This window comes from Armigeres subalbatus, chromosome 3 (genome assembly GCF_024139115.2).
Source record: "Armigeres subalbatus isolate Guangzhou_Male chromosome 3, GZ_Asu_2, whole genome shotgun sequence".
Taxonomy (NCBI): Eukaryota; Metazoa; Arthropoda; class Insecta; order Diptera; family Culicidae; genus Armigeres; species Armigeres subalbatus.
The window spans coordinates 353,872,644-354,016,822 of record NC_085141.1 but is presented as its reverse complement, the minus strand read 5'-3'; the positions used below and the strand labels follow the sequence as shown (position 1 = coordinate 354,016,822).

General features: G+C 41.5%; 2 protein-coding genes across 2 annotated transcripts; one reads left to right on the top strand and one right to left on the bottom strand.

The window, feature by feature from the left end:
• The first annotated feature begins 17,290 nt into the window (after positions 1-17,290).
• Positions 17,291-19,373, top strand: LOC134222818 (uncharacterized). Its single transcript, XM_062701968.1, is given in 2 exon segments — positions 17,291-18,567; positions 18,569-19,373. Coding segments are annotated over 2 exon segments (1,758 nt in total). The 5' UTR covers positions 17,291-17,614.
• Positions 19,374-45,581: 26,208 nt separating this feature from the next.
• On the bottom strand, positions 45,582-96,468 carry LOC134223236 (zinc finger protein 883-like). Its single transcript, XM_062702382.1, has 5 exons — positions 95,903-96,468; positions 84,381-84,671; positions 57,706-57,805; positions 56,832-57,625; positions 45,582-46,014 (listed from the first exon to the last, which is right to left on the bottom strand). Exons 1-5 carry the CDS (start codon positions 95,947-95,949, stop codon positions 45,711-45,713), a joined length of 1,536 nt encoding a protein of 511 aa, XP_062558366.1. The 5' UTR covers positions 95,950-96,468; the 3' UTR covers positions 45,582-45,710.
• Positions 96,469-144,179: the final 47,711 nt, after the last annotated feature.

Genomic DNA, 144,179 nt, shown 5'->3' with positions numbered 1-144,179 from the left:
ATTACCGACATTCTTAAATTTCTTAACGAATTTCATTGGACATTCCTCCAAGAATTCCGTAAGAATTTTCTCCAGAGATTTCTTCAGAAAATCCTCCAGAAATTACAACGGAGATAAATCCAGAAATTCATCACGGCTCTAAGAATTTTCTTCAGATATTCCTTCATAACTTCCTCCAGGACTTCCTGCAAATTATTTCAAGAAAACCAAGAAATTTATTTGGGAATTGTTTATCAAAATAAATCAAAACAATTTTTTTTCAGAACAATTCTAGCAATTACAAGAGTGAAGGAAATGTTTAATTTGGGCTCTAAGAATTTTCTTCAGATATTCATAACTTCCTCCAGGACTTCCTGCAAATTATTTCAAGAAAACCAAGAAATTTATTTGGGAATTGTTTATCAAAATAAATCAAAACAATTTTTTTTTTCAGAACAATTCTAGCAATTACAAGAGTGAAGGAAATGTTTAATTTGGTCGTGACCCACCGTGCCCCATCGTGCTCCAGCCCCAGAAACCAAAAGATCAGTTTTGCATTCGCATATCATGAGGCAAACACAATGATACTCAATGCCCAGGGAAGCTAAAAAAAATCCTACGAGACGGGGAATCCAAATCCAATATTCATTATGATGTTGATTTGTAGCCGCGTTTGTAACCACTGAACCAAATAGGATATGTAACATTCAAACATTTAAAAATATGATGAACCACCCAATGCAACCAGACTGAGGTTATTCCACATGAAGTTACATATGAGATTAGAAGTTCATCGCCACGCTCATTGATTTGTAGATCTGTAGCCAAGAAGTTTTTGGATGACCTAACATTTAACACGCTAAAGCGGGTTAAAGGGACAGGAATAAAAGTAAACAAATCTACTAAATACTAGCTATTTAGTTAATGCCTGATAGGTTGCCTTGGCTCGGCAGATGCAAACGCACTGCATAATGTGATTTTTGTGTTGGTCAAACATCGGCGTGAAATACGAAATTCGGCGGCGTGGAGCCAACCGGCTTATGGCGCGCCGCCGACACCTTGACCGGCGTCGGCGTACGTCAATGAGTGTTGGCGGCGGCGGCGTGGCGCGGCGGCGCACAGGTCTAGATGGAAGAAAATGTCACAATAGCGCAAGGTGGACCTTATCACAATGTCATAGCCGCAAGGTGGACCTCGTTAGGCAAACAAATAACATTAAAGAACATTGAAGATCTACACTGGAGTCGGTTTTTACGCGGGGGATACGTTCCGCGTAAATCAAAAGCGCGTAAAAAAACCGCGTAAATCCCAAAAACCGCGTAAAAAACGACTTCACTAAAAATCGTTTTTTTGTGGTTTTTAGGTGTTTCCGAACCTTTTTTTAAAAACCGCGTGAAAAAAAACTTTTGAAAAAATCCGCGTAAATCCCGAAAACCGCGTAAAAAACGACTTTTAATAAAAAAAGGTTTTACGCTATTTTCATGCGTAACCAAAGGTCTGTCAACCTGTTGCAAATATGGTGCACTTCTCCCTTCTCACTTCTCACATCTCCCATCTTTATCTCATTTTTTCACATTTTACATCTCACTTCTCACTTTTCATTTCTCGCTTCTCACTTCTCACTTCTCGATTCTCACTTCTCAACTTTTTGCTTCTCACCTCTCACATCACACATCACACACCTCACTTCTCCCTTCTAACTTCTCCCTTCTCACTTCTCACATCTTACAAACTGCTTTTTATTTCTCACTCTTCACTTCTCATAACTCACTTCTCACAACTCACTCCTCTCCATTCATTTATCGGCTTCCACTTATCACTTCTCGTTTCTCACTTCTCACATCTTACATCTCACTTCTCGTATCAAATGTCTCACTTCTCACTTATAAATCTCACTTCTCACTTGTAGCTTCTCATTTCTCGGCTCTCACTTATAACTTCTCACTTTTCACATATCACATCTTTATTTTATTTCTCACTTCTCACTATTCACTTCTCACCTCTCACTTTGCACTTCTCGCTCCTCAATTCTCACTTCTCACTTCTTACTTCCCACTCCCCACTTCTATTTTCTAACTTCACCTTTCTTGCCTTCCCTTCTCACATCTTACTACTTTTCATTTCTCGCTCCTCACTTCTCCCATCTCACTTCTCACAACTCAGTTTTCTCCATTCAATTCTGGCTTCCTACTTCTCTCTTCTCGCTTCTCACATCTTACATCTCGTATTGAATTTCTCACTTCTCATTTGTTGCCTCCAATCTATTTCTCGTCTCTCACTTCTCGTTTCTCACTTCTCACATCTTACATCTCACTTCTCGTATTGAATTTCTCACTTTTCAATTTCACTTCTCATTTGTCGCTTCCAACCCATTTCTCGGCTCTCACTTATCACTTCTCGTTTCTCACTTCTCGCTTCTCACATCTTACACCTCACTTCTCGTATCGAATTTCTCACTTCTAAATCTCATTTCTCACTTATAGCTTCTCATTTCTCGGCTCTCACTTATCACTTCTCGTTTCTCACTTCTCATTTTTTAAATCTCACGAATTCATCTCATTTCTCATCTCATTCTTCACTTCTCGCCTCTAACTTCTGACTTCCCGCGTCTCACTTTTCACTTCACACTATTCACTTCTCGCTCCCCACTTCTCACTTTTCACTTCTCGCTTCTTACTTCTCACTTTTAGTTTCTCATTTCTGCCTCCAAATCCAAATCCAATCCAAATCCAATCCAAATCCAATCCAAATCCAATCCAAATCCAATCCAAATCCAATCCAAATCCAATCCAAATCCAATCCAAATCCAATCCAAATCCAATCCAAACCAATCCAAACCAATCCAAACCAACCAAACCAATCCAAACCAATCCAAACCAATCCAAACCAATCCAAACCAATCCAAACCAATCCAAACCAATCCAAACCAAACCAATCCAAACCAATCCAAACCAATCCAAACCAATCCAAACCAATCCAAACCAATCCAAACCAATCCAAACCAATCCAAACCAACCAAACCAATCCAAACCAACCAAACCAATCCAAACCAATCCAAACCAACCAAACCAATCCAAACCAACCAAACCAATCCAAACCAATCCAAACCAATCCAAACCAATCCAAACCAACCAAACCAATCCAAACCAATCCAAACCAACCAAACCAATCCAAACCAACCAAACCAATCCAAACCAAACCAAACCAATCCAAACCAATCCAAACCAACCAAACCAACCAAACCAATCCAAACCAATCCAAACCAATCCAAACCAATCCAAACCAATCCAAACCAATCCAAACCAATCCAAACCAATCCAAACCAATCCAAACCAACCAAACCAATCCAAACCAACCAAACCAATCCAAACCAATCCAAACCAACCAAACCAACCAAACCAATCCCAAACCAATCCAAACCAATCCAAACCAATCCAAACCAATCCAAACCAACCAAAACCAATCCAAATTTAATCCAAACCAATCCAAACCAATCCAAACCAATCCAAACCAATCCAACCAACCAAACCAATCCAAACCAATCCAAACCAATCCAAACCAATCCAAACCAATCCAAACCAATCCAAACCAATCCAAACCAATCCAAACCAACCAAACCAATCCAAACCAACCAAACCAATCCAAACCAATCCAATCCAATCCAAACCAACCAAACCAATCCAAACCAATCCAAACCAATCCAAACCAATCCAAACCAATCCAAACCAAACCAAACCAATCCCAAACCAACCAAACCAATCCAAACCAATCCAAACCAATCCAAACCAACCAAACCAATCCAAACCAACCAAACCAACCAAACCAACCAAACCAATCCAAACCAATCCAAACCAACCAAACCAATCCAAACCAATCCAAACCAATCCAAACCAATCCAAACCAACCAAACCAATCCAAACCAATCCAAACCAACCAAACCAATCCAAACCAATCCAAACCAACCAAACCAATCCAAACCAATCCAAACCAATCCAACCAATCCAACCAAACCAATCCAAACCAATCCAAACCAATCCAAACCAATCCAAACCAATCCAAACCAACCAAACCAATCCAAACCAATCCAAACCAATCCAAACCAATCCAAACCAATCCAAACCAATCCAAACCAATCCAAACCAATCCAAACCAACCAAACCAATCCAAACCAACCAAACCAATCCAAACCAATCCAAACCAATCCCAAACCAATCCAAACCAACCAAACCAATCCAAACCAATCCAAACCAATCCAAACCAATCCAAACCAATCCAAACCAATCCAAACCAATCCAAACCAACCAAACCAACCAAACCAATCCAAACCAATCCAAACCAACCAAACCAATCCAAACCAATCCAAACCAATCCAAACCAATCCAAACCAATCCAAACCAACCAAACCAATCCAAACCAATCCAAACCAATCCAAACCAACCAAACCAACCAAACCAATCCAAACCAATCCAAACCAATCCAAACCAATCCAAACCAACCAAACCAATCCAAACCAATCCAAACCAATCCAAACCAACCAAACCAAACCAAACCAAACCAACCAAACCAATCCAAACCAAACCAAACCAATCCAAACCAATCCAAACCAATCCAAACCAATCCAAACCAATCCAAACCAATCCAAACCAATCCAAACCAATCCAAACCAATCCAAACCAATCCAAACCAATCCAACCAATCCAAACCAATCCAAACCAACCAAACCAACCAAACCAATCCAAACCAACCAAACCAATCCAAACCAATCCAAACCAACCAAACCAATCCAAACCAATCCAAACCAATCCAAACCAACCAAACCAATCCAAACCAATCCAAACCAATCCAAACCAATCCAAACCAATCCAAACCAACCAAACCAATCCAAACCAATCCAAACCAACCAAACCAATCCAAACCAATCCAAACCAACCAAACCAATCCAAACCAATCCAAACCAATCCAAACCAACCAAACCAATCCAAACCAATCCAAACCAACCAAACCAACCAAACCAATCCAAACCAATCCAAACCAATCCAAACCAATCCAAACCAACCAAACCAATCCAAACCAATCCAAACCAATCCAAACCAATCCAAACCAACCAAACCAATCCAAACCAATCCCAAACCAATCCAAACCAATCCAAACCAATCCAAACCAATCCAAACCAATCCAAACCAATCCAAACCAATCCAAACCAATCCAAACCAATCCAAACCAACCAAACCAATCCAAACCAATCCAAACCAACCAAACCAATCCAAACCAATCCAAACCAATCCAAACCAATCCAAACCAACCAAACCAATCCAAACCAATCCAAACCAATCCAAACCAATCCAAACCAACCAAACCAATCCAAACCAATCCAAACCAACCAAACCAATCCAAACCAACCAAACCAATCCAAACCAATCCAAACCAACCAAACCAATCCAAACCAACCAAACCAATCCAAACCAATCCAAACCAATCCAACCAATCCAAACCAATCCAAACCAATCCAAACCAATCCAAACCAACCAAACCAATCCAAACCAATCCAAACCAATCCAAACCAAACCAAACCAATCCAAACCAATCCAAACCAATCCAAACCAATCCAAACCAACCAAACCAATCCAAACCAATCCAAACCAATCCAAACCAACCAAACCAATCCAAACCAATCCAAACCAATCCAAACCAACCAAACCAATCCAAACCAACCAAACCAATCCAAACCAACCAAACCAACCAAACCAATCCAAACCAATCCAAACCAATCCAAACCAATCCAAACCAATCCAAACCAACCAAACCAATCCAAACCAACCAAACCAATCCAAACCAACCAAACCAATCCAAACCAATCCAAACCAACCAAACCAATCCAAACCAATCCAAACCAATCCAAACCAATCCAAACCAATCCAAACCAATCCAAACCAACCAAACCAATCCAACCAACCAATCCAAACCAATCCAAACCAATCCAAACCAATCCAAACCAACCAAACCAACCAAACCAACCAAACCAATCCAAACCAAATCCAAACCAATCCAAACCAATCCAAACCAATCCAAACCAATCCAAACCAATCCAAACCAATCCAAACCAATCCAAACCAATCCAAACCAATCCAAACCAATCCAAACCAATCCAAACCAATCCAAACCAATCCAAACCAATCCAAACCAATCCAAACCAACCAAACCAATCCAAACCAATCCAAACCAATCCAAACCAACCAAACCAATCCAAACCAATCCAAACCAACCAAACCAATCCAAACCAATCCAAACCAATCCAAACCAATCCAAACCAATCCAAACCAATCCAAACCAATCCAAACCAACCAAACCAATCCAAACCAACCAAACCAATCCAAACCAATCCAAACCAATCCAAACCAACCAAACCAATCCAAACCAATCCAAACCAATCCAAACCAACCAAACCAATCCAAACCAACCAAACCAATCCAAACCAATCCAAACCAATCCAAACCAATCCAAACCAACCAAACCAACCAAACCAATCCAAACCAATCCAAACCAACCAAACCAATCCAAACCAATCCAAACCAATCCAAACCAATCCAACCAATCCAAACCAATCCAAACCAATCCAAACCAATCCAAACCAATCCAAACCAACCAAACCAATCCAAACCAATCCAAACCAATCCAAACCAATCCAAACCAATCCAAACCAACCAAACCAATCCAAACCAATCCAAACCAATCCAAACCAATCCCAAACCAATCCAAACCAATCCAAACCAATCCAAACCAATCCAAACCAATCCAAACCAATCCAAACCAATCCAAACCAATCCAAACCAACCAAACCAATCCAAACCAATCCAAACCAATCCAAACCAATCCAAACCAATCCAAACCAATCCAAACCAACCAAACCAATCCAAACCAATCCAAACCAATCCAAACCAATCCAAACCAATCCAAACCAATCCAAACCAATCCAAACCAACCAAACCAATCCAAACCAATCCAAACCAATCCAAACCAATCCAAACCAATCCAAACCAACCAAACCAATCCAAACCAATCCAAACCAATCCAAACCAACCAAACCAACCAAACCAACCAAACCAATCCAAACCAATCCAAACCAATCCAAACCAATCCAAACCAACCAAACCAATCCAAACCAATCCAAACCAATCCAAACCAATCCAAACCAATCCAAACCAACCAAACCAATCCAAACCAATCCAAACCAAATCCCAAACCAATCCAAACCAATCCAAACCAACCAAACCAATCCAAACCAACCAAACCAATCCAAACCAATCCAAACCAATCCAAACCAACCAAACCAATCCAAACCAATCCAAACCAACCAAACCAATCCAAACCAATCCAAACCAAACCAAACCAATCCAAACCAACCAAACCAACCAAACCAATCCAAACCAACCAAACCAATCCAAACCAATCCAAACCAATCCAAACCAATCCAAACCAACCAAACCAATCCAAACCAATCCAAACCAATCCAAACCAATCCAAACCAACCAAACCAATCCAAACCAATCCAAACCAACCAAACCAACCAAACCAACCAAACCAATCCAAACCAATCCAAACCAATCCAAACCAACCAAACCAATCCAAACCAATCCAAACCAATCCAAACCAATCCAAACCAATCCAAACCAATCCAAACCAATCCAAACCAACCAAACCAATCCAAACCAACCAAACCAATCCAAACCAATCCAAACCAATCCAAACCAATCCAAACCAAACCAAACCAACCCAAACCAATCCAAACCAATCCAAACCAATCCAAACCAATCCAAACCAACCAAACCAATCCAAACCAATCCAAACCAATCCAAACCAATCCAAACCAATCCAAACCAATCCAAACCAATCCAAACCAATCCAAACCAATCCAAACCAATCCAAACCAATCCAAACCAATCCAAACCAATCCAAACCAACCAAACCAATCCAAACCAATCCAAACCAATCCAAACCAATCCAAACCAATCCAAACCAATCCAAACCAATCCAAACCAACCAAACCAATCCAAACCAATCCAAACCAATCCAAACCAATCCAAACCAATCCAAACCAATCCAAACCAATCCAAACCAATCCAAACCAATCCAAACCAATCCAAACCAATCCAAACCAACCAAACCAATCCAAACCAATCCAAACCAATCCAAACCAATCCAAACCAATCCAAACCAATCCAAACCAATCCAAACCAATCCAAACCAACCAAACCAATCCAAACCAATCCAAACCAACCAAACCAACCAAACCAATCCAAACCAATCCAAACCAATCCAAACCAATCCAAACCAACCAAACCAATCCAAACCAATCCAAACCAACCAAACCAATCCAAACCAATCCAAACCAATCCAAACCAATCCAAACCAATCCAAACCAATCCAAACCAACCAAACCAATCCAAACCAACCAAACCAACCAAACCAATCCAAACCAATCCAAACCAATCCAAACCAATCCAAACCAATCCAAACCAATCCAAACCAACCAAACCAATCCAAACCAATCCAAACCAATCCAAACCAATCCAAACCAATCCAAACCAACCAAACCAATCCAAACCAATCCAAACCAATCCAACCAATCCAAACCAATCCAAACCAATCCAAACCAACCAAACCAACCAAACCAATCCAAACCAATCCAAACCAATCCAAACCAATCCAAACCAACCAAACCAATCCAAACCAACCAAACCAATCCAAACCAATCCAAACCAACCAAACCAATCCAAACCAATCCAAACCAACCAAACCAATCCAAACCAATCCAAACCAACCAATCCAAACCAATCCAAACCAACCAAACCAATCCAAACCAACCAAACCAATCCAAACCAATCCAAACCAACCAAACCAATCCAAACCAATCCAAACCAATCCAAACCAATCCAAACCAACCAATCCAAACCAATCCAAACCAACCAAACCAATCCAAACCAACCAAACCAATCCAAACCAACCAAACCAACCAAACCAATCCAAACCAACCAAACCAATCCAAACCAATCCAAACCAACCAAACCAATCCAAACCAATCCAAACCAACCAAACCAACCAAACCAATCCAAACCAATCCAAACCAATCCAAACCAACCAAACCAATCCAAACCAATCCAAACCAATCCAAACCAATCCAAACCAATCCAAACCAACCAAACCAATCCAAACCAATCCAAACCAACCAAACCAACCAAACCAATCCAAACCAATCCAAACCAATCCAAACCAACCAAACCAATCCAAACCAATCCAAACCAACCAAACCAATCCAAACCAATCCAAACCAATCCAAACCAATCCAAACCAATCCAAACCAATCCAAACCAACCCAACCAAACCAATCCAAACCAATCCAAACCAACCAAACCAATCCAAACCAACCAAACCAATCCAAACCAATCCAAACCAACCAAACCAATCCAAACCAATCCAAACCAATCCAAACCAATCCAAACCAACCAAACCAATCCAAACCAATCCAAACCAACCAAACCAACCAAACCAATCCAAACCAATCCAAACCAATCCAAACCAACCAAACCAATCCAAACCAATCCAAACCAATCCAAACCAACCAAACCAATCCAAACCAACCAAACCAATCCAAACCAACCAAACCAACCAAACCAATCCAAACCAATCCAACCAATCCAAACCAATCCAAACCAACCAAACCAACCAAACCAACCAAACCAATCCAAACCAATCCAAACCAATCCAAACCAATCCAACCAACCAAACCAACCAAACCAATCCAAACCAATCCAAACCAATCCAAACCAATCCAACCAATCCAAACCAATCCAAACCAATCCAAACCAATCCAAACCAATCCAACCAATCCAAACCAACCAAACCAATCCAAACCAATCCAAACCAATCCAAACCAATCCAAATCAAACCAAACCAATCCAAACCAACCAATCCAATCCAAATCCAATCCAAATCCAATCCAAATCCAATTCAAATCCAATCCAAATCCAATCCAAATCCAATCCAAATCCAATCCAAATCTCAAATATCAGTTTGAACCTTCACCTTCTGGAATCAAACTCATGGGTCACAATAAGTGGAGCTGGATATTGAATTGAAAAAAAAATCGGAAAATTACACGCAAAATAATATTGCGATCGAAATTACCATTCCGAAGGATATTTTACAAATATGCACCGACGATTTTCAGCAGATAACAAAAACCCGTTTTATTTTACCATGCGAGCAGTAAGAATTAACTGTTGCCTAGGGACACAGCAGGTAGGGGAAATGTTCCGATCTCCATCTCACTGTACATATATCCATCTCATCGTTAAACAAAGAAAAATTTGTCGCTTCCTTTTGTCAACATGCGTGCTCACTGCTGAAAAAAATCACAAAAATAATAAACAAACCAAATTCCTTTCCATTGCTTTGTTTTTGATGGGATTGAAATAGGAGCTATGAGATGAAGTGATGAGCCGTTCCCCTATTTTCGCCCATCGTCGTATTAGCTAAAACCAACACACTTAAAAAAATGTACCGAACTCGGTTGAATTTCAACCGAGTTTTTATCTGCTGAACGCTCGGTTGTTCGCTCGGTTCAAAAAAGAACAACCGAGTGTTCGGTAAACTTATTTTAGCTTCACTTGTCAAATTTACTGAAAAAACTCGGTTTGCCGGAAATATTTATAACCGACAATCGGTTGGGAAATTTTACCGGAAGCTGTCAAATAAAACCGATTGACCTGTAAAAAAAAAGTACGGATTTCGGTTGTTTAAAATTGTGTAAAGTCCGCAGATAGCTTTTAAGTTTTGACCATAAATAAAACAGTTTAAATACTTTATGTATTCAATTTCATGTACAATTATCAAATGGTAGCGTTTTCTTCTTGGTAATCGATGAGTCGTCCAACAAATATACCATACTCGGTTTACATATAATTTGCCTATAAGATGAGAGAAAAAGAAATACTATATAAAGAATATTATAGAATCGAATCGATGAACCCCTTACCTTACAACAGTCTACCAGTTTAACAAATTCTGTCGATGAAGAGTGAAAATTCATGCTATACAGCACGAGCACAGTAATGGATGATGAAATGCAGTTTATTATGCGCACGATGTTCTATACAGATCGTAAACATTAAAATGTTGCCGTAATGAAACGAATGTTCGGTTCCGTGAATTAATTCACCGAGTTTTCTCGGTTTTTTACTACGACAGTTAACAAGAATGGTTTACCGAATTTTTCGGTTCATTTTCAGGTCTCATCTGTCAAAATTCTGCAACGACTACCGATCATTCGGTTTTATGCAAAAAAAAATATGACATAAAACCATGATTTTAACGAATTGTTCGGTTCTTTGTTGTAAACCGATCCTGTTCGGTTCTAACGATGAACCGACTTCGGTCCACAAAATTTAAGTGTGTGAACTAGATCATTGTTGTATCTTTCTGAAACCTTAACCATGGTTTAACTGAAATTTTATTGTACATAGTTTTGAAAACAAGTTGTAGTCTACGAAATAGCACTTTCGAAATACAATATGTTGATTTTCAACAGATATCCTTAAATTACAGACCAATCTCGTTACTAAATGAGTCAAGCTGTAATTAGCGTTCATCCATTAAAATCTTATTTTTCCAATTAACGACTAAGGGCGAAGCCAGAGTAAACGCGACGTGCGATGCGACGCGACGCGACAGTGCAATTTGACAGCCTGTTGATAATGATTGTTATTCTTTTACGTGAGTCGCGTCGCGTCGCATCGCTCGTCGCGTTTACTCTGGCGGGCACCTAAGGCAGTGGCAAACAGATCCGTTTATCGATTTCAGAAACATCTCAGCGAAGATCACGGACCGTTCTCCAATTAGAATAGCTAAATTGTAAAGCACCGGAATGCACGTGCTTCACCGCAGTATTTCCAGTCGGATTGCAGCCCTGACAGTGGTGCACATTGCGCGCTGTGAGTCGCCGAGTCGAGTGTTATTTATGGGGCGAACAAGATTTCTAAGGTGGAAATTGGCATAAAACATTCTCGCGCGGCCTTCGGTTGCACGTGTTGATTGTTGGTTGCCGGTATCGGCACGATCTGTAGGCTCCATCTAAGCATTCTAAACCTTTCAACAACGGACGTACCTAATGGGAGATGCATTGCACTACTGGTTTCAACTGGACTTGGTGAGGTGAATGATTTCATTCATTTTCCCATAGAAGAGTGCGAACCTTGACATTGCACTCGGCGAAAATTCTTATTGGACAAGCGGAAACCTTGACAAGGAACCTTCTGATCGTTCACGAGCATGACGAATCTTGAACTTGAAGAATGTTTGTTGGAAAGCTAATGCCAGCGCGGAGTGTGGCTTTTGTTATGACTATATTTGATATTCAAAAGCTGAGATTTCAGATAGGCTTAGTCGGATTGTTTCATAAAGATATCATGTTCACTTACAGTTAGTTTGTGATTCGTTAGCAAGTTTATGGATATTAGAGTGAAATTGGTAAACAAACCGACATTAATGAAAAATGATAAATGTAATCAACTGCTTTCACACTTTTAATAAGTTTTATTATTATCATACTATTGCGAGACTGACGAGAAAAAATGCATATTCGGCCTAAGCTATACTTCTAAGAAAAAAAATCTACAAAGTTTTTTTTGCATACTTGGGCCCTTGTTATGGAGTTATCAAAAAATAAAGTAGCTCATGTTATAAAAACGTGAACAAAAATTGTTCTACAAAATAGAATCGCAGCTTTTTCCAATCAACTATGCTGAATCAAATTTTTCTGTAGCTCTTAAGCTCTAGCTTCAGCTTAAGCTTTAGATCAATTCTACTTACTAGGATTAGGGTGTTCTTCAAAAAACAATATTTATGATCTGCTCATTTTTATTTTTTTAATTTTTTACGAATGACACCTTCTGAATACATTTGGCATTTGGGGCGTTTTAAAACGCGTGTTTTGTTATAAGAACATCTTCTGTATCTTTTTCTGTTGTCTAGTTATTTATTTGAAAAAATATGACACAAGTACAGTTGGTAAAACTTGAGATAAAAAAATAACATATCTCCAATTTGTTTACATACCGTCGTCGGGGGTGACAATGGGTCAAATGGGGGTGAGAATGGGTCACTGTTTCAACTACTTAGAATGCTTGTAGAATGGATTGAATGTATCTGAGGGCAAGAAGACTAAAATATAAGAGACCTTTTTGAACGATTTTGCTCTACGACCTCCAGGCTGCCGGTGAGAGCGATGACCCATTCTCACCAGACCCATTGTCACCCCCGATGGCGGTAATAAAGAATTTGAGTTGCTTTTTCAAATGCCTGTAAACATATTTTTTTGGTCTGTCTCAATCGGCGATATCAACTTTAACGGGAAAATCATTTGTATTTCGACGGAAAATATAACGAGCTTCCCCATGGAATTCTTCTAAATTTTCTAAAATTCTCATTTGGATTTTTTCCCGGATCAGATCAACAATTGTTTCAAATTTCTCGGAAAAATCTTTGGAACTTCCAATGAAAACTTTTAGAAATTCCCAGGGAAAATGGTTTGGAATTCAAAAACGAAAATTTCGGGACTTCTAAAAAAAATATTAGGAATCTTCGTGACAGGTTCTTCAGAAGTTCCACGGAAAATTGTTCCAAAATTTAACGAAAAAAATTATTTAGAATCCACATAAAATTCTTTGAAATATCTGCGGGCAACTCTTATACGTTTTCATGGAAAATTATCTGGAATTATTAGGAATTTCCGAGTCCGATTCTATGGGACGATACGTTGTTGTTTAGAATTTTTAAGGGATATTTTTCGGAAGTTCCACAGGAAAATCTTTGGAACTCGCACGGGTTTTATTTTTTATTTTCAAGGAAAACTTTTAGGAATTACGGGAAATTATTTGCATTGTCCATTTATTTATTTTTTTGAAATTCCACGGGAAGTTGTTCCAAAAGAGGAAACATCATATGGCAGAAAGCTGAGACTCAAATTGAGATAAAATAAGAGTTGCTTAATGATATGTATTAGCTTTCCGTTTACAATCAATTTGGTTGAACAGCCGTGGATCTTTCAACTTTCCTCACGTTGAATTAATGATGATGCGGTAACTCAATCCAAAATTCAAATGTACAACCGCTAACTTTGAACGATTGTTTGCTTATCCTCGCGAATGATGAATAATTAAACAAGATTAGAAAATGCAAATACTGTTGTATAGAAGTTGCATAGGTCACATCACTTTCCATGGTTAATCCCGATCTATGTTACTGATTACCCCACCCAACTAACACAGCTTCCTTCCCGTGGCAATTGTCAGAGGTATTTTCGGTCTTTAGTAGCAAAAGTTGCCACACACTAACGTTCCTTCCCTTTCCCAACTGACTGTAAGGACTTGGCAGGCGCTGTTATTGGTCAACATTTGGGAGCTGCTGAAACGTGCACTTCGAGAATAGATGGTAAATCCCAACCACCATTCACTTGGATCGAAGTGCAATTTACACCAGTTCTGATCAATCACGGAGTAGCAACCATTGCTATGTACAGTCAGTCTAAGCTAAGCTAAGCAAAGGACCAGTTCGGCCAAACGACATTTCCGCTAGTAAATATGTTAATTTCAACCAAAACGCCTTTTCTGCCAAACGGCATTTTAAGCCAGCTGACCTATACGGCCAAACGACTTTTTTGACCAAATGACCAGTTGTTCATTTCGGCCAAATGTCATTTATAGCCAGATGAGTTTCGGTCTAATGACATATTCGAACAACTTTCGGCCATTGATCATTCGGTGAAGGCCATTGGTTCGAATGCCACTTGGTCGATTGTCATTTATCAGAATACGTTTAGCTGAATTGGACGTTTGACTGAAACGGTTCTTGGGTCCAAAATAGTTTGGCCGAAAATGTCATTTGGTTGAAAGCGATATACGGCCGCATATTCGGCCGTATGTCGCTTTCAAGCAAATGACATTTTCGGCCAAACTACCAAACGGGTCATATGGCCAAAAAAGTCGACCCGTCTGACCTTTTTGGACGAATGACTTTTTCGGCTAAATAATCAGTTCAGGCAAACAACACTTTCGGCCGTATGTATGTCCATTTCCAAACGACTTTCGACCAAACGGCCCTTCTCCATTCAAAACTTTCATCGATAAATTCTTTAGGTTTCAATGGAAAATATACTTGGTAATGTATGCGGAAAATTCTTCGCAAATTTTATATGAAATTCTTTGGAGTTTTCACAAGAAGCGATTTGATTGTTTTTTATTTCCATGGGAACTTCTTCGAAATTAACTAAAAGAGTTTCCACCGAGAGTTTTTCCAAATATTTACGGACATTTATTCCGGATTTCAACAGGAATATTTTCAGCATTTCGAAAAAAGTGAATTTCAGCAGAAAATTCTTCGATTTAAGTACGGAAAGTTTTTGAAATATTAACGGGAATTTGGAAGAATTTACATTCACGAAACCGGAGACAAGTCAGAGGTTTTGGTTTTGGGGATATCGATCGGGAAATTCGACGGACTTCGGCAAAATTTGAATCGGCGTGGAAAATCATAAATCAGCGGAATGAAACGGTGGCTCGCCGATGCAAAAATGTCGATGGCGTGATGCTAAAAACTTCCGGCGGCGGCGGTGGTGTTGCGCGCCGGTGCATACCTCTAATATTAAGCATATTTATTCATCAAAAGTTGCATTTTTTGAGCTCTTAAAGTCATCCGAAGACGACTTCTCAAAAAAAAAGCAAAAAAAAAATAAATCAAAAGCACTGTTTTTTTTAGGAACACCCTAATCCAAATAGGTAAAAATGCTCTAAATAAGCCAACTTAAGAACTACAGAAACAGTTTTTTTTTAGAAAAAAATATTGGAAAAAGCTGTGTTACAATTTTGTAGAACATTACATGTTAGCATTCTGTGGAATAGAAAAAATATTTTTTTAAATTTTTCATATAATGACCCACCCTATTTTTTATGATGGGACTACCCTTAATGATGGGCCTACTATTCCACCCTTAATGATGGGCCTACTTCTTCTTCTTCTTATTGGCATCACATCCCCATACTGGGACTGAGCCACCTCGCAGCTTAGTGTTCATTAGGCACTTCCACATTTATTAACTTTGAGGTTTCTTAGCCAGGTTACCATTTTTGAATTCGTATATCATGAGGCTAACACGATGATACTTTTATGCCCAGGGAAGTAATTTCCAATCCGAAAATTGCCTAGACCGTAGCCGCGCGACTTACCGCACGGCTAAGGAGGGTCCCCATTCAGGCCTACTATTCCGAACAATTTTGTAGAACAACATTTTTTTTTGTTTTAAATAGTTTTGGCGTAAAATGCGTGAATCTGTATCCTGCGCCATAGTGCATTTGGAGGAGAATATAAGGCTTATATGACAAAAATTAGTCCTCTATAGCTTTTGTAACTGAAGTTGATCGTTGATAAGGCCGAAAGTTGTTTGGCCTATTACACTAAAACTATTTTGCCGAAAATATAACTTGGTCGAAGAGTTCCTTTGGTTGAAAAAAAAAAAAAACAGATGGCTGAATAGCTCAATTTGCCGAAAGGGCCATTTGACCGAAATGGGCAGCCAATGAACCTTTCGGCTGTTTTTCGATTTCCGCCAAATGTCATTTTCGGTCAAACCATTTTCGACCTAATACCGTTTCGGACAAACGTTTAATTCGGCCTAATGGAATTTAGCTGACTTTTGGGCTAACCTGTTTTTCGAATAAATGGCTTTTCGTCGAATGACTTTCGGCCAAACGACAGCGAGGGCCATTACCGAATCCTGACAGCCAATTTGATTTAGATCCGATGAGATCACCCATCGTCCGTCTGACTCAGCAATCCACCGAAGGAGACGGCCGTTTACTTAAAGCCAGACTACGTGACCCGAGGATTATGAAAGATGTCAACAATAAAGCAAACTATGACAACATAAGACATAAGCTAAGTAGATTTAACTGGAAGCAAATTTTAGATAATGAAGGTAATATTGAATCTTCCGTTGATGTCTTTTATAACATTATTTTTGATATTATTATTGACGAGGTTCCAAAAAGAAGAAAACGACGGCGCGGAAATTCAAAATATCCAATTTGGTACAATAGGTGTTGAGAACTGGGTGCACTGCTAGGGTAGTTGATGCTAACGTGCGAGTACGTCACCAAGAAATGTCAATGTCAACTATATTTCCTCGAGACCAGCAGATCAGTTGATAATATAGAAGTGTGGAACAGTACATATAATTAAAACCTAATATCATCTGAAGCTAAAATACATCCTAATCTAAACAATCACAGCTTGTATCACAGAGAGAGTAAGTCGTTAGTTTATACTTAAGATTATACTATTTCTAACCTATAAATTAAAACAGAGTGGATACATCGATTCAATTAGACAAAAGGGACACTAGCAGAACAATAGAAAAAACGCTCTATACCGAATTATGTGAGTACATGTATTGATATTTGTGAATTACTAATGAAATAATAAAAACATTATAGCTAATAGCTGTATCAGCGAAAGCGAATTTGCGATCTGCTTCAAGACTCGGAAAGAGCCCGTTGTTCTCCGGAACAAATCTATTAGATAATTCGACATGGCTTCGTCGAAAGGAAATACAACGGCAAAGGAAAATGAAAAACAGGGAAGTTGCGCCAACTGCAATAGACCCGACTCGTACGATAACTATGTACAGTGCGATCGCTGCCAAGCGTGGTGGCATTTCTTATGTGCCGGAGTCAGCGAGTCTATAGCCGACGAATCATTCACATGTGATGCTTGTTTACCTGATAGCCGCTCATCTCGTACGTCTTCTTCCAGCAGCAGGGTTGCTGCGATGCAGGTCCGTTTGCAAGAAATGGAAAAGCAGTGTCAGTTGGCCCGTCAGGAACTAGAGAAAGAACGTCAGAAATTTGAGGAGGAAAGAAAGCAACTACACCAACGAAATGACCAGCCGGAGCAACCGGAAAAACAGCGAACAGCAGATTGGGTCGAACAGCATGCAGGAAACGAAAATAGCGCCGATGGTCAACAAAAGAACCGGGAAGCTGCTGACACACTCCACGCACGCCCGTTGGGAACACCGCAATCGAACTCGCAATCAATCTCACCTTCGCTACAGGCGGCAATCAATGCAGCGGTACAAGCAGCAGTGCATACTGCCCTACAAACAACGATTCCGGCACGGATTCACCAACAGAATGCTGAGCCTGTCGCCCGGGTCACAGGGGCGATTCCTAAGATAGTGCCGAAAACACTCAGCTCTACAAAAGTAGGAACGAATGAAGTAGGTAACGGTACGCAAGTAGGTGCACGAAATCTCTCCCTCCCTACCGAAATGCCATCAGGTAAGCCACAGAAACAATCTAACTACAATCAATGGATCCAAGATCTAACGAGAAAATTTGGTAACGTAAATTTAGGTAGAACTACTATTGCTTCCGTTGTTGGGTTCTCCAAAATTAACCCGGGATTGCCCAATAGAACCGTTCCAACTTGCGATTGGAACAAAGCGAGAAATACTACGTCGCAATACGACACACCTTTGAAATGACCAAGCTGCTCATGATTCAGCTCATTACGGTCAAGCAAATATGTACCCAACATCTGTCAATGTCTTGGGATCCTCGGGTCTCCCCTCTTACGTCCCTTCTCCCTCGCAGTTAGCTGCTCGGCAGGTGATGCCCCGAGATTTACCACCATTCGACGGCGACGCCGCGGATTGGCCCATGTTCATAAGCAGTTTTGTCAACACAACGCTCGCGTGTGGATTTACCAGTGCAGAAAATCTCGCGCGTTTACAACGGTGTTTAAAGGGTGATGCATACGAGGCGGTTAGAAGCCGCTTGCTGCTTCCGGATACTGTTCCACAGGTACTGAACACGCTACAACTATTGTATGGGCGGCCCGAGCTATTAATTAATGCATTATTGCGTAAGGTACGATCTGTTCCCGCTCCAAAGGCAGAGAAGCTGGAAACGTTAATCGAGTTTGGAATGTCGGTGCAAAGTTTATGCGATCATTTAGAGGCGGCAGGTCAACATGCACATCTCTCTAACCCTTCGCTGCTGATGGAGTTGGTAGAGAAGTTGCCTGCCCATACAAAGATGGAGTGGGCGTCTTACTTACAAAAGTGTCCGGAAGTGAATCTACAAAGCTTTGGTACGTTCATGTCATCGATTGTGGTGTCGGCTAGTAAGGTGACCGCCTATAGTGGAGGAAGCAAATCAACATTGTCAGACCGAGTCAAGGGTAAGCAGAGGGGGTTCATCAACGCGCATGATGTTGACACTGAAGAGAAGTTGCGAGAAGAGCCAGTGTACCGGCGTGTGAATTGTTTAGATCTTTTTCGGTAGAGGGACGGTGGAAGTGCGTTCAGTCACATGGATTATGCCGCATTTGCTTAAATAGTCATGGAAGAAGAAGCTGTCGCTATACTAGACGCTGCGGTGTGGGAGGCTGTGAGTTTCGTCATCATACTCTACTTCACTCCAATCGTAGTAATAGGCTTTCTTATGAAGGCACATCAAAGGAGACTGGTAGTAGTAATACCCATAGGCAGACACTGCATTCGTCACTATTTCGCATCGTTCCAGTTACTTTATACGGACCAAGAACTACTGTAATGACGTATGCGTTCCTGGATGATGGTTCATCGTTCACGTTGATCGAGGATAGTTTGATTGCTGAGCTAGGAATTAGCGGAACATCGATGCCTTTGTGTTTGACTTGGACTGCCAATATGACGAGAATGGAATCCAATTCGATGGAGGTACAGATGACGATATCCGGTGGAGGTGACAAGAGACGAAATAAAATGGTAGCCCATACAGTGCGTAACCTGGGACTTGGAAGCCAGAGCTTGCGCTATGACGATCTCGCGAAGAAGTTCCCCCATTTGAGGAAACTACCAGTAGCCAGCTACAAGAATGCTGTTCCACGTTTGCTGGTTGGAATCGACAACTTGAATCTGTCAGTACCGCTGAACATGAAGGAAGGCGGAAAACATGAACCGGTAGCAGTGAAAACCCGTTTGGGTTGGTGTATTTACGGCGGACAGAAAAGCAACTCGTCATCAAATTCAATTAATCTACATACGTGTGCTTGCGTGAGTGATCGTGAATTACATAATACTGTCAAGGAATACTTCGCCTTAGAAGATGTTGGTACAAAAGCGGAGGTAGTGTTGGAATCGAATGAAATCCAGAGGGCGCGGATGATTCTTCAGCAGACTACTCAACGAGTGGAAATATGATTCCATTGAATTTCCTGATAGTTATTGAGGAGACTTGAATGTCTCGAGCGAAAAATGGACCGTAATCCAACCTTGAAGGCAAACATTCATCGGCAACTAGATGAATACCAAACCAAAGGGTACGCAAAACCAGCGACACAGCATGAACTGGAGCAGGCTGATCCCAAACGCGTATGGTACTTACCTTTGGGAGCAGTGGTAAATCCAAAAAAAACTACCAAAGTAAGGCTTATCTGGGACGCAGCTGCTACCGTTGACGGGATTGCCTTAAATACTCTACTCCTGAAAAAAACAGATCAATTAGCATCACTCCCAGCAGTATTGTCGCGCTTCCGTCAGTTCTCGATAGGAGTCTCAGCAGACTTGAAAGAAATGTTTCATCAGATTGAGATACGTAGAGAAGACAGACATTCTCAGCGGTTTCTATGGCGCACCGATTCTTCCAAGCAACCCACAGTATTCCTCATGAACGTAGCCACATTTGGATCATCTTGCTCGCCAGCTTCCGCACAGTTCGTGAAGAACAAAAACGCAAGCGAGTTTGCCGATCGATATCCTCAAGCGTCCCAAGCAATCATACAAAACCACTATGTAGACGACTATCTGGATAGTTTCGAAAACATCGATGAAGCAATACGGGTGTCCCAGGAAGTTAAAATGATCCACGGCCAAGGAGGATTTCTCTTGAGAAACTGGTTGTCTAATGGAAACCAAGTTCTAGAAGCCATCGGCGAGAGCAATGCCGTCGATACCAAAAATCTATTCTTGGATAAGGCTTCTATTGGAGAGCGTGTGTTGGGTATGCTATGGAATACGAAAGATGACATTCTTTGCTATTCCACGGAACTAAGGGATGATGTGCAGTCTCTGATAGATAGCGGCAATCGGCCCACCAAGCGACAGATGTTGCGGTTTCTTATGAGCTTCTTTGACCCGTTAGGTCTACTCAGTGTGGTTTTAGTGCATGGAAGGATACTCCTACAAGACGTCTGGCGTGCCGGAACTCAATGGGATGAGACGGTCGGAGATGACATTTGGGAACGGTGGAGAAGATGGATCGACGCGATGAAAACGATTAATCAAGTGCAAATTTCTAGATGCTACTTCAAGCAAGCAGCACGGGCCAGCTATAAGGAATTGGAACTCCACGTATTTGTAGATGCGAGTGAACTGGCTTACTCGGCCGTGGCATACTTTCGCATCGTAAACAAGGATGGATCATCTGCCTGTTCCCTAGTAGCAGCCAAGGCCAAGGTTGCTCCGTTGAAACCTCTTTCGATTCCAAGACTAGAGCTGCAAGCGGCAGTCTTAGGGGCACGACTAATGCAATTCATCATTGAGAGTCACACGGTAGCTGTAGCCAAACGATATCTCTGGAGTGATTCGTCAACCGTGTTGGCGTGGATACGAACAGATCACCGGCGCTACAAACAATATGTGGCTTGTAGGATCGGAGAGCTGCTCACTCTAACCAATCCCGAAGAATGGAAATGGATTCCTACGAAAATAAATCCAGCCGATGCAGCAACCAAATGGGGTAAAGGACCTTGCCTCGCCAAGGACAGCGATTGGTTTGAAGGACCAGAGTTTCTGCGAAAATCGGAGGAAGAATGGCCACGTTCTAAAAGTACACCGCTATCCACAGCAGCAGAAGAAGAATTGCGTCCCTGTTATATGCATCAGAAATTAGTCTTGCAAGGATTAGAAATAGATTTTCAACGATTTTCCAAGCTCGAACGCTTACTGAGAACCGTTGCATATGTGCTACGGTTCGTCGAAAATCTTAAGCTAAAACGTGTTCGCGCCATAACTACAAATGGGATACTTACTAGTGACGAGCTGGTGCTAGCGCAAACAACTTTAATCAAGTCAGTACAGTGGCAAGCGTATCCTGATGAAATGGCCCTACTGATGGCCAATCGTCAGACACCGTTGAAATCCACAAGCGTTCTACATTCGCTGAGTCCGTTCATGGACCAACAAGGCATCTTGCGTATTGATAGCCGGATTAAAGCTGCTGATAAAGCGACTTCTGCAATGAAATTTCCCGTTATTCTTCCTTTACTGATAATTTACTTTACTGATGATCGACAAATTTCATCGAAGATTTCGCCACGCCAATTTCGAGACGGTTGTGAACGAAATACGACAGATCTATCATGTATCACGTTTGAGACCAACCGTAAAAAAAGTAACGAACGACTGTCAGCGATGCAAAATCAACAAAGCTAAGCCATATATACCCCGCATGGCCCCGCTACCACCAGCACGACTTGCTGCAGGTGTTCGTCCATTCTCCTTCGTTGGACTAGACTTCTTTGGACCGTTTTTAGTGAGAGTTGGTCGAAGTTATGTGAAAAGGTGGATCGCTCTGTTCACATGCCTAACAATCCGTGCAGTCCACGTAGAGCTTGTATTTAGTTTAAATACGAATTCCTGCATACAATGCGTGCGACGTTTCATCTGTAGGCGAGGAATACCAACTGAAATCTATAGTGATAATGGCACCAACTTTAGATGTGCCGCCCGACAACTAAAAGAACAACAAGAAGAGATTCAAGCCATAAACAAAGATCTAGCCGGCACGTTCACCAGCGTTGACACAAAATGGAAGTTCATACCCCCTGCCGCTCCGCACATGGGCGGTGCGTGGGAGCGGATGGTGCGTTCCGTAAAGACCGCGATGTTCGCCGCCTATGACAGCAACCGTAAATTGACCGATGAAAGCCTTTATACTTTGATAACAGAGGCCGAAGCTATAGTGAACAGCAGACCTCTCACTTACCTACCACTGGAGACAGCGGAAAGCGAAGCACTCACACCGAAGCACTTCTTATTACCCTTGAGTAGTGTATGCGAGACCCCAGAACCCGTGGTTGGTGAGGATGCGTTGACAGGGACACAAAAGCAAGCGGCAGCAGCTATTGAAGCGACATGGAATGCAACACAGCAGCATTTGAACACCTTTTGGAAGCGCTGGATAACTGAATATTTGCCGACATTGACGAAACGTACGAAGTGGTTTGCAGAGCAGAGAGCGATTGCAGTTGGAGACCTGGTGTTGGTAATTGACGCCAATGCACGTAATGAATGGATTCGTGGTCGAGTGCGAGAAATAATGGCAGGACAAGACCAAAGAGTTCGTCAAGTGGTGATACAAACTGCGAGGGGGTTGATGAGGAGACCTGTTTCGAAACTGGCAATACTGGAAGTTAAGGGAAGTGGCTAGATGGTAAAACTGAGCCGGTGGTCAGTATTACGGGGGGGAGGATGTTGAGAACTGGGTGCACTGCTAGGGTAGTTGATGCTAACGTGCGAGTACGTCACCAAGAAATGTCAATGTCAACTATATTTCCTCGAGACCAGCAGATCAGTTGATAATATAGAAGTGTTGAACAGTACATATAATTTAAACCTAATATCATCTGAAGCTAAAATACATCCTAATCTAAACAATCACAGCTTGTATCACAGAGAGAGTAAGTCGTTAGTTTATACTTAAGATTATACTATTTCTAACCTATAAATTAAAACAGAGTGGATACATCGATTCAATTAGACAAAAGGGACACTAGCAGAACAATAGAAAAAACGCTCTATACCGAATTATGTGAGTACATGTATTGATATTTGTGAATTACTAATGAAATAATAAAAACATTATAGCTAATAGCTGTATCAGCGAAAGCGAATTTGCGATCTGCTTCAAGACTCGGAAAGAGCCCGTTGTTCTCCGGAACAATAGGCAAATAAAAAATTTAAAGAATCGCAAACAAAATTTACATAAAACTTACAAGCTAGACAAGACGAATGAAAATTTGGAAAAATATTTAGACATCTGCGATCAATTAAAATTAGCAATTGATGTAGCATTTGAAGAACACAACACGAAAACAGAAAACGAAATAAAGTCATGTCCAAAGAACTTCTTCAATTACGTAAAATCAAAATTAAAATCAGACAATTTTCCGTCAACCATGTATTTAGACAAACGCTTAGGTAATTGCTTGGAAGATATCTGTAATCATTTTGGAGATTTCTTCCAAGAAATATACACCACCTTTTCGGAACAAGATCGATTTTCAGAACAATTTTCCCAGGGTATGGAAAAGCTCCTATCTTATGCCTATCTTCAAATCAGGCAAAAAATCTGACATTCGTAATTACCGTGGAATAGCCATTATTTCTTGCATTCCCAAACTTTTTGAATCCATTATCAATGAAAAATTATTTTCACAACTTAAAAACAGAATTACGAGTTAGCAGCATGGATTTTTCAAAGGTCGCTCTACCGCTAGAAATTTAATAGAATTCATTGATTATTCGCTTAATGCAATGGATAATGGTAACTACGTGGAAGCTCTATACACTGACTTTAGCAAGGTGTTTGATCGCATTCCAATGTTACTCTTCAAATTGCAAAAAACTGGAATTGCTTCAACTTTCAGGATCCCTACACAACTAAAACATTATATATTTCATATGTACGATCTATACTGGAATATTGTAGCATTGTATGGTCGCCTTATACAACCACACATGAAGAAAAAATAGAGTCAGTACAAAAACAATTTCTATTATACGCTCTTCGTAAATTAGGTTAGACGTCATTTCCTCTTCCATCTTATGAAGCACGTTGCATGCGTATAAATATACAAACATTGAAAGAGCGTCGAGAATGTGCAACGGTTTCATTTGTTAACCATATAGTTTCTCAACGTGTTGATTCAACTGAAATTTTATCGAAATTAAATTTTTACATACCTTCTCGGCTACTTCGACATAGAACATTATTTTTAACCAACCACTGCCGAACGAATTAACGCCAAATTTGGGTCTTTCAACCGAATGATGGCTGTTTACAATTAACACTGCGAAACTATTGACTTAACAATGTCTCGGCATTGACAATATTTTCTACAACATCTCGGCAACATTAGACAATATTTTCAAAGAACAAACATTACAAATTCAGCAATATAAATTCATAATCAAAATTATACATCACTTTACTATACTATTTTTTGGGGTAAACGGAAATCTGCATCCAGACACCTGAGGATGTTAACTCAGGTAGTGTGGGGATGGGTATGTCATGTAACTCTTACCCGACCCACTAAAACCAAAACCCTTTCGCCAGTCCGTACCCCCGGCCCGCAATTAAGCAATACAGGTGGGGGACTATTGAGAACGCTCACGCCTATGCTAACGCACTTGACGTTAATATACATCGACTTCAAGGGTGGTAACCTCATCACCCGTCGATCGCAAGCTATGATAGTAACCTAGCGGTCCGTATCAGTAAAAACTATTTACGTACAATGCACATCCGTATACGATTTTTATGACAACACGTATGTGGATATACGATATTTGCGACTCAATCTGATTAACTGGATATTGTTTATATCATTTTACGATTTTGTTTAACACAATCGTTAATATTCCATATGCAGGTATTACATACGATAGTAATCGTATTTGGGATATTTTTATAAGCAATCATTTAGGCAACATCAGCTTTACACTCAGTATCCGACCACTGTATCGCAGTGCACAATGGGGAAATCCGATTTCAAAGGTGGAAAAAATTGATAACTTTCTTCACGAACAACTTACAGAAGAGATCAAGAGCTTATTCGAAAGATAATTTTGCAAAGAATTCAGTGAGTGCTGTTTCATGGACGTGGAATGCTTCTGTATGTAGTTATCGAGCTCGTTTTGCCCTAATGTCCCATATACCGAGTTTCCAAACTATTTGTCATTTTATCTTTAAGGCATTGTTCTAAAATTGTGTTAATCTCTTCACTGTGGATCCACAGAAGGGCACAAAATATATGTTGTTGGTAAACGTTGGAAATTTAAGTGATTTTGGGGTCAAATGAGCATCAAAGTACATTTTATGTGCAATTTTCACATATTCTGTAAAAAATAGTATTATTTACAGATAAGTGTTGATATTATTGTCTCAAAGTATTGAACAGATATTGATAAATGTTTGCCGAACAAAAATTAATGATAATTAATGAAATAATCGTTATAAATTTGGTTATTTATTGAGTAAAAAACGATTTTTTAAAACTTTTGAATAGCACCGATGCCAAACATTTCCAAACCATACCCGATAGCACAACTAGGCAAGAATAGTCATATGTTATGAGTCTTGATGTGATCATAGATAGGAGGTGATGGGAGATACTCTTTTTTCTTACCTTTTTGCCCAAATTCCCCTATGAAATAATATAGCTCAATGATTCTGAGCAAGGAAATGATGTAGTAATGTTATTTTAATTGGTATTTTCCAATGATATAATGAAAATAACAAATAATCATATAATTCATTAAAAATATTGAATTATAGGGGATTTAGGGGTCATACAGCTCATTTAATGTATTTTTTTATTCAAAATAGTATCACATTTTCCACGGACGACGCACAGATAAGATTAAGGGCTTATTCGAAAGGGAGTTTTCCAAGAAATTCAGTGAGAGATGTTTTATAGACGTGAGACACTTCTGTATGTAGTTATTAAGCTAGTTTTGCCCCAATGTCCCAGACATCACAGTTTATCATATTTTTTGTGCTTTTATCTTCCAAGTAGTGTACTAAAGATGTGTTCTCCTCTTCATTATAGATCCATAGAAAAGCACTAAACATGCTTTATTGGTAAAAGTTGGAAATTTAAGGGATTTTGGAGTTAAATAAGTATTGAATTGTACTTTACGTGAATTTTTCATGTATTCTGTAAAAATTAATAAAAATATTATTATTCTCCCAAAATGTTCTACAGACATTGATAAATGTTTGCAAAACAATTACTCATGAAGTAAATCATTTTGCAAGTGTTTTGTTTTGTGATTTATTGGGTAAAACCCGATTTTTTAAATGCTTTTGAAAAGTGCCGATGCCAATCATTCCCAAACCATACCCGTTTGCACAACTAGATAAGAGTAAATATATTAGTCGATGTGATAATAGATACGAATAGATAGGAAATATTCTTTTCTCATGACGTTTCACCCAAAATCTCCTTATGAAATAATATAGCTCAATGATTCTGGGTTAAGAAATGATGGAGTAACATTGATTCAATTATAATTTGTCAATGATACTATAAAAATAACAAATATTCGTAGATTGCATTGAAAAAAAAATCCGGGCCCAGAAACTTTTTTTTTAAATACATAATTAATGATTTTTTTCACTTATTTGTCCCAAAATGCCTTAAAGATCCATTTTTAATGTAATATATGGATATTTGTTTTTTTTTATGGTATCAATTTCTGTTAAAAAAATTTTTGGCAATAATATCAACTATCATCTGTAAATACCTGAATAATCAATAGGCTGTAGATTCGACGTAATATAGTGCAATTGATTTCTTGGGTATTATTATTTTTTACAGAATATATGAAAAAATCACGTAAAGTGCAATTTAATACTTATTTGACCCCAAAATCCCTTAAATTTCAAACTTTTTCAAACAAAATATGTATACTGCTATGCATGGATCTACAATGAAGAGGAAAACAGAATTTCAGTGTAATTTTTAAAAGATAAAAGTACCAAAATATGAAAATATGAAAATTTTTGATGCATGGGACATTGGGGCAAAACCAGCTCAATAACTACGTACAGAAGTGTTATTATTATTTATTCAGACTAAGGCCGAAGTGGCCTGTGCGGTATATAAAAGTCTTCTCCATTCGGCTCGGTCCATGGCTACACGTCGCCAACCACGCAGTCTACGGAGGGTCCGCAAGTCATCTTCCACCTGATCGATCCACCTTGCCCGCTGCGCACCTCGCCTTCTTGTGCCCGTCGGATCGTTGTCGAGAACCATTTTCACCGGGTTACTGTCCGACATTCTGGCTACGTGCCCGGCCCATCGCAGTCGTCCGATTTTCGCGGTGTGAACGATGGATGGTTCTCCCAACAGCTGATGCAATTCGTGGTTCATTCGCCTCCTCCACGTACCGTCCGCCATCTGCACCCCACCATAGATGGTACGCAGCACTTTCCTTTCGAAAACTCCAAGTGCGCGTTGGTCCTCCACGAGCATCGTCCAGGTCTCGTGTCCGTAGAGGACTACCGGTCTAATTAGCGTTTTGTAGATTGTCAGTTTGGTACGGCGGCGAACTCTATTCGATCGGAGCGTCTTGCGGAGTCCAAAGTACGTACGATTTCCAGCCACTATGCGTCTCCGAATTTCTCTGCTGGTGTCATTTTCGGCAGTCACCAGTGAGCCCAAGTACACAAATTCTTCTACCACCTCGATTTCGTCACCACCAATGCAAACTCGCGGTGGGTGGCTCACATTGTCTTCTCTTGAACCTCTGCCTATCATGTACTTCGTCTTCGACGTGTTGATGACAAGTCCGATCCGCTTAGCTCCCCTCTTCAGTCTGATGTAGGCTTCCTCCATCTTCTCAAAGTTACGTGCCATAATATCTATGTCGTCGGCGAAACCAAATAGCTGGACGGACTTATTGAAAATTGTACCACTCGTGTTAATCCCTGCTCTTCGTATTACCCCTTCCAAAGCGATGTTGAATAGCAAACACGAAAGACCATCACCTTGCCGTAACCCTCTGCGGGTTTCGAAGGGACTCGAGAATGCCCCTGAAACTCGAACTACGCACATCACCCGATCCATCGTCGCTTTGATCAATCGTGTCAGTTTATCCGGAAAACCGTGTTCGTGCATTAGCTGCCATAGCTGGTCCCGATCGATTGTATCATATGCGGCTTTGAAGTCGATGAATAGATGATGTGTGGGCACGTTGTATTCGCGGCATTTCTGCAGTACTTGGCGAATGGCGAACACCTGGTCCGTGGTGGAGCGTTCGCCCATAAAACCCGCCTGGTACTGCCCCACGAAATCCCTTGCAGTTGGTGCTAGTCGACGGCATAAAATTTGGGAGAGTACCTTGTAGGCGGCGTTCAGCAATGTGATTGCGCGGTAGTTGCTACAATCCAGCTTATCGCCCTTTTTGTAGATGGGACACACGACACCTTCCATCCACTCCTGCGGCAAAACTTCCTCCTCCCAAATATTGGTAATGACCCAGTGCAGCGCTCTAGCCAGTGCCTCACCACCGTGTTTAAATAGCTCTCCTGGTAGTTGGTCAACCCCAGGGGCTTTGTTGTTCTTCAGCCGGCCAATCTCCTCCTGGATTTCCTGGAGATCCGGAGCCGGTAGAATTATGTCCTGCGCGCGTTCTCCCAGGTCTATCACCATACCGCCATCTTCGTCTGCCACATCGCCATTCAGGTGCTCTTCGTAGTGCTGCCGCCACCTTTGGATCACCTCACGCTCGTTCGTAAGAAGGTTTCCGTTTATGTCCTTACACATATCAGGCTGTGGCACGTGGCCCTTACGTGAACGGTTTAACTTCTCATAGAACTTTCGTGTGTTATTAGCGCGGTACAGTTGCTCCGTTTCTTCACGGTCTCGATCTTCCTGCTGGCGCTTTTTCCTCCGGAAAGTCGAGTTTTGTCTGTTCCGCGCCTGTTTATATCGTGCCTCGTTCGCCCTCGTGCGGTGTTGCAGCAATCTCGCCCATGCTGCATTCTTCTCTTCCACTAACTGCTCACATTCGCCGTCATACCAGTCGTTTCTCTGATCCGGGGAATCGTGACTAGTACTGTGGTTGCGGTGCTACCAATGGCGGATCGAATATCACTCCAGCCATCTTCAAGAGACGCTGCGCCTAGCTGCTCTTCCGTTGGAAGTGCCACTTCCAGCTGCTGCGCGTATTCTTGGGCTAGTCTACCGTCTTGTAGTCGCCCAATGTTAAGCCGCGGCGTCCGACTTCGACGCGTGTTGTACACCGTCGAGAGTTTTGAGCACAGGCATACTGCAACGAGGTAGTGGTCGGATTCAATATTCGCACTGCGGTAAGTGCGGACATTCGTGATGTCGGAGAAGAATTTACCGTCGATTAGAACGTGATCGATTTGGTTTTCCGTTTCTTGGTTAGGTGATCTCCATGTGGCCTTGTGGATATTTTTGCGGGGAAAGAAGGTGCTTCGGACTACCATTCCGCGGGAGGCTGCGAAGTTTATGCATCGTTGGCCGTTGTCATTCGATACGGTGTGCAGACTATCCGGTCCGATGACCGGTCTATACATTTCCTCCCTTTTTACCTGTGCGTTCATGTCACCGATGACGATTTTAACGTCCCGCAGTGGGCATCCATCGTATGTCTGCTCCAGCTGTGCGTAGAACGCTTCTTTCTCGTCGTCGGGTCTCCCTTCGTGTGGGCAGTGCACGTTGATGATGCTATAGTTGAAGAAACGGCCTTTAATCCTCAGCTTGCACATCCTTGCGTTGATTGGCTGCCACCCAATCACGCGTTGGCGCATCTTACCCAGCACTATGAAGCCGGTTCCCAGCTCGTTGGTGGTGCCACAGCTTTGGTAGAAGGTAGCCGCTCGATGCCCGCTTTTCCACACTTTCTGTCCTGTCCAGCAGATTTCCTGCAGCGCCACGACGTCGAAGTTGCGGGAATGTAATTCATCGTAGATCATCCTGTCGCAACCTGCGAAACCTAGCGACTTGCAATTCCATGTTCCAAGCTTCCAATCGTGATCCTGTATTCGTCGCCTAGGTCTTTGCCGATTATATCGAGTCGCATTATCTCTTATATTGTTCGTAATGATTGGTTTTCTAGGCGGCTTATCGGGCCTGCGCAAACCTCCTGTCTCGTCGGAGGGCCGTCGTGTCAGGGCTGTTTAGCGTCCCACCTAACACCAGGACTTGGGCTTGTGCGCTTTGAGCGGCACACGGTCGCTTTGGTGGGGCCTACTTGCGGATACATGCAGCTTTTTATAGAGGTTTAACAGGGCCCACTGTCAAACCCCACCACATCCTAGGCAAGCCCCATAACTCGCAGATGGCCTGGGGAGGGATCGTCAAGCCCTTGGACATAGTCCCTGCTGCCCGCGTTTGTTTCTGATTGCTCGATTGACCTCAGAATTGCAAAAACGGCAGTTGGTATGCTACAGAACAATTTCACAGAACATTGTATGATGATTAAATGAACTTTTATATAGGTTTCGGCTGATGCAATTCGATCAAAAAACCAAAAAATACGCAAATCAGCCGAAAATTAAATGAAAGTTCATTTAATCATCATGCAATGTTCTGTGAAATTGTTCTGTAGCATACCAACAACCGTTTTTGCAATTCTAAGGTCAATCGAGCAATCAGAAACAATTTCCAGATCGAATGAGTGACAGAGGTGTATTTTCCTATACATTTTGGCTGAAATCCCCATACAAACTTCAAATCAAATGCGCCAGCTTATGCAACAAGCGATTGAGCTGAAATTTTCAGAGATTGATTTTCTCACCCAAAGGCACAATTCTGGGGGGTGCCCCTTGGAATTCGACAACATTTTTTTCTCCCCATAGAAATCTGGGCCAGTCTAATGATCACATCAAGACTCATAACATATGACTATTCTTGTCTAGTTGTGCTATCGGGTATGGTTTGGAAATGTTTGGCATCGGTGCTATTCAAAAGTTTTTAAAAATCGTTTTTTACTCAATAAATAATCAAATAAAACATTTGTGAAACGATTTATTTCATTAATTTTTGTTCGGCAAACATTTATCAATATCTGTTCAATATTTTGAGACAATAATATCAACACTTATCTGTAAATAATACTATTTTTTACAGAATATGTGAAAATTGCACATAAAATGCACTTTGATGCTCATTTGACCTCAAAATCCCTTAAATTTCCAACGTTTACCAACAAAATATATTTAGTGCCCTTCTGTGGATGCACAGTTAAGAGATAAACACAATTTTAGAACAATGCCTTAAAGATAAAATGACAAATAGTTTGAAAACTCACAATATATGGGGCATTAGGGCAAAACGAGCTCGATAACTACATACAGAAGCGTTCCACGTCCATGAAACAGCACTTACTGAATTCTTTGCAAAATTCTCTTTCGAATAAGCTCTTGATCTCTTCTGTAAGTTGTTCGTGAAGAAAGTTATAAATTTTTTCCACCTTTGAAATCGGATTTCCCCATTGTGCAGTGGTTTAAGTTTAGCTGTGTTACTTGCATGTCTGGACCCTTCTAGAGGCCGGACAGCCCTGTGCACCGGTGAGGTGTCTGTTGTCTGTACTAGGGGGACAGATCAGACACCTCGGTGCGGTCTGACAGGTGCGAGCTTTGTGGCCTTCAGCTCCACAGCTGCGGCATAGCTTACTACGATCGGGACCCCGACAGTCAAAGGATTTATGACCGTAGCCGAGGCACCTATAGCAGGACTGAGGTGGCTGGATTATGCTCAACGAGCATACCGACCAGCCCACCTTCAGCTTAGCCTTATCTACTACCATCTTGGCATCAGCTAGACGCACTTGGAATGTGGCAACCTGCATCCCAGCAAAGCTATTACGTAACCGAATCTCGGATTCCTGGAGTTGGACGTTGCACTGATCTCTCTGCGCGTCCACCAAGTCCGCAGCTTCGGTTATTTCATCCAGGCCGCGGCACTGGATGACCGATACTGAGTATAGGGCTCTCACTTGAACCCCATCACCCAGTACCTCCTCTGTCAACTTTTTATACTCAGCACTCTTCTGAGCAGCATCCCGCTTTGGGACGAGAATTATCTCGCCTTTCCGCGTTCGACGGATGCAGTTAACGTCGCCTCCTAGGCCAGTAAGCTTATCGTCGCTCCTCATGGCCTTCAAGACATCGGCATAGATTTTATCATCAGACTTGACAATTATCGCTTCGCCTGTGTCTTTCCACTTACCGTTGCCATTGGAAGACGCATCCTTTGCAACACGGGCTCTACCCTTCTTAGCAGATGTAAACTGCGTTCCACCTGCCTCCTTGCCTGCGGCTTCTTTCGCTCGTCGCTTCGTCTTCTTGGGATATACAACCACAGTCCAGGGTTGTTCATCGTCCCGGCGAACTTCAGTTGCCCTCATAGGTGGAGGCACTGAATTCCTCTGTTCCTTAGGATCGGCAATTTGCACGACCATCTTCAGGCGTGATACAGTTTCCTTCCTTGGTGGAGGAACTGGTTTTGATTTAGCTTCATTCAGGTCGGCCTGCACGACCTTACTTAGCTTCGGAGTTGCTCCGCTAACGGCCATGCGTTTTTGAAGTTCTGCGGTATGGCTCTCGGCCAACAGCTTGTCATCAGTGAGGCGACGAATCTTTGATTCAGCCTCCTCACTGACCTTCGCCGCCTGGCTTATCGCCAACTCCTTTTCCTCAGTAAGAAGGCGAATCTTCCGTTCTGCCTCCTTACTGGCCTCTAGTAGGGACCTCCACTCCGACTTTGCATCTACCACCACCGAGCAGTTCGTGATCACCTCCATTTTCTGACCGCCGCCTTCCTCGTGGCTGGTCATCAACGACTTGATGACCCGGGTTAGAGTAGGGTCGTCCATTTTTACCTCAACCAGCACATCCTCAGACCCACCACGAGCCTCCCCGTCGCCTTCCCCCAGCGATCTTTGGGGTGACCTATTAAGGCCACTTCGTCTGGTGAAAGGAATCTCCTTTTCGCCAGACCCGCCATCAACATCCTCAACGGTATTTTTGGAAGAATTAGAAAAAATCATTGCTATTGGGTCCTTCTTACGGCTGCTGTAGAATCCTGCTGGTGTAGTCGCCTATTGTGATCCCATGGTTATCTATACATACCTTGCGGCATGCAGGGAGGCCATGCGAGGGTTGACACTTGCGTGTTCAGAGCCAGATCAGCGCAAGTCAGGAATGTGCATCTGAGCCTACTCCCACGCAGTTGATCAGACTGGTGGCAGGATTGTACCGCGTTCTATAAGGCCCGCCACGGTTTTACGGGACGGATGACAGCCTGGCCATTAGCCCATTCGCCGTTTCAGGTCAGTGTCACCCGGCCTTACTAAGAAAATAGAATGACCCGACTACCAGCCCTTGCTTCACAGTATTACAATATCCAAAGACAAAGTCAGTAGACATGCTGCCAGTATGCCATAATCAGGATATCACTGGCGTTAATCCTGATGTGCCCATCGGCACTCCCTGGGCTATTGCGTGCTTTGAGCGGCACACGGTCGCTTTGATAGGGCCTGCTTACGGACTCATGCAGCTTTTTATAGAGATTTGGCAGAGCCCACTGCCAAACCCCACCACTACCTGGCAGGCCCTAATAAAAAAATAAATAAATAAATTTGGCCGATAGACAAAAGACCGAAAGACCTGGCAGGCACTAAATAAATAAATGAATAAATAAATTTGGCCAGGGATTGAATCCTAAAGAGAAAGAACAAGTCTCTCACTCATCATCTCTGTATACATATACGATATGTAGCATACCGCGAGAGACTTTTTTCGCAAGCTGTCATGATAGAGAACTGATTCGGGATGCTATTAGGTTCTGCAGCATGACGTCACGAATGAATTCGGTCCTCGTCAAATGAACTTTTTTGACAGTTCAGTAGTACTTTCCACTGACTCCGACGAGGACTCCGACAAGGTTCGAGTTTGTGATTGGTTGGCTGCCCCCGAGTCCAACGCGGAGTACTACTAATCTGTCATCGATTTGAAGTTAGATACAGACGCTGCAGAACCTAATACCCCATGATCAATTTTTTTAGAAAGTTCCAAATGCGGGGAGAACTGGCTCTGATGATGCATTTCAATTTGTTCTACACAGCTGTGCAGTAACCAACACGACAGGCGCAAAAACAAAGCGAGAATCACAATTTTTCTGTGGGGCTGCCTATCCGATTGTGTTTTTTGCACTTGTATACAAGTTTGATACATTTGTTATCGTGGCTTGTTATGATTTGGAACAGTTTTTGCCTCTCTCTTATCGTTGTTCGTTATCTATTGAGAGCGATTTCTGCAAACCCTGAATTTGGCCGATAGACAAAAGACCGAAAGGTGTTTGGCCGAAAATGACAATTGGCCGAACAAACCATTAGGCCAAAACCCATTACGAAGCTATTACGAAGAATTTCTTATGGACAGTACAAAAAACTTGATGTAGAAATTCAAAGACATTCCTTCAAAAATCTGACTTTTTTCGTTGAAATACCGAACCATTTCACGTAAAGGTTCTGAACAATTTCGGTTAAAATTTTGTAAAGTTCACCGTGGAAGTTCCGAAGAATTTTCCATAGAAAATTTTAAAAAATCCCGTGCAAATTCCAATGGATTTCCTATGAAAATCTCGAACAACTTGGCCATCCATTTTTTTGTTCATGTCCACGTTTTGAACAATCTCCCGCGGAAAATCTGAAGAATTTTATGTAAATTTCGAAGAATACTCAACAGAAACTTTCCGTGAATTTTCCAAACATTTTCCTGTAGAAACTTGAAACAATTTTCCTTGGAAATTCCAAAGTGCTTTCATGGAAATTCCGAAAAATTCTCAAAACTTCAAAGTTGTTGCCTCGAACAGACGAACTATGTTATAAACTAGGGTAGGTGAATGCTGTTTCTAATGAAGCAACCTGGCGATTGTTGTTCGGTTATGGATTGTATCGAAACTAAGTTATCCACTTTCAAAACGTTACTACTCAAAAGCTCATGAAGGTATTGGTTTGTTTTATACTGCATTCGATGTATTCATATGTTAAGTTTCAAATCAGATTTTTTTTGTTTGTTGAAAATTTGTTGTTTCCGATGTATCGCAAATTGAAAGTGATCGATGATAAAATTCGAGTTCTGGACACATGGCTCCGTAAGAAAAGCATCAAGATGATTAATTTGACCAAGCGTTTCGCTATCCACCCCAAAAGGTAAACATTCATGGTAAACAAGCTTGAGGAAAAAATCAAGATCAAGTGACGGAATTTCAACCAGAAAGTAATCAATTTTATAAAGCGAAGCAATTTTATGCAGATTTGTGCCTAGGACAAAAAGGCTTGGATAAATGATGAAATAGTGCAATATTTAAATAGTATTATATTTTTTCAAAACAAATAGAGTTAACATATATACTAGCCAATTTTTTAATATTTTTTTAAATTCATCCAATTTTATTGGAAAAACATAATGTGGATAACTTATTTTCGATACAGTACTTATTAGCTCTGCATATATAATTTAAAATCTTTTCAATTGGTAGACTGCAAAGTTGAGAAAGTTTATAGAATATTTCATTTTATAACGCAAAAAAAAAAGTTGGATACGTTGCCCAAAATCCCTACTTCAGGCACAACCGATTGCACTTTTTGAATTTCGTTAGTACCGCTAATCAGTGAATAAACTTCAGCTATCATGAAGCTACCTCTAGTTCCCTATCTGCAGACGGGTTATATTTAAGAAACCGCAGTACTAAATGCCAATGTTTACAGACCAATCAAATATGACAAACTGATTATTTATCAACCACGTTGTGGTTGTTCTGACGTACCTCATTCATTTGGGTTACCCTGCACCGACCAATCAAGTTAACGGCAGAGAATAATCTTTATTGCTCTCAATGGACACAGTCTTTTGCGTTGGCAAAAAATGCCAAAGCTTCAGCTATACAAGTGCAACCATCCCATTTATCATCGCTTAGTTCTTGCCACAATCCCCTCCATCAACTACGGACGGACGAGACACCGACTCTGTCTAAGCTCCAATTTGTGCACCGCGTAGCAGTTTTGGTATATGTGTGCTCCAGTCGCCTATTCGACCCCGCATAATAGGTTTAAATTGATGCTATCGTGGCTAACGCGCCACCGAATCGGGGATGTATCTGATGACACTGACATAGTGAGCGAACAACAATCATTTCGCTGGTAAACATACAACCGGGCTATGCGCGAAATAATTGACGAAACCGGCGATCGGCGGCTCAGCTGATGTTGCTGTTGCAGTGCAAGTGGATATTCATTCGAATGATGCGTTCCAGGGCAGAGTGGTACGTTCGTACTGTTTGCAAAGATTCATACCGCACATAAAGAAGACTGCTCTGTTAAGTAGTGTTGTAAATTGTCATGCCCGTAGGTTCAGACAAGCTATAAAAGAGTACAAGACAAGTACTACTGGCGTACCTTGATGTAAAAGTTCACAATCTGAATTTTACTGAGAATAATGTATATGACATTTCATATCAGGGTATAGTTTTTCAATACTCAGAATTTTTAAATTCGCTCCCCTTCATGTGGCATGCCAACCAATTTAGCACATTTTGTTCCACTATGACCTATGATTATAGGAACTAGCCCGCAGATTACGTCGAGTCGGCGCGCGACAGTCGGTCAATTGAGTGCGATGTGTCTGATTGGACGCACACTAATCAAAGCTAATAGGCTTTCCTCCGTTCGTTCGTTCATTCGCTCTATAGCCGGGTGACTATCCTCGTCGATGTTGTTCCCCGTGGATAAATCCCTGTACCGAAAGCAGCTTCTGCTATTTATTGATTTGAACTACACAACCTGCAGTGCGGCCTTCAACTATCCACTGGCCGAGTGCTAAACGAGTTTCACAATTTGCACCAATCAAATCAATGTAGAGACATTGCCGCAAGTTGCGAAACTGTCGGTGGATTCCTGAAGGCTTCTTCTGTGGTTAGGCGGTTCATGATAATTATTATTCGTTTCAGTTCTCCCCCACAATGACTAACCGTTTTATGGCAGCCGTCTGCCTGGCTGTCATTTGTCGGGCAGCTTTGCAGAAGTACAGCCATCGTGAAATGCGAGCGTAACTTTTGAGAAATTCACCACCCGGCTGAATCTGAATCGAGCAGATAAGGGTGAAGCAAAATGCTGGTTTAGGTCGAATGGGCGCACTGAAAGCTTTACAAGTGAAACATAAACGACATAAAGATGGCGTATCACAAGCATAAAAAAGCTTTACTCACTGTGTGACATTTTATGCTCTTCCTTCCAATGCTTAAGGAGCTTTAAGGGCAAAATCAGCACCACACGAGCATGCAAGTTTTTGCATTTTATTATCATTAGAGGTACTAGCAGATCGGACCCGGGATCAGCATTGCGAGGTAAGTGTCAAATGTTGCAGTACCGCACTCTATATCGATTTATCTGCAATCGTTATGAATTTCTTCACAATTCACACACTTTTAGCATATTAGTGATTTTCGAACACCAGAATAAAGAATATTCCGAACTATCGGTTTTCTATCTCTGAAGACAGCATAAATCCAAAACTAGCTGGTGTTGAAGAAAGGTCCTCCTTCATCCAGGACATGCTAATTGAAACTTGGTGAGAGAATTCCATTGTATATATTATTTATATATTTACCAAATTATATTGAAACCATATGATTATTACCAAACAAAAAAAACCATCAGGGCACCCGATTGAAGCGATTTGGATAGGAAGAGTGGAATCGCCAACTTCCTATTGTTAACATCTCGTGGATAAAGGGCGGGCTCTTCTCCCCATCTATTGGGTCAATCTGGGAAACGAGGGCTAGGTTATATTATTGTCTGTACTAACTTTCTTCTGGAAGGAGATTCTCTATTCATCCCGTGGATTCGCATAAGTGTCTCTGCTTATGGAACCACCCCACCCATTTTTGGCCCTGCATACAGGAGTTTGATGAAATACAAACAATAATATAATCATGATCAGATCGTTTGTCAGATATGGCCAGTGCTATCGGCAGGTGCCTTGCTACAATTAGGCTTTCAGCGATCGTGTACGTACACGCACGTTTCACTCACACTTTTACTCGGTTTGTTTGCAACCACGAGCAGCTGTCACGGCAAAATCAAATGGGATTGTTTGCAACCACGAACCTGCGTTCGTGTTGGTGAGAAATGTCGGTGAGACCCTAATAGATGGTAGTATCATCATCATCATCATCATCATTAGTGATTTTCGAACTATCCCGCTCCTCTTCTTGATTTCTGATAGCATTCTAGATGAGGATCTCAAAAGTAAAACATGAGTATCACTAGTGTCCAATCTACGAATTACACCGTAACAATGCTAATGCTATTAGTGATTTTCGAACTATCCCCGTGAAAATTCAAGTATTTTTCTACATATGAGAAAACAGTTCATTCTAGAACGAATCTTAAGAGGATAAAAGAAGATTAGAAATCCATTTGAGTTGTCTTCACATGGGCTTCAAAATATGTGTCAGTTATTAGGGGAGGTGGAGGTAAAACGGACAGGGGCCCCGTTTGAGCTAATTCGTTACAAATTTGGTACTCTATCAAGTGGATCTTATTCTAAATTCATGATTTTTGTGCGTGTCACTTCTACGTGAAGTTAAACGATTTACAATGATATGGAAATGCTAATATCATCTTCCAAACTCAGACGTACATATTTATGATAGAATTAGAGGCGAAAGTATAGAATCATGTGATATGTGCCATCACAAATATTGCCCTCCGCTCGCTTTCAAATCGACTTCTATAAAAACATTCTTCATGCCTGCCGTATCCTAAGGGGCAAGCCAGAGTAAACGCGACGTGCGATGCGACGCGATGATGCTGGCTTGCCCCTAAGGGACGATTCAACTATGACGTCCACTAATTTTTGCTTTTTTTAGACCCCCTCCCTCCCCCCTCTGTCACGCTTTTTTGTATACCTAGCATATGTACTGTCACAAAATCTTAGACCCCCTCCCTTCCCCCAAAACCTGTGACATCATTATTGAACGACCCCTAACGGAACAATCAATTCTATACTTTCGCCTCTAATTCTATCATAAACATGCACGTCTGAGTTTGGAAGATGATATTAGCATTTCCATATCATTGGATCTTATTGCTTGTTTCAAATTATGAGTACGACATGTTCTACTACATTTAAAATTATGAAATCTATTATTATTGATTTAATGTAAACTATGGCTGAAATGCCATTAAGGTGGCTCAAAAAAAACTTTTTCAAATTTTTTCATGGGCTGCCCTCTTATTCGGTTCTATTTGATGCCCTGCTCTGGACAAAAGTTCAGCCAAATCGGTCAACGTTTGGGCGGTGCTAAACTCGTTGGAAGTTTATATGAAAAAATGTATGCAGAAACATAAAAAAACAGTGATTTGCAGTTGGACGGCACAATTCACGATGAAGAACCATTATACGCATTCAGTTCTTGTAGTATAAAATACATAATGTTATGCTGAAAGCCGCGACAAGATTAGAGTTTATTAGGCAAAGATAATGACATTTTACTGGATTGTTGTAGGAGTGAATTTATTTCTTTTCAAAGGTAAAGGAAACGAAATTTGGTCAAACCTCATTTCAGAGAAATGCTAATACCTTCGCCGGGAAAACTCTAATCTTCTTGCGGTTTTCTGCATAACATGCTGTATCAAATTCTTCAAGATATGAATGAGTATCATAGTTCTTCAACCTAAAAAGTGCCGTCCAACTAAAATTCCCTGTTTTTGGATGTTTCTGCATACATTTTTCCATAGAAACTTCTAACGAGTTTAACACAGCCCAAACGTTGACCGATTTGGCTGAACTTTTTTTTTCCAGAGCATCAGGGCATCAAATACACGAGTATCTTGGTCTTTGTCCCTTTCCCTTACTAACTGTTGATAATAAGATGATATCGATTGTAAATATCATTAAGAATCTCGGCTCCGTTAAGTGTTATACACGCCTGAGCCTGTCAAATAAATACAATAGTTAAAAAAAAGGGCATCAAATAGAACCGAATAAGAGGACAGCCCATCAATAAATTGAAAAAAGTTTTTTCCATATAGAAAAGTTATTTGAAATCTGTGAATTATTGATGTGTGATTATTTCCGACGTTGTGTTATGTACTTGGTTTCACAAAAGCTAAGTGACAGCCAATTTCCCCGAAATTGGCAGCGTTTAGAAACCACAGTCCACCGTGCTCCTTTCAAGAGGCTCGGAAGCCTCCTTTCAAGAGGCTCGGAAGCCTCCTTTCAAGAGGCTCGGAAGCCTCCTTTCAAGAGGCTCGGAAGCCTCCTTTCAAGAGGCTCGGAAGCCTCCTTTCAAGAGGCTCGGAAGCCTCCTTTCAAGAGGCTCAGAAGCCTCCTTTCAAGAGGCTCAGAAGCCTCCTTTCAAGAGGCTCAGAAGCCTCCTTTCAAGAGGCTCAGGCCTCCTTTCAAGAGCTCAGAAGCCTCCTTTCAAGAGGCTCAGAGCCTCCTTTCAAGAGCTCAGAAGCCTCCTTTCAAGAGGCTCAGAAGCCTCCTTTCAAGAGGCTCAGAAGCCTCCTTTCAAGAGGCTCAGAAGCCTCCTTTCAAGAGGCTCAGAAGCCTCCTTTCAAGAGGCTCAGAAGCCTCCTTTCAAGAGGCTCAGGCCTCCTTTCAAGAGGCTCAGAAGCCTCCTTTCAAGAGGCTCAGAGCCTCCTTTCAAGAGGCTCAGAGCCTCCTTTCAAGAGGCTCAGAGCCTCCTTTCAAGAGGCTCAGAAGCCTCCTTTCAAGAGGCTCAGAGCCTCCTTTCAAGAGGCTCAGAGCCTCCTTTCAAGAGGCTCAGAAGCCTCCTTTCAAGAGGCTCAGAGCCTCCTTTCAAGAGGCTCAGAAGCCTCCTTTCAAGAGGCTCAGGCCTCCTTTCAAGAGGCTCAGAGCCTCCTTTCAAGAGGCTCAGAAGCCTCCTTTCAAGAGGCTCAAGCCTCCTTTCAAGAGGCTTGGAAGCCTCCTTTCAAGAGGCTTGGAAGCCTCCTTTCAAGAGGCTCAGAGCCTCCTTTCAAGAGGCTCAGGCCTCCTTTCAAGAGGCTCAGAAGCCTCCTTTCAAGAGGCTCAAGCCTCCTTTCAAGAGGCTCAGAAGCCTCCTTTCAAGAGGCTCAGGCCTCCTTTCAAGAGGCTCAGAGCCTCCTTTCAAGAGGCTCAGAAGCCTCCTTTCAAGAGGCTCAGGAAGCCTCCTTTCAAGAGGCTCAGGCCTCCTTTCAAGAGGCTCAGAGCCTCCTTTCAAGAGGCTCAGAAGCCTCCTTTCAAGAGGCTCAGAAGCCTCCTTTCAAGAGGCTCGAGCCTCCTTTCAAGAGGCTCAGAAGCCTCCTTTCAAGAGGCTTGGAAGCCTCCTTTCAAGAGGCTCAGAAGCCTCCTTTCAAGAGGCTCAGAGCCTCCTTTCAGAGCTCAGAGCCTCCTTTCAAGAGGCTCAGGCCTCCTTTCAAGAGGCTCAGAAGCCTCCTTTCAAGAGGCTCAGAAGCCTCCTTTCAAGAGGCTTGAAGCCTCCTTTCAAGAGGCTTGGAAGCCTCCTTTCAAGAGGCTTAGAGCCTCCTTTCAAGAGGCTTGGAAGCCTCCTTTCAAGAGGCTTGGAAGCCTCCTTTCAAGAGGCTTGGAAGCCTCCTTTCAAGAGGCTCAGAGCCTCCTTTCAAGAGGCCTCAGGAAGCCTCCTTTCAAGAGGCTCAGAAGCCTCCTTTCAAGAGGCTCAGAAGCCTCCTTTCAAGAGGCTCAGAAGCCTCCTTTCAAGAGGCTCAGGCCTCCTTTCAAGAGGCTCAGGCCTCCTTTCAAGAGGCTCAGAAGCCTCCTTTCAAGAGGCTCAGGCCTCCTTTCAAGAGGCTCAGGCCTCCTTTCAAGAGGCTCAGAAGCCTCCTTTCAAGAGGCTCAGAAGCCTCCTTTACAGAGGCTCAGAGCCTCCTTTCAAGAGGCTCAGAAGCCTCCTTTCAAGAGGCTCAGAGCCTCCTTTCAAGAGGCTCAAGCCTCCTTTCAAGAGGCTTGGAAGCCTCCTTTCAAGAGGCTCAGAGCCTCCTTTCAAGAGGCTCAGAAGCCTCCTTTCAAGAGGCTCAGAAGCCTCCTTTCAAGAGGCTCAGGAGCCTCCTTTCAAGAGACTCAGGCCTCCTTTCAAGAGGCTCAGGCCTCCTTTCAAGAGGCTCAGAAGCCTCCTTTCAAGAGGCTCAGAAGCCTCCTTTCAAGAGGCTCAGAGCCTTCTTTCAAGAGGCTCAGGCCTCCTTTCAAGAGGCTCAGGCCTCCTTTCAAGAGGCTCAGAAGCCTCCTTTCAAGAGGCTCAGGCCTCCTTTCAAGAGGCTCAGGCCTCCTTTCAAGAGGCTCAGAAGCCTCCTTTCAAGAGGCTCAGAAGCCTCCTTCAAGAGGCTCAGGCCTCCTTTCAAGAGGCTTGGAAGCCTCCTTTCAAGAGGCTCAGGCCTCCTTTCAAGAGGCTCAGAAGCCTCCTTTCAAGAGGCTCAGAAGCCTCCTTTCAAGAGGCTCAGAAGCCTCCTTTCAAGAGGCTCAGAGCCTCCTTTCAAGAGGCTCAGAAGCCTCCTTTCAAGAGGCTCGGAAGCCTCCTTTCAAGAGGCTTGGAAGCCTCCTTTCAAGAGGCTCGGAAGCCTCCTTTCAAGAGGCTCGGAAGCCTCCTTTCAAGAGGCTCGGAAGCCTCCTTTCAAGAGGCTCGGAAGCCTCCTTTCAAGAGGCTCGGAAGCCTCCTTCTGAGAGGCTTACAAACGTCCTTCTGAGAGGCTTACAAGCGTCCTTTCGAGCCTCTTGAAAGGAAGCTTCCGAGCCTATTGAAAGGAGGCTTCCGAGCCGGGAGCCTCTTTTCAAAAGGCTCCTGAGCCACCTTTCAAAAGGCTTGGTAGCCTCCTTTCCTGAGGCTCCTTTCCGGGAGCCCTCTCTCAAGAGGTTTAGGAACCTCGCTCAGAAGTCTCCTTCTATACGGCTCAGACCTTCCAATCGGCTAAAATGCATCCTTTCAAAAGTCTCGGAAGTCTTTAAAAAATTTTAGGGTCGTGAGAAGCTTGATTTGTGAATTTAATTTGAATTGAAAACTTTCACGAAATAATAAAACAACGCTTTCGCGGAAGAACGGCAATAAAAATGAATGCAAAAGTACGAAGAGGTACCTCCCAAGAAAAAGGTTGAGAACCACTGTAATAAACCATGATTTGTACATTGCTCTAATAATACGCAATAAAAAGCAGGAAATCTAAAATACAGCTTGGCTTGAATGACTGTACATTCAAACTTAATTGGCTATGTTCCGGGTATTAAGCCATCCGGAGTGGAGATCAATTACTATGTCTGAAACTCGATTATGCGTATTCACAATATGTGATAGATTTAGTTCAGAAAAGGTTTTGGAGGGTAACCGCTCCCTTCGGTGGGGTTTGATCCCACAAAACTAGTACGATCAGCGAACTGGACTATCGAAATTAATAACTAGCGCCTCATGAATCTTCGACTGATTATTCCACCAACAGTGCTTCCTATACGCAGTTACCTTCCCGAGTAATCAAGCGTCGATGGGCGTGTGGTCTACATACCGGCCTCTCGACTCCAACGTCCATGGTTCGAACCCAGTCTGCCGCACTTCACTTTTTTTCAAATGAAAATCATCATTCATAAGGCAGCATATTGAAATTCATACCAATTCCTTGTTGTAAATTTTCATAAGGGTCTGTTCACAAATTACGTAACGCTTCTGGGGGAAGGGGGGAGGTCCAACTTGCGTTATATTTTGTTACACTAAAAGGTGGGGGAGGGGGTGGGTACTACCAAATGTTACGCATAACGCGAATAAAAATTTATTTGAATGTCTGTTCACTGGAATCACTGTTTGAAGTAATTGCTGTTTATCGTTATCGTATATTAGTCATTATCGAAATCAAGCATGATGATATGCGTAAAAATGCCAAGCGAATATTGTATTTCTGGACACCACAGTTCCGCAAAACTATGTAAATGGTCATGATCGCAAATTCCATTTTCGTTTCTACTAGCTGCATTCTGGATATTCTTGATTTTAGATCATATGCCGTCCCTATTCTAACAGTGTTCAAAAAATACCAAAACCCAAATGCTTCAGAGAAGAAAAAAAAATTGCCTTTCAAAATTTTCACAGTTACGCGTTACATGAGGGAGGAAGGGGGTACCAAAAATGTTACTTTTTGTTACGAGGGGGAGGGAGGGGGTCAAAAACTCGGATTTTTGCGTTACGTAATTTGTGGCTGGGCTGAGGGTGGCTGGGTTCGATTCCCGGTGCCGGTCTAGGCAATTTTCGGATTGGAAATTGTCTCGACTTCCCTGGACATAAAGGTATCATCGTGTTAGCCTCATGATAAACGAATGCAGAAATGGTAACTTGGCTTAGAAACCTCGCAGTTAATAACTGTAGAAGTGCTTAATGAACACTAAGCTGCGAGGCGGCAATGCCCCAGTGGGGGATGTAATGCCAACGAAGAAGAAGAAGAAGAAGAGTTTTTATGAAAAGTTACATTCATCACAACTCAAAGATTACTTAAAGAATATCCTCCATCTATCCCACAAATTTTATTTGGCGAAACCATCAGTATTCCTATAGCACTGGCCCGTATAAATGGATGTCATACAATCGGAAACAAAACACCCGGTCCTCGTCATGTTCTAACGATAGCATTTCCACTTGTTCGTATGCAGTTCAGTTATCAGAATCACTCCATCCCCAACCATCACACATTGCATTCAAGTCACACATTTGCCAACACAGCATCTTCATTTATTTTCGTAAAGCCTTACAACTATTTTCTTTGATATCAAATCTCACTTCTACACATGTAAATGTATGATAATCGAGTGTAATCATAACACCTTCTTCATCTTGGACTAGACTTTCTCAGCCGGTATCATCATCGTCAAAGTGGCCGGAGCCACTATCGTCTTGATGCCTTCGCTCCTTGGGCAGCTCATCGTTTTATTCTGCTGGTTCTTATCAGAGCCAGAGTCGTGCCTTCGCCGGTGCTTGGCCAAGGCGTTGGATTGCACAAAAGTTTTCCCACACACGTCGCACTTGTAGGGCCTCAGGCCGGAGTGGATGAGGACGTGCCGGAACAGGTCATACTTTTCCTTGAACGCTTTGCCACAGGTGTCGCAGATGTACGGGCGCTCGTCGGTGTGCGTCTTGAGATGCCTAGAATGGAATGAAGATAATATTGCACGTTAGTGATGAACATCGGACCAGGGCCTGGAGGAGATGCTGCATGATGAGTGAATTCGTTGGATATCACGATGGTATGATAGGAGGAAGGTATCATCAACATATGGCTATTACAATCTATGATAAGTTAAGCTGATGTTAAAGAGATGCCTTTGAATTATAGCTATTATCAAATTTATTCGCTATATACAGTTTGAGATAAACTCTCGTGCAATTAAGGTGAAACTCATTGGAATAAAATGTGTTCTAATGACTTATGTCCAAAACACAATCACATATATCGGACATATAAATAAGCAATCCCGCGAAGGTGGGGCTGATATGTGACTATGTGCGGATGACGACAGAAGCAAATAAATCTGCCGCACGAAACAACCAACAGACTAAGGTACAGTGGGGGAATGGAAAGAAAAAAAATTGAAATGAATAAATGAAAACAATAATGTCGAAATTAATCATTATGAGCCAATGCACAGTTCTTACTCTGCTGCGACTGCAGGTAACCATCTGACGGCCTTCCGGATAATCTGAAACGTCCGTAAAAATAGTCATTTTGGAAAGTTTTTCCTAGAGTAGTGCATTTTTTTATACCATTTCTGACAATAACCTTAGAGTTAATACTCAGTTCTTATACTGCTATGACCGCATGTGGTTACTAGATGGCCTTCCGGATAATCCGGAACGTCCATAAAAATTGTCATTTTGGAAAATTTGACCTACAGCAGCGCAAGTTTTTCTAATCTTTGGTGATCTTTGAGTTAGCAGCGGGCTTGGTAGTCATATGGCTACTGCTTCTGCCTCATACGCAGGAGGTCGTGGGTTCAATCCCAGTATTCTAACAGTAATCTGCTAGAATTGGAAATGAACTATATAGCTTGTTTCCTTCATCCAATTAGAAATTCCATCAGTTACCTTCTCCTATCTATCACATTGGCAGCTCGTTAACCAAGACGGACCTCTGCCTCTCCAACCTAACCCAGAAATTCCAACAAATTCCGCATGAACTCGTGGCAAGTGCAGGGGTATATTCGGCTTGCAGTGGGCGAGTGATTGCATCATCATTTCCTTCCCCTTCCCTACATTGACTTGCATTCTGACGTGGCAGGCGCCAGTATGACCTAACAAATGAGATCACCAGTACTTGTACATTGGAGATGTGTGCTAGTACCAAGCAAACATCTGTTGGTTCCCTGTGCAAGAACAGCTGATCTGGTCATAATGGAATAGCAACTACGAGCAGTCAATCAAGCTCAAGCTCTTTGGTGATCTTTGAGTTAACTCTCAATATGCTATGACCGCAGTGGCCACCAGGCGGCTTTTTGGAGAATCCGAAACATCCGTAAAAATGGTTATTTTGTGAAGTTTGTCCTAGAGCAGCGCAATTTTTTCTAAACCATTTCTGATGGAGAGATTGGAGATTCTTCACGGTTCTTACTTAGCTATAACCAGACGGTCTTCCGTATAATCCGGAACGTCCGTAAAATGGTCATTTTGGAAAATTTGCTCTGCATTTATTTCTGACGGTGAACTTTGAGTTAGCTCTTAATCTGCTATGACCGCAGTGGCCTCCAGAGGGGTTTTTGAAAAATCCGGAACATCCGTAAAAAATGTCATTTTGTGAAGTTCAGCGGATTTTTTTGAACAATTTCTGACGGTGATTTTGACGATATTTCACAATGCTTACTCTTTTATAACTGCAGGTGGCCACCAGACGGCCTTCTGAATAATTCGGAACGTCCGTAAAATGGTTGTTTTGGATAGTTCATTCTAGAGTAGCGCATTTTTTTTCTAAGTCATTTTTGATGATGGTCTTAGTGTTACGTTCATAAATAGTCAGACAGGTCTCATGCTAACTAACATCGTAATAGTTAAAAGTCATTTTTGTAATTTTTTTGTTAGAGTAAAATTATTTTGTCAGTTTTTATGCTATTCAGACGTCTATTGTCATTGTACGCACTCAAAATCGACCGAAGCAGTTTTTTCGACTCACATGGAACATGTTGCCCAATGCTTCATCGTAGAAATTGAGTCAGAAGTTTTTTCCTTTATCAAATATAAGAAAGTGTTCAATCCCCGATTTATAAAAATTACAAGTTAATAACTTTTGAAGCAGTTTTCCAGCCGTACAAGGATCATGTCGTCTATTAAGACACTGTTGAACTGGCTCAAAAGACATTATATTTACAATTTTGATAAATATTCTCTCCCATTATCTCATTCTTAATCATATAGATTGATCTGCACGATGTCATTCTTGTTCTCATGGTCAGAAGGTATGAAGTATGCGTTAGTTAAATTACTTTGCTTGCCTAAGTTATTGATTCTTCATGGTTTTTGATCTATGTCAATACTATCAAACTCAATGTATGTTATGTCTTGTAAAAAGTGGAAACTGTTCGTACATTTAGTCTGTTTTATTGTCATTCCTTTGTAAAGGTAGTCTAGGACTATAATAAGTAGCTTATTCGATTCCAAACTAACTGTTATTATCTATAATGTACTAATGATTAGTTATGAGTCAGGTATAGGATTCACTTTTCGGTGGCAAAGTAGAGCTTCATCACGCCTATTCCCTAACTATTAGTAAAAATTATCGAGAATGAAGCCGTCATAAGATTGTTCATATACCATCATTATAATGTGTGGTATTTTTTATTATGGCTCTTCGAAGTGAGACATAACAAAATAACACTAGCACCACGTTCCTAGTTTAAAAAAACTTCTACTCAGTGAATCCAGCAGTCAATTCCCTACGAATGTCTTGAATACATTGTTTATCAATAAATACCTAGCTAGCTAAATATAAGCGTGGCTATGACTCATCGTCACTGGGAACGCATCAGAAAAGTATTGCCGAAAAGAAGAGAACTCCCATCATAATCACTGATGAAAAAGGCCTCTGCTTGACTACCATTCAAGGCTCCAAGAAACGATGTCCGTTGGACCACATGCACATGCGTTAAATTAGTGCGTCAATGCCAGATATGTAACGCAGCACCAAACAAAAAAGTCAACATGTGATACCACCACGACAGGATATGTCTTTGGTTGCCATAGCAATGCTAATGGCGTAAGCCCACCCATCGCGGCAAGATCGCATATCCGAGGGGAGGGTATCAGGTATTCGAGAGATATTGAATACCAAATTAATACTTCGTCTAAGCTAAGTTATTCGTCAAGTATGATGTGGTGTAATGTCCATCAAAATTCCTGAAAATACCTCAATGAGGTACCATACCTATTTGAGGTACATACAGTGCACTTTGCCTTACTCGATGTACTGTAACTCGATGTGAATCCTGGCTAGTATGATCAGTTTCTTGATAATAATATCGATAATAACAACAGGTGGCCATCCCAACAAACATTGAATGCTGTTAAGGTCTTATTCAGCCAAAAATAAACTACTTCAGCTATGAAACTAGATTATTTGTTGGGATGTGATAGGAACGCAAAAGACGAAACTCTACATGGATGTAAGGAACAAGTTTTTCCTGCATTTCCAATTCTAACAGTTACTGCTAGACTAGTTAAGTTGAAGCTACAGGATTTAATTGAAAACGGTACAAAAATCCATTTTCTGTTCTAGCGATCTGCGTATGAGGCAGAAACGGTAGCCATATGACTACAAAGCACACTTTTCTGAACACATTGGTTTTCAAATCCCAAATAACTGTAAATGGCGGCACTTTTAAATTCCACATATCCTGAGATATCTGAAAAAAAACTGGTTGACCCATATTTTACCACCCAGCGGATGTAATACAAACTGATCAGTTTTTCAGAATATTGGTTTTAATCCTCGAACAGCTTTATTGAAGACGGTCACTCTCTAATATCACAGATCCGGTGATATATAACTAAACTGGTGGTCTCAAATGCACTAACACTACTCTACAGATGAATTTTAAACTTTACAATTTTTCAACATTTTGGTTTACAATCCCCGAACATCTTTGTAGAAGACGGCAATTTTGTAAATCCCACAGATCCCGAGATATCGAAGAACTGATATCTCATATACAGTAGCGCCTCCTTGCGGATGAACTCTAAATTATTCAGTTTCTCAACATATTGGTTTCCAATCCTCGAACAACTTTGTAAAAGACGGCAAGTTTCTAATTCCCACAGATCACGAAATATCGAACCAAAATAATAACTCATATACACTAGCGCCGCCTCACGGCTGAATTCTGAACTAAACAGTTTCTCAACATATTGGTTTCCAATGTTCGAAGAAATTTGTAGAAGACGAAAGCTGCCTTAATCCCAAGATCGATCCCGAGATATCGATCCAAACTGGTAATTTCATATACAATAGTTCAGAGGTGAGTCAGCCTAGGGCTGAAAGCCTCTTAAATAAAGACAATAATAATAATAAGTAGGTGGGAGCTCAGGTGAAATACCCTGGGCGTCCATGAAAAACCACCATTTCGAGTAGGTGGAAGCTGAAGGCCCAATATTCCTAAGCACCAATGAAAAACCATCCTTAGGTGAGCACTGTCGCTTGAGCCTAGCTATTTAGCACTGTAAAGAATTGAATAACTTGACAGAACCCGTAGCTTCCGGGAATGAAAGCACACCCAGATATGGAGTTACGCTCAAGAAGAATACCACCCATGCGATTGCCCGAGGAGGGAGCCCCTACTGGAGCTGGTCCTGGAACGGGGGATAGAGCAAGCGGCCAGCAGCTATAGGAAGGAGAGGTGCAACAGTGACCCTCTAGTCATCGGGCTCAGCCCGTGCCGACAAGGCAAAACAGAAACGGCAGCAGAAGATATCACCAAGGCAATGCTGCACCTGCTGATGTTGCTGTAGTTGATCGACGTCAATCACTTACGTTAGCAGGCCGCCGACGGCAGCGGATCATGTGGACAAGGGAGATGAATCAGTACGTGATCAGTTGCTACTACGTTTGCACCAGGATGGAGACGGATATGTCCGGCAGACCGGTGATGCTGGAGATGTTCAATGAGAGGTTTCCTCAGTTTGCACCCCAGCTTGACCAGAACAAGTTGTACACACGCCAGAGAGCTATTATGTCACATAATATGCTGACTCCAGAAGTCGTAGAGTACGTCAAGCGGGAAGTGCAGAGGGAACTAGGAGAGGAGGAGGAGGCAAGATCGAGCGATACGTCGAGAAGGAGTTCTGTTGGGTTGGATAGATCAATCGCAAGTAACCATCGTGATTCGATTGCCCCCGCCGTTCCAGGACCAACAGTGGAATTACAACGACGACAATTGAAGGACGAACTAGCCAATCATATGGGCACAGCAGTTAAACAGTTCCGTGGGACAGACCCCATAGCCCGACACCGGATACCCAAGTTGCAGTACTCCTATCGGTTGACGAGTACAGTAAGCATTCCTAACCAGGATATTTTGCCACAGTACTTGGAAACCGTGGATAACCTTGAGGAGCTGCAATTTATCGTGCATTCGGCTGCAGTGGCTGTTGTAAGAACGTTGGGATCGCGAACGCATCCACAAGGTGTAGAGTGATGGACGCGCACGCCCTAAAGCACAAAAACCCGCATGGATGCGACCTATGGAGACCCGCATCGCCACACTGCGGTCAAAGATTGGTCGATTAACACAGTACAAGAAGGGGAATCGATCAACGAGGCTAGTTCGGAATGTTGCTGAAATTGTGAAACCCACATAACTCCGTGATCTCACCGAGGCGAACATAACTGAAATCCTCGACACCCATGTACAGCGGTTGAGTGCTCTTGCTAAACGACTACGACGTTATGGAGAATGTTCGTAGAGGAAGGAGCAAAATCGAATGTTCAACATCAACGTAAGAGAGTTCACAACCACATCCGAAACGACAAAGCCGACTTTGGCGAGGGCCTTCCGGAGATTGGAGAAGTCACGCAGTTTTGGTCCAATCTATGGGAGAACCCCGTCATACACAACGGCGATGGGGTGTGGATGGCAGAAGAAGAGCGATATTGTGGTGGAATTGGAGACATGACCGCCCAAGACATATGTGAGGCTACCCGGTATACCATCAGGAATTGGGCTGCACCAGGACCCGATTTTGTGCATAAATTTTGGTATAAAAACTCACAACGGTCCGCGGGCGGATGGCGGAATGCTTCAACACGGTACTAGCTAACCCCGGGCAGCTGCCGGAATTCATCACTAGGGGTGTCACTTATCTTCTGCCGAAGGATCGGAACACTTTGAACCCAGCCAAGTATAGACCAATAACGTGCCTTTCGAGTCTGTACAAAGTACTGTCATCGGTAATAGCGAGGAGAACCATTGCGACGTCAACAACCTGATGACCGAGGAACAAAAAGGTTGTCGACGTAACACACGAGGCTGCAAGGACCGGGTCATCATTGATGCAGTCGTTGTTGGGCAGGCCACCCACAAGCAAAGGAACCTGAGCATGGCGTAAATCGACTATAAAAAGGCATACGACTCAGTACCTCACTCGTACCTTCTTAATGCAGCACGCTATGGGGATGTGAAGCACATCCCTACATATTACCGATGGAGAAAAGGTGTTACGGTCCAGGACTCTCAGCATCAGGAGGGGCATATTCCAAGGCGATACCTTTAGTCCTCTATGGTTTTGTCTAGCCATGAACCCTCTTAGCAGAGCACTCAACCAACACAACTATGGCTATCACTTGAAGAGTGGGGAAAGGAGTACAAACATTATCCACACCTTCTTTATGGACGACTTGAAGCTGTTTGCGAAATATGTGGAGAAGCTGCACCAATTTCTGCGGCTTGTAACGGTTTTCAGCAACGACATCCGGATGGAGTTTGGTATCGATAAATGTCGATCCATACATCTACACCGGGGTCACCTGGTGGATGCCGACAGTTTCCGCGTCAACGAACAGGAGGAGATTCGAAACATGGTTGAAGGCGAAACGAACAAGTTCCTAGGTTTCCTGCAACTGAAAGGAATTCGCCATACGACGATCAAGAAAGAGCTGCAGGAAAAGTTCTTGCATCGTGTCAACGGTATTTTGAAGAGCCTCTTGTCGGCCGGCAACAAGGTGAAGGCGATAAACACGTTTGCTGTGCCCTTGTTGACATACAGTTTCGGGGTGGTGAAGTGGACCAAGACTGACTTGGAGGCGTTAGAACGAGCAGTACGAGTGGCCTTCACTAAGCATCGCATGCGCCATTCAAAATCGTCCATTGAGAGAGTCACCCTGCCACGTAAAGTAGGAGGAAGAGGCGTCACCGATATACAAACACTATGTGTTTCCCAGATCCAGCAGTTGCGAAGATACTTCGTGGAAAGCCAGAACCGCCACGAAATCTATCGCGCTGTGTGTGAAGCTGACCACGGATTCAGTGCCCTGCATCTGGAGCAAGAGGACTATCAGCTGAATTGCGACATCAAATCTGTCGACGAGATGATCATATCGTGGAAGCAGAAGGAGTTGCATGGGACGCACCCCCATCAACTGGAGCTGGAATATATTGACAAAGCGGCGTCGAATACGTGGCTGGTGTGGGGTGAACTCTTCTCAGAAACAGAAGGATTCATGGTAGCCATCCAGGACCGGGTAATTGCGACGTAGAACTATCGGCACTATATATTGCACAAAAACGTGGAGGACCGCTGCAGGAAGTGCAATTCAGTAGGAGAGACGATCAAACATATCGTGTCCGGGTGTTCAGCCTTAGCTGATTCAACCTATCTCGGTCGTCATAACGAAGTAGCCAAGATTGTGCACCAACAGCTTGCTTTAAAGTACAACTTGGTTAACCAGTTTGTCGCCTACTACAAATATGTGCCTGTCCCGGTTCTGGAAAATAGTTTCGTGAAGCTGTACTGGGATCGCGAGATCATAACGGATGTCCTCATTCGTGCCAATCGGTCCGATATTGTGGTCTACGACAAAAGGATGAAGCGAGTAACTTGACACTGCTGTACCGCTAGACCATAATGTCCAAACAACATTCTCCAACAAGATAACGAAGTACCACGACTTGGCGGAAGAGTTGAAGCAGATGTGGCACCTGGAGGACGTGCGTATAATTCCGGTTGTTATCTCAGCAACCGGAATCGTCCCGAAATCTCTTCTGAGATCCTTAGAAGAGCTGGAACTATCTCATAACCTCCATAGCATCCAAAAGACAGTGGTTCTTGGAACTTGAAGCATCGTAAGAAGATTCCTGAACCACCATAACTAATATATTATAGGATTATAAGTCAAGGATTTTAAGTCAACTGGCGAATGAGATCCACAGAGCCAAACCCCTTTGGCATTCAGATTGCCCGGGGTAGGTGAAAATTCCCAGCAGTTTTGCTGAGGAAGTGCCAAAACTCTATAATAATAATAATAATAATAATAATAATAATAAACACTAGCGCCGCTAAGTGGGTGAATTCCATTTTTTTTCTTGACTCATAGGGCCGCATGGGATTTAAGATGGATTTAGATTTTTTTCACTACGCCAGGGTTTTCAGAATTTTTATAAGAAACATCGCGCCATTTATTGAGAAAATTGACTATTTTCACCGGTGTTCCGTTGGTTCCGGTTCTTCCGGAGGACCAGTAGAAAAAAAATGGTTGAAAAATGTCCTCAATGAAAAAATCTCGTTGATGTAATTTTAATTGACTTCAATATAACAGATTTTCGGAATGTTGTACTTTTTACAACACGCGAGTTTTTCGATACGAAACAGCCTTGGGCTGAAAGTCTCGATAATAAAAACATAAAAAAAAAAACACGCGAGTTCTCGTGTTATGAAAGTTGAAGCGAGTTGCGGAAGGTTAATGAAATCTATGTATATGTCGCAAATCATGGCAAACTGTACGCGAAACTAATGCAAGATTGTAATAAAATGTTACAATCTCTGGTTGGGTGAAGGACCTGAATTTTGCTAAGCCCAACTGCAAAACTGCCTCCGAATATTCATCCAGTTATTTCTTCGGATATTCTTTCAGCAATTCTTACGGATTTTGTCTTATTTGTCTTATTTAATTCTTATTTGTCTTATTTGTTTTATTTGCCTTATTTGTCTTTTTTGTTTTATTGGTCTTTATTTGTCTTATTTGTTTTTTTGTATTTCACATCCTTCTTCATAATCATCGATCATCACTCGAGTCATTGTTCAGGCCGGTTCACACTGCAGCACTTTTTTGATTTTTTGTTTTCGATTTTTGTAATAGAAGCGTCAAAAAATATGATTTCTTTGGGAAAGTTGACTTTAATTAAGTTAACTTATCGACTGCGACAATAAAATTAGTTAATTTTTTTGTTGAGATAGATTGCAGGATGAAAAATGTTAGTCAGGGACATGTACAAAATCTTATGAGTTCATTTAAGAAAAAAGTTTCAGCATTTGGATGTATTTAAGAATTACAGTGAAACAGTGATACATAGTCAAAGCTTCTATATTGTATTTCAGTCCCTGAAAATTTCATGACAATCGGTTGATAGACAAATTTTTGGCGAGTAGTTCAAAGTGGTGCAATTTGATTCCGTACACCCTTTACTACCGATCAAAACATGGGGTCGGGACCTTCCTATCCAAGGAAAGGCGTGACCAGTCATTTTTCGACTTTGAAAATGTCAACAGCTCCGACTGGGATTGAACCCAGGCCCGCTAGGGTGAGAGGCAGGCACGCGTCATCATTCTAATGCAGGTTTATGTGATCAATATTTTTTTTAATTGAAATTCGAAAGATTCCATTACAATTACATCCAACTCTTGAAACTTTTTTGTGATTTGTTTGATGTCAGCCAAAGTTTTAGTTATTCAAACCGTATAAAATTATCATCAGTTTCTGACACATTTTTTGTTTTTGGTCAATATGGCCCTTAAATGATGACGGTACAAAAAAGGGAAAAGAAACGAGAAAACGTAAAACTAAAGAAATAATATAGTGATGAATAAAAGAAAAAAAAATAAAAAGAAAACAGTTTGAATGATGAAGCAAAACATTGAGAAGGTATGAATACATCAAATAAACAGTCAGAACAGAAATGGTTAATGGGACTTCTTCTTATTGGTATTACATCCCCCACAGGGACATTGCCACCTCGCAGCTTAGTGTTCATTGAGCACTTCCACAGTTGTTGACTGCAAGGTTTTTAAGCCAAGTTACCATTTTTGCATTTGTATATCATGAGGCTAACACGATGATACTTGTATGCCCAGGGAAGTCGAGACAATTGCCAACCCGAAAATTCCTACGCCGAACCGGGATTGGTCCCAGCCATTTCAGCATGATATTGCTTTACCGCACGGCTCAGCCACAATGGTTAACGGAAATGACACTTGAAAAGATAAATGTCAAAAGTTACAAAACGGAGAAGAATGAAGTGAGTATTATAAAATATGAAATAGAAAAAATATGTTGAGATGGAATCTTTATGAAAAAACATTATATAATGAATGGATCACCCCTAGACACGTTTTCTCCAGACAACGGATATATGCATTAGCCTTGAAATTTATTGCAGATTCGACAACACGAAAATCTTCGTAATTTAAAAGTTTTTATCACACCCAATTTACAGAAAAATCTCAGATCCATTCCAAATCGAGATGCACAATGTCATCTTTGATTTTATTGAAATGTGTAACAAGTACATTGGGGGTTAAATTGTTGTAATCTAAAACTGCTTGAGTGGTTTATGCATACCGGATATAAATTTCCTTTTATTGTCGACACTGCATACTAGAAGTTTTGTATATTGTCTAAACTAATTCTGACATTGAAACAAATATGTTGGTAAAACTGATGCAATAATATAATGGCCAAATAATACTTAAATATAAAGTAATATACTCACCTAATCAGCACGTGCTTCTCGAGAAAGGTTTTCGGGCAAAGCTCGCAGCTGTGTGGACGTTCATTCGAGTGCGTTCGGATGTGAATCTTGAGCGCGTGCAGTCGAATGAATCTTTTTCCGCAAAGGTCACAACTGTGCGGACGGACTTCCGTGTGCAGATGTTTATGCGTGGACAACGCGCTGGCCTGGGTGAAAATTCTTCCACAAGTTTCGCACTGCAGGGCTGGTTTCTCTCCGTGGAGTTTCTTATGCGAGGACAACGTCGACGAAAGAGTGAAACTCTTATGACAAATGTCACACGAGAAAGGTTTTTCCCCCGTATGTACCCGGAGGTGACACTTCAAACTGATTTTCTTCATAAATTCCCTATCACAGATCGAACACTTGTATGGACTGAACTGCTGGTGCCACCGTTTGTGGCTTTTGTACGCGTGCAGCAGAACAAACGTTTTCTTGCACTGCTTACACTTGTAAGGTCGCTCCCCGTAGTGGACGGCCGTTTTGTGCGCCACCAGCAAGTCATCCGTCATGAAGGTCTTGCTGCAGACCTCGCACCGGTGCTCAGCGCTGGCCAAATGCAGCTTTCGATGCGAGGACAGCGAACTGGCGTAGGCGAAGCTTTTGTTGCACACTTCACACTGATAGGGCCGCTCCCGGGAGTGCTGGACGTAATGCCGCATCAGATACAGCTTCCGGGTGTAGCTCTTCCCACACTCGGCGCACTTATGCGGACGGAAGTCAGGCGCATCGTTTTCCGCATCACTGCCGTTGGATGAGCCCTCGGAGGGGGTTGCCTGCAGGGTGAGACCAGTAAATGCAAACTTCATTATCAAACGGTTCAATGGCCGCGTACCAGCTAGCGATTTAACTTTACCTCAGAAAACGACTCTTCCGAACCCAGTGTTGATGTGCCGTCGGAGTTTCCCGAATCGTGCTCCAGACTCAACAAGTCATCCTCCAGTCGTCCGGATGACCTGAAATCACAACCAAAAGTGGGTACTTCATGAGAGAAAAGCAGTTGATATGCATCCACTTGCTTGCGTAACCCGAAACCCGATAAAAAGGCAGAAAAAAAATGCTTTCATGAATTAAAAGGCGACATTCCAAAGGATTCCCTCGTCCGTCGCTCAGTACTAAGGACGCACTGCCAATAACAACGCCATTGAATGGAAACCGGCGTAGCGAACTCTCCGAGTGAGGCGAGTGAGGAGAAGAATTAAGTTGAATGAGGATTCACCCACCATTATCGATTCACAACGCGCACACACGGTCGGGGCGCCACAATGAACGAATGTGAAGGCATATCCGTGAATGGGCGAACGAGAGGGATAGAATTCGGTGAAAATGTAATGGCCCGATTGAGTTTGTGCCGTGCCATCGTACCTAATTCGAATCATCATCTCATCATCATCCACCGGTTCGGTTGGTTGATTCCAGCACCCTCTTCGCGGTTAGTATGGCAACGCCTTTTTTTGGTGTGGTGTGATGGCTGGTGGCGGCGGATGATGGGGTGAGAATGGACCACACCCTTTTGCGTTTTATTTGAAGTATGATTTTATTTGATCACGTTATTATGATTTTTATTATGTGAGATATGAAATTGATATACGTACTTCATTTATAATTAATTCTTAGAAGGAAACATCATGAAAAGGTCGATATCGATTTGGATCTTACAATAGGGTATTTGTCGGAATCGCCATATGAATACAATGTGGCTTATGAGTTTGTATACTCTGGACAAAATTTCAGGTGCTCGTTGGAAGTTTATATGGAAACATATATAGAGAAATAACGATTGATTTGCGGTTAGATGGCACCATTTACTATGAAGAACTATGATAATTATTCAGTTATTGTAGAATCTGAAAGCTGCGAGAAGATCCGAATTCATGCGACAAAACTATTATTAAATATTTTACTAAAGCGACGTATGCATTATTTTATTATTTTTTAGTGTAAAAGAAACGAAATTTGTTCATACTACACTTCTGTGAAATGCTAATAACTTTGCCGACTAAACTCTAATCTTCTTGTGGTCTTCAGCTTAACATTCTGTATTAAATTCTGCAATAACTGAATGAGTATCATAGTTCTTCATATTAAATGGCGCATTCTTACTGTAAATAACTGTTTTTCAATGTTTCTGTATATGTTTTTCTGCCGAGAAGGCATAAAATAGAGCAACGCGATACTTTCCTGTTAATGAAAGAAGGAAAAAGACAGCTTCTACCGATCAATCTTCCGTGGTGTTGGCAGCAGGCCAGCACGCCAGACCAGTGAAGAAAATTCGGAAAGACGGTGATCAATCCGTCCTCCACACAATCCTGTCTAACAACGGTACTCTACCGGCGGCACAGCAATTAACGACAGCGATCTGGGTGATTTTGCTGATGTGTCAGAAAACTAAGAAGAAGAAGAAGGACAACAGCAGCAGCAACGCTTGACTGTAGAAAAAATCCCCCCGCTGATGGTGAAATCCGTCAGCCTGGACATCAAGGTGGTTCTTGCCTCCAAAGAAGACTATTAGAATCAGAAATTTCCTATGGTTCGTCACAATCAGGATGCAGAATACCGTGACTGCAGAGATACACTCGTTCACTTTCCCTAAGGCTCAGTGACACTAGGTGCGCTCCAGGCTGCTCGTGTGATCCTAGATGTAATCGTCTCGTGGGAAGCATATCGTGGGGCGAATAAGAACGTTACGCAATGCATGCGGTGCCTGAGCTCCGGACACGGCACACGCAACTGTCGCCTCAGAGCTAGGTGCAACCTATGTTCGCTAGACCACCAGGCGGACTCTTGTCCTTCCAAGGACACTGTGGATTTTGAAGCCAAATGTGTTAACTGCGGTTGCAAACATCGCTCATCGGATCGCACTTAACCGAAGCGAGCCGAGACAACAGGCCTCCTCCTCAAACCAACCCTGCAGAAGAAGGGAAAGGACTGCACTCCCCCATCTGGAAGACTTATCTGCTCTACTTCAAACCAGTAATCAGCCGACTGTATGGCAAACGCTTACATCCAGACAAGCACAAAGCTCTAGACCTCCCTGGTCTGGCCCGCCTCCGGGGTTCCAGCGAACAACTCAGCTCCAGGTTGTTGCGCCGCTTGGAAGCGGTGCCCTCAACGACACCCTACACGGCCGCTGACCTGCAGCATATACTGAATGAGATGTGCGACAAGCTTCAGCATTATTCCACCCGATCCGAACAAATACGCTTGATTGGTAATCTTGTCATGACCTATGGCTACCAATGCACTATGGTCCAGGATACAGATTTACGCGGAAAGATGCATTTTATGCCAAAACTATATTTTTCTGAAAAAAAAACTGTTGTTCTACAAAATTGTTCGAAATAGTAAGGCCATCATTATGGTGCTTCCAAAAAATAGGGTGGCCCATCATATAAAAAAAATAGAAAATATTTTTTTTATTTCTCGGAATATTGACAAGTTATGTTCTACAAAGTTGTAGCGCTGCTTATTCCAATCAATTTTGCTGAGAAACTTTTTCTGTAGCTCTTAAGTTGGCTGATTTAGAGTAATTTTACCTAATTGGATTAGGGTGTCCCTCAAAAAACAGTATTTTTGATATACTTTTTTTGTTTTGATTTCTCGAAAAAGTCGTCTTCATCTGACTTTTAGAGCTCAAAAAAATGCAACTTTTAATGGGTAAATATGCTCAATATCTCTTTTCGATCAAAAGTTCAAATCGTTTTTCTGGCAAAATAACATTTTTTTTCATAAGTTGATATCTCCGGTTAGGGCAGACCAAAAAAATATATTTACACGGCATGTGAAAGAGAAATTCATATTCTTTATTAATAAAAATTGGGGATATGTTATTTTTTATCTCAAGTTACCCTTCCGGCTTGAGCTACCTTCTGGATACTGGGTTCGCCGTAGAGCTGGGCGAGCTTCTTCGCCGCCACACACCGTCTTATTGCACACCGCCAAAGATGGTCCTAAGCACCCGTCTCTCGAATACTCCGAGTGCTTGCAAGTCCTCTTCGAGCATTGTCCATGTTTCATGTCTGTAGAGGACAACCGGTCTTATTAGCGTCTTGTGCATGACACATTTTGTGCGGTGGCGAATATTTTTTGACCACAGTTTCTTCTGGAGCCCGTAGTAGGCCCGACTTCCACAGATGATGCGCCTTCGTATTTCACGACTGACATTGTTAACAGCTGTTAGCAAGGATCCGAGGTAGACGAATTCCTCGACCATCTCGAAGGTATCCCCGTCTATCGTAACACTGCTTCCCAGGCGGGCCCTGTCGCGCTCGGTTCCGCCCACAAGCATGTACTTTGTCTTTGACGCATTCGCCACCAGTCCAACTTTTGTTGCTTCACGTTTCAGGCGGGTGTACAGTTCTGCCACCTTTGCAAATGTTCGGCCGACAATGTCCATGTCATCCGCGAAGCAAATAAATTTACTGGATCTGTTGAAAATCGTACCCCGGCTGTTACACCCGGCTCTCCGCATGACACCTTCTAGCGCAATGTTGGACAACAGGCACGAAAATCCATCACCTTGTCTTAGTCCCCGGCGCGATTCGAACGAACTGGAGTGTTCGTCAGAAATTTTCACAAAGTTTTGCACACCATCCACCGTTGCTTTGATCAGTCTGGTAGGCTTCTAAGGGAAGCTGTTCTCGTCCATAATTTTCCATAGCTCTACGCGGTCTATACTGTCGTATGCCACCTTGAAATCAACAAACAGATGATGCGTTGGGACCTGGTATTCACGGCATTTTTGAAGGATTTACCGTACAGTAAAGATCTGGTCCGTTGTCGAGCGGCCGTCAACGAAGCCGGCTTGATAACTTCCAACAAACTCATTCACTAATGGTGACAGACGACGGAAGATGATGTGGGATATAACTTTGTAGGCGGCATTAAGGATGGTGATCGCTCGAAAGTTCTCACACTCCAGCTTGTCGCCTTTCTTGTAGTTGGGGCATATAACCCCTTTCTTTCACTCCGCCGGTAGCTGTTCAGTTTCCCAGATTCTGACTATCAATTTGTGCTGGCAATTTTCCGGGCCCATCTTGATGAGCTCAGCACCGATACCATCCTTACCAGCTGCTTTATTGGTATTTAGCTGTTGGATGGCATCCTTAACTTTTCTCAAGGTGGGGGCTGGTTGGCTTCCACCGTCCGCTGAACTAACGTAGTCATCTCCTCCACTGCCTTGACTTTCACTGCCTGTACTTTCAGCGCCATTCAAATGTTCCTCGTAGTCCTGCTTCCACCTTTCGATCACCACACGTTCGTCCGTCAAGATGCTCCCATCCTTATCCCGGCACATTTCGGCTCGCGGCACGAAGCCTTTGCGGGATGCGTTGAGCTTCTGATAGAACTTGCGTGTATCTTGAGAACGGCACAGCTGTTCCATCTCCTCGCACTCCGCTTCTTCCAGGCGGCGTTTCTTCTCCTGAAAAAGGCGGGTCTGCTGTCTCCGCTTCCGTCTATAACGTTCCACGTTCTGCCGGGTACCTTGCTGCAGCGCGACCGCCCGCGCTGCGTCCTTCTCCTCCAGAATCTGTCTGCACTCTTCGTCGAACCAAACGTTCCGTCGACTTCGTCCCACATACCCGACGTTGTTCTCCGCTGCGTCGTTGATGGCTGCTTTTACTGTATTCCAGCAGTCCTCAAGAGGGGCCCCATCGAGCTCACCCTCTTCCGGCAACGCTGTCTCGAGATGCTGCGCGTATGCAGTGGCGACATCAGGTTGCTTCAGTCGCTCTAGGTCGTACCGCGGCGGTCGCCGGTACAGAACATTGTTGGTGACGAATAGTTTTGGACACAGTTTAACCATCACCAGATAGTTGTCAGGATCGATGTTAACGCCACGATATGTCCTGATGTCGATAATGTCGGAGAAGTGCCGTCCATCAATCAGAACGTGGTCGTTTTGTGATTCTGTCTGCAGTGGTGATCTCCAGGTGTATCGATACGGAAGGCTGTGTTGGAAGTAGGTGCTGCGAATGGCCATATTCTTGGAGGCGGCGAAATCAATTAGTCGTAGGCCGTTTTCGATCTGCTGATAAGACTTGCGTGTTTCTTAAGAACAGTAGTTCCATCTCCCCGTACTCCGCTTCTTTCAGGCGGCGTTTCCTCTCCTGAAAATGGTGGATCTGCTGTCTCCACTTTCGTCTATAACGGGTCCTTTGCTGCAGCGCGACCGCCCGCGTCGCGTCCTTCTTCTCCAGATCCTGTCTGCAATCGTTCCGTCGACTTCGTCCCACATACCCGACTTTGTTCTCCACTGCGTCGTTAATGGCTACTTTGACAGCATTCCAGCAGTCCTCAAGAGGGACCCCATCGAGCTCACCCTCTTCCAACAACGCTGCCTCGAGATGCTGCGCGTATGCAGTGGCGACATCAGGTCGCTCTAGGTCGTACCGCGGCAGTCGTCGGTACCGAACATTGTTGATGACGGATAGTTTTGGGCCATATTCTTGGAGGCAGCGAAATAAATTAGTCGTAGGTCGTTTTCGTTCGTCAGCCGGTGGGCGCTGGCCACCCTGAGCGTTTAAATCTCCTACGATGATTTTGACGTCGTGGCTTGGACAGCTGTCGTACTCACGTTCCAGCTGCGCGTAGAATGCGTCCTTATCATCATCAGTGCTTCCGGAGTGTTGGCTATGGACGTTGATTATGCTGAAGTTGAAGAACCGGCATTTGATCCTCAACCTGCACATTCTCTCATTGATAGGCCACGCGCCATTGCATATCGTCCATCACTATGAAAGCTGTTCCCAGCTCGTGTGTGTTGCTGCAACTCTGGTAGATGGTATGATTACCTCTAAACGTTCGCAAACGATGCTGAATCATGGTTCTTGAGCGCATTGGCGAGTATGCGTGTGCTCCCGATGAAGTTGAGAGGTTTGCAGTTCCACGAACCGAGTTCTTAATCGCTAGTTCTTTTTCGTCGCAGTGGTCTTCGCCGTTCCGGTCCGTACTCTCTTGTTGATCATTCGTTGCGTAAGTTTTTTTTAAAGGCTGGCTTGCAGGGCCTGACAATAAACACCCTAAATTTTCGGAGGACCATTCCTCCTTATTTCCGGTGGACCATGGTGGCTTCACCAGCAGTGTTCTTTTCACGATGGATTTTTTTTCAATTTAATGAAATAATTTGGTTGCTGCGAAGATAGTCGCCGTAATTGCAATGTGGGTTGATTCGTAGATAAAAAGACGTATTCACATACCAAAGCAATAAAAAAATATTTGAGTCTCGTGATTAATTTGTGCTTTAAGAGTAAAATCAGCAGTGATTCAAATTGTTCAGGGCTGTCAATTTGAATATAAATCTGAAACATTAATTTTCTCAGCACCTGTTGTAGATTCATGTTTTATGCTTAATAGTTGAGTTTCAAAAGTTTAAAACTGTTCTTAAAACAGCTCAGTTCTATTTTCTGCAGATTTGAACCACGAATGAATCACGAGATTCAAATATTTTGAAATTGTTTTGGTGTATTGTGCGCCGTTTTATTTACGGGTCAATCCACGTTGCAACTAAGGCGCCTTTCTTTGCTGCAACGTAATGATTTCATTTTATCAAAAAAAAAAATCAAACATGAATAGGACTCTGCTGGAAAAACCTATCTTGCCCCAGATTCAAACTAGAATAGTGTTCGGAAATACGCAGTGAAACGGAATCACTACTGATTTCTCTAAATCTGCAGAAAATATATTTGAGCGTTGTAACAGCTCTAAGCTTTAAAAACTCAACTGTTATAACACGATCACATTGTTGTCTATCAGGCATGTTGTCTATCAGGAGCTTAGCTCGGACCACTATCCGGCGGTGGCGGAAGTGTGCTCCTTGGTCAACGGTTCCAACATCAACTATGTCGTCGATTCCAACTTCAACTATGGAGGCATCTCTCGAAACTTCGGAGGATATCGAAGCTGCGCTCCATCGAACAGGCGATTTCGGTGGCCCGGGAGCAACATGTACTAACAGCTCGTCTGGTAAGAACACCCTAACCATTGATACACTCTCCAAATATTTAATCCGTTTACAAAACGTCACTCGCGTGCTAGACTAACAGCGCTTAAGACACGTTGAAGCCGCTTGACAAACATTATACAGGCCAGAATGGAGGACCCCAGTAATAGTGATTTTTTTAATAAGGTCCGCACTTTTCAAGACTGTGCTAAGCCGTTCTAATCAAAATTCTTAGATCTAAGCCTCAGACCATTCCACCTTTGATCCCATTAGACAGCAATGGCTCTAAGGATCGCTTGATAACTCGTGCAGAAAAGATTAACGAAATAGGTCGTCACTTTGTCAGCTCGCACAATCTTGGACAGAACATCGTCAGTCCACACGAAGCAGCCGTTAATGAGCAATAAGCATGCAAACAACATCCATCTTATTCCCGACGACTTTTCGGAGGTGAATTGACGGCCTATATCAAATCATCGAAAAACATGAAGGCCCCAGGCTTCGACAGCATCCTGAATCTTGAGCTCAAACATATGAGTGCTCCATTCTTCGAGCACCTTTTGCTGCTCTTTAATCAGTGTCTCCGTCTCAGCTACTTCCCATCGTCATGAAAGTCAGCCAAAGTCATCCCCATCCGGAAGCCTGGGAAGGATCCTTCCTCTCCGAAAAGTTATCACCCCATCAGCCTTCTCTCAGGGTTATCGAAGCTGTTTGAAAAGGCGATTCACAGTTTGGTTTTCGATGCGGTTCAGATGGAACAAGTCTGTCTCTAAAACATCCGCCAGGCTGGTCTCTGTTCACAGATGACACCTCCATCGTCTACAAAGGTAGAGTGATCAGAGCGTAAGTAGCAAAACTCCAACGAGGCCTGGATGCCTTGACGGAGTACCTCACAGGTTGACAAGACGGTGACGAAGGGCATCGTTTTGTTGAAACTACTATACCCTTTGATCAACCGCCGGTCGTCATTGTCATTGAAGAATAAGGTTGCTGTATACAAGCAAATCATCCTCCCCGTGATCGAATATGGCATGCCGATCTGGGAGAGCTGCAACATTCATCACCTCAAACTCTGAAGAGTGCAGAACAAATTTCTGAGGATGATCCTCAACACCCCTCCCAGGACACGAACTTCTGAGGTCCACCGTCTGGCCGGGATACAGATACTAGAAAATCGATTTGATGAGTGCAAAGATCGGTTCAGGGCTCGTTGATTGACGTCCGAACAGCAAGCGATCCGGGATTTATTCCCCAACTAGGTTATCAAATTTGTATTGTAAATATTTTGTGTACATAGTAGTTAGGTCATCAAACTGTAGATAAAAGTCGTTTATAACGAGTTTATTAGGCTAACATATCTTGATTTTTTCTACAATTAAAATTTTTGATATTATTATATTGAATGTTTATATTTTTTGTCTTACAACATAATGACAACTTTTGTATTAATTTTCCAAGGCTCTCATATATGTGGAAAATTTCTCCGCAGTACAAAAGCACGTTCTATCAAAGCATTCATCGCCACAATCCACCACGTGGCGGCCTAATTAAAAATATATCAAAGTAGCTTTCCCTGCAGGTATGTTTTTCTTAGGCGACTGTCTGGCGCTTATTTCTCGTTGCGATTAAAAATAAGCGGAGGAGTAGATTTTTTTATGCGCGGTACAATACTACGATGGATGAAAGACCACCAACAAAAACAACCAAAAAACCACCAAAAATGTAATTTGTCAAAAATATGTAATCAAACAGAAATGAGAAAATAAAATGGATTTATACATTACCCACTGTTCGTTTTTATAGGAAGAGTGTTCTGCAAAAAGAACGATGTTGAGCAATATTTTTATTTGCCATATTTTACCAAAATGAACTACTCTCAAATCAAGTGACAATATATTGCATAATATGCGCCATATATTTTTACTTACAATAGAATATCTGCATTGAACATTATGTTAATTTAAAGTTAAAACGGCCTGATCCTTCTAAAAATGTGCCCCATCGTACTCCAACTTATCCTTCTTAGAAAGATTATTTGGTTGTATTTAAAACCAGTGAAAAATAGGGGATTGCAAAATAAAACAAGCATCAATTCATTTTTTTTGCCTTCTACCTTCCCACTCATCTGAACACCTCCAGGTGTAAATTTTCTTTTTCAAGTCGTAACAAATTTGCCAGTTCTTTGCTCTAACAGGGTTTCCTTTTTTTAGCGCTACGCTTCTTCAGGTTTGTAATTAAAATTCATTCCTTTCCCTCTTTCGTTGCGTTAAATTGAGCGAACGAAATTCTTTTATTGTTTTCCGAAGCTGTGCTGGGTTATTTTTTTACTTCTTTGGATTCAATATTTAATTTTCATCTTTTCATCGGCTTTTAAAGATTGGGTACGGGTTTGCGGAAAGAAACAAGTTTCCGGAAGCCCACCCGGCGCGCTTTCCAAAGTAAATAAAGAATATTACACGCTGAATTGCAAGATAATGAAACAACAACAACCGTAGTCGCGTCGCGACGGCAGGACGAGAGATCGACGGGTAAAAGTTATGGTAAAATATGGCACGGGCTCGGATGCTCCCATTCATAATATTCACCAACGTGCCCTCATTCAGATGGCCGGAAATGCTTCGTGCACTGCAATCCTAAATAAACGTTACCATAGGCGCACGGAAACCGCGGAACCGCACCACCGTAGCTGATTTGTTCAGTGGAGCTTATTTTTGCCCGACCCCCGTTTCAGTACAGTTTAGCCCCGAATTGAGCGATACCTATGGAAAGTATAATTTGATTCGATTCTAAAGTACTTCCACATTTTAGGTGATCTCGGCGTTGTACATAGATTACTGTATCTGCGTAGATTTTGGTGTTTCAAAAAAGCGCCTGATAACAATGTGGCAGTACTTACTCTGGTAAAAATAATATTTTTTTTAGTAATTCCGATTCGCGTTACTGAAGAACTGGCTCTGTACCTAAAGGGAAACCAATCCAAATGAAAACTGTGCCGAATTGCGACGCGTCGTTGTTTGATTTACGCAGAGCAATCCTCAGTCATCATGCTGCTGCAAACCAGAAACACTGATGTTTGGAGAGGGATTTCAAATCAGGACTGTAGAGAGAGCGGTCTTGGCAAAGATTGACGGAAATAATAATCATCATTCCGCATGGTTTAACAGTTATTCAATATTTAAATCAATGCGGTGGTTGGCATACCGTGATGGGTGGCATTTGTAAATGAACAGCAAGCGTGGGCAGCGTGGCGATTTGAAAAATTAGCTAAGTGGAAAATTGTGGCAACGATAATTATTTATTACTAGTTTACTCAGCAGACGTTGTCCTGCATAGTAGGCGAAAATGCGCGTTCTGAACTGCCCATGCGAAGTTTCCTTACGATTAGTTTTTCACGATTCACTCAACCTTACCCGTCGGAAAGGATAACGAACATTTCTGCAGAAGGAATGAAGAAAATCCATCCAGTCGTTTTTGAATTATGCAAATACGAACACAGACCATTTCATTTTTATCATATAGGGACAAGTCAAACTTTGACAAAGACTTCCTGAATAAAAAAAATACTCGTTGAAGCACAAAGTTTGAATTGAATTAACATTATGTGAAACTAGAAAAAACAACCCGATTCCGCACAGGTTGTTTTTTTTTTCTCGGTCAAACTGTAAATCTTTTAGTTGATTGCACTGTCGCACTCTAGATCGATTTTAGTTCGAGCTTGATGGCTTTTTTTTTAAAGTCATGAACATAAGACTGGCCCAGGATACAAAAAGTCGTCGGATTCTACGGGGCACCCCCCCCCCACTCCCGGAAAATTTCAGCCTGATCAGTCGTTGCATAAGCTGGTGCATTTGATTTGAAGTTAAAAGGGGGTTTCAGCCAAAATATATGGAAAAATACGCCTCTGTTACTATTTCGTCCAGAAAATTGGATGGAAGAGCCCGATCGAGCGCAGATTTGCAGGAAATGAAGTTAACATGTCAAAGAACAATTCCACATAAAATTTAACTATGATTTAATCGATTTTAAATTAGTTTTTCGCTGATTTATTCGAAGTTGGGTTGAGCACTTTGAAATTCATTATTTCCATTCATTATATTCATTTTTCAATTTTCTGGACGAAATAGTAACAGAGGCGTAGTTTCCCATATATTTCAGCTGAAACCCCCATATTAACTTTAAATCAAATGCGCCAGCTTATGCAACAACCGATCAGGCTGAAATTTTCAGAGAGTGATTTTTTTACCCTAATGCACAATCCTGGGGGGTGCCCCATAGAATTCAACAACTTTTTTTTCTCCCCATACTAGCCTGGGCCAGTCTAATGAACATTTTCCCCGTCAAATTGACCAATCCTTAGTATACGTAAACACAGAGGCCCAAGACAATCGATTAGTGACAAAATCTTGTAAATCGGTCAACCCGTTCATAAGTTATAATGACTCGAAGGAAAAGCGGACTTATTTTTATGTATAGAGATGTATTGGATTTCTCAATAGAGCACCGCACGGTCGAGTTTTGTCTTTTCCTCAAGGTTTAGGAAATTTTCGGGTTTTAATTTTTATCGACTTCCCTGGGCATAACAAGTCTCATCTTGTTTGCCTCATGAGATACAAATGCAAAAATGGTAAGTTGGCTCAGAAACCTCGCAGTTAATAAATGTGGGAGTGCTGAAAGAATACTACGCTGTGAGACGGCCCCAGTGGGGATGTAATGCCAATATGAGAAGAAGAAGGTTGATATTAATGAACGAAAAATTAGATTTTGCCCAGAAACGAATTGGTTACGGACTAGGTACTAAATTGTTGAAAGTTGCATAGATGGATACCAAAGATCTGCTTAACATTTCAAGTTGCAATTTACTAGATGAAGCTTAAAGATTGTGAACTCGTACCATCCAACTAACCTATTTACTAACCTAGATGTTGTATGTCGTCACGTTGACGCTGAAGAATCTATGACAAAAGGTCGAAAGACATAAGGTCGAAAGGACAAAAGGTCGAAAGACAAAAGGTCGAAAAGACAAAAGGTCGAAAGGACAAAAGGTCGAAAAGACAAAACGTCGAAAGGGACAGAAGGTCGAAAGGACAAAAGGTCGAAATGTACAAAAGGTCGAAAGGTACAAAAGGTCGAAAAGGACAAAAGGTCGAAAAATACAAAAGGTCGAAAAAGACAAAACGTCGAAAGGGACAAAATTTCAATCAAAAACAAGTTGATAAGTTGGTGTTTGTGCTATGCATTTAACTTCAAGCAGAAATAATAACACACTCATCTTGTTAATCAAAGTTGAAGAATGAGCCATTTTCAAAGAAGGAGAAATCACTATGAAACGATATTGCCCTTTTAATTTTCACTATTTTTAACAATGAAATAAAATGCATTCAATGAGTGCAAATAATAGATGGATATCAAGGTTTTCTAAATGTCACTTCGATCTGTCAAAATAGGGCACGCCGCAGGCGCGCGCATTGATGTATTTGATGTGCGGCGTGTGCCATTTTGACAGATCGATGTGATATTTAGAAAACCCGAACATCCATCTATTAGTTGTACTCAGTGAATGAATTTTAATTAATTGTTAAAAATTGTGTAATTTTGATCTAATCGATGTTTTATTTCTTTCGACCTTTTGTCCCGTTCGACCTTTTGTCCTTTCGACCTTTTGTCCCTTTCGACCTTTTGTCCTTTTCGACCATTTGTCCCTTCGACCTTTTGTCTTTCGACGTTTTGTCTTTCGACTTTTTGTCCTTTCGACCTTATGTCTTTCGACCTTTTGTCCCTAACCCGACGCTGAATACGAATTTACTGTGTGGCCCCGTGTCATCGGAAAAGGACCAGCCGAATACGTTAGGTAATTGTCAGGGACAAAATAGCACTTACCTGTCGTCCGTAATTAATAAGGGGAAAACTGTTTGCTTTTAAAGATGTCGCAAATTACTCGGTTATTTCGATTAATCGTTGTGATAATCGATTAGTTTTGTATCGATTGCTACCCAACGATAAATCGATTCAATAATCAACAAGAATCAATAGAAATCGATTAGTTACTAATCGATTAATCGGAATTTTACAACATCCTTAGAGATGTCACAAATTAATCAATTACTTCGATTAATCGATTCATCGTTGTGATAATCGATTAATTTTCAATCGATTTCTACCCAACGAATAATCGATTCAATAATCGACAAGAATTGAAATCAATCGATTCGATACTAATCGATTAATTGGGATTTTACGACATCTCTAGTTGCTTTGCAAAAGTCATGGCCTACTGACGCTCAATTCGAATTGTGCCGCGTTCTCGCGGTTGCGTTAGACGACTCACGTGAGACGTAAGATCATTAAGATAGATATCGGCAATGGATATTATGCATATCACACACTGCCAAACGAAAATATAAATTCATGGGACACATTTCCCCTCTTCTTAAAAAAATCCTAAGGCTTTCAAAAGTTTCACGATTCAAAAATTGTTAAGAAGCAATTGCAATTTAATTTCTTTGCGAAATTATAATTTGATTTCTTTACGCATACATAAATTAATCCAAGATTTATGTTGAAAATACTTATAGATGAGAAAATTGTATAACATTTGCATTTTGTTTAAGTTGATACTTTTTCTTACCGATTTTAATAAATACAGAGTACTTCTCGCGCTCAAAATATTTCAGCTATTTAATACTCACTGAGCACTTTTGCGAGCTACACTCGTGCTCAAAATATTTCAGCAATTTTGAATACGCACTGGTTCAAGATGTACAAGTATACTGCAACAACAATTATTTAATCATTATGTATATGAACATCCTAAACAAAATCATCATTTATTTCTTCTAGATCGATTAAAATATCTGCTAGAGCACTTTTCTCTGTATCGAATCTGTTGTACTGCAAAAAATGTAAGTCACTAGAAAACATTGAACATCTTCTGGATATTCCAGATTAGATTTATTTTGAAGTCAGTTACCTAAGTTGAGGGAGCTTATCAAATGATCCGACGAGTTCATAGCCACGAATGAAATCGTCATGTAAATTATCCTCACACCTCACACCACACGACCCACACACCAAAGCTATCATAAAGCCTTTTCTGTATAAGTTGTTTTCTTTTCAGGTACGTTTCCTTTAATATCTTTGGATCTGGCTCAGCATGATAAAATTCTTCTAATTCAAATTCTGTGTCAAGCCATTCCTCATTATATGAGTCAAAGTAAGTTTTGAACCTGGATGCGGCCTGCCTTTTTTTCAGATTTCAAATGCAGATTTTTCAATTTTGTATGTCATAGTTGACTCTTTTTTGTTTATTCACAGAGAATCTTTGGCAGATATTTTCCAAAGCTTTCTCAACACGATCTACCTGACGTCCCTTGTGAGCTCTAAATACTTCAATGAGTTGCCTATAATTCATATTTCACCAAACACTAAGTACAAACTCTTCACGCGATTTACCTTCGCAATCACAGCTCACTATTCGCTCAGATAGAAATTCATAAATGCTATTTATTTATGCCAATATTTTGTTTGACTATTATCGGCTCTTTCAGTCTTATAAAGCAGCTAAAACGTCATTGCATCTATTTTCTGACGTGTCGGTGTATATTTCACCTTCTTCAGGGAAAAAAAATATACACCGAAACGTCGGAAAATAGATGCAATGACGTTTTGGCTGATTTATAAGACTGAAAGAGCCGATAATAGTCAAACAAAATTGAGCACAACAGTCGAAAGCATCCTTTCATATGCCAATATTTTTCGAAAGATTTCCCTAGGTACAGACACTTTCGTTTCTTGTATGTACATTAGGGTGGCTCAAAAAACACTTTTTCAAATTTTTTGATGGGCCGCCGTTTTATTCGGTTCTATTTGATGCCCTGATGCTCTAGACAAAATTTCAGCCAAATCGGTCAACGTTTGGGCGGTGCTAAACTCGTTGGAAGTTTATATGGAAAAATGTATGCAGAAACATCCAAAAACAGTGATTTGCAGTTGGACAACACAATTTACGATCAAGAACCATGATACTCATTCAGTTCTTGTAGAATTAAATACAGAATGTTATGCTGAAAACCGCGAGAAGATTAGAGTTTATTACGCAAAGATATTAGCATTTTACTGCAGTGTTGTAGGGGTAAATTTATTTCTTTTCAAAGGTAAAAGAAACGAAATTTGCTCAAACCCCACTTCACAGAAATGCTAATAACTTAGCCGGGCAAACTCTAATCTTCTCGCGGTTTTCAGCATAACATTCTGTATTAAATTCTATGATTTGAATGAGTATCATAGTTCTTCATCGTAAGTTGTGCCGTCCAACTGCAATGCACTGTTTTTGGATGTTTCTGCATACACTTTTGCATATAAACTTCCAACGAGTTTAGCACCGCTCAAACGTTGACCGATTTGGCTGAAATTTTGTCCAGAGCATCAGGGCATCAAATAGAACCGAATAAAAGGGCGGCCCATCAAAAAATTGAAAAAAGTTTTTCCCATACTAATTTGAGCCACCCTAATGTACATATTGTTTTTGAATTAATATCAAAATTCTACATTTTTTAATTTTTTTTCTAATGAAGTCTAGAAGATTTACGTAAGAGTCCATTGTTTTTTTCATATTCATTTACTTGATACTTGATTGAGCAGATAATGAGTTACATCTTCTTGGTGAGCCTGCGCCTAATGGAGTATCATATAACTGCATAAGCTATCGTGTACACGGCCTACCACGAAGCGAAAGACGTAGGGGTATTCGCTAAGCGAAACTTTGAGAAACTTTTTTTGTATGGAACTTTTTGCATGAAAAAAATATTATTTTTTCGTCGGGTCGTATTTGGATGTTTTACTTCCTATTTTCCCACAAGTTACCCGTTCTTCGAAAGTTCATGAAACAAGCTTTGAAAAGCTTTTTATAGAGTTGGAAAAAAGCTACTGTAGCCGAAGATATTGGCAGTTGAATAATGCATTGATTTTTCAAGAACTAAAAAGTGTCTGGTTCTGATGCCTATATCTTGATAGCCTGTTACGAATTTGAGATTATGCCGATATAAATGTTGGAGTTTTTTCTCGGAGTGCATAAGAAATGGAATAAAAATCGTTCACATCCAGAACGGAATGTTATTGAACTTCCTCTGACACACTACCTCAAAGCCGCGTCGGAAGGAAAACATCGACTGAGGATAGACACAATGCTCATTGTTGATCGAACAAGACTCAAAAGCGGTGGCTATATACTCAGAACAAAAAAATTAATAAAATTATTGAGTGCATGCACGTGATTTAGTGCAAATCGATCGTTCCTAATTAAGGGTTCTCCAAAACCGGATTGCGGATAAGTTATACATCGCAAGCCAGAAGATCCCAGAAGGTCGATTGAGACACGTGTTAGCAGAAAACTCGGAAGCTCTAACATCTTCAGAGCGGTCCGTGCATGCATATGACCAGTAAAATCTACCGGACTGGATAACTTGGCTTCTTTTGCCTCGCTGTGAAACAATAGACGGTGCAATCATCATAGAGGATAGTGGTCGGCCTGTTTCAATATCACACCCGGTGCAAGAAACTCAAGCGCACAGAAGGCCTTTGAAAGAGGCCTTTTGTTTCCAGTCCTGCACACAAGCCATTCGAGCATCGATCACGACCTACGCATGTCCAGTTCGTTTAGCAAACACCAACTCGAGTTCGCCGCATCCCATAGTGGAGCTACCTACACTAACGATCATACGAGTGACACAAGGGTGCTACACAGCAAGCAGCAGCGATGCAGTCAACGCAACATCATTTAGCCCCCACCAAAGAGTAGAAGAGATCAATGTATGTACTAGTTTGTAAGATGATTCCGAGATTTATTGAATAAGATGCAGCAAATTTTGTGAACATGCAGCAAATTTTGAATTATTGATTTTGAGCCACTATGCGATTGTTCTTTAATCAACGGGCTTGGTGGTCATATGGCTACCGCTTCTGCCTCATACGCAGGAGGTCATGGGTTCAATCCCAGGCCTGTTCCATTCCTCCTACTTTGTATCTTTTCATATACTTCTCATGTTCTAGCAATCGCTAGAACTGGAAATGGGCTTTCATACCGTTTCCATCTTCTATCCCTATACATACCTACAACTAGATTAGTTCTAGCAGGTAACTGTTAGAATTCGAAATGAGCGAAAAAGTTCGTTTCTGCATCTAATCAGAATACTACACCACCCTTTCATAACTATCACATTGGCAACCCGTTAACCAAGACGAACCTCTGCCATAAAACCTTAACCCCAAGATTCCAATAAAATTCCGCAGGAACTCGTGGCGAGTGCAGAGGTGTTCTCGGCTTGCAGTGGGCGAGTGACTGCATCATCAATTCCTTCCCATCCCCGATGACCGTGAGGACGTGGCCAGCGCCGTTATCGACTATCCAAAAATACTAGAGCCCTCGGACTATGCACATTGAGGTTGGAGAGCAAATTCCATGCTTCCATCTATTGGTTCCCTGTGCAATTGCGATTGTTCTGGTCGATCACGGAGTAGCAACTACGAAATGCACGGTCATCATGCTCATGCTCATGCTCATGCTCATGCACTATGCGATTGTTCTTTAATCAGTGGCACACCTTATGATTAGAAAGTAGCTAGCCGGTTGTAACAGTTAAAAGTAATAGGTGTGCTGCCACCTGATGGAGTCGCACAGTTGCGCACAAGAGGGTAATAATTTCGTTTATAAATAGTCTCGTTATAAACTATATGGCTTAGAGTGCTGATATTCTGGGTTTTAATACTCCAAAACATTAGCATTTGGTAGGTCAACTTGAATTACGAATCGAAGAAAGACGAATTTTTTATTTTCGGCCGCCTGATTCCCCATAGGGGCCTTTCACAAATTACGTAACGCTGTAGGGGGAGGGAGGGGGTCAACCCGAGTGTTACGATCCATACAAAAAAGTTAAACCTTTCATACAAAAAGTGTTACGAGGGGGAGGGTGGGGGTCCAACCAAATTTAGCGTTACGTTATTTTAGAAAGAACCCATAGTGCACTCGCGCTCAAAATATTTTAGCGATTTCGATACGCACTGAGCACTTTTTTGAGCACCTGTCGCGATCAAAATATTTTAGCGATTTGGATACGCTCTAAGAACTTTTGCGAACACCACTCGTGCGCATAATATTTTAGCGATTTTTCGCACGCACTGAGTACTATTGCGAGCAGCACCTGTGCCCAAAATGTTTTACAGATTTGTATACGGACTTAGCACATATGCAAGCCATACTCGCGCTCATAACATTGTAGCGATTTTTCACACGAACTGAGCACTTTTGCGAGCAGCACTCACGATTAAAATATTTTAGCGATTTGGATACGCACTTAGTACTAATGCGAGCACCACTCGCGCTAATAACTTTTTAGCGATTTTTCACACAAACTGAGCACTTTTGCGACCACCACCTGCGCTCAAAATGTTTTAGCAATTTGGATACGCACTGAGCACTTTTGCGAGCATCACTCGCGCTCAAAATATTTAAGCGATTTCTCACACGCACTGAGCACTTTTGCAAGCACCACTCGCTCGCAAAATGTTTTAGCGATTTGGACACGCACCGAGCACTTTTGCGAGCACCACTCTCGCTCAAAATGTTTTAGCGATTTGGACACGCACTGAACACTTATGCAAGCACCACTCGCGTTCATAACTTTTAAGCGATTTTTCACACGCACTGAACACTTTTGCGAGCGCCACTCGCGCTCAAAATGATTTAGCAATTTTGCTTGCAATTTTAGTTTGCAAACGTGTTGTAAGTCATGGCCTACTGACGCTCAATTCAAATGGGTATGGGGCATTTAGCATATCGGACATTTGGCATAATTTTGAACTGTTAAAGGGGAAAGGGTTATTTGATGTATTTTTTTACATAGTTAGAGTAGATCGAGGATATGTTCTGATAGATTTAGACTGACGATAGACATTTTCAGAAGGACGGACAAATGTAGCGACAAAACTACTTCCGAGAAAGGGATCACATCCGTCATTGACTTATTCCAGGAAAACGCTTACATCCCCTTGCTTGATTCCGGACAAACATCTACTTTTGAAGAATGGATTGAATCCAAGATTGTCTCAATCCAGGCAAACGCATTTCAAATCATTTCGAACAAACGAATGAATCATTTCCACTATTGCCTTACCCCCGGGCCAAGCCCGGGATTAAATCCATTACCTTATTTCAGAAAATTGCCTACATCCAAAGGACGAATCACATCTGGACAAACTTTTATTTCTACAAAAGGAATCATTTTTATTTAAAAAAAGAAATCAAAAACAACATTGTCTTGTTGCAGACAAAAAAAAAGGTATCACTTCCACCATTACTTTATTCCGGACAAACGCCTACTTTTAAAGAAGAAATCTCATTCACCCTTGCCTTAATCCGAGAAAGCGCCTAGTTTTAATTGCCTTTATCACACCCACTATTGCCTTAATCCGGGTAAACACCTACTTTTAAAGAAAGGGTCACATTCACTATCGTCTTACGCCAAGCACATGCCGTCATTTAAAAAAGAGGTTACATTCACAATTATCGTTATTCGAGCAAGTGAATACTTGAAAAGAAGAAATTACATACACCATTGCCTAAACCCCGGCAAGCGCCCACTGTTAAAGAAGGGATCACATTCACCATTGCCTCAATACGAACAAGCGCCTACTTTTAAATAAGTTTCTTAATCGAACTGAGCAACTACTTTTAAAGAAGGGGTCATATCCACCATCGCCTTATGCCAGGCAAACGCCTTTTTTGAAGAAAAGATCACATCCACCATTGCCTTAATCCGAACAAGTGCCTACTTTTAGGAAAGAGATTGCATCCACCATTCCATAAACCAGGGAAAGCGCTTTTTTTTAAAAGAAGGGATCACATCCACCTTTGCCACCTTAATCCAAGCAATCGTTTACTATTAAAGAAGGGATTACATCCACCATTGCTTTAAACCGAACAAACGCCTACTGTCAAAGAAGAGATGACATCCACCATTGCCTTAATCCGGGCATTCACCTACTTTTATATACAGTGATTAGGCAAAATGATTGAGATAGGCAAAATTTGAACCAAATTAAAATCATTATAACTTTTTGAAAAATTGATGAAATTGGACAAAACTGGAAGCATTCGACGGCAAATTTAGTCAAGATTTAGGAAATTGCATAGTCACGAATACTGGCCACCGGACACCGGAGATGTTCCGGATTTTCGGAGGCCATGTCAAAAACACATTTTTTATGCCGCTCGTATTTTTATGTGGTTTGAAGTTACAGCGATGAACACTATTTTCCTAGAAACTAGAACTTATTGAAAATTGAATGCGGGTGGTTGCGCTAAGATCCGTTAAAAAACATCCGAGATATGGTCATTTCAGTTTCCTGTTTCCGGATACTATGGTCAATTATGTATATCCATCCAATCACGTATAAATTATCCGGCACCATATCAATATTGGCATCAAACTTCAAGATTTTTCATGGAGATGCTTCAGGAAGCATATACAAGACGATCAGTTGCCCTGACCACTCTGTAGCAGGTTCCAGGTGCCCTGGGGGGAATGGCCAATTTGAAAAACGTTCAGAACCCTATCAATATGGGTATCAAACTTTAAGATTTTTCATGGAGATGCTTCAGGAAGCATATTCAGGACGATCAGTTACCCTGACCACTCTGTAGTAGGTTCCAGGCAATATGGTATAAAGGAGGTGAGGTGATTCATTTGTGTATTACACAGCGGCTTACATGTGGTAGTGGGTCGCATTTGTTGAAACTAAGCAACCACTTGATAACATGACGACGCCTGGCGAAACATAGGATAGGATGTGCCAATTATTTTGGGTAAAATGAACTTATGCTACACTGCAAATGATGTATGCATGGTTATGCTTATTTAAAACACTCGATTAGAAGCATTTTTAACCAACTTTTTACACATTTCACTGTAAAACTCATCTAAATCCATGTAAAAACTTTTTTTTGATAGTACACACTCAAATCGAGAATTGCAGCTCGGCAAATTTTTTTTACTGATTTTATTCGGTATAAGAAAATTTGAACCGAGAGCTCGGTTTATTTAAAAGATTTAACCGACTTCTGCACTTATTTTTACCGATGTCTCAGTTGTAAAAAATAAAATACTGAGCTTCGGTAGTATGTATTACCGATCAACTCAGTTTTAAGCAAATACCCTACATTTGTCAAAAAATAAGCCGATCACTCAGCAAAAATAAAAGTACTTTACTGAGTAACCGGTAAAATAAGTACCATGCTCTCAGTTTTCGACCAGATGCCGCATGAATTGACGCCATATTTTTTTGCATATATCGGAGCTTCTACACCCAACCAGGCGATGGCAGATTTTAATACAGTTCTGCATAAGAACCTTACAGAAACTGTATAATAATTGGGCATATACAATTCTGTAAGCTTTTTATACAAATATTGTATTAAAATAATACAGATTTGTATTATTTTAATACAATATTTGTATAAAAAGCTTACAGAATTGTATATGCCCAGATTTTATACAATAATTGACAGATTTGTTTTTTGGGTGTAAGATATCTGATTGCGTTGCACGAATTTGTTTAGCATGTAATTAAAGCTTCCGGTAGAAATTCTGGTCTATTTCAATATTCAGGTAAGTCCAAACATGTTTACCATCTTGTGCCACGATAATTATGTTAGTTTGCTAAAGATTTGAGCGTTAATTTTTAACTTTCAGACAATGAAAAAACATGTAACATCACGGTACGACGTCGCTACTCCCAGTATGGTTTGTGATTAAAACTCGTGGATCTGAAACTAAACTAATATAAACAGGTATGCAAACTGTTTATCAACAGGGTCTTTTCTTCAATAAATTATCCTCTACAACTTATTTATAAATTTTTAGATGATTGAATGGAATAAGGTTCCCTGCTGCCATCCTTGTGATAACTTCCTGGGCGTGAAAGGACGAGCGCTAGTCCTATGATACTGGCGGAAGCCAGCAACAGAAAAATATTTTAATATGATTTCTGATGAAAAAAACGGAATAAATATGTATAGGCTCTTGTGTAGGCCTGAGATTGAATGTGCTTTTTATTTATCAATAAGGAAAGTGAAAATTCAATTACATTGTATTCGGTACTATGAAGCCGGTAATATTTTTTACAGATCCATCAGTATTGTTTTACCGACTGCTCAGCATTTCTTACAAATCTGCTCGGTATTTTTTGACACTTCTCTATCATGAATACTGAACCGAGAGATCGGTAATTGAATTCGATTACCGAAGTGACTACCGAGAGCCCAGCTGTTGAGAAATCGGTAATTCACTTACCGAGCCCGGTGAATATAATTAAGTGTGTACGTAACATCTTTTATTACGAATAATAAAAGAAATGAATGAGAAAAAATTTTTTTTTCACATATATTATTTGGCGGATTTTTCAAAAAAATATTCGGAAGCACTGGCCACCACCACGTCGAAGCAATCGACTGCATGAGGAAACAACAAGGCAGTCGCAATTCAATTGTCACATCCTATCCTAGGGCGAAACAAAGATGTTTTTCAATTTGTTTTTGGGTTTTCATCTCGTGTCTCGTGTCGTGTCTACGGGTAACCAGCAGTTTGTTATTCAAACAATAACATGCAAAACAAATTTCACGATACGGTTGTACGCTACATTTCTTAATAATTCTTGATATTTTCGTTTTAGGATATTGATTTACTGATTTACCATCATATTGAGCAGACATTTCTGCAAAGTGTGGATGGAAAGAATGAACATTCAAAATGAAAAAGTGTTTCGGTTCAGTATGATTCGTGTGTACGACTAATGGGAATGAAACTTTGTGACGTAGAAGAATTTGTTTATATTATACTGCTCACTAATATTAGCAAGCATCGACTTCCTCCACACCTTTTCTTTTAGCATATTGGGTTCCAGGTGCCCCAGAAGTGGCCAATTTGAAAAACGTCCAGAACCATATCAATATGAGAATCAGACTTCGAGAGGTGATACTTCTAAATGCATTTTAGAACCAGCAGCTGTCATGACCACTCTGTAGTAGGTTCCAGGTGTCCCGGGGGAAGTGGTCAATTTGCAAAATGTTCGAAACCATATCAAAATGAGTATCAAAGTTCAAGGTTTTTCATGGAGATGCATTTGGACTCTCCTGTCAAATAGAGTTCGCCGCCGCACGAAGTTGACCATCTACAAAACGCTCATTTTAGACTGGTCGGCCTCTATGGTTTTTTTAGGCACTTATCCTCAAACGATTTGCTCGCAACAAGTTGCATTCAACGCAGAATCCCATTGTTTTCTATTGAAAATTTACGCGATCGTACTATGGGCTTAGAAGTTATGACCAAAATTCTTTTTGCCTTTCTCGTATACAAAGTATACTTAAAGGCTATATGTTCGCTCCAAAAACGAACTTTTTTTGTGGAGGCCCGTAGACCCATAGTGTTATATACCGATCGACTCAGCTCGACGAATTGAAGTAATGTCTGTGTGTGTATGTGTGTGCGCAAAATAATCTCACTCATTTTTCAGGCACTTATCCTTAACCATTTCATTTCTTAGGCACTTATCCTCAACCGATTTGCTCGCAACAAGTTGCATTCGACGCGGAATCTTGTCCCATTGTTTCGTATCGAAAATCGGCCCAATCGGACTATGGGCTTCGGAGTTATGGCCAGTTTTTACAAGAAAAATTCTTACACTCTATTTAGGCACTTACTTTCGGCCGATTTGCTCGCAACATTCGACGCAGAATCATGTCCCATTGTTTCTTATTAAAAATTGGTCGGATCGGACTATGGCCATTGGTCGGAAGTTATGGCCGAAATACTTTTTTTCATACCAAAAGTGTGAAGAAATTACTCACTCGCAGGAAACGAGAAAGGCACTATCACCGTTAGGTGGATTAATCTGGGTTTCTTATTTAAAAGAAAAGATCACAACCACCATTGCCTTAATCCGGAAAAACGCATCTCGATGGATGTTTTATTTTCAATGGTGAGATAACATCTATCATTGCTTCATACTCGGCTAATGCATGCTTCCTTCGAAAGGATTAAGTCTTTTAAATATTATTATCGAGCTGTGTTATATGCACCATTCCAGGTTTTCTCAGCACCACTTAGTCTAGTAACTAATTTTATGAAAACAAAAAAAAAATGTGCCATTTGTCCGTTATGCCAAATGACCCTCATTTTTGTCGCTGTTCTCAATTATGCCAAATGTACGTTATGCCGAATGACCGTTATGCCAAATGACCGTTATGCCGAATGGCGTTATGCCAAATGGTCTTTATGCCAAATGACCTTACGTCAAATGCCGTTATGCCAAATGTCCCAAATCAAATTATGCCGCGTTGGCGCAGTTGCATATAGCGAGTCTCATGTAATGTAAGATCGATAAGATAGATATCGGCAATGGATATTTTGCATATCACGCATTGCTAAACGAAGATTCAAATAACTATGTGTGATAACTGATAATAGCCAACATGAGTTGGGACATCTAACGCGGGATTTCTCAACAGAAGGAACTTTTCAAGAAAAACTATTTGCTACCAGTTATGAAGGAAGGTGTCCGCTACTATGCCTACTAAATACTTTTTCGATTAAGGTGGGGGAAATGTTCCGATCTCCATCTCACTGTTGAAAAAATCACAAAAATAAAAAAAAACAAATTCCTTTCCATTGCTTTGTTTTTGATGGGATAGAAATAGGAGCTATGAGATGAAATGGTGAACCGTTCCACTACTTATTTCCGAGATATTAAACCTTAAATGTCTTTCGCCATACTGATTTCCGAAAGTTAACTCCTAGTGTGCCGCTGTAAGCACGCTCAAAGTAGGCGATTTATTCATGGCTCACATTTACGACTATGAATTCCTCACCAGAATTTTTTTAACCCGTTGATAATTAATCACATACAGTGGTTGGTTCTCTACCCGCCACTGCCGTATCCAGGCGCTAACGTATATGTAAAAATAGCCAGCATGAGTTAACCACCTGAAGACATCTAACACGGGTTTTCACAACAGTAGGAACTTTTCACGAAAAACTATTTGGTACCAGTCATGTAGGAAGTTGTCCGCTACTACGCTTACCAAATATCTTTTCCTTCCTTCGAGATATTAAACATTAGATGCTTTCGCCATACTGTTTTGCAAAAGTTAACTCTTAGTGTGCCGCTGTAAGCACGCTCAAAGCAGGCGATTCATTGACTACAAATTTTGGTTTCTTTATAGATTGATTGAAAAACATTTTTTATTATATTGCGATCTATTATAATGAATCGCCTGCCTTTAGGAGTTAACTTTCTGAAATCAGTATGACGAAAGGCATCTAAGGTTTGATTTCTCAAAATTAAGCACCTTAATCTAAAAAATATTTGGTAGGCGTATTACCGGACACCATCCTTCATAACCGGTACCAAATAGTTTTTTTTATGGAAATTTCCGTGTTTTGAGAAAACCCGCGTTAGATGTCTTTCGCCATACAAATTTCTGACGGTTAACTCGTGCTGGCTATTTGCGCATATACGATAGCGCGGTGGGTAGAAAATAAGCCACTGCCAATAATTCATTAGTCTTCGACGTGATGAAATTATGACCGGCGGCGCGCTGACTCAAAATCGTCATCGGCGGCAGCGGCGCCCAGGACTAATTTGAACATGCCGCCATAGTGTCTGGTACTAGGGGACAATAAGTGGCCATAAAACTTATTCATCATCAAAACACATCCTACCCTAAGGCTGATTTCAATTTTCATCCCAAGAAAATTCATTCTTATTGTTTCTATTCTTTGTTGGCTCTCTGACCACCTACCTCTCGAAGCTTTACGGCATGAAGCAAACACCGACTGCCCTTTCGTAGAATTTTATACCGTTTCTTAACAATACCCAACCAAGTGAACTTTCTTCACTCCATTGAAAACTTTCGACTTCTTTCTGGCTCGAGTAAATCTCCAAGTTTGCACAGCTTCCAATCAGGAAGGTTTTGTTTGCCCATTCGCCATCAATCGGGGATAAAATTTTAATGAACCGGTATAAAACTTTCTGTGTCGGAGATCGATTTCCCATTGTTTTACTTCATCTCATTTCCACTATTGATTGAAATTTTCTATTTGAGACTATTTGAGTTTGAAATGGAAAATCGTTTGCCGTTGTTGTCGTTGTTGTTTCCGTTAACATACGCACGCATTCCCCTTTCGCCGCCGTTGTGAAAATTTAATTCGTTACTCTGTTTCAATAGAGATGGATTGCATTCAACACTGAACAGGGAAGACCAGGCAGGCAGTCGGTTGTACGGCGGAAACCCTGAACCTATGGATGTAGCCCTATTCAAAAGTTAATCCTTGGGAGAATCGGTTACAAAGCAAATAATTACGTCACTCATTCCAACTGAGCGTCGACTGTATTAATAATGGTTGGGTATTTATCAACTGGAAATCGTTTGTAAGTAATTTCCTAATCCTTTACGGCACATGGGAGGAACTATGATTCAACGAGCATCCATCCTCTGCAGTTGGAAACTAATTCCTAGTTCTGGTTGGTTGGCAAAAACTTACGTGCATTTGTGCGGTTTCAGGGCCGTCGTCGTCGTCGCTGTTGACTGAAGCTGCAGAAGTAAATCCAGTTGTGGTGATATAATGGGCTGCGATGATGATGGTGATTCCGACTCGTATGACGAGGCTGACGAACTTGACGAGCTCGACAAGGACGACGCGGAAGAGAAGGAGGTTTGCTCATTGTCGGTAGTGCTGCCCGTCGATTGTAGCAACGTGCTGAAGATGGAGTCGTCCGATATGATGGACCGGATGCTGTAGTCCAGGGCGTGCTCATCGATATCCAGGTTAAAACTGCGGAGGGCAAACAAAGGTGAACTTTGAAAAGCGTCGTACTGGTATGAGTGCTAAATAGGTTTCTGGAGCATGGTCTGGAAAAAATACAGCTAGTGCAGTCTTTAATAGACCAATATGTAACAAAGTAGCTGGTAAATTTCATTTCTCTTAAATATGTGGCTTGTAAAATCTCCTATTGAAAATTCGATGATTGTGATTGTCGGGTTTTTCTTCCTTCTGTCTGGTAAGTACTATTCCATTTACAGTCGGGTTTTGCTAGCTGGACCACCACCCTGCCCAACTAAGGAATTCTGTTTTTAGTTGTTAGGTGACACCAAATCCCGTTTTCTATGTTTGCATTAAATTTTGAAATATGATTACTTTTCCAGTTGGATATGGGCTCAATCCCCTTTGGGTTCACAAGTGCATATGAGTACTATACCCATGTGCTCCCAAGCACTTTGTTGCGTGGACTCCACGATATGGATGGGAAGAAGCTAATTGCCAAGGTGGAGGGTTGTGGCCTCAAGCCTGTCGTCATCCACAAAATCGCTGGTCACGGCAAGACGAGAAAGTATCGAGACCAGCTGACCTACAGCTCAGCGCTTTAAACAACATAGTCGTCGACTGAGAGCGCTACAGACCCTTACATCACGATATCACGCAATGTACTAACTGTAGAATTTTGAGCCCTGAACCCGGAATTGCCACATTAAGCCGTTCAGCAACAAGTGTGGCGACCCCCATCCTACGGATTAGTGCGACAAGAAAGAGATGGACGGTCAAAAGTGCGCCAACTTTGGTGATAAACACCGGGCTACTATTATAAAGGGCTGCCCGAAGCGAACGGAGTTTCTGGAAATCCGGAAGAAAACTTCCATCAGGGCCCTGACGAAGACGAACCGTGTTCCTGCACTCAAATAGGTGAACTATCCGGCCATCCCGGCTCCTTGTTGAGCGATTCCAATTATCTCACCGTTAGATTCACACAAATGACTGGTAGTGGCAGCTATACGGATCAATCTCCTGCACCATCTGATCTACCCTGGAGTCCGTTGACAGCCGGAGAACGAAACTGTTCCACCCGAAAAATCGCAACTGATGCCGATAGTCTCGCTGAATGGTGAACTGAATCGGTGAACGTCAACATTCCGGTCTTTCGATCGGCCGATCAGGGGAGGTGATGTGGCCATCGGCTTTTCGCTACAGCATCAAATGTCGCCTGCTTCCAGCAGAGTGTGCCAAAGTTACCACTTCTGTCGGCGCAATGACGCTCATCGTGGCGTAGTGCCCAACTCAAGTAAAAGCCGGTGATGGATCATCAGTTGCCCTTCGGAGGAACATTATGAAACTAACGCGGAGGCAAAATCAGTATATCATTGCCGGTAACTTGTATACCCCAAGGCTGGGACAACAGTTGTGCCAATCGATACGGCATCATCTGGAGCAACGATGCGGAGGAAGGCCACTACACGATCCTGAGCCCAGATTCTCCTACACATTTGAGCCCATCTGGGGTTCATGCAACGCTCGACCTGTTCATCACCAACATGGAATACTGCTAGTGGTGTATCACGAGCTTAGATTGGACCACTTTACGGTGGCGACTGAAATTGGTTCCGAGGAAATTACCATCGAGTCGACTAGGAACGGTTCCAGTAGGTTATAGATTCCAAGATCAAATTTCTGAGGATATAGATTTGAAACTACGCTCCATCGAACAGGCGATTTCAGTAGCAACATGTACCAACATCTCTTGAAATATGCAACATCCTAACTATTGATACACTTACCAAAGAATTGATGCATCTGCGAAATGTCACTCAAAAATAGTGATTTTTCCAAAACGATTCGCGCTCTTCCAGACTGTACCAAGCCATTCTGGAAAGTGACTAAACCCAAGCCTCGGCCCATTGTACCCTAGAATTACTACAGAAAAGAAACTCTTCTTTCAATTCTCCTGATTCTGAGTAAACCTAATAAATAGATATTTGTACAAAATAAAATATATAATTATACCACTCGACTCGAATCCTCAACCTGCTACTCCTCGACGTTTACTGTCAAAAATGTTATCTAGTTTTATTGTCTCAGTCAGTACTTTAACTAATTTCAGGTCAATTTTTTAAGGCTTCTGAAAATAAAATCAGCAATGATTCAATATCATTGCAAATTTTCAAACACTATTCGAATCTTGACAACTTGACAAACTCGCTGGTTTTCCCAGCCTTCTATTCGCGTTTGACTTCGCCTATGCCTAACTTCTCGAATCTTCTTCAAATGGGCGTGGTTCCCTGGCTTGAAAAATGAACATATTATGCCTCCAATACACTAAAAAAGTTGGCGGATGACTTGATATCGGAGAAAAAATTAGTTTAAGGGCAAGGCAATGGATATATATGGCGTGAGGATATATTTGTCTCATTTTGGCAGGTAATTCTCCACGGGTGCCTGGCATGACACTTGCACCGTCATAGCGCCTTTGATTTCCAACCGATCTTAGAAGCCTATAACTAGCTCTTTGAGTGACTCTGCAAACTGCATCTCTGAAAGATGAGTAGTCCAGAAATCCTAAAAATCTTTCTTCCACTTTTAAGCCTTTCACGTAAAGGATAACTACTGACAACTGCTCCTCTTTAAAGTTTTTTTTTTGCTTCATCTACTATACCGCATTGTTGAACTTCCTCAACAATTTTGGAAATAGCTATTTCACTGGCAATTTCAATAATCTCATTTTGCAATAGTTAATATGACGATCGAATTGTGTAGAAAATTTCTCATTTAATTTTCCCCAAACTTTGCAAAATTTAAGAGAGGTTCCACGATTTTTAGAAGTGATTTCTTCTCGATGATCTCTCAAAGCCAAACCTTCTAGAACAGGACAGAGAATCACGCTTATGATCTTCAGCAAACATTCTCGGTTGTGCTCCACTACCTCGAGAAGTTCGACATTATCAACTCCTGATGATTTTAAAAGTTTGAATGCCACGGATCTTTCCAAACACTGAACGTGAGCGTGGGTACAGTCCTCGTGCTTTTTATGGATTCTGCCAACTTTTTCCATTTAGAAAATCCAGATGTAACAAACTTTTCATTTTGATTACGCGTTACACCAATTGAAAACATTCTACAGGCGTAACAGAAAATCTTATCGGCGGAAATATTGTACTCTAATGCTAATCCAACTTCATGCATTGCACAATGGTCTCAGAGTCGAATCTAGCAAGACAAAAATATTTGCGCCTAAACTATTAGTTTTAGATATATAGTGTCTTCGGGAAAAAAATTCATATTTTTGACGATTTTTCTCCATGTAGTGAACAAATCTATCTCTTATCCAGCTTTTTACGCTAGCTATAATCTTGTGGAGGGGTTATTCAATCATGACAGATGCTGTGTACAGCTTTTCTTTTCTGTATCAAAGTAGCCTAGAATTTCAATTTGTTATTAATCTGTCATAAATTTTCACTCTCTTGTTGATAAATGTTTCCTTTTCAAGGTAAATTTATTTAGTACTAGCAGACCCGACGAACTTCGTTTCGACAAAACTGATTTGTTCTCTGATTAGTTCTCGAGTTATGCAGAAATTTCTGTTTCATTTGTATGGGAGCCCCCCTTTCCAAAAGGGGGAGGGGTCTCGAACCATCTTAAGAACCTTCCCCGGCCCCAAAAACTCTGCACACAAATTTTCACGCTGATCGGTTCAGTAATTACCGAGTCTATAAGGGTCAGACAGACAGAAATTCATTTTTATGTAGGGGAACTGTTCCATTTTCCATCTCACTGAACATATATTCATCTCATCGCGAAACAAAGAAAGACGGCACCAATTTCGTCGCTTCTTTTTGCTAACATGCGTGCTCACTGCTGAAAAAATTACAAAAATAATAAACAAACCAAATATCTTTTCATTGCTTTGTTTTTCGTGAGACCAATATCGGAGCTATGGGATGAAGTCCAGGAGCAGTAACCCTATATAAGATTTTTCATTCTAATTTTTTTTTTATTCTAGATTATGGCAGATGCTAATTAAATTAAAAAACTGAGAGTCAGCTGAAGCTGACTTTAAGCCAGTAATAAATTACTGCTAGTGCTCTCTTCGTTTATCTTCCGGTAATTGCTATTAAGAATGAGCGAATCAATCGAAGCCTCACGAATTAATTATCTGACGGCAACCAACTAGAAGGATTTCTTTAAATTTTCTCGAGGCGCAAGAATGGAAAGTGTTCGTTTTTTTGGGCAACTGGTTGAATGTCAGATTAAGAAATGCGTATTAGGGATCTCGGATCTCGAAAGAGGTAGCACCCCATATGAAATATTTTACGTACTACAGACGCTGTCTGAGAATGATATACGTAATTACTCGAAATCTACTTGGGTAAAGGTGAAACTTCAAAAATCCAACTTTTTATTTTGATCTTAAATGCTGAACATTTTTTAACATGGGGTTCAACAATCTTCCATCTGCATGCAACCTCGCCTGCAACGTAAAAGATTGGAGCTTTTGAGGATTGCTCATAAAATATGTTAAACTTCACGAAAACCGGGGTTTGGTAGAGCGTAATGAATTATACAGAAAGTTAAGGGTTTCAGCACAAAAAGGTGTGAGAAAAGCACTAAGAAAAGGCAAAGGTGATTCGAATAAAGTTACTTTTTGCGTGATGTACTTAATAATCCCTGTTTTATTTGAGACGCTTGACGATGCGTTCTTGCAAATCTGTTTTACTTTTGAATTTTGGGGAACTTGATGTCAATGAAGAGAGTTTCTGGTAACTGTAGGATTGAACTCTGGAAACCGTTGAGGGGTGTTGGATAGTTGGAATGAATAAATCAGCAACAACCAACTGTTAACCTTCAGAATTCCTTATTGGTTTAGAACATAGCTAGGGCCGAAAAACATTATATAATCGAACCGTGTCCTTAAACATCTGAAACGATTGTACCAATAAGCCTGGACGTATGATGAGAAAAATAACGTTGAGTTTACGGAAAGTACGCGCCTGCCACACACATAATTATCAAAATAAAAACCATCCGAGCCACAAACAATATTCGAATATATGCTTGCAGTATGGAATTCACGAAGTTCATTCGGTTGCCCAGAAATTTAACGTATTATGTTCAGCAATCAGCAGCTCTTGTACCACCTAGAATAAGATAGAAAGTTAGTTGAAGAATTAAAAAATTGATTATGAAAAGGTCCTGGATGCAGAAATCAATTTTCCTTGTGACGTTTCCATGTAATCAACATTTTCTAAATCGCTTACTTTGATTCAATTACAACAAAAATTATAGTGGACACAGAAAATGTCAAAGGGGGTGATTCAAAGTTTATAGCATGACCTGCGTAAAAAGCTGGATAGCAGAAAAGGTATTTGAGTTTTTCTATGAAAAACATGTTTTTTTTTCATATGCAAATATTTCAAAATGGAGCAAACCGATTTTCAATCTATTGGTTCTATTAAAAAGCTCGCTTTTTTTTGTTTATGGTGGGAAAAGTGAGAGAGTGTTTCTTGTTTAAAGTGTTTTATTTGATTTTGAAAAAATATGTTTTTAATCAAAAAACGACTATAACTTGATAAATAAACGAGATATGTCCATGGGTCTTCAACAAAAAGATGTGCCTTTAAAATTTCTTAATATGGCCCGTACAAAGTATCCTTAAAAAATCAATACATAAAAATATATTCAAAGAAAACCGATTTTCGTACGGAAAGAAATGTTAGATTGATCAAGATTGGCTGGTCGACAGAGCGCATGTTTTTTTGGGCTTCCGTTTTATACGTTACAGGGTTCATTTGGATATTTATTGTAAAGGTAAAAAAAAAGGTAACTAACTTACCATTTCCTTTTCTTTGTTTTCTCTTATTGGCGATACCACAATAATGCAACTAAAACAAGGTAGGACCGTAACAAACATGACAATTCTGAGTGACGTATTATTCAATACTACGCGTAAGATGAAACGTAAAGCATTTTCTCGGTTTACCCCGCTATATGTTTAAATTCATACTGAATGTTTACATGCGTGTTGAAACTGCCATGTCTTTTGTGATCCTTGCTAAACATCAAACAATAAATCAGGCTCAAATCATTCTCAAGCACGAGATCAAAGTTGTTAAAAGGGGTGTGTGGGGGTTGAAAATAGTCTTTTTCGGCGTTATGTAATTTGAAAATGGACAATGTAACGGAAAAAAAATCATGCGCTCTGTCGACCAGCCTACTTTGATTAATCTAACATTTCTTCCTTACGAGAATCGGTTTTCTTTGAATATATTTTATGTATTGATTTGAGAGAGATACAAAACATGGATAAAAACATGTTTTTCATAGAAAAACTCAAATAACTTTTTTGTTATAAGAGATAGATCCGTGGTTCTATAACAAAAGTGCGTCTTCAAAAGTTCTAAAAGTGCCCGGAAATAGATGTATAAAAAGTTATCCAGCTTTTTACGCTAGCCATAAATCTGGAAAGGGGTGATTCAAACATGACATATGCTGTGAACTGTTTTAATCTCAGCATCATAGTCACCTTTGAATTATTATAAGTATGTATTTAAAGTATGTTTTGAAATCTGTCAACATGTTGGAATTGTATATCTGGTTCATAATATACTAATAATAATTATACATTCTAGATTTTGTGCAGGCAAATTACTATTATTGGAACCCAGCAAGAACCCACTTCTCGTAATATAGCGTATGTTCTTTGAGTTTAACTCGAGTCAGCTCCTTGGATTTTGAGGAATCCAATTGTTACATAAATTACTACGTTAGTAGAACCGAAAGTATGTTTATGATAAATTTATTACTAAAGACTCTCCAATAGATCTCTCTGGTTCAATTTGAAATCCGAGTGTGAGTACAAAATTTTCATACCGATTGGGAAATTCAATTAAATGGTTACGTGTACTGTCTTATTAAGCAAATGAATTGAGCAAGTCGCTTGACTGCTAGTGCCAGTAATAATCCATGGTAGTGGAATACTTAAGAGCAAAGAGTATATGTATATCGATGCTCATGTCATATGTGTCATGTAAAGGATAAAGGGTAAAGGATAAGGTCATTGAAAATCACGTTCTCTACGTTTAACTCATCGTAAACCAGCAATCAGCTTTTTCTTTGAGCAAAGGTGCTTTTGAACACCGTACTCCGAAAATTTAGAACAACCAGCCACGGTTATGGTTCCGCTTAGACGATGTTTGCTCTCATCAGGAAAGTATACCACGTTTATCAAATCAGAAACCCAGCAAATCATATATGCACCTTACAACTTGCTCACAGTTTATATAAGAGTCTGGAAAACTGTTGAAGCGAATCTAAAGTCAAGTGACATTGGTCACTGATGGCCAGGAATATTATCAATCTGACAAAGTGAAGTTAAACAAATCTTTGCTAATTTGGTCGCGGGAGCAGCATTTCGAGCGAACCTCTATTGGCCTTATTTTCTCATCCTGACATGTAGCATGGATGGTTTCATTCCCTCCATAGACATTTCGTTTATTTGATCCAGGCGTGTTAACCGTCAGCAGCTCTTGAATTGCCTATAGAAAGAAAATTAGTAGGATAGCTATAGAAGTAGTAAAATCGATTGTGGGAACATTGATGTTGACGTTTCCAACGTTTCCATGCGTAATCAACATTCTTGAACATAGCAAAGCATACTTTGATCGAAAAATAAAAAATAAAATTGTGGAGACCTCAAACGTCAAAGAGGGGTGATTCAAAATTTATAGCACGACCTGCGTAAAAAGCTGGCATAGTTGCTTAAATGCTCTACAACTTTGTGGAACATTGCACAATTCTACACAGAAAAATTAAAAAGTTGATATTATGAACTTCTGAAATATAGGTACAACCCTAATTTCAATACATGGAAAAAAATCGTCAAAAAAAAATGAATTTTTTTTCCCGAAGACACTATATATCTAAAACAAATATTTTTGTCTTGCTAGATTCAACTTTGGGACCATTATGCATTGTTTTTGGAAAATTGCCTCGCAGTTGTGAAGGACCGGACTGAAGGCTGCCTTTGGAACATCGTCAGTTGATGTCATTTGGCCAGTTCCTTGCGACGAACTTGGTTCATTATCTTCCTTCTGATTTATTATGCCGATACTCGACAGAGCTTTACTGCCACCATCAGCTAGCGCTGAAAATCAAAATTTTGAAATAAATTCCCTAAACGATTCGAAAAAAATGACGGTTGTGAATTTTGGTCTCTCAGGATCAAAAACGGAGTTTCGTGTCGCTTTAAAAAAAAACTCATAAGATGAGTCAGGACTCTTCCATTAAATACCACCACCACCACTGCAACTTCTGCAACTTTACACATACGTATTTCGACCTCAACAGTAAGGTCGTCTTTAGTGTCTCGTATTTAATTTGTCTTGAAGAACCTAGTAAAGCCTACATCATTTAGAAATGGGGCACTTTATTTTAGAAATAGTGGCGTTCCTAGTGGTCGGGTATGCAAGTTTTTCACAGCGTTTCATAATTAGTAAACCATTTTTTGGGTTTATTTTTTTCACAGTTTGAAACTAATGCGGTTTCAAAATATTCACCATGCAGGAAGAGAAGCGATAAATAATTCGGCACAGTCTTGCAAAATCCATCTTCAATAAAAGCCATATTTTACCCTTTATTCAGTCCCATGATGGCCCATTTACGTTTTGGCTAGATTTAGCTAGTGGCTAGTGCTACAATGGTACTAGATACAATAATGGAGTCCAGGTCAACCCAAAACATCTAAATCCATAAAATTGTCGTCAATTCCATACAACAGAATAATTTTGGGTGATTATTAACCAGAAACTGAAGATGAAGGGAGCTGTTACCACTGACATTGGCCGTATGAAGAATTGGTGGAATTAGCTAGCCAAAATCATGACTGGAGAAGGTGTGCGCCGACTGACTGCGAGAATTTCCTGGAAACAACGATGCATGATTCGTTTCAGTCATTCATATGAAATAAAATAATATAACTTTTGTTTCATTCTAAGAAAGTTTTTCGATCAAACTGAAAGTTAAAAAATACACGCATTTTAAAGTGCCCCATTTCTAAATGATCTGGTCTTTATAAATACTTGAAGCAGCAATGTTTTCTCCAAGTCGAGTAAAATACGAAACACTGAAGACAGCCTCACGGTTGAGATTGAAATGCGAAATGGTGGTATTAAATGGAAGAGGGATGATAACAATGAATAAATGGAAAAGTACTAATTCGTTTTATGACAAGCGAAGATACTGCACTATAAATAGTTTACTATGCATAAGACCCCGTTTTGATCCCGAGAGACGGAAAGTAAAAGCCTTAAACAACAAGATATTAACTGATTCTGCGTAAAATTCAATATAATATTCATCAATTTTTTTTTCAAACCGTAACTAAATTTGAAATATGTTTGATAATATGAGTCAAACATAGGTACCAGCATGGATACCAGCTTTTTACGCTAGCTATAAATTTACAAGGGGTGCAGGAATTTTGACGTATGCTGTGTACAAACTTATGGCGACGTCTTAGTAGCCATGAATTTTTGTTCACCAACAACTGTCAGACACTATAAAATAATTTACTAATTTCCTTTTATTTTAGGATCTACACAGTCAAGTAGAAACAAACTGATTAGTTTTGAAATACGGGATATATAAAATCATGGGCCTGTTATTCAGTATTTGAATAATTTAACTAGTTTATATTCCGATTCCAAATGTTATCCTTGACGAGTAAAATCAACACGTCCCTTCCAACATACCCGTTGAGAGGAACAATTTTAATGGAGGTATTCAAAGCCCAGCATCAGAAGGCGTACTCCGTAGTTTGACTAAGTTTGACAAATGTCTCGCCACGCAGTTTATAAACGATCTCTCCATTAGGACTCGCGCATTAAATTTTCCCATTTCATGTGGTTCCTGCATTCTTTTTCTAAACGTTTTGAAACTATCACAAATCTCTGAAATTGGAAAAAAGTTGGCCCCTAAGCGGATTTTGCCGTCAAGCACTTATCGTGTTAGGGATCATGAGCGTAAAGAAGTTAGATTAACAATTTTGCCATCTCACCAAGCTTCCTATCCACATAATCGAGTCCAATCCGTTTGCATCTTGTTATAAGCTTATTTAATAATACGGTTAGCAGACAGCTACCCTTAAATTGCCTTAAATCAAATATGAATTAAAAATCAAGAAAATTAAAAACAATAAACGAAGACATTTGATTTTGTTACGTTTCCAGAGACATTGTAAAAAAAAAACATTTCAAAATGACAAAGTATTCTTTGATTGGATTATGAAAATTATGGTGGACACATGGAACGTCAGAAAGGGGTGATGCAAAATTTATAGCATGACCTGCGTAAAAAGCTGGATATAACTTCATGAAACATTGCCATTTCTTATGTGTTTATAATTAATTATCTACGTTTCTGCACGTACATTTATGATTTGAATGTTCGTGTTTCTACTATTTAATGTTTAACTCTGATGGAAGAAAAGCACCTTAGAAAATAAACGTTGAACTAATGTGATATTAACAAATATTGTATCAATTGGTATTAACGTTGAATTATTTACGAATGAAAACGAAGTAATTTATACCTCGCAAAAAAAAATCTATGTAAATAAAAAAATATGAGAGCTTCGCATAGATTTCGGTAGATTGATAGATTACAATAATCGTGTTTCAGTTCATTTGGCTAGATTGCACCAAACGATTTTCCAATACTTATTATGACTTTCGAGAACACGACCGCACACTTGGACTAGCACTCCGGCTATTATTTTATTGCTAATATATTTCAAAATACTATAAAAAGTGTCCACTATAATTTTTGATATTATTTTAATAGTGTGGTTTATGAATTCATTTACAAAATGAGAGACGGAGTTAAAATTATTTTAAAAAGCTCAACGTTAAACAAAAATCAGCCTAAGCTAACTCAAAAGTTTGAAAACAACATCTGCATGTGGTGAAACGTATTAAAATTTAACTAGTCATCACCTATGTATCTGCCATTACGGCTGCATAATGTACTCCAAGTAATTATTATTCACTTAGCATCAATTACAAACCAAACTGCGACAAATCACATCTGCTCCGAAGTCCATCCCTTCGTGCTATATCGACCCTACTTGTCTCCTAATTGTTTACCTTTTCGCTTCCCTAATCCAAACAGAAATCACACACTTCACTTAATTGATACAACACACCGCGCGGAAATCAAAATAAACAATAATCCCGGATACTTACATGTCAATATCCCAGTCCATCATCACCGTTGTCGCCGCCACCGTCATCGTTCTCTCTACCTGGAGATTTTGTCGCCGAGTCCCTTCCCAGTTCGGCCTCTAATTCACAATTTCTATCACAAACACTTGAAGGTATCTTCCTCTATCTCTTCGGCCGACCCAACTCGAGTGCGGTTTCGTATTTCGTCTTCCGGGTTTTCCCTCCCAAATATCTATTATTGTTGCTAATTCGATGATAGGTTTTCCAGACCGGAGCTAAAAGGGACAAATGGCAATCTGTGCCCTTACGGACTGTTGACAAAGCAATCAATTAGACGGGGTTCCGAGTAGTGCCTTAGCTCTCCTGAAGGGTCTGCTCACGCGTTTTGGTTCACCAATTTCGTATTTTATCGTTCGATTTTTTGTAAGATCATTAAGCCGATGCAGTTGAAGAAATTTATCCTCAAAGGACACTCGCGATCACGTTTTTCTCTATCATATCATTTGTAAAACATCACGTCTTAAATCTATCTTAGAGCCACGATTTTTCGAATTGGAAAAGCACTGCCACTGTGGATCGACGACCTATCGAAGTGACGGCAAAAGCCGGAATGAAATTGCATGCCAAGCTGAGGCTCGTCCTTCTGCACGGGTTCCGATTTAAAGGATATTGCATCCTTGCTCGCGCGATGGCATGGGCGAAGCAGTTGGAAGAGCAGCAGGCGGAGAACAGGTAAGGGTATGTGTTATACTGAATGATAGCGAAAAACAGTTGAACTTTATAACGTAACAAGGCGTTTTAGTTTGTTTTAATATAATTTCCCTCAGAAATAATGCTGGGAGGCAGTTCCTGGGGAAGGTGAATAATGGAGCTCAAGGGAGTTTAGTCCTTCACTGGTCGAGTCCGACACTCCAGTACACTTTCGTGTGGTACCTTGGCAACTAGTGTGCTGGTTCGTGTGTAAATATATTTTCCCTTGTAAAAAAAATAGTGTTAAATTTTATTTTACGCTCACTGTTTACATTTTGCGTTCCAAGTACATAGTTCTTTTCATTGTCATGCGGTTCAGGAAGTCTCCATGGAGGCAAGATCTTTTTTTCTTTTTTTTGTGTCTTTATTAAAGAGACTTTCAGCCCGAGGCTGGCTCGTCTCCGAGGCAAGATCTGCAATTCAAACTCCGTGTTATCTGTTTAGATGTTAGCTAAGTAAAAATATACCCCAAAAAATTAATCAAACTTGAAGTTTTCTATTTAGTTTGATAAAAAATCCCTGTCATTCAGTAAGGGAAGGCCGATTTCCACTCGTTTGCGTCATAAACTATCGGAGCAAAGTATTCTGGTGCGAAGACTAGGGAGGAAATTTTCTCCACATGGTACATCAGTCTCGGTTAGATGAAACTCTTTTTTACTGATTCCATCGCATAGGCTTTCAGAGTATGGCAACTAACTCTGATCGAGGAGGCCGAGTAAAATCTATAAGAGTTGGTCCGCTTCGGCACATGTCTTTTACTAGGTAGTACCCCGTTTCGCGTGGAGGAAAGTCTCGTATAGTTTGGACAGAGGCAATTCGCACGCGTAACAAACCTATTGAAACTCCAAAGATTTTTTTGTGAAAGTAGCAATGAATTTTTTAAATTTAGTTTTTGGCAGAAACGACCATTTAGTCGAAAATGCCATTCGACCGAATGGGCCGACCTTTTTGTTCAGCAATAATATTTTTTAACCAAATTGCTCTTTCTGCCAAATTGTCATTTTAAACTGTTCAAACGACCAGTTTGCCGTACGTCCCTTTCAGGCCTTTGTCACTTTCGGCTAAATGACATCTTCGATCAAACCATTTCCGACCTAGTAACAGTTTCGTTCTTTCGGCTTAACGTGTTATTCCTTTACATTTGACAGTAATTTAATGCTTCAGAGATGGCTTTTCAGTCTTGACAAAATCAAAACACTGTTATTTAATCTTGTTCAATGTTTCGGTCCTTTTGAGACCTTCCTTGGGGATTCAACTATTGCAGGAAACTGACCCAAATGGACCGAAAGAAAAATATATTAAGCTCGTTTAGTGGAATGTATTAAACCGTCTAAGACGAATTAAGTACTGTCCATTTAATTCCACTAGTTAATTTTCGTTATCTTTGCAGATACGTATTTCGACCACAACTGTGTGGTCGAAATACGTATCTGCAAAGATAACGAAAATTAACTAGTGGAATTAAATGGACAGTACTTAATTCGTCTTAGACGGTTTTTTTGGACCGAAAGGTCAAGACTGAAAAGTAACGTGCTATATTCGGCCAATTTGTATTCTAACAAATGGTTTTGCGCCGGATATCTTTTCAAACGGCCAAAAGTTGTTTGACCGAATATGCCATTTGGCTGAACTAACAGTTATGCCTTAACCCATCTGGCCAGAAATGTTATTTGGATGAAAAAAGAGCAGTTTGGCCGAAATAGTCGATTGGCAAAAAGTGTCATTTGACTGAAAATTGTCGAGATGTCGTTCTGCTGAACTTGTCCTTTGGCCCAATAGGTAATATAGCCGAAATGATCGTATGGCAGGAAAGGCCATTTGAGCATGAGCATTAGCATGAGCATTATGACCGCAGAATTCGTAGTTGCTACTCTGTGATTGACTAGAACTTGCTGAATTGTAAAGAGAACACAATAAATGGGGCTTGGGATTAGCTAAGGGTTCGTTCAACAATGATGTCACAGGTTTTAGGGGGGAGGGGTCTATGATTTTGTGACACTACATATACTAGGTATACAAAAAAGCGTAAGGGGCCCCACACACGCTCCGACATGTTGTACAACATTGACTCCGCCCCCAAGTTTGTGCGACCAATTCAGTTTGTACAACCGTCTGACGAACAGTTGGTACAACCAAAACTCCAACAAACGCAACATTTCGTCATTTTCTTTCTGTATATGCTGATGTGTTTGGTGCTTTTTCACGTATACTTAATTGGATGAATTGAATTGGAATGAAATAGGATTGGAGTGCAATTAGATTGGATTTGAATTGGAATGAGTTTAAAATTAGATTGGTTGTGGATTGAATTGAATTTTATTGGAACGTGAATGGCATGGTATTGGAATTTTGGTGATGATGGATTGAAATGCGATTGAATTTTGCTTAGAGTTGGAATTGAATTTGATTATGATTGGAAGTTTCGAAGAGGAATCGGAAGTTTCTCCCGGAGTTCCTCCGGAAGTTCATTCTGGAAATCCTCCAGAAGTTCCTTCCGAAAGTTTTTTCCGGAATTCCTCCGGAAGCTCCTCCCCGAATTCCTCCACAAGTTCCTCCCAGTTCCATAAGTTCCGGGAGGAACTTCCGGATGAATTCAAGGAGGAACTTTCGGGTGAATTCGGAAGTTCCTCTTCAAATTCCTCAGAAAGCTTCACCCGGAATTCCTCTAAAAGTTCCTCCCGTAATTGCACCGGAAGTTCCTCCGGAAAATAGATTTGGATTGTTCCACCAGGACTTTCTTCGGAAGTTCCTACATTAATACCTCCGAAAGTTCCTCCAGGAATGCCTTCACCGGAAGTCTTTTTATGGATTCCTCCGGAAGTTCCTCCAGGAAATCCTACGGAAGTTCATCAGGAAGCTCCTCCCGGAATTCCTCCGGAAGTTCTTCCCTCAATTCCTCCGGAAGTTCCTCTTGAAATTCCTCTCGGATTTCCTCCTGAAGTTTCTCTCGGAATTCCTCCGTAAGTTCCTTTCAGAATTCCTCCGGAGTTCCTTTCGGAATTCTTCCGGAAGTTCCTCCATGAATTCCTCCGGAAGTCCCTCCATGAATTCCTCCGGAACTTCCTCTCAGAATTCCTCCGGAAGTTTTTCTCGAAATTGCTCCGGAAGTTCCTCCATGAATTCCTCCGGAAGTTCCTCCATGAATTCCTCTGGAAGTTCCTCTCGGAATTTCTCCGGAAGTTCCTCTCGATTTTTTTTCCAGAAGCTCATCTAGGAACTCCTCCAGAAGTTCTCCCCGGATTTCCTCCGGAAGTTCTTCTTGGATTTATTTCGGTTGTTCTTCCTGGAATTTCTCAGGAAGTTCCTCCCTGAATTTCTCCAGAAATTCCTCCCGGAATTTCTCCGAAAGTTCCTCCTGGAATTCTTCCGGATGTTCCTCCCGAAATTTGTCAGGAAGTTCCTCCCGGAATTTCTCTGAATGTTGCTCTCGGAATTCCTCGTGAAGTTCCTCCCGGAATTCCTCTGGAAGTTCCTCCTAGAATTCCTACGAAAGTTTCTCCCGGAATTTCTCCCGAAGTTCCTCCAGGAATTCCGCCAGAATTTCCTCCTGGAATACCTCTGGATGTTCCTCCCGGAGATCTTCCGGAAATTCCTCCCGAAGTTCTTCCAGAAAATCCTCACGGAGTTCTTCCAGGAATTCCTCCCGGAGTTCATTCGGAAATTCCTCCAGGAAATCCTCCGGAAGTTCCCTTACGTATTTCTCCGGAAGTTCCTCCCGGAATTCTGAAGATCCTCCTGGAATTCCGAAGTTCCTCCGAGTGAAATTCCTTATGGAGAAACTCCGGAAATTCTGCCAAAAAATCTTCCGGAAGTTCCTCCAGAAATTTCTCTGGAAGTTCCTCCAGGAATTCCTCCAGAAGTTATCCAAGGATTTCCTCCGGAAGTTCCTAAAAGAATTTCTCCGGAAGTTCCCACAGGAATTCTTCCTGAAGCTCCTCCAGGAATTCCTCCGGAAGTTTCCAAGGGATTACTCCGGAAGTTCCTCTAAATAGAAGTTCCTCCATGTATTCCTCTAGAAAGTTCTTCACTTTCATTCTGTGTATTTTTTGGAAAGTTTTTTCGCATTCGTTCTGTGGATTTTTTGGAAAGTTTTTTCACTTTCATTCTGTGGATTTTCCATATGAAATACTTCCAATTTTTTTTAGAAATTTTTCTGGGAATCTGTCAATGAATTCCACTAGAAGTTGCTTTTAAAGTTCAAGCGTGAATTCTTCCGAAAATTTTCCCGGATTTTTTAGATATGGTCCCTCGGAAATTCTATCAGTAATTCCGCAATCAATTCCTATGAGAAGTTCTTCAAAAGTTCTCTCTGGAGTTCTCCTGAAAATTCCCTAAAACTCTTTTTAAATTACTTCTCCAACTCAACAAACATTACTTACTCATTCCCAGAATTTCCTGCCAAAAAACCCCCAAAAAAAAAATTCCAGATAGATCCTCCAAAATTTCTCCAAGAGTTCACCAGAAAAGTTTTATCCGATAAATACCTTCAGTGATTACAATTTTATTCAAAATTTCGGAATTTTTGTGCAATATCTGAAGGAATGCTAAAAAAAATCCTGGTACAGCTATTGGAGAATATCTTGAAGATATTCACGAAGGAATTCCTCGCATGAGTCCCTGAAGAAACTTTCAGATAAATTTTTGAAGGAATTTCCAAAGAAATTTCTGTAAACTTTCCTATGGAATTCCAGGAAGAATACTCAAATAAATCACTGAAAGCGTTATATAAATTCTTGAAGGGATTTTGGTTGGATTGTTGTTTAACCGGAGGATTTCGCGATGGAGGCATGAAATCTAATAAGTGGAGGTATTTTTAAAAGGAAGTTCATATGGAATTTTTCATACAATCTCTGAATCTGAAATTCTTGAAGGAATATCTCTTGGCATTATAGGAGCATTTCCATAAATTCCCGAAGATAAATATGGGACATTTTTTAAATAATTAAATAATCAGGCGGTTTTAGAAAAAAAAAAAGTTTGACCGAGCATACGCTGTATAACAAGGGGCGTAGTGCCAAGCGGCAGCGTGGGCAGCAGGGACTATGTCCAAGGGCTTGACGATCCCTCCCCAGGCCATCTGCGAGTTGTGGGGCTTGCCTAGGATGTGGTGGGGTTTGACAGTGGGCCCTGTTAAACCTCTATAAAAAGCTGCATGTATCCGCAAGTAGGCCCCACCAAAGCGACCGTGTGCCGCTCAAAGCGCACAAGCCCAAGTCCTGGTGTTAGGTGGGACGCTAAACAGCCCTGACACGACGGCCCTCCGACGAGACAGGAGGTTTGCGCAGGCCCAATAAGCCGCCTAGAAAACCAATCATTACGAACAATATAAGAGATAATGCGACTCGATATAATCGGCAAAGACCTAGGCGACGAATACAGGATCACGATTGGAAGCTTGGAACATGGAATTGCAAGTCGCTAGGTTTCGCAGGTTGCGACAGGATGATCTACGATGAATTACATCCCCGCAACTTCGACGTCGTGGCGCTGCAGGAGATTTGCTGGACAGGACAGAAAGTGTGGAAAAGCGGGCATCGAGCGGCTACCTTCTACCAAAGCTGTGGCACCACCAACGAGCTGGGAACCGGCTTCATAGTGCTGGGTAAGATGCGCCAACGCGTGATTGGGTGGCAGCCAATCAACGCAAGGATGTGCAAGCTGAGGATTAAAGGCCGTTTCTTCAACTATAGCATCATCAACGTGCACTGCCCACACGAAGGGAGACCCGACGACGAGAAAGAAGCGTTCTACGCACAGCTGGAGCAGACATACGATGGATGCCCACTGCGGGACGTTAAAATCGTCATCGGTGACATGAACGCACAGGTAGGAAGGAGGAAATGTATAGACCGGTCATCGGACCGGATAGTCTGCACACCGTATCGAATGACAACGGCCAACGATGCATAAACTTCGCAGCCTCCCGCGGAATGGTAGTCCGAAGCACCTTCTTTCCCCGCAAAAATATCCACAAGGCCACATGGAAATCACCTAACCAAGAAACGGAAAACCAAATCGACCACGTTCTAATCGACGGTAAATTCTTCTCCGACATCACGAACGTCCGCACTTACCGCAGTGCGAATATTGAATCCGACCACTACCTCGTTGCAGTATGCCTGCGCTCAAAACTCTCGACGGTGTACAACACGCGTCGAAGTCGGACGCCGCGGCTTAATATCGGGCGGCTACGAGACGGTAGACTAGCCCAAGAATACGCGCAGCAGCTGGAAGTGGCACTCCCAACTGAAGAGCAGCTAGGCGCAGCGTCTCTTGAAGATGGCTGGAGAGATATTCGATCCGCCATTGGTAGCACCGCAACCGCTGCACTTGGCACGGTGCCCCCGGATCAGAGAAACAACTGGTATGACGGCGAATGTGAGCACTTAGTGGAAGAGAAGAATGCAGCATGGGCGAGATTGCTGCAAAACCGCACGAGGGCGAACGAGGCACGATATAAACAGGCGCGGAACAGACAAAACTCGATTTTCCGGAGGCAAAAGCGCCAGCAGGAAGATCGAGACCGTGAAGAAACGGAGCAACTGTACCGCGCTAATAACACACGAAAGTTCTATGAGAAGTTAAACCGTTCACGTAAGGGCCACGTGCCACAGCCTGATATGTGTAAGGACATAAACGGGAACCTTCTTACGAACGAGCGTGAGGTGATCCAAAGGTGGCGGCAGCACTACGAAGAACACCTGAATGGCGATGTGGCAGACGAAGATGGCGGTATGGTGATGGACCTGGGAGAACGCGCGCAGGACATAATTTTCCTGGCTCCGGATCTCCAGGAAATCCAGGAGGAGATTGGCCGGCTGAAGAACAACAAAGCCCCTGGGGTTGATCAACTACCAGGAGAGCTATTTAAACACGGTGGTGAGGCACTGGCTAGAGCGCTGCACTGGGTCATTACCAAGATTTGGGAGGAGGAAGTTTTGCCGCAGGAGTGGATGGAAGGTGTCGTGTGTCCCATCTACAAAAAGGGCGATAAGCTGGATTGTAGCAACTACCGCGCAATCACATTGCTGAACGCCGCCTACAAGGTACTCTCCCAAATTTTATGCCGTCGACTAGCACCAACTGCAAGGGAGTTCGTGGGGCAGTACCAGGCGGGTTTTATGGGCGAACGCTCCACCACGGACCAGGTGTTCGCCATTCGCCAAGTACTGCAGAAATGCCGCGAATACAACGTGCCCACACATCATCTATTCATCGACTTCAAAGCCGCATATGATACAATCGATCGGGACCAGCTATGGCAGCTAATGCACGAACACGGTTTTCCGGATAAACTGATACGGTTGATCAAGGCGACGATGGATCGGGTGATGTGCGTAGTTCGAGTTTCAGGGGCATTCTCGAGTCCCTTCGAAACCCGCAGAGGGTTACGGCAAGGTGATGGTCTTTCGTGTTTGCTATTCAACATCGCTTTGGAAGGGGTAATACGAAGAGCAGGGATTAACACGGGTGGTACAATTTTCAATAAGTCCGTCCAGCTATTTGGTTTCGCCGACGACATAGATATTATGGCACGTAACTTTGAGAAGATGGAGGAAGCCTACATCAGACTGAAGAGGGAAGCTAAGCGGATCGGACTAGTCATCAACACGTCGAAGACGAAGTACATGATAGGAAGAGGTTCAAGAGAAGACAATGTGAGCCACCCACCGCGAGTTTGCATCGGTGGTGACGAAATCGAGGTGGTAGAAGAATTTGTGTACTTGGGCTCACTGGTGACTGCCGAAAATGACACCAGCAGAGAAATTCGGAGACGCATAGTGGCTGGAAATCGTACGTACTTTGGACTCCGCAAGACGCTCCGATCGAATAGAGTTCGCCGCCGTACCAAACTGACAATCTACAAAACGCTCATTAGACCGGTAGTCCTCTACGGACACGAGACCTGGACGATGCTCGTGGAGGACCAACGCGCACTGGGAGTTTTCGAAAGGAAAGTGCTGCGTACCATCTATGGTGGGGTGCAGATGGCGGACGGTACGTGGAGGAGGCGAATGAACCACGAATTGCATCAGCTGTTGGGAGAACCATCCATCGTTCACACCGTGAAAATCGGACGACTGCGATGGGCCGGGCACGTAGCCAGAATGTCGGACAGAAACCCGGTGAAAATGGTTCTCGACAACGATCCGACGGGCACAAGAAGGCGAGGTGCGCAGGTGGATCGATCAGGTGGAAGATGACTTGCGGACCCTCCGTAGACTGCGTGGTTGGCGACGTGTAGCCATGGACCGAGCCGAATGGAGGAGACTCTTATATACCGCACAGGCCACTTCGGCCTTAGTCTGAATAAATAATAAATAATAGTGCCAAGCGGCATGATAAATTTTCATACGGCAGCGGCGCAAAAAAAATTACCGGCGGCGTGGCGCGACGGCACACAGGTCTAATATTATTTTATTATTATTCTATTATTCTATTATAATATAATTATTATTATTGAAAACTATCTTATTTTCCGTATTATCAAAAGATATTTTAGTTACTAGATAAAGATTGTCGCTTCGGTTCCCTTTGTTCTGCTGTCCGGAACATGTTGGGTACCAAGCTGTCAAATCGTATGGATTTTCCTTCTTTGACATTTAGCTCCCCTATCCTCGCCAGCAAACGATGTTCCGGACAGCGACGACAGCGACAATCTTTATCTAGTAACTAAAATATCTTTTGTATTATCGCAAAAATCACTGTCTGCTCCTGGATATTCCACCAGAAGAATTGAATGCAACAGTGTTGTACAACAACACCACACACAATCCAACTTGGTTGTACAACATTTGACTCCGCCCACCACAAGTCTGTTTTGATTTCATTCGACCAACTTTGCAACTTTGAAACCGTCCGTCCGACAGTCGTACAACTTGTCCACAGACGGTCCAACTTGGCTCCGACCGAACCAAATTTCCTGGGGGCGGAGTCAAAGTTGTACAACACGTCGGAGCGTGTGTGGGGCTCCTAAGGGGCCCCATACACGCTCCGACATGTTGTACAACTTTGACTCCGCCCCCAGTAAAGTCGGACCGTCTGTGGGCAAGTTGTACGACTGTTGAACAGTACAACTTGCCCACAGACGGTCCGACTTGGCTCCGACCGAACCAAATCTCCTGGGGGCGGAGTCAAAGTTGTACAACATGTCGGAGCGTGTGTGGGGCCCCTAACAGAGGGGGGAGGGGGTCTAGAAATCTCAAAAACTAGTGGACGTCATATTTGAATCGCCCCACCCATTCTCAATGTTTCGGGAGCTCGAATATTCAAAGTGAATAACGTCCTTACGGTCATATAGGTAGAGAAGGATTGTTAGTCCGACTCTCGTTGCTACTAGAGATAGAATATACCTCTGCATCTTCACGATTATTTTGGTAAAGGATATCGTTTTAGTTAAAAAGGATAATTCTCCGGACAAAAAAATGTAAAACCAAGCACGCCTAGTGGAGTATGAAAACTAAGGAGATTCGTGTCTTTTGACGATCGAACGGACGCGCAGCTTTCTGTACTTACTTGTCCGATAGTTACTACAATCTATGGAAGATCGATCTCGACAAGAGAAAAGTGCAATACAAGCGCATGATCCACTGAATATCAAACAGCTTCTGCTTGCGACGAACAACACACGCACTGTTCTTACTTTCCCGATGGCTATTAATTTCGCGACGACTAAAACACGCACTCTACTTACTTGCTCGATGGCTACTGCAAATATTGAAGATCGTGCTGTTATACGCTAGCAAAATATGGTGTGTATCAGTGTAGAACGCCCAAGGGCTGCAGGTGTTTGATTACAGATGCCTGCGGTACATAATTCATGCCTGGTGCCCCCACAACTGGATCTCAAACAACGAGCTCCATTGTCGTTGCCACCAGAGGACGATATCAACTAAAATTTGGGAACGGATTTGGGGCTGGGTCGGGCACACCTTACGTAGGGACGAACTCTGTAAACAAGCATTAGACCGGGACCCAGCTGGATATCGCAGCAGAACAGATAAAACGAAGGTGTTTTAAAGGAACAGGATGGACATTTTTTTTTAACCATTTCGTTTATTTATAAGGCTCAGTCGTGTTTAACACTTTACGGAGCCGTTAAGCAGTATTGTACATTATTACAAAAATTACGTTTTATCGACATAAAATTCAATATTATCTAAACTAATTTTCAGAGCATTTGCTATCCTAATTTTATCTTCAGCAATTATTTCTTGCCGTTCCTTTTCATCTTCGATCCACGCGTATGATGGAATTCTACACTTTTCCTTCCTGTTCGAATGGGTTGAACTCGAAACGACTGGAGAGCTTTCGTTTGTTGGTAAGCTGGGGACTTCGTTTTCTTCCTGAGATTTGCTTACGGCAAGTGTTTGTTGTCGCTTTGGTTCTTTTTTCCTACTTTTGGTAGTTACTTTTTCAACGGTCTGTTGATTAGCTCCGGAATCCGCTTCTTCAATTCCGGCGACGACGGCAAATCCTTTCTTGGCATCTTCATGAGGATTATTCTCAAGCGCTACTGTTTCCTTTTTCTGCCCACTACGGCGTTCTTGAATCATTGGACAAACCTTTTTTAGATGCGTATCCGACTTGCAGATGAAACATTTCAGTTTCAGCCCGTCATAATATAATCGTCCTTTTAGCTTTCGGAAATATAGTACCTCCGGAATCGCCTTTTCCACTTCCATGTACAAGCCGCGAACACCTGTGTACATATCGAGTTGGTACTCCGCAGGGAAACGCTCCCGTATCGCACGTTTTACTCTTCCGTACTTTGACATCACCGATGTCAAGTCTGAGTCGGATACTTCTGGTGGCAAGTCGAAAATGCGAATATAGCGAGTATTGCCACCAGCCACTGACATTTGCACCATCACCTTTTTCCCATTGCTGTAAACAAAAGGCAGCGTATCATCATTGTTTTCCAATGAATACTTCATTGCGTCTTCCGTTTTGAAGCGTATAAAGACTGACTTCTCGTCGGATACTTTGTATGCTGTCTCCATCATACGCTGATCTCCTTTTATCGATTTAATAAATCGGACCATATCAGCAAGCGTTGGCTGATTGGCACTGTCCGGGAACGAAAAAGCCAATGTGCTTTTCACCGCTATATCACTCAACATCGCACCCGTAGAACGATAGAATGTACGACTGAAAAAAAACACCGATAACGGACCTGCGAGTGAACAAACGCGTCTGTACACAACGAGGTGTGATCGTCCACTGATGGAGGATGGACATTATGTGAGGCGACATAGTCTACCGCGCGCCACTCTATAGTCTAGACTCTCTTTATCAACCCAAGGCCACTCGAGAGTGACCGATCAATTTAAACGCCATTACGTGAGAAAGCATCGAGCAGGTAAGACATATCCTAATCAGGGTCTGCAGCGGAATGTGAGATTTCCAGATGGCGATTAGCGATTTCACAGACATAGTGGGCGACGGTCAAGCTGTGAAATCACCAACGCTCAAACGCGGAAGTGAGCAGCTGCATCAATCAATCCACTAATTATCCAGCAAATATGGGATGATAAAGAACTGCCTGCCGGAGGGTTGGATGGCCTCCTATGCCCAATCTATAAAAAGGGCACAAATTAGAGTGTGCCAATTACAGCGGGATCACCCTTCTAAACTCGGCGTTCAAAATCCTGTGGCATATCCTGTTTAACAGACTGGGACCGCTTGAGGAGTCCTTCGTATGCGAATACAAGGCAGGTTTTCGTGAGGGCCGATCATCGACGGATCATATGTTTAGCCTGCGGATGATCCTTGATAAATTCCGGGAGTACAACTTGCAGACTCACCATCTGTTCATTGATTTTAAATCTTACGTACGATTCAGTGAAAAGAAATGAGCTGTGCTGATAATGTCCGAACATGGTATTCCGGCGAAACTGATTAGCCTGATACGTGCAACGCTGGATGGCTCGAAATCAAGTATCCGGATTGCAGACGAAGTGTCAGCCTCGCTTGTGACCTTAGACGGATTGAAGCAGGGTGATGCACTTTCGAATTTATTGAAAAACATTGCACTCGAGGGCGCTATTAGGAGATCTGACGTGCAGAGAAACGGCACTATCATCACACGGTCGCATATGCTCCTGGGCTTTGCGGATGACATTGACCTCATTGGAATCGAGCAGTAGCGAAGGCTTTTGTCCCACTGAAGAGGGAGACGGCGAGGATAGGCTTAACCATTAACTCTACCTAGACAAAGTACATGGTTGCGGGTAGAAATGGAGGAAGACCTAGTGGTGTTGGTGCTGAGGTGATGGGGATGTGTTTGAAGTTGTTGAAGAATTTGTTTACCTTGGAACGCTTGTGACATGTGATAATGACGTTTCCCGTGAAGTAAAATACGTATTACTGCTGCGAAGAGGGCCTTTTACGGATTACGTAACCAGTTTATGTCCCGCAACATGCAGACGGAAACGAAATTTGCTCTGTACAGAACTCTGATGCTACCAGTGGTCCTTTATGGACATGACGCATGGACGTCAAAAAAGGCTGCGTACAATACTCGGAGGGAAACTAAAAAATGGTGTGTGGCGCAGACGCATGAATCATGAGCTGTAACAAGTATACATAGAAGAAAATATTGTGAATCTTTTAAAATACGGCAGACTTCAGTGGGCTGGTCCCTTAGTGCGAATGTCACAAGAAAGAACAGTGAAAACAATATTCAACAGAGAACCAGATAGAGGTCGGCGACTTCGTGGAAGGCCACGAACACGCTGGCTGCACGCGGTGGAATAGGTCCTGGGGACCCTAAACGTTCGGGGAAACTGAAGGAACATCGCCCAAGACCGACGATTATGGAGCTCTACAATACGCCAGGCATAAGTGTATCTACGCTGTTTTTCATTTTTATTCGTTTTACTTTAAACAGCAAGCATTACATAATCGTTTGCCCAATTATTTTTTATACGTATTTGTAACTTTTATGGAGTGGGAAGGTTCACGTTTCGGGAATGTTTGATGGCTCCGGCTACGATGAGTCTGTCAGCATGCTGGTTCCCATATACCCCTAGATTGCCTTTGCGTAGCCCGTGAATCGCCGCCGGGTAGCTTGGAGTTCTGTCAGGACTCGGATTTAAGGGCTGTATTGGAGGTGGCCGCACGGAAAAAAGCGTTCCCGAATTCGTGAACCAGCAAAAATACACTGTGACTTAATTCAAAGATTCGGCAACACCAGTTACATTTTTCAGAACGTTCCAGAAAACGTGACTCTGTTCCCGATCCGTGGCTGTTGTTCACGAAACTTGTTCACCGTGAACTTGTTAGTTCACGAATTCACTTTTTTTTACGTGCGCTTTCCCTTCATTGGAACTTAAACCCACGACCCTCAGTCAGTTTGTGACCTTCAAGTGCTTAAGAGTCGGTCTTATGGGATATCCGGTTCATTCGTAAAAGTGGTCAATTCCAAAAGGTTATCTGAGAGCATCGCGATTTTTTCGTAACCCCGAATTGTAATTTTGTGTTTGCAATCAATAATAAAAGTCTTCAGTACTGTACGGTAATGGTACTCCAGAAGATCTGAAACATCCGTGAAAGTGGCCAATTCCAAAAAGAATTCACGGAGGAACTTCCAGATTCATACTTCTTTGAGAATTGCCGGAGGAAGAAGTTCGGTGGAGTTCCTGGAGCAGCTCCCCGAGGGATTACTTGATGAACTTCTGGAGGGATTTGCGGAGGATCTCTCAGAATTCTCAGAAGAACTTCTAAAGGAATGCCTTTAGGAACTTTTCGAGAAATTACTTGATGAACTTCCGAAAAGATTACCGGAGGAACTTGTGGACGAACTTCCGGCAGAAGTTCTTGAAGAACTTCCAGAGGAGCTTCTGGAGAAGCTTCGGAGGAATTTAAGGAGGAACGCCACCACGCCGCCGTCGCTGGCTAATGATGATCTGTTATGCTAACTGTTGGATTTGGCCTCTTTTACGAATGTTCCGGATTTCACGAAGAAATTTTTATTATTGATAAGAAAATTATTTTGAGCTGTTACTGGAATGTCTTTACTTGTCATCAAACCAGTTTGTATAATTCCTTTTAATTCCACCAATTGATTGTACCTTTGAAAGATACGTATTTCGACCTTAACAGTAAGGCCGTCTTCAGTGTCTCGTACTTGACTAGACTTTTATTATTGTCATTGCATATCACGGAAGATTTTCGCTATTGATTGTATACATAATTCATCCATATGAATGAGAGCGAAAATTAGCAAAGCTGAGGGATGGAATTGACCATTTTCACTGATATTCCTGATCTCCCGGAGAACGGTTTTGTGGACATTCAGACGTCATAGAAAACTCCAACTATTGATTGCACAATCATTTCCCCGCTATGGATGTTTTCGAAATAAAATATGGAGCGCTGGGATAAGCTTCTGGAATTTATAATTTTAGCGGATGTCCCAAATTTCCCGGAGAACCGGAGCCGTTAACAATAATGTTTTCAAAAATATCGATAATAAAGTAATCGGTAATAAAGTTAATCAGTTCAGTGCGTGTTTTCCCTTTTTCTAACAGCAGAACGATATCGAGATCTGCCGAAATATTGCGCGGCCGGTAATAAGAGTAGCCATCGAACAAGTAAGTGCAGTGTGTGTTTTAGTTTGTCGTTTTAGCATGTCGTGCGCGGTCGAAAAAAGCGCGTTTTCAATAGTTTGTTGTAGTCATCGAGCAAGAGAGTACAGAGTGCTGCGCTTCCGTGCGGTCGTCCAAAACGCGAATCTCAGTTTTCATTTGCCACCGGGCGTACATCTTTTAACTTTTAACTCGTATTAGTGTTATTTCCCATCCCATAGATCGCATCGCTTACCAAAGTGAATCCAGATAAATTATTCTTTATAACTAAAACGATATCCTATCCCAAGACAATCGTGTAGATGCAGAGGTATACTCGGTCTCTAGTAGCAACGAGAGTTAGACTAACAATCATTCCATTGCTATATGACCGTAAGGACGTGGCCGGCCCCGAAACGTGTACATTGAGGATGGGTAGCTAATCCCAAGCCCCATTCATTGAGTTCTCTGTACAAGTTCAGTCAATCACGTATCACAATCACAATCAAACTCGAAAATTTGTTGCCAAATTGAGAAGCTCAAACAGTACCTCTTCAGTACATGTTTCCCGGGGACTAGAGGGGTCAATTTAGATGAATCATTCCATGGGCTTATTATTGGAACCTACAGCTTTCGTTTGGTGCCTAAAGGTCGAAAATCGGTTGAAATTTGAGTTTTTGTGATCGTGATGAAATCTTGGGTCGAAATGGACCCCAATGCACAATGTGTAACTTTTTTCTAATGCATTAGGAAGGTTAAGAAGAAGCTCATCGAATCTAGGTAATCCAGGTAATCCGCTACAAAGCGCGACTTGTAGCTTAAGGCTATAGTCAAAAGTTTGATGTCGATTATGACGAGGTTTTTGCGCCTGTAGCAAAATACACCACGCTTCGGACCCTGTTGACAGTTGCAGCTCGTCGATTCTTGTAAGTCAAGCACATTGACGTAAAGTCAGCATATCTACACGGAGAACTCACGGAGAGGACGTATGTCTTCTGAAACGTAGTATTTATGGCTTGAAGCAAGCGGAACGTATATGGAATCAGAAGATAACCAAAAAATTAAGGCAGCTCGGGTGTGAACAATCCGGAGCAGATCCGTGTCTATACATACGGAACGTCGAAGAAGTAATGTCATTCATTTTGTTGTCTGTTGACGATGTGCGATAGTAAGTCCGAACAACGATGAGTACGAAACAGTCGAACGCTTTCTGTCGCATCATTTCAGTCTCAAATGTCTAGGAGAGGTTTCCAATTAACTGGGCATCCAAGTAGAAAAGGCTAGTTCTGGAAGACTAGTTTTGAATCAATCAGCATACATCCGTAATATCGCTTAACCTTCATCTCGGCTTAAAAAACGCCGGTAGGGGTTATTGACGGCCCATGGCTTGTGGAGGCGATGAACCGCAAACGCGATGGGCTTTCGGCCTTCGAGGTGGCGACGGAACAGCTGGACGCCATCATCGACTTTGCGTCATCGAAGCATAATATCAGTAAGGACCTCAAGAGGAGCTTGCAGAAACTTCGAAAGTCGATGCTGGACGCCAAGCTGGAGATGGCGGTCGGGACGGCCAAGTGTAAACCCTTGAAATCGGTGGAGTCAAGGTCTACCCAGACTGAGGCCCAAGGATTCGCGGACTCGGGCAAGGTCGAATCGACCGAAGGCGTGCCAGAGAAGACGGTGGTACCAAAGTCTACCCAGACTGAGGCTCAAGTATTTGCGGGTACGTAAGGGGTGACTGCTCAAACGGAGCACACACAAAAACGGGGGAGACAGTCTCCAGGGGACGAGCTCCCTGGGGGCCGCTCCAAAACGCGGAGGGTTACTACCCAGAACAAGGGTAGTGGGGCTGGGAAGCTGAACCCCGGCCAGGTACCTCCAAAACCGGGGGAGGAAGGACCTGGAAAGGTCCGTCCACCCAGGAAAGACGGTGGTAAGGGGTTACGGCAGGCTGAGAGCTCTCAGCCGCACCAGACCAGGGAAATAGAGGGGGATGACGCCTCCTGGACCCTGGTCAAGAACAAGAGGAAACCGAAGACGTCAAGGGCCGAAAAGAAGGCCCAGGCGAATGAGGGTAGCAAGAAGTCTAGGGTAGGCGCCAATCGCTCCAGGGGCGATGCCCTAGTCATCACGGCGGACGAGGCTAAGTACTCGGACGTCTTGAAGGCGATGAGGAGTGACGTCAAGCTCGGTGAACTCGGCGCCGACGTACGTCGAATAAGACATACCCGGATGGGCGAGATGATCCTCGAGCTGAAGCGGGGCGTCTCGCAAAGGGGCGCCGCCTACAAGAAGTTGGCGGAGGAGGTCCTAGGCGAGACGGTCAAGGTGAATGCACTCACGACGGAGGTGAATCTAAGGGTTGAAGACCTGGACGAGATCACTGAAGTCGAAGAGCTCGTCACGGCACTGCGGCGACAGTGTGAAGTGGAGACGCCCACCGCAGCCGTTCGGCTACGGAAAGGTCCGGCAGGGACGCAGGTAGCATTGGTTCGGCTATCTGCAGCGGACGCCTCCAAGGTAGTCAAGTTAGGGAGCGTCAAAGTGGGATGGTCGGTATGCCCTGTGCGCATATACGAGCAACCCGAAGTTTGCTTCAAGTGCCTGGAACCGGGGCACAAGCAATGGGACTGCAAAGGCCCTGACAGAAGCAATCTCTGCCGACGCTGCGGATTGGAGGGACATAAGGCACAATGCTGCACGAACCCTCCCAAATGTTTGATTTGTTCCAGCAAAGCTGTGAACAGCAAGTACCCCATGGGGGGTTCGATGTGCCCGGCGTTTAAGCGTGCTGCAAAATCACAGTGCAGGTAACGCAGCTGGCTTGCTCGGCCTCGCCCGAGTGTTTGGTGTGCGCAGGTTTAGAGGAAACGGCGGAACACGTGTTGTTCGTTTGCTCACGTTTTCGCGCAATGCGTGACCACATGCTTGCCACATGTGGTCTGGACACTACCCCGGACAACCTAGTTCGGAGGATGTGTAAAGATGAAGTTGGCTGGAACGAGTTAGGGACAAAAGGTCGAAAGACAAAAGGTCGAAAGGACAAAAGGTCGAAAGACAAAACGTCGAAAGACAAAAGGTCGAAGGAACAAAAGGTCGAAAAGGACAAAAGGTCGAAAGGGACAAAAGGTCGAAAGGACAAAACGTCGAACGGGACAAAAGGTCGAAAGAACAAAACGTCGAACGGGACAAAAGGTCGAAAGAAATAAACAAGAAACTGAAACGGAGAGAGTTAACCTCGCCCCAGAGTTGACCTACACAGTTGGCAAAAAATCTGCTCTTTTATTTTTCACAATTTTTAACAGTTAAACAAAATTCATACAGTAAGTACAACTAATAGATGGATGTTCGAGTTTTCTAAATGTCACTTCGATTTGTCAAAATGGCGCACGCCGCACATAAAATATACCGGCGTGTATTACACATAGGTGTATTTTTAATGCACGCGTAACATTTAGAAAACCTAGATATACGTCTATTATTTGCACTCATTGAATGAATTTAATTAAAAAATAGTGTAAAAAGTTAAGTGAAAGTGAGTGAAAAAAATAATGAAAAAGAAAAGAGCAATGTTTTGCAAACTGTATAGGACAACTCGCGCAATACAAATTTTAATTCAACATCTCTAACAGAACTATCTAGATATTCATAATATTGTTTCATAGTCATTACTCCTTCTTTGAAAATTGCTCATTCTTCAACTTTGATAAATGAGATGGGTGTGTAATTTCTGCTTGAAGTTAAATGCATTTCACAAATTCTTTGGAATACACAAAATTTATTATCAACTTGTTCTTGATCGACCTTTTGTCCCTTTCGACCTTTTTGGCCCTTTCGACCTTTTGTCCCTTTCGACCTTTTGTCCCTTTCGACCTTTTGTCCTTTCGACCTTTTGTCCTTTCGACCTTCTGTTCCTTTCGACGTTTTGTCCTTTCGACCTTTTGTCTTTTCGACCTTTTGTCTTTTCGACCTTTTGTCTTTTCGACCTTTTGTCTTTCGACCTTTTGTCCTTTCGACCTTTTGTCTTTCGACCTTTTGTCATAGATTCGGCTGGAACGCCGTTTTATCGGCTATCGCCCAAATCGTCTCGAAGCTACACAGAAGGTGGTGCGTGGACTCAAGGATGGCTAGTTCAGGCGCAAATAAGAGGTGGTCCAAGGGATCGGAGTCGGCTTCATGGGTCATACCGGTGGTCATGCTCTGTGGTCGAACTCGATCCTTTTATCAAACAAGTGGCCGCGCGAAGAACAACATGGTATCGTCGCTTTCGCGACGTCGGTCAACCGGGCGGATTCCGAGCCCGAGGACGGAAAGGGGTCCTCGTCAAGGCTGGGGCAGGCGTAGGCACCGCGTTGGCAAGTCCTTCTGTGTGCAGACGAATAGGCCCTATCGCAATTTGGGGTGCACGCGGCATCATCATTCTTGATACCAGTCGTGCAGAGGGAATCAGGCGCGAAGTCGACCCTTCCCACCTTCCGAGGACATAGGGTAAGGCCACCTGAAAAGCCGGCAACGCGCTGGCACGATACCATGGTGTTCTTCTAAAAAAGCGAGTTACGATGTTCGGTGCTGCAAGGACACGCAGCTAACCTCGAGGGTGCGTTGTGCACTGGCCCCCCTTTGAAGCATTACTTTCTGGTTGTACCGAAGGGACTATGGGCTTGGCGGCAATGGAAACGGTTTAGCGGGTCGGGGATGTAGTCCTTCCTCCCTCGTTTGCTGCTGGAGGTGATTCCTAACCCCGCACTTCCTGGACAACCCAGGATGTCTGTTGAGCAGATTCCTCCTCCATTGTTTAGGAAGAAAAAAAAAAGATCTGATATTGCAATAGCGACACCGATTCTATGACGCAAGGTTAGTCAACCCTCTGAAGCAGACTGGAACGAAGAGGACCCTTCGATACCTCTCTTCAACGACAGATTTGAAGCTTCATCTTGGCGGATCAGATGGTCTTGAAGGTTTCGTTGATGCTGACTAGGCCGGTGACAAAGTAGACCGCAAATCTAACTCTGGGTTCATATTCAAACTTGGAAGTGGTACCATAAACTGGTCTGCTAGGAAACAGCAATGTGTCAGTTTATCCTCAACAGAAGCTGATTACGTGGCCCTCTCAGAAGCTACAGAGTCAGGAACTGCTTTGGTTGTTGAAACTTATGCATGATATCGGAAACGATGTCGAGAAACCAGTAGTTATACACGAAGGCAATCAAAGTTGTATTGTCATGCTGTCATCTACTACAGGAAGCCGACGACGAACAAAAACATATCGATACCAGATACAACTTCGCTGGTGTCGACCGAAATAATACAAGCTCACTATTGTCCAACAGAATCTATGGTGGCGGATATCTTGACGAAAGCATAAGCAAAAGTTAAACAAGAATTATTGCGCATCCTAATTGGTTCGAAGTTCTTTGACGTTGAAGAGGAGTTAAGCGATTCCGATGCTTAGCAACATCAAGAACTAAATTATCGTTATTAAGTACTTAGCTAACCATGACCTCGTTCTGAATAAAATAATCATTAATTGTTAGTCATCCAGACGGACTAGTTGTTGTTATTACTGGCTCCTCCTGTCGTATTCCAGCCGAAAACGGCTAAATGGAATCCGCTTTTGAATAGCGGTGCGACACTTCGTCTCTAAATTCGACAACAAACTGACGGTGCAGTCCTTACCGTCGCTACTCAATCTCATGACCACACCACTGACACCACTACCATCACGTCCGGCGTCGGCATCGATGCGCTAGCATTGCAGTTCCCTGCCGCGCAACCTTTCGCAGCCTCTCATAAGCCAACGATTCATTTTCTCTCGCATAAACGAAGGAGAGCTCGAATTATTGGTTATTTTGAACGGTAAATTGGGGCTCATGGAACATACCTTCATTAAATTGAAATGACTGCTTCCTAATATTTTATATGCTATCCGCAACCACAGAATCACATTATATGATTGAATCTAAAAATAGTGATTATAAACTAAAATCGTTCACCATCAACTATGAATACTACATCTTTCTCCTTCTCTACTCCTGTTCTTTGAATGAATAAAACTTTCACTTAGATAATATTTCAAATTCAAATTAAATTTCTTACCTAAATTGGTTCTAATGAATTGAAACAAATTTTATTTTTGCACAAGCAACATTCAATTTAATTTACATATATCATTGAATTTTATTTCCTCAATTGCACTATATGCTTATTTCAAAACCCGAACTCCAAAATCAAATTGCGTAACAAATCTGTTGATACAATATAGCATCAAATCCATAATCCATATTTTTTTCATCGAACTCACCATCTGATTTCAAACTCCAAATCAGTTTCAATATTCCAAGAAAATTATACAATTTTTAAATGCATTATGTCAATTGAATCTTTATTTTCAGTCACCAGATGTAATTTTTAAATCCAGTTGAATCAAATTTTCTTCTAACCTTCAAGACTATTTCCACATCATAGTTAATCTGATTTCATATTCCAATATATAAATTTGTATTCAATCCAATATCCAAACATATTGACCAAGGTATCTTTATCTCTAAATTCAATCCAAATGGTGCAGAAATTCTATCTTAATTAAAATCTAAACTTTAACTACAAATCTTACCTTCAATTTCCGCTCTATTTTTACCTTTAAATTCAATTTTTAATTTTGATAAAAAAAACGACTTCATGTTTTGTCTTCAAATCCTCTAGACTGCAAAATTTATTCTTTAAAATTAACCAAACGATAATATTCAATATCAATTTCTTTATAAAACCAAAATAAACTCCAAAGAAATTTTTTTTTTAATAAATTCTTAAAAACTGGTTTTATAATTAATTATTCAATTTCAATCTTTTAATCATATCACTTGATTTACTTCGAGTCAAACATCCATTAATATTTTCCAAATAAAATCGCCAAATTTAACCAAATAGAACTAAAATTCCGTTAAAATTATCTTCCAAAATCAATCTCTATATCAAATTTCACAGTTCCAGGTCTAAGTTCGCAAGACGATCTCCAAATCCATCAATTCGGATCAGTAAATCTCACCGAATCCAACTGAAGACATGATCTCTCAAATAAAACTGCAATTTCAACCTCCATATTAAATATCAAAACAGCCTATATAAATATTTTTTCTCAGCGTAGCATATTTTCATAATCTTTTTGATTTCCATATTCATAAAGTGTGCTAATGAAAACACAGACGTAATCCTACCTCGGAGCCTCGGAGTCATACTCACTCCGGAATAAACGGAAAAAAATGCCTCGGAGACCTGCTCGCTCCGGAATAAACAGAAAAAAAATTGCCTCGGAGACCTGCTCGCTCCGGAATAAACAGAAAAAAAAATGCCTCGGAGACCTGCTCGCTCCGGAACAAACAAAAATGTGCTCGGGGACCTGCTCGCTCCGGCATCTTTTTCATATCCTCGGGAGACCTGCTCGCTCCGGGATTATAATTTTATTGATATTTCGAAGACCTGCTCGCTTCGTTATCTTTTTTTTTTTTCTTCAATTTCGGAGACCTGCTCGCTCCGAAATGCTTTATTTTTTCAATACAAACATTCACAATATTATTTGGGCATACTTACCGAATAACTAGCACATTAATGGATGTGGCAAGCACCATTATCATGTGCTAGTTATATTAAAATAAAACACAATTTCTACCGACTGCGTCATGTCGTATTCCAGCCGAAAACGGCTAAATGGAATCCGCTTTTGAAAAGCGGTGCGACACTTCGTCTCTAAATTCGACAACAAACTGACGGTGCAGTCCTTGCCGTCGCTACTCAATCTCATGACCACACCACTGACACCACTACCATCACGTCCGGCGTCGGCATCGATGCGCTAGCATTGCAGTTCCCTGCCGCGCAACCTCTCGCAGCCTCTCATAAGCCAACGATTCATTTTCTCTCGCATAAACGAAGGAGAGCTCGGATTATTGGTTATTTTGAACGGTAAATTGGGGCTCATGGAACATACCTTCATTAAATTGAAATGACTGCTTCCTAATATTTTATATGCTATCCGCAACCACAGAATCACATTATATGATTGAATCTAAAAATAGTGATTATAAACTAAAATCGTTCACCATCAACTATGAATACTACACCTCCTACGTCTAATAGATATAACTAAGAGAAAGTAGCATGTCATGAATAATTTCCTCAGTAGTAAGGCGTCTCGGCCCGATTCGAGAATTAAAATCAAATTAAACTTAAAGTGCGAGCTGAGCTATTTGAAAATTATTGAACTGGTTGGACGGGGGTTAAAAAGTGGAAACAAAATCAGACGTCCAGACGCCGATTTGTCGATTTGTACTGAATAATTACCTTCAATCAATAACGCTTACTCTTAATAATTTTCGATTTGCCTCAATTTTCTCTTCCTTATATCAAAAATAATCGATGCGAAGATGTAAACTTTCCAAATCAGAAAAAAGGTATGACACCACATACCCTCAGCTCTAATGCGTTGATGCTGTTTCGTACGATGATGTTGTTTTTTTAGGCATGCTACTCGTCGCTGGGTAAGAAGCGCACCGTGATCGCCATGACGAGAAGGCGCTTCCAGGATATTCGTCCCGTTCATCATCTTCTATGTACACAGACCGGCTATCGTGCGAGAGAAGGATGTGCGCACACGCGCATGTAGGTCCTCTGCCCGCCGGTTTGTCATTCGGCAAACGGAGCGGAAGGAGGTAGAACCAGTCGTTGTGGCCCGTCCGTTCGCTCGCTGGAGACACACATAAGCGATTATTTATTTTCTAAATCAGATTTTAAAATTAAGGGGAAGTTACTCTTGGTGTGCTCCCCGAACGGCTTGGACGGGGGCCTGCCTTGCTGCTACATATAGCTTTGTTTTGAGGACAGTTCCAGCAGAAGGAAGCAAAAGAGTCGTCTGTGGGGGATTCGTTTCGGTTCCGCTGAGTGCGATCTGGTGGCGCCTTTTCATTCTTTGCTTATTTATAGAAGACGAGGTGGGGATTTAGATGGCACGGATTTGAACGATGATTGGAGCTTCGTGTGCTCGCGGATTTGCGTTTCCCTGGAGGGATTAAAGAGCACAATGGGAAAAGGCAACGTGAATTTTCCCTTTATTTTTATTATGATCCATGGTCATTGGTCATGAGATTCAGGAATCAAAGGAAAGTAAGAGCAGATCAAGAATCAAACAGAACAATATGCAAGGTTTTATAAGAACGTTAATTTTCTATGGGGTAATAAAACAAGTCACTTTTGCCATTGGGAAGAACTGTACCTGCATCTTCGTAGATGATATCGATATATTCGAGTTCACCCATCTTTCCGAGGAACCTAATTTCACTGCTTGAAGGCCAAGCAAAAAAAATGGCTTGATCCTCATAAACCATGTCCAATTAGCAACAATATTTTGGTATCCCGAGTAGCATTTTTAGTTTTATAACGTTCTTGAATACTATTATTTACTCTACAAGAGTGCCTTAAAACCAGTATAAAACCAAAATGTTACTGGGGATCTAATCAAATAAGTTTTCACTACTCAAATGTTAATTATTATAAATATTATTGAAACACTTTTTTTTATAAAACTCTTTTTTATTATATACAAACTGTCGTATTTCAGCCAATTCGCGCTCATAATTCCAATGTATAATCTATCTAAGCTTCGTGAGCTTGATTGAATCGCGTCAGCAAGGTTACGTCGATGTTTGCCGTTGTGCGAGCTTCGCCGAAAAAACACCCATGTATGTAGCGACTTAAGAGGACCCCGACGCAATAAATAAGGATTTGAACAAATTAGAAGGATTATGTATTTAGTAGAGCACGCTGAGAAAAGGAATTAGCCACCAGAGTGAGAAAAAGCTAACAACCTTAAGTTTGCTCTTCCGAAAACTGCGAGTGAAACAGAGAACGAAGGAAAAAGGTGCTCCCATGCACAACCATCATCATCAGCCGCAGCGGATGGATACGGAATTATCGGAAAAGCGATTGGCTAAATGCTAAAGGAAAACACACTAATCCCGATTTGCGAAAAATGTACCGCGTCGCGCTGACGTTGCTCACGTTACCTACATATGAAGTGGTGAGCATCGTTTCCTCTCTGGCGGGCGACCACATTTCCCAATGCAGAGAGCGGCGGAAAATGGATCCGCCCCGAAAGTATGTTGCTCTCGTTTCGGTGCAGTCTGTCTCACTCCGACTGCACAGACTGTTGACGAATATGGGATTTGCAGCATAGAGGTATCGCTTTCATCAGAACCGCCGACGGTATTAATAATATTAGTATGAATAGCCGATTAAACTAGTAATTAGGAATTGAAGTACGACGCATGTTTATATAAACCTAAAACGATTATGCATTATCCAACAATGCCAGTATCATATTTACGCTATGTAAAAACTTTTCAGTTCCGCTCGCTATAGTGACGGTTCCACAAGACACCAGCCTTGTTTAAATAATTTATAACAAAAATATACTCCACTGCAGACATCATGACGATGATTATTATAAATATGATCAGGGTGTTTAACAATCACTTTGTAGAAGATTAAGGTGTTCAACCAAAATATAAATACCTACATGGATGTGAATACCTGCGCAACACTGTGTTGTGCAAATGACCGACACTATCTTTGACCTGTTGCCTTCGTCGACTTTGTTCGATTCCTTCTATTTCTTTTTCTTATGAATTTTTGGGTTGCTAAGTTACAATCTGACTGTTGTCGGCCAAGTCTATTAGGGTCTGTTCACAAATTACGTAACGCTTTTGGGGGGAGGGGGGAGGTCCAACTTGCGTTATACTTTGTTACACTAAAAGGTGGGGGAGGGGGTGGGTACTAGCAAATGTTACGCATAACGCGAATAAAAATTTATCTTAGAGGGTTTTTTTAATCACTGATTGAAGCAATTGCTAATATGTCTTAATCACGACGATGAATACGTACAACCTTTCCTCTTTACTATCATACTACGCATAATTGTCCCATGCTAGTCCTTATAGTTTTTTACTTCTTATCAGTACAGGCTATTTTGATGTTTTTTTGGGAATCCTAAAATACAACAAGTTTTGTTCGAATAATTGTTGTTAAATTTCGAAGCATTTTCATTCTAAGCAATTTTGCATCTAAGCTCAACCACATAAACAGTCCCATTTAAAACCGTTATGCGTAAAATAACAAAGCGAATATCGTATTTTTCGACAGAACAGTCCCGCTAAACTAAAATTTGAATGGTCGATTTTTTATTTATTCGCAATTCTATTTAAGTTTTTACTAGCTGCATTCTTAATATCCTTGGTTTTATTCATGTGCCGTTTCTATTCTAACAGTTTTCAATAAATACCAAAACCCACATGCTTCATAGAAAAAAAATGGATTTGAAATTTTCTCAGTTACGCGTTATATGGGGGAGGGAGGGGGTGCGGAAAATGTTACTTTTTGTTACGAGGGGGAGGGAGGGGGTCAAAAACTCGGATTTTTGCGTTACGTAATTTGTGAACAGACCCTTACACCCAGGTTTTTTTTACACGGTTGGATTTCATTAATTTCTCAGGTAACCTGAACTTTCACAGTTTTTTAAATACCCCCTGAATTTTCTTTGATTTTTTGTGAATTTTTTTTGTGGGGATAACTCATTGCTTCATTGACGCTGAAGGTCTTATACGACCAAAACCAAACCGTGTAAAAAAAACCTGGGTGTACTGTTACCCTCGGCCTCTGTTGACACCGACAATGGAGCATGAAACAATGATAAAAATAAACGAAACATACAAATTGTCATCTATTGATGAGCACATGTTCTCCACTAATACACACCATGTTTTGCTTGTGAACAAAACCCTGCGCAATGTCCACGATGGAATTGGAAACTCGGAAGTTAGGGATCGTTCAAAAATTACGTCCATCGTTTTTCGGCATTTTCAACCCCCCTGCCCCCCTCCTGTCACAAACTGTCACAAATAATTGACCCCCCCTCCCCCTGTACGTACATGTCTCATTTATATTTTAGCGATTACTGTGGTTTATCTTTTTCGTACACTATTTTCACAATAACATAGTGAGTTATGTCCCTTACTAATAGTTTGAATGTTTTTAAAATGCAAGTTGTTTCCAAAATGCTTTCAGTATTTTTTTCTTGTGGACGGACGTCACATAAGACGAACCCCCCTCCCTCCCCCTGTCACAAACTGTCACAAAACTCTGACCCCCCTCCCCCCCTCAAACCTTGGACGTAATTTTTGAACGGCCCCTTATGCGTTGAATAATCTAATTGTTTTTGTCAAACTAGGTAGCCCTTGCCATTTTATTCCATGCACTTTTTAATCTTGTATCGCCGACATTCTGACGAATTTCCCATGGGAATTCCGAAGGATATCCCATGAAAATTCTAAAAAAATACGGTGTAAATCCAATGAAATTTCCGAAATAGTTTCTAATGAAATACTAAAGATTTTCCCGCGTAATGCCGAACAAAGTCCACTGAAAGCTCCCAAAAATTTCCCATGGAAATTCCGAAAACTATCTCGCAGGAATGCCACATATTTTTCATGGATTCAGAAAAATAAATTCTAGGAGCTTGTGAAGGCTTACTGTGTAAATAAAAGGGGCAGTAGAGACTATATCCAAGGGCTTGACGATCCCTTCCCAGACCACTGCGAGTTTTGGTGCTTATACCCGAGTAGACGAAAATAGCTCAATAATATCAAAAGTTGATAAGATAGCAAAATGAGATATGGACATGATTGATATAAGAGATAAAAGATTAGGCGACAATATCAATATTTTGCATTAAAATATCATGAGGATATCAAGATATGTTATTTGTAATAAGTGATCGATATCAAGTGCCATTAGTTTGTTCTTATCCATAGCATATCTTGAAATTGAAATGATATTTCGGTGGAAATTTTTGATATTGTGGCCTGTTCTTTTATCTCTTATATCAATAAAGTCCATATCATGTTTTGTTATTCTGTTCATAGCTTCTGCCCGGGTATACCTAGAATGTGATGTAGCTTGACAGTGGTCTCTATTTTTTATTCCTTTCTTTATTCATTAGGTACCTACTCTGTGTTGTGTTACCGTCAACTGGGGGGAAGATGATCATTTTTAAGACAAAACATGCAATAACAATGTGTGTTTACATTTTAAATCGAAACAAATATTTTAAAAACATGTACTGCTATACGTTGCAATAATCAACAACTTTAGTTTTCTGAAATGCGTTCGCATTTATTAAAATAAATTAAATTATCCCACATTTTTTGAGTAATCTGGTTTGGGGTGAAGTTGATCAAGACAGCTCTACTAAAATCATTATGACCTAGTAGTCAAAATACACTAGGTTATTTGTATGAATGTTGAATTTACTACGTAAAGAAATCTACGAAGTCAATATTTGAAACGAAAATAGCGTCATTTATGACTATCTCTCTCTTTCTTCCACAAAATACATTTTCATGATTATAAGCGAAAAACCAAGGGGTGTCTCACCGCTAACTATGGCAGCGAATTTCAATCGAAATAAAGTCGATTTCAATTGATTTTTAGATATGGTACTGATTGATCAATATTGCAACACACCTGCGATGACACAGAACTGTTATTTTCGTCTAAGCAAGCGTGGATCACTCACGTTACCAATGACATCAATTAAGATTGTTTATTTTTCCATCAACAAACACGTTTGGTCTCGATATCTAAATTAACCGTTATTACTTATTTATATCAAATAATAAAATACTGTTTTTTAAATTTTAGGCTTTGTTGAAATTTGCTTCGAACGAAACAGGACGAAACCATCTCCAGCTCAGTTGATTTACAAGGAAAACCTACTGAAACTAGTGTTATAAATTTTGTTACATTCAACAAAACATATTCCTTGACCAATACTTTGAAAAGAAAATAAGCTTTTGCAACTGATGGCAGCAAATGTATTATGATTTTATTATGCTCAAACTTATTGAGATGCATAACTACCAAACAACTTTTATATAATGAATCCTATCCAAGACTTTGATATACTCTAACGTTGTCCCCGTATGGATACACGTACTCGCTTCAATTGGGTTGTTTAGGGGTATATATGTTTTTACATATTCTGAATCTGCATAAAAAACTGAGCCTAACCCCAATTTTTCAGAATTTTTGGAGCCCCGGAGCTATTTTTAATTTGTATTTTAAATTTGTATGGGACTAAAAATTTGTTCTTATGCTGCATGGGCCAAACGTCATTCTATGAATGTTAGTGTCATTCTATCGATTGAAATGGCTTATTGTTTGCTGCACAAAAATGTAAATAAAAGGTTTACAAACAAATTAAAAATATGTTGGAGATCAGGAAAGCATGCTCTTTATGTTAAACTATAAAAAACCTCATATTTTTCTTTGCTAAACAACCCAATTGAAGATAATATATTTACAATTTTTTGATTATTCAACAATCGCGGGCGTTTGTCATCAGTTCAGTTCCGTTTTAGGTAATGTGTTGGTAGTCTTCACACTAGTCGGACTCTTTTAGGACTCTGGGTGGGAGATACGATCGATTCATGCATTTTTATATAGTCTTGGCTTCACTGTTCATACACGGTGATATTGAGACATTGTTAGTTTAAATAGAGTGTTGTCTCAATGTCATTCCATTAAGTAACGACCATGGCGACTTAAAGAAACTCACGGCTCTATAGAAGTACCGAAAGAGAATCATCATTCGGTTCCAAATAACCAGTCAAATCAAATGCAGCCGCCGACAACTAAGCGGATCGAACACTCTTGTCCATTTTACAGTTGAAAGCCAAATTTTACGATATTTTAATACATTTTGATCGTTATTCAAAAAGTTGCCACGTATCCTGACACCAACGGTTTTGTCCAGAAAGTTATGTGCCTTCTATCGGAAACAACTTCACTGAATTTGAGCAACGGTGGATTCGTCATATTTTGATAATCACTGTCACTGTTCGATTTGACAGATGACATATTCGTTGCGTTGCTAAAATCAGCTATTGGGTCTTCGAATAATTCCGATTTAAATCGAATTAAAGTCGCTTCGGTTACTTGGTTAATTTTCAGCAAATATATTTAATTTATTCTATGTGAGACACCCCTTGCGAAAAACTCGGGTTTTCTACCTAGCGGCAACATTACTTGAACGGAGAATATTGTTGACTACCGTTTCATAAAAAAATTTGGCACTTTTGACTGACACATCAAATGATCATCTTCACCTCAATGATCATCTTCCCCCCAGTTGACGGTACTTAACCGCTACTGTGGTATTCTGCTGTACGGAATCTATTTTTAGATTTCCATTATCATCATTGTTGTCCTTGCCAGTCCATCTCATCGTGAGTCCATTGTGTCCGTTGTCCATGTCGTGCATCCAATGATCGTTGCATTGTTCGGTTGCCTTTTATCCGGGTAACGTTGGAGGAATGCCTCCGAGAAGAACAAGTTGTCAGTCGTCATCAGGCGGTAAAAGCGAACGTGTAGCCAACTACGCTACGGGACCCCCTTAGTGGGCACTATTAAACTTCTATAAAAAGGCGTTTGTGTCCACAAGCAAGCTCCGCCAAAGTGGGGGATCGCAGCAGTCTGCGTATGTGGAAAGTCGTGTTTTCTTTTCACTAGTGACATTTTAGAAAACTTCCGAAAATTCTTTTTTTTTGTTGGTGCCCATTGAAAAATGAAAAATGTGAAGTAAGATCCTGACAGCGATGGGACCCAAATTTATGCTGCAACCAGCTGCGGCTTTTGGGAAAGTCTCCGGTGCAATACTGGTTTGATCAAGGCAATATTATAGCATCCGAGCAGCGTTCAATGCCGTATATTCTGGATTCTGCTACATACTCTGAGAAGATTGTTTCTTTTGCCGTCTTTTCTGGAGGATCTTGAATTACAACGGAAATATCCGGTGAGGTAGTTTCTTTATTCAATTTGGTATATATTAGGATTTCGGTCGGTGGGATAATGTGAGTATTCAAATTTGATGAAATAGAAACACTATATTTCATTACATCGAACACGTTTATCATATTCCTACCAATTGGTTCAACACCCTGTGACCGATTTTTTTTATGCAAAATCGGATCGCGATTGAGAATTTTTATGAATAGCTCATCTCTTCTAATTTTTGCTCATGGAGGATTTTACAACGTTTTATGGCAACATTCAAGAAAGCAAAACCTACCATAGAGAAACATGTTTCAGTGATACTGTGCACTTTTTAATAACTAAATACAAGTTACATATAAGACAATTTCTACATTATTTGGCAATTCTGTTTATGGGAAGCATGTATTTGTCCATCTTGTAGAGTACTCATGCATATTCATTAGGAAAAGATCATCGCTACCGCCTGTTGGTGGTACAGCTCAAAAATCATGTTAAAATCCGCATCTGTATTTTTTGTTGACAAAAATTATGATTTTTATCTTTGCCGAAGTTTCTTCTGTAACCAATAAGAAAAGTGACTATTGACATGTATTGGGAGGTGGGTGGTGCAATTATTTTCTTTTCTTTCTCGTTTCAGTGAGCGAGTATTGGCGCTTAAACCTAGGCTAATTAGCTAGGGCAAGTCTAATACCTTGTCCCACCCCAAGAAGAAGCAACACTATGGAGAACGGAGTGACGTAAATTTCTTAGCATTGTCACTCTCAACGTCTGTACAAACTAATAACATTTGCTTATGATGATATTCCTAAACTATATTCCCTACCAACCATCCAACTCCTTGACATCTATGAGGGCGTCGGTGAGTCGCTGGCCTCTCGTTAAGTAGATGTCATATCATCATTTCCTTCCTTTCCCTAGTAACGGAGAAGATGGGCGTGGCCGGCAATGGTAGCTTTCATGCTTTATCATTTTGGACCTCCAATTGGGTTGCTATTATATCCCAAATAGTAATACATAAGCAATTGGGGTAAGCAAGTTAAAGAATATACATGACAGCTATCAGTATGCAATCTACGAAATACTCCGTTACCACGCAACGCAACGCAACAAGCAAGCTCCGCCAAAGTGCACTAGTCCAAGCCCTGGTGTTTAATGGGACACTAAATAGTCCTGATACGACGGTCCTCCGGAGAGACAGGAGGTTGGCGTAGCCTCAATAAGCAGCCTGTTGAATAAAAAATTACGAACGACATAAGAGATAATACAACTCCATATAATCGGCAAAGACCTTCTTCTGTTCGTCTTATTGATACATCACATACCCCACAGGGACACTATGCCGCCTCGCTGCTTAGGGTCTGTCTCATTTGGAGAATTAAACTGAAATTAAACTTAAAAGAGACAGTTCAATAATTTTCAAATAACCCTGCTCTCAGAGCAAGATTACTTTTGACAGATATCGAATCATTTTACATCGATGTCTTATTGGACTTGCTGGGTAGCACCAGCCATTTTTTATGATTTTTTAATTTTAGAACTGTCACTTTTAAGATTAATTCTCCAAATGAGACAAACCCTTAGTTATCATTTGAACCAAATTGAATATGAATTGAATACATGATCCATTCCCGCAACCAAAAATTCCAAGAATTGGAGTACAGGCCTTAAGGTCAATACGCATAACGAAAGAACTATTTTCTTCATTTAAATTAAACGTGAATTAAAGGTGATTTTAGTGATTATTTAAATTAAGCAGGATTTGATTTCTTGTTTAATGCTTATTCAATTTGGTTCTAAGAATTACTAAGGGCATGGGTCATTTTCAAAAAATATAACAGCTCTTTGGGTACGCGTGACAACATCAAGGCCTAAACTCCAGTGATTTTTTGTTGAACCCTCATTTTCAATGGATCACAACAGGATCAACCATTTTTAAATAGTTATTAGAGACTTGGACTGCAAAATGGTGGGTTGACATCAAGGAAGGAGCGCCCAACAGAGCTCTGGTCCCCACAAGTCCCTATCTCACGCTTCCACGGGTCGTCCGATGACAAAAGACCGCCAGCTAAGGGTTGTGTACTTAGCTGGTAGTGCAGCCTGAGGAGCACTGCTGTCCTTCTGACATCAGCTAGAGTGAGAAGGTACGCCTCGAGCGTCTGTGCACCAGGAGGTGCGGCTCAAACAGCGTCTGCCTGGTACCCAGCGGTTGATTAACGAAATGCTGTATCGCGTCAGCTATATCTAGGTTGGAAGCCCCATCATCGCGATGTAGGTAACGCGACCCCGGTAAGGTAACTTACTGAAGCCTCTCAAATACCACGAAAAATGGAGATAGAAGAAAAAGAGAACGTTATTTTTGGCAACCGACCCGGCAACGAAATAAGGACTATGATTGGAAACTCGGTACCTGGAATATCAGGACCCTAAATGAACCTGGACGAGTGAGCCTTCTGGCTCGCGAACTGCAGAAGGTTGGAGTGAACGTGGCCGCTATTCAAGAACCCCGATGGCCCAGATCCGGAGAACGTGAATTCTGAGCCGTGGACCCCACGGCCAACACTGCATTCAAGTATAACATCTATCACATCAGCGGTGAAAAAGCAGAGCATGGAGTTGGTTTCGTAATGATGGGCAAGCAGATGAAGCGAGTGATGCGGTGGAAACCCATTAGCGAACGAATCTATGCGTTGAGGATACGGGGCAAATTCTTCAATCACAGCCTAATCAACGTTTACGCACCGACAAACGATAAATCCGACGACGTGAAGGACACGTTTTATGAATGTCTTGATAAAGCCTATGGAGAGTGCCCAAAGCATGACGTGAAAATTGTTATCGGAGACGCTAACGCTCAGGTCAGTAGAGAGGACTTTTTCCGTCCCATAATCGGTAGGAAGAGCCTTCACTCCGCTACCAATGACAACGGCCTACGGCTAGTAAATTTTGGTGCTGCCAGAGGGATGGCCATCAGTAGCACCTACTTTGCACGAAAGAACATTCGAAAGCACACCTGGAGACACCCAAATGGTGAAACTTGCAACCAGATAGACCATGTTCTGGTGGATGGGCGCTATTTCTCGGATGTTAGCGACATCATCAACGATCTATGGGAGTCGATCCATGGAGCGGTGAGCACAACAGCACGAGAAGTGGTAGGCACTGCACAGAGGCGACCCAGGACGGGTTGGTTCGATGTGGAGTGTCAGAGAGTGACAGATGAGAAGAACATTGCCGGAAGCCGGATGTTGGTGTCGGGTACCCGATCGAATAGAGATCGGTACAAGGAAGCAAGAGCAGCCGAAAAACGAACCCACCGCAGAAAGAAAAAAAAGTACGAAGAACAAGTTATTAGTGAGGCGCAAGAAACAATGGAGCAGAACGATATGCGGAGTTTTTATGAGTCTGTCAATGGCGTGCGGAGAAAAACAGCGCCATCTCCCGTCATGTGCAACGACCAACAAGGGAATTTGCTGACAGATAAATTATGCTTGAACATGGTTTTCCGGCGAAACTGATACGGCTGATTCGTATAACGTTGGACGGATCGAAATCAAGTGTAAGGGTTGCGGATGAAATATCGGCGTCATTTGTTACTTTAGATGGATTAAAGCAGGGTGATGCACTCTCGAATCTACTGTTCAATATAGCGCTCGAGGGACCGATTAGGAGAGATGGTGTGCAAAGAAGCAGTACCATTATCACAAAATCGCATATGCTCCTGGGATTTGCGGACGATATCGATATTATCGGAATTGATCGCCATGCCGTGGAAGAAGCTTTTGTGCCTTTTAAGAGGGAGACAGCGAGGATTAAATAAAGGAGGAAACGAGGAAATAAATAAATAAATAATGATGTTACCCGCGAGGTGAAAAGGCGTATTGCAGCTGCAAATAGGGCTTATTACGGACTTCGTAACCAGCTTAAGTCCCGTAGTCTGCAAACGAAAACAAAACTCGCGCTGTATACTACTCTGATTCTTCCGGTGGCTTTATACGGCCATGAGACATGGACGTTAAAGGAGGCTGATCGGAGAGCTCTCGGAGTGTTTGAGCGTAAGGTGCTGCGGACAATACTCGGCGGTAAACAGGAGAACGGTATCTGGCGGCGTCGCATGAATCACGAATTGTACCAGGTGTATAAAAGGCTGGATATTATTAAGCTTATACAACACGGCAGACTATGGTGGGCTGGTCACGTTTTTCGTATGCCGGAAGAACGTCAAGCGAAGATAATATTTAGTAGAGAACCCGGAAGAGGCCGCAGGCTTCGTGGAAGGCCGCGTACACGATGGCTTTTTGCAGTTGAAGAGGACTTGAGGGCGCTCAATGTTCAGGGCGACTGGAAGCGATTGGCCCAGGATCGAGTCCAGTGGAGAAGGATACTCCATTCGGCGTAGATTCATCGAAGAGCTGTAGCCCATCAAGTATCAAGTATCAAGTAAGTATTAGAGACTTCTGGTAATGCGTGTAGAACTAAAGTCAGGTTCTCCAGGAAATCCCTTTGGTTACGCGTCTAAACTTCAAAGCCTATACTCAGTAAATTCTTGGAATAAACTGGAAAGGAACAGCTATTAAAGGCGTATCCAATTTGGTTCGCTAGTTCGAATTAGAAATGAACCGTTTCTAAAAAGAAATAACAGTCATTTGGTTACGCGTGTAGACCTTGAGGCATATACTCCAGGAAATTCTTGGATGACCTTAAACTGAACAGTTATGGAGGACATATCCAATATGGTTTAATGCACAGAAAAAAATGAACATTAGCAAAAGCGCATTTGAAAATATCATGCAAAACCATATCATGTATTCATAAATCGCATCTAAATTTGAGCGAATTGTCATGCACATAAATGGAACAGCGAACAACGTTTAATTATAAACAATGAATCTGAAATTTACATCACTTGACACTAAAGTTCAACTATGTCAAATTATGTTTACTCGAATCCGTGTGAAACTACTTTGACGTGTGAAAGCGGTGAGTTTGATTTGAAACAGATCGGTCGCCATTTTTAAGACGCTTCAGTGTTCGCGGTCGTCGTATTGAAAAATCAAGAAAAGGTTGGTTTAAAATGGATTTCAATATCAAATGCGATTATTGTGAAGTGGTTTCATCTGATATTAAGTGCTACGTAGTGCATATTTGACTCCACCGCCAGGAAAAGTTGTTCAAATGTCCATTTCCAAAATGCGTGAAAAAGTTTGGCTCTTTCTCGTCATTCCGGAAGCACATTCGATTTCAGCATCAGGAACAAACAAAGAAAGATTATTTGTTTAAGTGTTCGCTAGCTACATGCGGGTTTATAGAAGGAACTTTTGAGAAAATTATGAGGCACGCTTCCGACCATATTGCATCCGGACAACCTGTATATTGTCCTCTTCAGTGTCCAACGAGAAAGCCTTTCGCGACAAGTAATAGGCTTCAAAAAGTGCATAGAAATTCCGACACCGGAAGAAATTACAAATTGTGCGGATGAAGAAGACGATGAGAGAGTCGCGGAACGGATTTGTGATTACAATTTGATTGAGGAAGAAGAAACAAGTGAAACGGAGTACAGGGCAGAAGATCTACATCCTCTGACTGTAGTGGAAAAATTATTGCGAAGTCTCTTCCCAGGGCCTGATTTATGGGGGGGCCGGGGGGGCCGTGGCCCCGGGCCCCCACAAATCTTATGTACCAAAACCAACCTTTTTTGTACATTTTGGGGCCCCCACATACCGTCGGTCCCGGGGCCCCCTTCCGGCTAAATCCGGCCCTGCCTCTTCCTTAAATTGCTATTGAAGCACCATGTTACGAACAGTGAGATACACGAATTGATAGAAGTTCTTGGGAAAGTAGGTCGGATACAATCAAATTACTTGAGTAAAAAAAGAGAAGAACAGGCAGAAAAACTTAATCTGTCCGACGTTTCTAAAGCTAGTATTATTGGTGAACTAAAGGATGGTCTTTTAATAAATAAAGTGTTTGGCTTCGGAGGCATTTTTCGTTCAGCATACATGCGCAGAAAATATTTTAGTGAAAATTTCTCATATGTGGCTCCTGAACAAATTAACCTTCAAAAAGATGGAGAGCACAATGACTGTTTCTACTTCTAGGTTCCGATCCTCGATACTTTAAGGGGACTGTTGGACGACACAAATGTGTACAAAGCCACATTTGGAGATAAGGTATTAGTTCCTGGGTACATGTGTGATTACACTGATGGAATGAAGTTTCAAAACAGTACTTTCTTCAACAGAAAAACGGTGAATATTTTTATTTACCAAGATGCTGCTGAAATTGTGCCAAATCAATTATGAAATGCCATATCAAGATACAAACTTCTTCTCGTGTATATGGTATTGGGAAACTTGCCGCCTCATTTGCGTTGTCTCACTGATAACGTTAATTGGGTCATGGTATGCAAAAATAACGATTTTTCCTACTTTGGGACTGCTAAAATATTTCGACGTCTTATCGAGGATTTGAAGACATTAGAAGAAGAAGGTATCGTCATCCATGACGGCGGTGAGGAGGAAACAATATACGGTTCCGATTTTGCCACCATGAATGACAATTTAGGTGCGCACCAACTGTCAGGTTTATCAGGAAACTTTTCAAAAAATTCCTTTTTTTGTCGTACGTGTTACACAACGTTAGTATCATTCCGAACTAACCCATACGAAATAGTAACCCTATACAGGTTCCATATCATGGTGTAAAACATAAGTGTATTTTCAACGAACTTAAATATTTTGACATGTTTGATTTGGGTGCTGTACCATGTGCAGCTGGGTTTGTAAATTTTGCATCTACACGTTGAAATGGTTGGGTATTTTTGTTTATATGGGCGAAAACATCGAAAAAGCTCAAGGGGTGCATTTTGGACCGTTCTCCCCTATATTTTTTTTTCCAATTTCGTTTATTTGGTAGGCTCAGGCGTGTATAACACTTTACGGAGCCATGGTTCTTTGTGATATATACAATCAATATCATTTTATTATACAGTTAGTAAGAGAGGGGTAGAAGCCAGCGTACTCGTGGTGACTCGAGGTTAGTTTACAATGTTTAAGGATGGACGGGGCTTAGGATTTGGGATCAGGAAATTTCAGCTTCTCATCCGGGCATTTGGCGTCAGTGACGATGTGGCGTGTCGTCGTGCTCGAGGAATGGTTCGACTGGGAGCATCTTCCGGATGGCAAGAGCTATGGAGCTCTACGGAACAAAAAGGCAGAGACAGAACAAAAAAACTTTAAAGAAAGAAAAAAAAACAAAATGTTAGATTTTGATGTCAGAAACACAAAGAAAACTATAAATGGCCTGCATATAGACAACATCACGATCTCCCAAAACACCGCGAACTTCCCTGAAGGGTTGTTTACCTCGGGCCACAAGGGTATCCAATAATTGCTCTCTGGAGGCGTCATTTTCCGAGCAGGACCAAACTACGTGATCGATGTCATCATAATCGGCTCCGCACCTACATAAGTTGCTATCGACAAGGTTTATTCTGTACAGATGTGCGTTTAGTGAATAGTGATTGGACATAAGCCTCGACATCGTGCGAATGAAGCCTCGACTTAAGTCCTCACCTCTGAACCACGCTCGCCCAGAAACTTTTGGAACTATGGAAAATAGCCACCGTCCAAGTTCGTTGTGTGTCCAATTTCTTTGCCAACTTTGAAGAGTACTCTGACGGACTAATGGGAAAAACTCGTTGCTCGAGTATTGTCTATCATAAACTTCGCCTTCCTGTGCGCCCACCTTTGCCAGCGAGTCTGCCTTCTCATTGCCGTAGATTGAGCAGTGAGATGGGACCCAAACAAAGGTAATCTTGAATGATCTTTCGACCAAAACACACATCTGCTCTCTTATGTTTGTAAGAAAGTAAGATGCGTGCTTAACAGGTTTCATCGACCGGAGTGCCTCGATAGAACTAAGACTATCCGAGAAGATGAAATAATGGTCTACGGGCTGATTGGAAATTATCCCCAAAGCGAAGTTAATTGCTGCCAGCTCAGCAACATAAACCGAGCACGGTTCCTGAAGTTTTCGGAAGGTGGTTGAAGTTACATTGAAAACACCGAAGCCAGTGGATCCGTTAATGCGAGAACCATCAGTGAAATATCTGTTGTTGCAATTGACATGTTCTTATTTTCTGAAAAAGGGAGGAATAGATATTTGTCGAAGATGATCTGGTATTCCTTGAATAGCATGTTTCATGGACAGATCGTATACAATTGAGGAACTGTCGTTGGTGAAGTGAACTCGAGGTGGATTATAACACGGAAGACAAAGATCTGAAGAAATGTAGTTGAGATAGACTCTAAGGAATCTTGAACGACAAGTCTGTTCAAGCATTTTATCGAAGTTATCTAAGACAAGTGTGTTACTTGTTCCACATTTGACGAGTATTCTAAGTGAGAGCTCCCAGTAACGGTGCTTTAAAGGAGTGACTCCAGCAAGCACCTCCAGGCTCATGCTATGCGTTGAATGCATGCAGCCAAGGGCAATACGCAAACAACGATACTGAATTCGTTCCAATTTGATCAGGTGGCAATCAGCTGCTGAGAGGAAGCAGAAAGAGCCATACTCTAAAACAGAGAGAATAGTCGTTCTATAGAGTTTGATGAGGTCTTCCGGGTGAGCACCCCACCATGTTCCGGAGATAGAACGTAGAAAATGGATCCTTTTCCGGCATTTTTGTATCAAATACTCAATGTGGAGTTTCCAGGTGCATTTGGAATCAAACACGACCCCAAGGTATTTAGAAGATAAAGATTGGTTGATGTCATCATTCAACAGCTTGAGTTTCAGTTGAGCAGGATACCGCTTCTTAGTAAACACAACCAACTGAGTTTTTGCGGTGAAAACTCGATCCCTAAATGTCTGGCCCAAACAGTCAGATTATCCAGGGTACTTTGCAATGGTCCTTGCAAGACAGCTGCACATGGACCTCTTAGAGAGACCACGGCATCATCTGCAAGTTGTCTGAGCGTGCATTGTCCTTCCAAACAATTGTCAATATCTTTAACATAGAAATTATAAAGCAAGGGACTTAAACATGATCCTTGGGAAAGGCCCATGTAGCTATTTCTGGAAGTTGTCAGAGTGCCGAGTGTGAAGTTCATTTGTTTTTCTGACAACAAATTATACAAGAAATTATTCAAAATAACGGGTAATCCACTACTGTGCAGATTGTCTGACAGTACTTCTATGGAAACTGAATCAAAAGCGCCCTTAATATCCAAGAATACTGAAGCCAATTGCTCCTTGTGCGCAAAGGCCAGCTGAATATCTGAAGAGAGCAACGCTAGACAATCGTTTGTTCCTTTACCTTTTCGAAAACCAAACTGAGTATTTGAGAGTAATGCATTTTGTTCGACCCAATGGTCGACTCTTGAAAGGATCATTTTCTCTAATAACTTTCTCATGCATGATAGCATGGCAATCGGTCGGTATGAATTGTGATTAGACGCTGGTTTCCCAGGCTTTTGAATAGCTATTACTTTGACCTGTTGCCATTCAGGTGGCACAATGTTGTACTCCATGAAACAGTTGTACAGGTCAAGTAATCGTCTTTAAGAAGATTGAATTTGATGTTATCGCATCCCGGAGCAGAGTTATTCGATGAAAGAAGAGACATAGAAAGTTCCAGCATTGAGAATGGTCCACCCAAAGAACCGGGATCAGTTACTGATTCTCGAAATAGCGGTTCTGCTGGTACGGAATCTGGGCAGACCTTTTTTGCGAAGTTGAATATCCATCGATTGGAGTATTCTTCACTCTCATTGGTGGAAATGCGGTTCCGCATGTTGCGAGCCGTTTTCCAAAGTGTTGTCATTAAGGTTTCTCGTGATAGTCCCTCGACAAAACGTCGCCAGTAGCTACGTTTTTTTGCCTTGAGAAGATTTTTGAGTTTTCTTTCGAGCCTCAAATACTCTTCAAAAAGCTCTGACCTTCCGTGTTTACGGAAGGCCTTGAAGGCATCAGATTTCTCAGAATTCAACTTAGTACATTCATCATCCCATCCAGGAGTGGCTGGTCTTCTGATGACAGATGTACTTGGAACGCGTCGTTTCTGAGCTTCTAGTGCGCTTTTTTGAATCAACTCAGTAAGGAATCGATATTCATCCAAAGGGGGAAGAGTATCAGTTGATTCAATACCAATTTTTGCCAGTCAATGTTCTTCGTGAGATCGAAAGGAACATTAACTGGCTCAGATTGTTGATAGCCACTCTTAATTGTGGTGACTATCGGCATATGGTCACTACCATGGGGATCTTGAATTACCTTCCACGTGCAATCTAATGATAGTGAATTTGAACATAAAGACAGATCAATACGGCTTTGTTGACCATTTGGTCCTATTCGAGTTACTTCACCAGTGTTCAAAATATTCAAATTGAAATCGTCACACAAATCATAGAAAATAGGCGCTCTATAATCGTCATACGTTTCGCCCCATCCAATACCATGTGCGTTCATATCACCCAATATCAATACTGGAGATGATAGGAGGGAGACTGCGCTCCAAAAATGTCGACGATTAATAGAGGCATTTGGAGGAATGTACACTGAAGCTATGCAAAGATCTTTATTCTTCACATTTACTTGGCATGCGACGATTTCTAAGCCGGGAACAGTCGGAATGGGAATTCTGTAGAAGGAGTAGCATTTTTTGATCCCCAAAAGAACGCCACCATAATGGTCATCCCGATCTTGGCGAATAATATTAAAATCGTGGAAGTTGATTTCATCTTCAGAAGAAAGCCATGTTTCACAGAGTGCAAATATATCGCAATCGGAATTGCGAATCAAAAACTTGAACATGTCTAATTTATTTTTCAGACTATGACAGTTCCACTGCAGCACAGTGATTGTATCTTGGGTATTGACCGTATTATCCATCGAAAGATACAATTACTGCAAGAAGGGGCCATGAAACAGTCGCTCTCCCCTATATATGGGGTACAGAGTGTGGCAGGGTTCATTTTGATAAACGGTCTGCCGTGTATAGCGTGTAGTATGATTTAAAACAAAAACAATCGAACGAACGCTAATTATTTTAATTATCGACCGAACTACACAACTGGATGCGAACTAAATTTTCCCTTTCTGATTAACTTATTCACCCACACAATGCAAAACAAAATTTCGGTGACCGGTCGATCGTTTTTCTTTCCGCACAAAGCAAAACTCCTCATGACTATTGGAGTTTCTTAATAATCTAAAAACAAGTATCCATTCGATTCTACCACTTTTTGTATTTCATCGGATACGCGGATCACCGGAATTCATATAATTATTCCATATTAATTACACACTAACAGGGTTTGACAGAATGCGGCAACGGTCGCCCATATCGATGCGTCTGACAAATCCGTTTTAATCGCTCAACAACGCACTTCATAATTCCCTAAGCCTCGTCTGTCCGACACCTTCGCAGAGCGTCACACGCGCGCGTGTCACCAACCACTCGAAACAGTCCTTGACTGCAGGGGTTTTTGTCACTTTCAATTTCCATTCCTCCCACCAATTTACCATCCATCGGATAACCGACCCTCCGACTTCGGTTTTTAAATAGCTTTTTAATTAATCTCCCTGGTGATTAAGCTGCTCACACGAAGGAGTGATTGATTGCTTTCACCCTTTGTTGATGGGCTGTTTTCTTGATTTGAAGTAGGCATGATGGATAATTAGGATACATTCAAATTACATCCCATAGGAAACCAATACTCTCAGCTTATCTTAGTGTTTTGTTCCTGTCGATTTGTTTTAGTCGGTCAAGAATTCGATCTCAGAGTTAAAATTCCTTAGTGAAAGTGACTTTTCTCCTAACAAATATACAGTTTAGCCCAAGCCTTGTTATTAAAATGTTCCTGTCGAATGATCTTCACTAAAGTATTTCATATTTTCATCAGGAGCGATGTTTTGATTTGATAACTTTCTTACTTACTCGTAGTGGAAAGCGGATTTCCCGTTCTCCTCCCGTCCGTGGCATTTCAACCACGACAGCAACGATAGCAACCGTTCACTGCTCTGGGTGCTGTTTTTGAAGTTTATGGTTCTGTGTGCCCCTCGGGTGGAAAATTGGTTCACATAAATAGGAGTGGAAATCAGTGCAAACCACACAAATGCGGAACGACGACGACTTGCCAGTAAGTACGATATCATTTACCAACATGATCCTGCAAGCAAGCCAACACCACAAACATCAAGATAAAGGCAAGTGTGTGCCTGCCATTCATTCATTGTCGTTGGTTGTTCCTTGCCTCGGACGATTTTTCCTTTTTTCAGTGGGTGCTTTGGCTTTCATTCAGCATCGGTACTTAGCGTTCATTGTTTGGAAGTTAATTGAAGGCGCATTTCAGTTGGTGCTCGAGTATTGGGAAGAAAAGAGGCTAGCGAAAATTGGTTTTTGAATTATGTGTGGGACCCATTAGGGAAGTGTCGTTTGCATCAGTTGCAAGGATGTAATGTGGCTGCATTTAATCTGGAGTGTTTTGAAAAAAAAAAGCATTTTTTTTCCCTGGAAAAAAATAATATGTTGGCCAAATTATTTTAGACTACCGTGGGCGGCCAAAATCCGAACAGCAGCGAAATCCGAGATATCAATAAATTAATGGGGATTTAAAGTAATTCTTTAATTTACAAATAACATATCTTATCCTGTTCACATACTTGACAGTAAGCTCATAGGCCATTCACGAAATCGCGAAACAACTCACTTTATGGTTCCTTTCACTCAAATCCGCCCTTGCGTGGGAGAAGCCACAAATAAGTAAAATGCGAAAAAATCCGGTGAGTACTCCCGTGTTGAATTTTCACCCACTATGAGGTTTCACCAATCAACTTGACTCGACTTGAGTCAAGTCAAGTACGGGACACTGAAGACGGCCTAACAGTTGAGGTCGAAACACGTATCTGCAAAGATAACAAAACGTGGTGGAATAAAATGGAAAATACTAAACTCGTCTTAGACGGTTGACACTTATGAAGCTAATTATGTATTTACCATCTCAACAGCGCGGGACTCGCACCTAGTCACAGGCTCGACGCATTACCGGGCAACCGGAGGGGCTTCGCGAATACAAAATGGCAGTCAATCACTCAAGTAAACTAATCAATCAAGGCTCAGTTGATAACTTGTAGCAAGAGTATGATGTGGATTCCACTGATCATAGGGCATACGACACGTACCTTCATGTTGATCAGCAATCCTGCAAGCGCTCGCTGTGGGTTACCGGATCAAATCTGGAGGTTTACCTTTGGCGCAAGGAATTTCACGATGGCGGCAATATCGGATGAGGTTGGTAAAGGGACCAGGTTGGTTAACGGTCGGCTGGAATGGCGGTTTTCAGCGATTGGTTCGGATTCTCAGGAGCCTCGCTTCTGACGTCAATGGCTCTTGGCCATGGCCAAGGAGGAGCAATCGTCCTTTGCATTTAGGTCCTTTTGTGACCAAGGTCACTGACCGTAGCGTGAAATGGTGGTCCTCGGACTCGCCAACCAGAAGCACTAATTCAAAACGTAAAAAAGGTCCTGGCAAGAACAGTTTGAGTTAGGGTAATACCTGCCTATGTAACTCCTTAGTTGCCTGAATAATCAAAGTGTAAGCTCTCTCTGTGGGGTTTTCTACATCTTTTTGCGCTAACTTTCCGGGTTCACAAAATTACTTGTACTCAAACACATCTGGTCTACACGCTCGCCTGATTAGAAGTGAGTGAGGGTAACCCCTCCAAGGAGCTTTTGCAGACCAACGTGTTCTCACCGTTGCCGTTTGATGACGCCGGCAATCCGCCGAAAAAGAGGAAGAAGCAATCGCAGCTGCCACAGGTGCAACCTAAGCGGAAGGAGAAGTGCCCGCCTGTGTTTGTGAAAGGCGATTCGCCGGATTTGTTTCAGAAAATTCGCCAATTAATCGTGTCATGAAATCATCAAATCATCATTGTCGTGTCCGGAAGAGAAGTCTGCATCCGAATCAGCCGTCTCCAGCAGCTGCTCGATCCGCAGCAGCTCGGAAGCACTATTTCTTCCCGCGAAATTCATCACAAAACTGAAATCCGACTTCGTTCATCTGTCACTCTAGCATCTAATACTCGTTACTAATGTATATGCCCTCTTATTCAATTCAATCTATATATTTCATTATCCCCATCTCAATCCCTACAAATCGCCAAAGGGCTGAAGTTTTCGGCTTTGCAGCGAGGGCGTGAAAGTGATGCCGGTCAAAAAGGACCACAACAAATCCGTCGTGGAGTTCCTCGAGGTCCACAAGTATGAGTACTACATTCATGACCACTCCGGCACGAAGCCGCTCAAGCTTGCGCTCAAGGCTTTGCTGCGAGCACTCCACGACATGAAGGAGGAAGAGCTCCAAGCAGAGCCTGAAAGTTGCGGACTGAAGCCGGTAGCCGTGCACAAGATCGCTCGTCCCGACAAGGCGAGAAGATATCGCTCCCAGCTTTACGTAATCCATCTGGAGCACGGCTCCACTACCTGGAAGGACCTGAAGCTGGTTGGCGTTATAAATTACACCGTCGTTGACTGGGAGCGATATCGGCCAGTACACCGCGACGTCACGCAGTGCAACAACTGCTTCAATTTCGGGCACGGCACCAGGAACTGTCGCATGAAGCCGATGCAACAAGTGTGGCGAACCCCATCCGATTGACGAGTGCGATAAGATGGAGGTGGCCGATCCCAAGTGTGCCAACTGTGGCGACAAACATCGAGCTACCACAAAGGGCTGCCCAAAGCGAACCGAGTTCCTGGAAATCCGGAAGAAGGCTTCCACCAGAAACGAAGAAGAACCGTGCTCCTGTAGTCAACGAGGTGAACTATCCGGCCATCGCGGCTCCCAGTCGAGCGATTCCAATCCTCCCACCGTAATAACCGCACAGGCGATTGGCAGCAGCAGTTGCGTCGGTTCAAGCTCCAACACCGCCGGCTCCATCCTCCAGCGAATGGCCCCCACTCCCTCCTCCTAGATTCCGCCAACATCAAGATGAGCATCCTCTACCCTCGAAGGATTCCGCTCCGCCCGGATAAAAAATTACAATACTTTGTACGGTATAAACTATTCGTATATAATAAATTGTATGATAATCAATACAACCTATTGTAAAGTTATTGTAGATTTTTTACGATCGAAAAAAATCTGTATTGTACTCACATAATGGAAACAATACATTCAATTGTAAGCAATAATTTCTATTATATTTGTATTGTTTATTTATTGTTAACCAAATATTCGTAAATTGAAAAAATACATTAAATTTAATTTAGATATTTGTTCAAAAAAACTCTTCTATTACCGAAAATTATTTGCTTCGGAAATATGTAAACTTATTAAACATCAAACGAAAACAATGAAATAACAATAGAGTCTATTGATAGTTAACTTATTTTAAAAACATACATATATACATTTATAGGAACAAAATTTTGATTGTAATCATATTTAAAAAGTTCTTTGAACTTAAGCAAGAAAGCAAGATAAAATTCAACATATTTTACAAATTAAATATCTTTTTATTAATTTGAGATTTGTGTGATTTTCTTTAACAGTAAATGCGTTTACTCAGTTGACAGTTCGTTTTTGTTTATTTATCTTCATTTTGTCCAAGTGAAATTCCAGTTGTTTGATTCTCCAAATTAAAACGTACCTAATTAAATTTGATCCGAAGTGTTCTTTAAAACTCTTAGTTTACGGATGCCATCATGATATTAGTGGATGAACGACAGACAGAGAATGGATTATCTTGGACCAAATTGCATAGTACCTTCTTTCACCGGTGTTCTGACGAAAGGAGGACGTCACTGCTATAGGTTTTGGAATCTCCCCTCAAAGTTGGCTCCTTTTAGCATGCTAGCCGTTATGATCATCTCCTGAGGCTGCGGCTGGTCTGTTGCAGCTGCCAAGCGATCCGACCCAGCATTCCACACTAAATGTTGCATACCTTGAATGAGAGCCGCTGGATTTTGAGTAGCAGATTACGGCAACCGATGCAACTCGGTAAAATACCATTGGGTAGCAGCATAAGGTAGGTGGCTTAGAACCATAAAATATTCCGTAAAGTATTAGTTTGAAGCTTTTCGAGTTTAACTAAATGTTTCCGGTTTTGTGATGCACGGAATACATTTGACGAGCATTAACATACACTATTTTTTATTTATTTATCACAGGTCCTTACTATTTGTTCCCATAATTGACGAAAATTAGGTAACACATCATAAATGAATAAATGAAGGATCCTCAGATGGTCCTGTAGCTCCATTGCTAGCATGTGGTTCTGTCCTGTTATCGATCGGTATCATCAAATTGTGTGAATTGCAAGATCGTTGCCATCATTCCAATCATCACTGAAATGATAACACCATCGACATTTGATCCGTCGTTAACCAATGTAGGGGCAACATGTTCTTAAATTGCACTTGTATAATGAAACAATTTTGTTACCTTCTAGAATAATCCAAGGAATAACCTAATTTATGACTGACAACACTATCAGCTTCGTGGATTATTATGCAACAAACAACAAGTACGCAGACTCAGCATCAGGATATACTTCATAGTTTGTAGCGATACGATTGAGTCCGCAACTGTTAAGTTATAACGTTTTGTAGTTCTAATGGATCGTTTGGTAGATGTAATGGATCGTTGGTTTAATAGAATCTTGCCTACGTCCTCGCTGGATCTCACTATGCACGCCATATTATACGAGTGTCCATCAAGCTGGTCAACTATTTAATAAAAATTAAAAATCAACTCAAATATTGTCATAACATAACACATTTTGAAAATGTCCATTTTTTCTAAACAACATACTTATTAAAATTGTTTGCATTTAGCAGGAATTACCTCCTTGAACAGAAAATTACTTTTATATGGTATTTATTTAAAGTATAAGCTATTATATCACACGATGTAAAAGTTTACACATTTCATTTTCTTTGGGAATATTGCTCATAACAAAATTCGTAGTCTGGAAGTTAAAGTTTGTTAAGAAAATTATGTTGTGTTTTTCAGTGGAATGTCTTCACTTGTCATAAGACGAGTTTGTGGTATCCCATTTAATTCCATCACTTGATTGTACCTTGACAGATACTTATTT

Excerpts from the sequence above, each read along its gene's own strand:
- LOC134223236 (XM_062702382.1), bottom strand. The coding sequence starts at position 95,949 with ATGACGGTGGCGGCGACAACGGTGATGATGGACTGGGATATTGACAT. Across the intron at positions 84,672-95,902 it reads ATGGACTGGGATATTGACAT|TTTTAACCTGGATATCGATG; the intron begins GTAAGTATCCGG and ends TGCCCTCCGCAG. Across the intron at positions 57,626-57,705 it reads CGGAAGAGTCGTTTTCTGAG|GCAACCCCCTCCGAGGGCTC; the intron begins GTAAAGTTAAAT and ends CTCACCCTGCAG.